Source organism: Diorhabda sublineata, chromosome X (assembly GCF_026230105.1).
Source record: "Diorhabda sublineata isolate icDioSubl1.1 chromosome X, icDioSubl1.1, whole genome shotgun sequence".
NCBI classification, from domain to species: Eukaryota; Metazoa; Arthropoda; class Insecta; order Coleoptera; family Chrysomelidae; genus Diorhabda; species Diorhabda sublineata.
The window spans coordinates 1066718-1171055 of record NC_079485.1 but is presented as its reverse complement, the minus strand read 5'-3'; the positions used below and the strand labels follow the sequence as shown (position 1 = coordinate 1171055).

The window sequence follows — 104338 nt, the reverse complement described above, 5'->3', positions numbered from 1 at the left end:
AAATATTTAAAATTATATACGTCTGAACTATTTTCTCGCCCAAAATTTAAAAAAAAACCAATTAACTTGATTTGTAAAAGTGATAGAAAATCTGGGGAGTTTATTACAAAAAATGATATCGTTACCATCTTAAGTTTAATACCATAAACTTACGAACCTGAAGCAAACCAAAGGCCCCTTCGTCGAATTTGCAACAGGCCCCGCACTGAATTAATCCTGCACTGTTTGTTATTTGAGTTCTTTTTGTCTGTTATAAATATATTATATCAGAATTGCGTGCATATTTGTGCAAAGGTCCTTGTGATTTCTGCCCATTTTATTGCTTCTTAAAGTGCTATATTTGATAGCATTTCCACGTTTCCTCTGTCAAACCTTCTATAAAATTATTACGTTTTGATCTTTCTATCGTCATTTTTGCTAATTTGATAATTTTTCTTTGCACTTCCAAGTTTCTTATTATCTTACTCATATTTATTGTATCAAAAACTTATCTCAAATCGATAAATAGTAGATTTATGTCATGTTCGTAGCACTTTTCCAATGTTTTTCATTTGGATCATTAAGAAAAATGAAACTGCATTGGAAGTTGATTATGGGAAGCAAGTGTCAGGCCGAATATAGAATTGAATTTACACTTGATTTTTGAAAAGAGAGAATAATTATTGGCCAATTACTTTATACTTGTAAGCATTTGTGTACAATGGGAATTGCAAAAACAACCATATTCCAACTTTTAGTTGTATATTTGGGATAAAATCATCACGTCAGTTTGTTAAAAAGTGATGAACCGGTTATATAAAAGCATGTATCTCAGTTGGAATGAGTCACTACCCAGAAATTATTCATAATACAACTTTGGGAATAAAGTATTCATAACAAAATCACTGTCCACTGTGAAGATATAGCTTTACATACTTTACATACTTTAAACGATCTTTAAGATGTAACCAAGCACTCCTGATACTTTCAAAATTACCTACCTGTCTATATTTTCTTCTTCATACGCTAATATATCCTCATTAGCATTTTTCATTTTTTCTATGAATAATTTTCTAATATTAATAAAGAGTTTTTATTCTTTCTAAAAGATTCCTCCTTTCTCGAACGAGAGTATAAATAACAAATATTAATTAATTGTTCTAATTATCGCGAAGAAATGTTACTGAAATATATTGTTTCAAACCTCATAACAGCTAGCAGCTTGTGTTTACAATAACTCTTACACAATGTTACCTTTTTAAGATTTTTGAGAAATTACCACGTGTACTACTATTATACTATAATTATTTCCTGGAAAGAAATTTGGTGATACGTGCTCATTTAATATTTATTTTAAAATTGAAAGTCGGCATAATAATTTTAGATATCGCAATAGGTTACGACCATCATTTTTGGAAATAAGGTCAAAAATTTTATTTCTTCAACGAAATATATAAAAATATATAGCAGCATCGTTAAGAAACGACCTAGAACGGCCCTTCGTTAATTATAAGGAAATATCTGGCTAAATAATACATACATTAGCTAGATGGTTAAAAGTTAGGTTAAAAATAAAAAAATAATTAAAACCGTACTCCAATAATAAAAAAATATTTATTTGATGCCTATTTATTCATTTTTCAATTTCCCTAGATACATCAATTATTACCAACGAGAGTTTGAGAAAAGAATTGTATTATTGATATTGATGAAACATACTAAATTTACGAGACTTCGGCGAGATCTCTGCCGGACTCTCGCGCGAGGCACGAGTCGAGATTCTCGTCTGCTATCGTAGCCAAAACTAGGTGAAATAACTTGAAATGAAGAATATTAGAATTCTTCCCTGTTTGAACATTTTCGAAACATTTTTATTAATATAGTTTTCTGTTTTCTAATCAAACAAACGTTTGTTCTTAATTGCTTGCTCCAAGTCGTTCTGTTTACTCTTTGGCATATGTACGATTGTAAGTTTTACAACTTTCTGCAAAATAACGTCGACTAATTAACGGACGTACTAAAAATTATACGACGGAAGTCACAAAATAGTTATTTTTAACTACTTTATGCCGGTTAGGTTCACGTACCGCAAAATAAATAACTATATGGTTATTTACAATAGCGTGTCAACGAACCACTAGTATCACTGCAGTGGTCAGTATAGAGGGTAATGCGTCAAAATAAATCTTCAAAAGTATAATTGAGATGAGTGTTCTATGGTGTTATTGGGTATTTCTCATAAATCTGTGAAGCTATTATATAAACAGGCTAGTTAGAAGTGAAACTCAACATACTAATGTTAAACTGTTTCACATGTTTTTCTATATTACGAAGAAACTTTGATTTTCTGGGTGGATCATGTTTCTGTTTGTGTATAAAAAATTAGTTGTATATTCATATAATAAAATATAAGATATAAATGAATAAATTATTCTCTATCACCCTGTGAGAGAATACAACCAATAATTCTTGATGATTTAAAACATCGTATTATTCAAAATAGTGCGGAAATAAGGCTTGAAATTCAAAAAGCTCGGCAGGAATTTGAAAATAGATTTTATTATTGTATGGAACTTAATGATGGTCGTTATGAACATCTGTAAACCTTTCCTTATACGCTGAGAGCTCGAAACTAATAAGTTAAACTATGGCAATTTGAGGATTTTTCAGATAACGAAAGATGCCAATTTAATCAAAGATGGGAGTCAGTTTTAATTTATCAAATGTTTCAAATGGGTGCAGTAGGAAAAGTCTATTCATCTCCCAACTTCAATTTTATAAATGCTTAATTAAATCGGTTTAGGAATGATTTTGGAATAGCCCTGTAAATAAGAAATGTTTTAGACCGGATAATTGTTAAAAAACATAATAATAACAACTGTAATTATGATTGGTTTTTTGATGAATAGTTTTCTAAACCGGTTGGATCATGCTTGGATAACCAAATGCTTTGTAATTTTTATGAATGACATTTTTGGAGAATTTCGCCTAATATTATGAATCATCTTAGAAATTTCACCTAAATACGATCTCTTTCAATGAAAATAATTTGATATAAATATCCCAAATATATAAAAATACTTATTACTTACTCATTTTCTTTATCTTTCTAAAAATTCTCACTTGCATAAAATCTGATATTATAATAATTATTCCACCGGTAGAACGAAAGGTATTTCTTTTCAAACCAATTGTTCAATTTCACATGCTCCATTAATAATTGATATTTTTAGCAAAGTTATCACATCGTTTGCTTTTACTTTTTTTCTATAGTTTATCCCGTTTATTTCTATGCCTTCCATTTTTTCCCTCTTCCATTTATTTAACGGTGTCTAGCCTCGACTAATTTTCTATCTTATCAGATATTTCATCTTTGAGGCTCTTAATTTTTCACTTATGTGTTTTACGTTTTTGTTAAGATTGTGTCGCTCTTTTCATTCCTCTAGTAGTACTATTTGATAATTGTTATTCTCCTTTTTTTTCTATCTATCTAATATTTCTCTTGGTCTTTTTTTCTTTCTATTCATTTAAGTAGTCCAATCGTCCAATAGGTATATGAATGCGTCATATCAAAAATGAAAATATCTTATAAAATAATATTGATAATTATTCCTTTGTAGTTTTTTTTTAAAATCGCAATAGTCGATATTGATTTGCAAAGGTTGGGTCGATTGTTAAACCATTAAATTTAATTGGGTAATAACTGTAATTGAAGCATAATAATTGGCAGTCTCTTAAACAAATTGCTTCAACCCACCCAAAGGTACGGAAAATATGATCATGATTAATTCTCTTCGAATATCAGCAACTAATGAAATGTAACGTGGGATTCTTGTGATATAATTTAAGTACGTTTTCAAGGAGTTTCAGACAAGTTTCTATTATTATCGACCAATTTTTCTTCATATATTTCATATAAATTTCATTGATTCGACTATATACAGTATGTTCGAACAAAGGTTCGATTAAATTATTGATAAAAACTGTTAAATATATACGTTGTAAACGAAAAATCGAAAGGAAAGAAATAATATGTATATTATAGCCCACTTGTGCATTAAAACGCAAAACCAGTTTTGGATTGATATTTTCCTTATTAATAAAATATAGATTTACATTTACACATTATTTAATTTTACTTACACACAAATGGAAATTCTGGAAGGTTCCACTGATAGCTAAATATTCCACAGCAAAGTTAAGGATTTGTTGTCTTGGTCACTAATATCTGAGAGGAAATGTTAGAATGAGATGATTTTTTTAGTCGGTACTCTTTCGACTTTTAAAAACTCGCATATTTTGTGGTAATTGCAAATATTAATATTCCTATCTATCGTTAAAATCTATCATCGAATATTTAACCCGCAGAGAATTTTTCGCATTTTCATTGAAGTACCACATCACAGTTTCGTTAATGTTTTAAACAGCATTTTCTGGCATCCACTTCAAAAGTTGCTTATGAGTCGAATTTTTCAAGGAAAAATTAGACTATTACAGTAGGCATGACTAGAAGAAAAATGGGGGGCACATCATTTTTCCCATGTTTTGAGACCTCCTGAACACGATTATGATGATTTTTCGAATGTCTGTAGTTTGTATACATACTATATATATATATATATATATATATATATATATATATATATATATATATATATATATATATATATATCTATATATCTGTTTAAGCTACAATTCTTATTTTCGTCTCTCGAGCAATTGCTATGGGTCCGATTTGGTTCAAAATTAGCATACATGGCTTTTTTGGCGGCGGATTGATGTTATTAGAGTTTGGTTGAAAACAAATGAATATTTCGAGGGGTCGCAGTGCAAAAAAGTGGTTTTTGACCTTTGCTCACCTCTGCAGGTCAAACGAAAAGCGACTGAAAAATGAAATTTCAAATGTAGTCTCAATTAGTTGCGAGATGATTTCCTGTCCACCCCTCTCCATTTTATGGTCATTTTTGTTATATTTTCTTATTTGTTGGCCAGAAAAGTTTAACTAGAGGGTTCGCATGCAAGTAGGGGCGATGTTGAAGAATTGTCTTTCTCAAGTTCAAAGTTTTCTTCTTCAGTTCTTCTAGCACAAAACGCCCGAAATCGTTTTGATCGTTGTAATTGTTGAACTGGACCGCCTCCTATTTAATGAATAATACGAGTATGATCGTTGCTATGGTGATTTTTTTACTTCCCATTTTCGAAATTTCTTGTCATTATGACAATTTTTTCTTTGTTGTCAATTGGAATTGAACAAGAGGGTTCGAGACCACCGCATCTATTGAAATTATGAATTTTAATTCGAGAGAGAGAGAGAGTTATTGAGGAATAGAAAATTTTCCATATAAAGAAATAAGATTGAGAATTGATTGATCATTTCCAAGAAATTCATTTTATGGAAAGATTTGTTTGTGTATTAGTTAAATTCGACTTTCGTGATGGAGCTCTGCTCCTCACGGCTTTTATTTTATTGTAGGAGTTTCTGGGGAAATTTGAAAATCTCACATATTCAATTTTTTAAATCAACACATTATATATTTCAATACTTCTCTATCTCTCTATAGCTGAACTACTAAGTTTTTATTTCAAATATTCACATTGATAATTCGTAATAATATTATTCGTTGTGTGTAGCGGTATTGTTAATTTAGTTTCAGTTACATAATGTGGGTAGGTAAATGGTCGATGCATTAAATGCAGAAGCAATACTAATTTTTTTATAATTTCTTGTTATCGTAGTCATAAGAATTCAAACAAGGAAAACGGTATCCTCATAAACATGACTTGATGTTCAAATGAGCTGTTATTGGACAATAAATATGTACTAGACAAATCATTACGTGAGAAAACAGCGTATAATCATTTTTTTAGAAACCATTCACGTGAACTTTATCTTGTTCCGAAGTGACAAATAGATCAGGCAGTTAAAATGGTATATTATACCGAAACCAAATTATTATTTTGTATTTAATAATTTATGAGAAAATAAATTAAAAATTAAGAGAAACTATTACCTCAGTATATCTTTCATAAACAAATTGTTAACTATCGATACGAATAGACTTTATTACTACAAAATTCAATGTTATACATCTAATAAACCTTCTGGGCTTTGATCAATAATAGTTTTTTATAATTGAAGTAATTAAATATTATGAATCGCATCGTGTACTTCTAACAATGGACGAAGTCATTAATTTTTTTAATAACTGTTTTCCACTAGTTCCCATATCTACAGATAAACACTGAGGTATTCTTCTGAGTTAATAGATTATAGGAACGGCATCAAGTTCAGTAACTGTCACTTAGTGTTTTGTAGAAAATATAACTCTTACTTTAATGACGATAATTTATTGTCCTGTTTCTTTTAAGGTTTATTATGTATATTTTAATATAATAATAAAATGTACGGATCGTTTGGTAAACTATAAAATATCTGGTTTTTAATTATAAAGAACGATTTTGTATTTAGTATCCCCTGTCATAAAAAATATTAGCAGAATTCCCGCGGTCTTGCCAAGGTTTGAATGTTTCAGATATCAATAAAGACAGTATGATCTACAAGCATACCTGTAGCAAATGAAATTTTCCAAATAGGAAACAAATTGTTTAAAGTATTTCAGAATTTACAGACGAATTGATCTCCTTATACACTTTTCCACCCAAAGATTTCAATAAATACTAAACGGAGTGTGATATTCAAAAAAGCTTAAGAAGGATACTTAAAATTATTTAGGAATGTTTATAAATTCCTATCTAATTTCTTCAAACTATTCCAAAACGTTTTAACAATTGATTTGATTGATTTTTCAATAGTTGTGCTGCCATCTTTTAACACATCAAACAATTTTAAGCATTGAACAAATCGGTTTCTACAAATATATTTGTTCGCTATATCGTTATAGTTTCCTTTCAAAAATGAGTATACTGGTTGTGTATATTTCCAACAGAGGGCACTAGAAAACAAACCATTGTTTAGAACTACTAATAAAAGGATTTGAAGCGTTTTAACTACTGAATAAATACCTTTGTTTAGGATTCATTACATTTAATTTGCTTAATTACAATATATTTTTCTTATTATTATAAATGGTAGCTATAAAAATGTATGCTTTGAAATATCAACATATTGTATATTTATAAAAAATATCGTATAAAATGATGAGATCTTAACTTGATACATTTAGGTTTGCTCTAATATTTCTAAGATATAATCCTACCAACTTTTACAATTATTTATATGATCAATAAGTCAATAATTCGCAGATATTTTTTTTGTTTGGTTTGAACAATGACAATTCTAAGAGATAGCTCCAAATTTAATCAAATTCATTTAATTCCATATCATCTAAATTGAAAACTGATTAATTATTTGAGAATAGCTTGGATAGGACATGTAAAGATTTTATATAGGGTATTCTTTTGCCAAACGCAAACCCATATTATGTCCAAATGGCAGATGGTAGTCAGATTTTGATTGTTTTTCCCAGAATCTGCTACCTACATATATCAAACTTGATATTTGATATTTAGCCTTCAATGATAAATTGTTCATCATAAGCCATTCGGAGCTTTAAAGAGGAAGATGCTAGATTCAGGTTCTACGCAGATACTTAAGTCATCAACTAATGATATTGAATGCCAAAATATGAATAATTCAAATTGATTTTTCTTGGGAAAGGTACTTTTTTCATGAGATACTAAAAAACTGTGAAAGGAAAGAAAGTATATTAGTTTAATTGAGGATAGATTTACATCTAGTACCTCTCGTTTGCATTTGGTAGAAGACTTCTGGACATTCTATTTACAGATAAATAACTATTTGAGAAAACGTAGCCGAGTATGAGCCCAGTTTTTCCTCTGCCTCCTACAAACTTAAAAATATTATATCAAAGGAACCTATAGCTTGACGACTGATTCAAGAGTGTATGTTGAAAGTTTAAATCAAACATGAGATGAATTCCAATTTTTCGATTATGTTCGCACCCAGTCTGAACGGTTAGGTTAGAATAATGCATACAGAGCATTATTCCACTTTACCACAACTGAAATCTTTAGAATATTATACGTATATGTAACCAAAATGTGACAGTTTGCAACGATTTTTCCAAAAGGTGGTACGAAGACGCTTATTTTGAATACTCTGAAGTATTTGGAATTTATTTTTAGAATAATTATGATTAGCATTTATTTTTTAAACAGTCTTTATTCCAATAAGTTAACTGTATATACAATATAGTATAGGTATATGGTCATCGTTTAGTGGTAGTATCCTCCGTGGGCCAATGGAGCAGCGTAAGATAGAGGGCTGGCTACTTTGTAGGCTGGTTGAGCGTAAGCGATTGGAGCAGCTACTTTTGCAACAACTGGAGCAGCAGCTACACCAGGATCTTTGTGAACTACAGCGTTGAATCCATTGTGGGGGTCAGCAGTGTATTCAACGGTACGTTTGCTACCATCAGCTTCGATAAGGGAGTAGCTGCCTTGAACGACATCACCATGACGAGATTCTTGTTGGCTTTTACTATCTCCGGTGTGGGGATCGCTTACGGAGTATCCGAAATCGTAGTTAGCTGGTGCTGAAGGTTCGGCATAAACAGCTTTGGCTACTGGAGCTGCGTAGGATACTGGAGCTGCGTAGGATACTGGAGCTGCGTAGGATACTGGAGCGGCTACTTTATAAGCTGGAGCTGCGTAAGAAATTGGAGCAGCATATTTAGCTACGGCTGGTGTAGCGTAAGCTACAGGAGATGATACGCTGGCATAAGAGACAGCTGGGGCTGAGGAGTAAGCTACTTTAGTTGGAGGGGCGTATGAGATGGGTCTAGAATATTTAGTAACAGCTGGTGTAGCATAAGCTACTGGAGATGATACACTGGAGTAAGATACAGCTGGGGCTGAAGAGTAAGCTACCTTAGCTACTGCTGGTTGTGCGTAAGCCGAAGAGTAAGCTACTTTAGCTAATGCTGGTTGTGCGTAAGCCAACGGTGCCGTGTAGGCTTCTCCAAGGATACCAGCTCGGGCTACTGTTACAATGGCGGCGAAAGCTAAGAGCTAAAAATAAAAAAGTCATTATAAATATGTAAATATTTGGAATAAATTCTAATGTTTTTGATTACATAATAATCTCAAAAAATACTGACGAGTTAGTTTCTCTCTAAGAAAAAAATATTATTAAAAATTTTGTGCACTGCCGTACACTGCAAACTTACTTTGAATGCCATGTTTGCTTGTTTGGTGATACTTTGATAATTTTTTCAATGGTTGCATGGTATATATAGCGAATATGTTTGGCCCGAGGTTCGATTTTAGATTACTTTCACTCACAAACCGCGAATCAATGGAAAATGCTATACATTAGTTCTTATTGTTGGCATTGACCTGTTAGACATATTTGGCCAACGCCAATTATTGCAGGATGTCGTATGACATTATTGGGCGTTTTTCTTTTGTTCCATTGTTCAATTTGATAACCGTGTAAATTTTTTTGATTTTGAATAAATCAAATTATACAATCGCTTTAATGTTTATATTATGTTAAAAATATAAAATTATTAATACAATTTAGCAACAAAAACATATAAAAAGGGTCAAATAAAATGAAAAACTGAAGGATCCTTTATAAAAATTGTCATAATTTTCTTCTGTCAGTAAAATTAACACAAGAGAGATACGTCCAGCGGAATTTTTGAAATTCTCTATTTAGTTAGACGTGGTTTAAAGATGGAAATCTCCATACTTTGACTCGAATAAAAACTTATTTGTTTTTGTTGGCAATGAACGTTTTATCCAAACGTTGCGTTGTGTAGTTCGAAATGAGTATTTCAGTTCAGTTTTAGTGGTAATTTTCCAGTTACAACACCAAAGTGCGCATGCGGCATTATGTGAAGTGTTCAAAGTACACCAACTCCTCACACCGTTGAGTAGAAACAAAATCTTTTTTCGTGGATGTTGCGCAAGTGTTACTTATAACTTGACGTAAAATATAACGTAATGATGAGTAACTGGATTGATCAATTGATACCAACTTGTTACATTCATTATTTCAATAGCTTTGTTCGCGATAGATATCCTGAACATGTTCTGTCCCCAGATTCATGCGCAAATTGAGCGTTCGCAGTGCTTATAAAACAGGATTCAAAATACTGTGTTCGTGGAGCACAGATTTCTAATTCCGAAAGTGTTCTGAATACGTTCAATGTATCTTCGGACATGGATAAGGATTTTTAATCTGGCGCATGTGCCATTCATCCTTTTTGTGATATTTACCGCGAAATAACCTCTAACCTATGTGGTTTTCTATGTATTTGTATTCCAAAAACGTGGTAGTTGACTTAATATTTACCAATATTAAGAATAATCGTTTGGCCAGTTAATTATATACATTTTATTCTCCTAGCTAGTTTTAAATTCAAATTACAATTTTAGAAGTTCATGAATCGTTCGTGGTGGAATATATTCTGATCAACATCCAAAAAATATTCAGAATACATTCGGAATGTGTTCAAATAGGCTTGTTTCCATTAAGAATAAATCGGATGGCTTTCTTTCTAGTGATTGACCATGGTAATTGGTAATAAAAAAAACAACTTTTCTACAAAAATAATAGAAGATTAATAATATTTTTGGAAAATAAAATCGACAAAATGAGGTGTTTAATCACGTGACATTGAACACCAATCAGAAAAGTGACGTTATTCAAGACGCCATGACAGTCTTGGCCTTTTTCGTGGTGAATTTCAAGTTCCTTTCTACAAACTCAAAATACTAACGTAAAAAACTTATTTTTCTTAAAATAATATGATTTTGGGGTGAATTTTGTTTGTGTTATACTGAACTACTGAAAGATTTTTTAATGTTGTAATTTTCGACTGTCTTATCTACAATATTATAATCTCAGGTTATTACTCAATACACCTATTAAAATTAAATGATTCTCTCGACTCGAGGCGTCTATAAAATACCAGTATATATTTTATTGCAAAATGATGATAATTTATCAACAAATATTGGTTTACGATTAATTCATATAAGGCAAATTAACATTAAATCCAACATGAACTTGTTATAATATACAAGAATATCGGACTGATATGCTTCTACCCAGTTTAAATGTGTTAATTTTGTTGTAAATATTCTAAATTTATTTTGCGAATACACATATAGCGAAATAACCCGTAATTAATTAATCATGATTGTGTGGTAACTGGTCGTTATTAAAAATATTTACAAAGATTATAAATCTTGAATGAAGGTGATTTAATTTTTTGTTTTAATTTGCCTCTCGTAACTATATTGATCGTTATTTTTAATTATACATTTTTATTCTGTCAAAACTCATTTAATTCTGCAAACTTGGTGCGTTACATATATGATATTTGAAAATAAGGGAGATATAATTTTATATTATCGGCCTTTTTGTAATAAATGATATTGTTTATAGGAAAGTTTTATACAGAAGTTCAGGGGTTAAGGCTAATAGTGCTAATTGTCAATTAGATTTTTTTGAAATTTTTGCAAATAGATGCCAGCAACAACAACAAAATTCTGCTTGGTTTATAATATGAATTACAATATTTATAAAACTTAACTATACACCCTACAAAAATTATCGCATCACTGGTATTTTAGGATATTTTTAATACTTAATTTTACTTTTTTGGGAAAATCTGTATATGAATCAACTTGATAAATATTTCTGGTTTCTTATCATGGGCAAAACAATATCAAAATTTCTTGGAAATTTTTTTGGAAGCAAAAATGCTCGAGTAAATCATTTCTGCCTTGGAAAATGCATTGAGATCGAGAGCTTTCTAAACAAATTGTGTTATTGTATAGTGAAAACTTAAATTTATTTTGATAATAATGGATGTGCTTAACGTTTAACAAGACATGTGACGAATGAAGAAACCGCTAGAATCATTGCGCTCATACAAGATGGCCGCAGTCAAAGATATGTCACCGGGGTAATTGGAGTTCAACAAAGCACCATATCCAGCGTTGTTATTCGCTACCAAGAAACAGGGCAGCTAACCAGAAGACCCAGACAAGGCCGCGGAAGGGTAACTTCGGTAGTAGATAATCGTTATTTGAGCTTAACGGCGTTAGGAATTAGGCATACGAGCCAGAGTGCCAGCTAGAGGTCCACGTCTTACCAGAGAACATCGAGCAGCAAGATTGGAATTTGCCCGAGAACACGCAAATTGGAATATTCATATTTTATTCACGGATGAATCAAGATTTTGTCTATATATATATAAGCGACGTGGTGAACGGCACGATCAGGTTAATTTTAGTCAAACTGAAAGCTTTGGTGGTGGCTCTATCATGGTTTGGGGAGGAATTTCTTTCGAGGGTCGCACGGAGTTAGTACCAATGAATGATGGAAGACTAAATGCTGACAGGTACATAACCAATATCCTAGAACCCCATGTAGTGACCTATATGCCTCATATCGGTGACAATTCTGTGTTAATGCACGATAATGCTCGTCCACACGCTGCTAGAGTGGTTCGGCAGTACTTAGAAGAGATCGAGATACCCACCCTGAATTGACCTGCACGTAGCCCCGACCTTAACCCAATAGAGCATGTCTGGGACCATCTAGGATGGCAAATTCAACAACCATCCGGCACCAATGAGAACAGTAGATGATCTTAAAAATGTTCTTTTTAACTTCTGGGAAAACATACCGCAAGGATGCATCCAGAACCTGTTTACAAACCTTACAAGACGAATGGAAGTTGTAATTAGAGCGAGGGGCGGCAACACACGCTATTAGAAATTCATTTGCTGGTTTTAGTTTAAGCACTGTTCATTTTTTTTGTATAGATGTTTTGTACAATTTTCTTGATATTTTCTATGTTATGGTAAATCAAACTTTTTGTCCTCTGTAGATTAAACTGATATAAAATAAATGTTGCAAAAGGCGTATCTATTGGTGTTTTAATTTGTAATAATAATAAAATTCGAAACACAGGCAACACATTTAAAATATTTAAAACATAATGAGTGCTGCGATAATTTTTGTGGGGTGATTATTTGCAGTTTCCGCGAATTTTGTCGTTGATAATGTTTATCCATGACTTGTTTTTGTCAAATCTACGCTTAAAACAGCTCGAGTTACTTTTTGTATGATTTTTATCATTTAAGGATATAATGTACTGTAAACTAGTGTTATTTATTTGAGATTAACATTTTACAGGGACAGTAAAGTGAGTTGAGTTCATACGATGATTCTTAAATATCCGATTTTCCTGTCTCAGAATATGTGGGGAAGAAGGGAAGAGGACTTCGTCAAACTGTTGACAGGAATCGAAACCTGGCTGCCAGCTGTTTACACAACAAGCTCGAGAGCAATGATAAACCATAAAAATAAATTTATTATCTACATCGTTGTTTCATTTTGTTCTTAAGGCGTAATTAAGTATGCCCTTGCACCTCATTCGAAACTTTTCATTATTATATTAAAATTTTATTGACAAGGATCAAAAATTACTCCTTACGTTTATTTTGCAAACACATGTATAGGCACGCCTAATGGATGGAGTATGACATAATACGGATAAAAATCGAAAGTGATTTCAATCGGCCTTGAGTTGCACTCAGGTAGCATGCCATTGTTAAATAATATAGAGCCAGGGTTGTCAAAACACCAATGAAATATAATGTTTAAATATTTTTTTTGTCAAGATCTATCAATTATTTCAATCATTCAAACTTACTACAGTTTTAATCAAATCAAATTACATATTAAACTAATTTTTTGAAAATAGTGACTAGTAGCATCGCTATTTTGCCTCGGCCGGGTTTCTTTTTCATATTTTTTTTTTTAATTCTCCAGGGAACTGATAATTTAGGTTTGGTATTTTTTTTTTTCGATATATTAGATCATGAAGTTGCCCACTTTGCTGTAATTGTCGTTATCACTCCACCTTTAGTATATATTTGTAAACGTATCTTTACGTTTCAACTTATTGTGTTTAGAATGACTCGAGCAGTCAAATCTTTTTTGCCGAGCCAGTTATTCAGATTTGGGAACAAGAAATAGTCATCCGAGGCGGATTGGGTAGCCTAATTCATGTACCCTTGCATTGTTCTCCTCCAAATGTGATGTTTTTTTTTCTAATTTTCAATAAATCCAACCAATACGTTGCCATACTTGCCAGTGATTGCTTAAGAAGTTATGTCGCGTCTAAAAAACCGTAACTATGACTTTATTGATTAACGGACTCACCAGGGGGACCTTAACTAGACGTCCAGAATTTTCGAAATTTTCCGGGCTTACACGTTTTTGATTAATTTAAGTGAACCACTATTTCAACTTTGGAGTTAATGGTGCAGAGCTGCGTACTAGCGCAGCCTTGATTGGAACAATGTTGTTTTTCTTACAATAAATAATGTTTGATGAGCGCACATAGTTGGTGTTTTACCATTTTTTTTTCAAATCAGAAGGGTTGCCATCAAGAACTGTCAAATTTTGACAGTAGTTAATCGCTTTTTTATCAATGTTAAAAAAAGTTTCAGCAGCAATTGAATTTATATAAAGGTATAATATAAGCAATAAACCAAAAATTTTCGTAAGCTCACGTTCACCGTCGAGGTCATTAACCTCCTAGAAGGTGTAAAAAGAGCACGTGGTAGGTTTGAAAGCCATTCTGTTCAATACTCAGCTTTTTGCATAGTGTTTTAAAAGCAGCAGATGAGTGCACTAGACTAGTCCACGAGATGCTTGTAAAAAAGCTGGTTTGTAGCTTTTTCCCGTGTACTTAAGCCTTAAGGATTTTTTAAATTTAAACGTTTGAGTGGAATGGCTACATGAGTAATAATAAAATGAATAAACTTGGCAACGTTTATCAGGTGGATTCACGTTGATGATGTGAAAGGACCGCGCCTCAAAGCACTATCAGCAGGAGTGCGATTAGTTTGTAGAGATTTCGTGCCAATCATCGACCACATTTTTTATTATATCTAGCACTGGATAAAAACACATAAATAATTAACCGTTAAGTTGTTTCGATATACTCAATCATACCGGTTAAAAATAATAGACTTCACATCACTTACTAATATTTTGCTGGTAATGTCATTGAATTCGACCTTTCTAATCATATTACTTAGAACTCGAATCTGGCAAATATATTTCTAATGTGGTTTGTTGAGAATAAAATTGATAAATGCCTTTTAAAAGACTATTTGGATCAAGAACGACATTTTTTTCAGACGGAGACTGTGCATCTTGAAACGAAATGACTTTTGTAGCTTCCATAAAGTTATAAATATTGCATAAATTGAGGAAAAACTTCAAATCTGTAATTCTTATCTTATATATTTTTGAAAAAATATTATTGGACTGCATTAAGGTAAGCCTCTTACGATTTTTCCAACAATTAATCTATTTATACAAATATCATCTCAAAAATCGGATTGAGTAGTTATGGAAAATGTTTTGGCTGTTCAAATAGTTTTTGACCACAAACTCGTTAACAAAATGAGATTTATGAGGAAAATAATACGAAAATCTATATTTATATAGATTGGATCTGTTTAGTACAATATTCTTGTAGTTGTTTTTTTACTGCAGAAAGGAGTTGAACTTTTTTTCAAAAAAATATTTAATTTCGAATTGTCGCATTTGCGCTAACACATTGGCTAGTCTGACCGGATCTAGTTTTCACCTTGACTAAGATATCCCTGTCATTCAAAGGTCGCGGAATAAATTGTGAATAAAAAAAGTTGAGTTCTTACATCAACATCCAACAGTTAGGACACGCATTTACCATTACTCTGAATTTATCTACAATGATCTAATGTATCAATTTCTTTCATTCACAAATATGTCATTGACTTTAGACGAGGTCATGTATTAATAAATTGCTATGAATAATTACACTGATTACGAAAGGTGAGTAATAGTGTGTAATAGTTGAAGAAAATAAGCTGATTTAGATACACACTTTATAGTAGATTTCTTCAAATTATACACCGTTCGTTTTAATGATGAAAATGTGTGGGTAATCCCCGAAACGTCAATATTTTTGACTTTTTCAAAAACTATTCATTCCAAGCTCTTCGTAGCTCTTCGGATTCTTATTGTAGCGATTCGTTCCGCATAGATTCTTATCATCTTCTCTCTTCTTTTTATAAATTTTTATGGCTATAAGCTTTTTCTGTTATTCTGCTCCATTCTCTCCTTATGTTGAACTTGTGTTTAGCTTTCTGAATATTCAATTTTTTAATGTCTTCTATCGCTTAGTCCTTCAACATTATTCTATGCAGTCCACTTGGACGTGTCGATAACATCTCAGTCTCTGGGACTTTATAAATTTAACTATGTCATATCTTTTAGTTTCTCATTCATTAGCCTTCTATATTCGTTTTCATCTATTTTCTTTGGCCTAGTATTCTTTCTTTCCTTTCAAATGTTTAAAGGTTTTCTTCTTATGGTGAATATATGGGTCAAAATTCTAAAAATGTAAAATATTTCCTTTAACTCAGTAGCTGATCTATTTTATCGCAATTATGTTTACTAAACTGTTAGATAAACAGAGTATCCGGTCTAGGAAGTCATCGCAATCAGGTATTTCTTTATATTACTGCATTTAGAATCCATTTATAGTGAATAAAAAAAAAACAAAAAAAAAAAAATTAAAATTACTTTCTGACTCGTAATCAGAACCTATTTATATAGTTAAGTGATTTGTTTTAGTGCTGGTCGGTTATTTAACATATTACTCTATTTAGCTGGAGCAACTTCAATATAGTATACATACCTTACGTTAATGATATCGTTATTTTATTGAATGGTACGTTTAGATACTTGAAACACCATTTGCAGTTAGGTGTGGACCAATTTTGTTGCCAAGAAACTCCATTTCAAATTTGCAATAGTACAGTAAATTTAAATTAATTGTAGTATTAATCAGAGTATATTTATATTTCCCCGACCACCAATTAATGCTTGCTTATGATGGGGAACATATCAGATACAATATGAAAAAACTATTGAAGTGCATAAAAATATTGGATGTTAAATAACTGGTTGATGGGAAAACCAGAGACAAACTTAAAAGTAGAGCACCAAACAATGAAAAACGTGAATTCTATTATACCACGCGGTATTAATAGGTAACATTGATTTGAAAATAGAAGGAAGTGAATGATAGAGAATAAATTGGACAAAGACAATTGGTCTGGTACGGACAGTAATGTGAATGAGGCAGGATAGACTACCACACACTCCTCAAGATTATAATCCAATATATAATCCCATATTTCCAAAGAGGAAAGAGGTAGAATCGGAAGCAAATGATATTTCGAAGATTCGGAGATTTCATATTCAAATATTTGACATATTTAAGGTAGCTGTACAATGAAACATTGGCGTGAATAAATCGCGAAGAATGCTTAATGGGTATAAGGACATTTCAGAAATTATGATCGGGTTAACACGATCTTGATCTATTTCACTGTTAATTGGAAACTGATCGAAGTAATTGGGTCATAGCCATATGATAGGATTCTTTCTACCCTAGTTTACAGGAGGGTAAATGCGATCAGTAGTATTAAAATTTAAAAATTAACTCACGAAATTAAAGTAATGAAAATCAAAGGTCTTTTTAGGTTTAGTTTTGAAATTAAAATTTTTACCGAAAATTGAACAATTCCCGTTCTGGTTTAGGATTCGTAATCAGAGTATAGATTACTTTTGACTGTACTATATAATATCGTAGGTGCATAGCGTGCTCCGTACTCGAAAATGTAACGGTTACATAATACAAGTACGAACAAAAGTTATGGCTCTTTCGTTACGTATTTGATCATTTCTCCATACTCATTTACGTGCCGCATAATAATATTGGATCTGTTATGTATTCAATTATCGTATGATTCCATTTTTTAGATAATTCAAATATAAATTTATGTCATTCAGATATAGCAATACCATCACTTCTTGAAAGATAACATTGGTAATCTCCAGTAATGTGGTTGCACTACTGAGACCCGGTCGAAAACAGGATTGGCTAATTACTAAAATTTCAATGATCTTAATGGTATTTAATCTGATGTTATTTGATTTCTTTAATATTTTGAAATGCGACAAATATATTCATATTGATCATAATTTGATAGAAGTGTTACTAATAAATTGAAGATTTGAAATAGTATTGAATAGTCTCAAACAATTTCAAAGAGCTACGAATTTTCTACTACATTTTATTGTTGTATCCGTCATAATTCTATTAATATTCTTATATAGAACCAATTCTGACCTAATCAAGGTACTGCAATGTTTTCTAAAGAAAGTTAGTGCCTCGAATAATTATTTCAACCTCATTTTCCGTCTCTACAAAAAACCTAATAATTAGTAGGAAACATTTGCTCGAACGACTACTCGTGAAAATAGTTCTCATCATTTTTTTGCAGATTGATTAATTCCATTGATTTACATCTTTTTTAGTTTATTGCCTCAATTAAATTTCTTTGAAATGCAAAGGAATATTTTTGTGCTTAAACTATTATTAACTAACTAAATAAATTAACTAAACTATTAACATACTAAACAAAATTATTCTTCTTATTATTAAAATTTATCTTTTTTCTTCATAATATTTTATTTCATAAAATTGTCTCCGTCACTGTAAACCATATGATTTTCGATATGCAATATATGTAACTGTCATAAATATTGAAAATGGTTTTAACAACTCTCGGTTGCCCATAACATAAATTTGTTGCCCACATATCATGATTTGCAGCATTTAATCTGATTAGCAATTTGTCAAATTTCGCAATAGGCCTATAAATAAGAGATACAATATTCATTTTAACCGAACCACTTATTTTTTTTTAGAATTCGATTCGGTTTCACAAGGGATTTTGTTTGAGTAAAATTAATGAAAGTGTCCTCACGTAGATAGGTTATGAAACCATCATACAAGGTGTGCGTGATAATTAAACGAACCAAAATTTTGGAAAAAATTTTTCTCATAAACTTCTCTGGTTGCTTTTCAGATAATGTAACATTGCTTAGCTCTCCAATTTTAATCGCAGCAACTTCTAAACATTATAAGAAAAATTGTGTTTATGGAATGTGGTGTCCAGTCACGATATTAAAAATTTACTATTTAAAAACTCTGTCACAATAATTATGCAAGATGGATACTGATTATTTTCGATTATATTCTTTCTTTATTTTCACACATTTTCAGAACATGTGACTAAAGCTTCTATACCACTATACAAATATGATGCATCGTGTAATTACTATAGCTTTTAAATCATCGCCTTAATGGATATAATCAAGTCCTGTTTTGTTAATGTTTATGCTCATTCTAGAAATTCTAGTACCGTAATTTGGTTTAATAATTGCATTCTACTAGTTGGACACAAGTGGAAACTATAATAATAATTTGGCCATGATTTATACGGAAATTTCTTAACGTTTTCACACAATTAAAACGCATGTTTGTAATTAATTAATTCTACTGAGATAATTATTGATTCTATATGCATTTGTCCATGATTCAGATGCAGAGATTCCAGGAATTTCGCGGCAAGCCTAACTTGGTTAGGCAAAATTATAAAAATAAAAAATTGTGTGTGTCAGCTCCGACGCACGACTGGAGTTTACTCCTTAAGTTCGATAGTCTAACCAGACGCAAAAAGAGTTTATTTAACTTAAAAAAGGGTAAATTTGTTAATTAATGAAAATAATATACATATATAAATATATATTTATTCATTTCATATACATTTATTATAATTAAACGACGAAATATTTTACATTAAACTTTTTACAATAGTCAATAATCTCGATAATTCATATTGGGTTGATTATCTAATTTTATGTGTTGTTTTCAAATATATATTTATATGAACTACATCGATAATTATTAAAATATTTAATAAATATAAATTGCACATGTTCATACATATAATACATGAATTATAACGTACCTTGCAACCACGTGTTTGTTAGATGTTCCGGCAATATCACCTACACCTCTTTCTGCCATAGTTATTTGAAAATACTTTCAGATCATTTTAGCGGAACACAATGATAAAAATTAAAACTTCACAATAACAGCAATATAAGTATGTTGACACTGACAAATTAGAAAGTTGCGCATCATAGGATGCGCACCAAAAACGTAACGAGGTCATTCATCGATAGATTTTACTCCTCACATTTTTCTCATACCGGGCCCCTTATATATGCAAATCGATTCTTAAGAAGTAAACTCCAAAAAATTATATAATGTTAACAGCGTTTTCAATAAACACTTTAACCCAAATATAAAGTTTCTGGAACATACTGCACAATATTTAGAGGGTTTAATATGCCAGTATGTGTAAAATACTTTTACAGTGGTGGGGATTGGAAAATAGTATAGTTGTGAAATCAGCAATAGCAGTAGGTAGAACTTTAAAGAAAAGATAATGTTTTTTTGTCATTCTTCGTAGGTATTCCAATCTACTTAAAAACCTTTCTTCAATATCACTTTTTTTGGTTTTCGATGTTATTATACTTCATTTACTCCACTATTCTCTGATTTCATGCTATTCAAGTGCTTTCATAGTTTGATTTACTTCATTTATTCTCTTCTCAAAGTCTCTTTGTTTTCTTTACATTACATCATTCGTAGTAGGCTGTATCCTGTCTTGAAGCATTTTGATCTCTATCATTTCTCATTATTTCCATATCTGATCGTAGCCAAAAAAGATTAACACATAACTAACTTACATTTCTCGTTGCCGGTTCGTATTGAGATCAATTTTCAAAATAACTTTGAAAAAATGTTGTTATGGATGAAGAAAAATTTTTTGATCTGAGTGTAATATTTCCTGAATTTAGGACCATACATAAAATTTATTTATATAAAAGATAGATTTCAGGTTTTTTTAAATTGATCAGAATTTGCTTTGTTGTCTATCTACGGACCTTTCGCTTGGTAACTTAAGTACGATAATGCATGAAATATTTATGTTATTGTTTATTTCACTAAATGTATTATATTACACAAGTTGAGTTTTTGCTTGCTTGCATAGGTTTGTTTTTTTAATTGGTAAAATGTATTGTAAATGTGAACGAGTTTTGTAACGTTTGTGTTTATATGGCTTATTGTCTTACTTTAATTAAAGCAAAAAATAAAAAAAGTACAATGATCCAATCTGTAATTGTTGTTGCCTATAAAGGTAACGTATAAGCTGAAACGGACAATACTTCCAGTGGGTTTACAAAAAGGGAAAATTTAAAAACGTTACTTCTTGGAAACTAGAGCATTATTTACATTCATAGCAATAAATTATTATTTGCCAATGACACATCAAATTAGAGGACTGAAAAAGGCCACATATTTAATGTAAATATCTACAACTTCGTAATCTATTCAAATAGTCTGGATTGACATGTAGTCCATAATAATATATGATCTAAATTCTTATCTAACATTTGTTTCGCCATATCTTTAGATTGTTTTATTGTAGTTGCTCATTTCAATTTTGTTTTCAATTTAATTTACAGTCAAGGAAGCACAAAGAATTTTTTATTTGAAAAACCCACTCAAAGAGATTGTCGAAACTGTTTTCGTCGTTTAGTTGTCACAACAAAAATGGTTTTTGTGATTAAATGTACTTACCCACTTTTGCGATCTCCTCTTACATAATCAAATAATGTATACACGAAGTTTTAGTGTTTTTTGGATTAAGCTTAGAGTTATAGTTCATTTCTTTGATGACCATGGTATAATTGAATTTCGAATTTTGTGGGATAATAAAAAATTAAATATAAGAAAACATTAAAACTATTTTTTACTTCAGTCTAACTTGCCTCGTCAGCGCTGACCACATACGAATAAAAATTAAATAAGTTCACTTGAACTAATAGAAAATGTCACAATACATAATTGAAGTATGTAGCCAATTCGTATTTCCCAGAAGAAACATTTTAATACAGGTCTTATAGGTACCACACAACTCAAATTCGACGATGCTCAAGGTCTCATTACTAATTTTGTGACAGTTCACTGTTCAAACCTGTTTATCAGAGCTTACCAGTATACAGCAGTCAAATCTTAAAATTTTTCTTGGAATTTGAATGGAAATCTTCTCAGGCACAATTTCAATCATACAGCTTACAGACTTCGCGAACGAATTTTTGGAGCTACTTGCTCATGGTGCTTCTTTTGGCTAATTTAGACTGATTTTGACTCTAAAGTCGTTTAATTTTGAATCGAATCATGGGTCACATACCAATAGTATCAACACGCCGGTTTTCGGCCGGTTCTGACATTTTCGACCCATTTAGAATTTTTCTTTTTATACAATATTCAATCTTCATCCGTTGTTTATTACATAGATCTCTATTCCAACTTATCAACAGATGAGGCTTACAAACAGATAAATCCTTGTTTTAACTTTGTCTGCACCCGGGTAGAGCTTGGGAAAAAACTCCAAATTCCACAATTTATAATCTCCAATTCCATAAAATAAATGGAATTAAAAAATGTAAGGATGTAAGGGTTAGGATTCAGATCAAACTACTGATATGTGATGGAGTATTGTCGGCGGTTGGTTAGTGTAATGCTTGACGGATATAGCAGCTTCACAATTATGACAAACAGGATGAGTTTCTTAAAACATCAAATATCCTTACGTAAGTTTGCTGTAGCTTATGCGAAGTTTTCTTATTGGCGTAGTTGGAAGTTATGAAGTGCTTTCATACTGTAGATCACACCAAGAATCTTGGATGAAGTTGAGTACAGGTCTTTTACAAACTTGATGATTTTTGAAGTATTGAAGCTTCTTTGGCATGGAGATCTGCAGTTACTTGTCCATTCATTCTGGTGTAAGATAGAAGCCAGATACGAGTGACTGATATATGACGAATAAGGAGAGCTTTGAAAATATCTTCTACGATTGGGATGGTCGATGACAATGCTTTTAATTCATTGAATTGACGCAAATATATAAAGTACACGTCGAAGGAAAGCGAACTACGCACCCGAAATATTTTTTATATAGAATTTCTGGAACCGCTTTCTCTCGAAGTGTGCTACAACATGCTTAGAGTGATATATCGATTATAGGAAGAGGAAAAGATGGTAGACGAAGTGGAGGGATCAGAGAAAAGTCAGTATCTTACAGTAAAGATGCCAGTAATTGAGAAATAGAATTCGGAGTTTTGGTTTTGGTTTAGTAGGGAGAAAATTCATTGTTGCAAGAAGTGACTGAGTATTATAATCAAACAATTGTGAAGATAGAAACATTGGATGGAACATAGTGGTTGAATATGAGCGTATTCTTAACTACTTCATATTTATTTATTAACGAAACTCAAGAAATGTGAGGAATGGATTTTATAATTGTAAATGCACGAGTCGAAGTACATGGTAATTAGTAGAATTCCATGTGAATATATCTTTATTTGATTTGATTTGATTATTCTCTTATTGATTATTATCATTGCCTGTATGTTCGTTGTAAGAATATTCATATTGTTAGAATTCGTCAAATAATTCTTTGTTTTCTAGTATTATTTGGAGTATTTTTAATATATTGCTTATTTCCCTAATATGAAATCAAATTTATCGTTCAAATTTTTCCTCATCGTCTATGGTTAGTTCGGTAACTGCACGCATTTGTAAAACAAAACTATTTTCATTTGAAAAGGCCGACAAAATACAAATATTATGTTTTGATTATTTAGTTTCAAATTCTACTGAATTTGTAGTGAAAGGTTGTTGTAAGCAGGCCCGGGCCAACTGAGCCTCGCCTCCACCATGGTCTTAATTAAAAGAGTATAAAATCCGATGCCATTGAAAAGAAACTCACAGTCGACATCATACAAACATGGCATACAAAGTGAGTGTAGCTCCAATTTCATTTTTCAGGTGTAATGTGTAATTTCGAATTACTTTGGTTCTAAAATTGTTTTTTTATTAAATATTTCTATCATTATAGAACCTGATTATTCAGTTCTTTTCATTTGAAAATGACAGTATTTTGAAATGTTTACAGTATATTTAATTGAGCACAGTAACATTTTAAAAACAGGAGCTTTTAGAGCCCATTGAGATTATTCGAGAAAGCTCTAACCAATTTTGCTCCATTTATTCAATTATTTGTTAATTGTAATCATACTTAAATAATATATTTTCACGTGTTTTTAAAAATTTGTTTTTCAACAAATTATTCGTAATAATTTTCTGCTGAAAAATTGTACATGACATATATCATTTTTATTTATAGTATAATGTAGATTTTCATCTGAAAATTGAACAAACATCTCTCAGTTTTTCCTAATGAGTGAAATCATGATTTTATGTGTTTGTCATCAATTCTTTTCACGTCCAATAAAATAAATTAGATTTTTTGCTAAATATTTTTTTTCTTACAGTTCGCAGCCTTTGCTGTTTTACTCGCAGTAGCTCAAGCTGGAATTATAAATGATGCTTACTCGTCACCTTTGTCTTATGCTGGTTCTGCTGTAGCTAAAGTAACTTATTCTGGAACTCCTGCTGTATCTTATTCCAGTGTATCACCTAGCCTAGCCTATGCTGCTCCAGTAGTAGCTAAATTCCCAGCTCCAATCTCTTATACTGCTCCCGCAGAAGCAAAAGTATCTTATTCCGAAGCTCCAGCTGTATCTTACTCGAGTGTATCGTCTCCAGTAGCATATGCTAGTCCAACTGTTGCTAAAATTGAGGCTCCAATCTCCTATGCTGCTCCAGCAGTAACTAAACTAGCTTATTCAGAAGCTCCGGGTGTGTCTTACTCGAGTTTATCGTCTCCAGTAGCTTACGCTACCCCAAATGCAGCTCCGATTTCTTATAATGCACCGGCAGTAGCTAGGCTAGCTTATTCTAAGGCACCAGTTGTTTCCTACTCTAGCAGTCTCTCAACACCAGCATATACAAAAGTCTCAACTCCTGTTTCCTACTCAGCACCTGTTTCATATGCAGCTCCTACCCCAGTTGCTTACGCAGCTCCAGTTGCTAAAGCCGTATATGCCGAACCCTCAGCACCAGCTCACTATGATTTCGGATATGCTGTAAGTGATCCTCATACCGGAGACAGCAAAACTCAACAAGAATCTCGTCGTGGTGACGTTGTTCAAGGAAGATACTCCGTTGTTGAATCTGATGGTTCTAAACGTACAGTAGAATACACCGCTGATGATCATAATGGTTTTAATGCTGTTGTACATAAAGAGCCTGCTGGTGTGGCTGTGAAAACTGTAGCTAAACTTTCTCCATATTCTTACGCTCAACCCGCAGTTTATACCCAGCATGCTCCAGTTGCTTACGCACAACAATCTATTAAAGTCGCTTCAATTTCTAATGGATATGCTGGAGCTCAATATCATTGAGCTTTATAGAACGTATATGAAGTTATTTTCTGAATAGGGAATTTGTGGTCACGTATTACATTAAAACTAGTGTTTTATTACTATTCATTTTTTTAAATGCTGCTGTAATATAGAACGCTTATTGATATTATCTATTTGTATAGAAGTTTGCCATGATTAGTCATGTGTATATTTATTGTTAAATATATTGTTTCACATGAATTTGTGTTGTTTTATATTTATTATAGAGCTGTAACTGAAGAAGTTACAAGTTGTTAGTGAGTGAAAAGAAAAAAATTGCTCAAAGAATGAACTTCCAGGAGAGTAGTAAATATAGACATAGAGAAAGTCTTAAAAAGAAAGTTGTTTGCATTATGTTTGCCTTTTTGTCCTCTAACTTGGACTCACTGGAAATTCTACTAACATGTCGTAAGCTTATTGATAATATGAAAGTGTGGATATCGTGCTATTTTTGAATAAAAGTATACTGAGAATATACTCAAACACTGACTTTGTTAAATGGTATAATTGGTTTTATTCGTGCCGCCTCTTGCTTAACGCTTTTTAATAAATTGGTTATTAATTCTCGTCCTTGGCCATTCAAAACTTTATTTTCAGACTTTAGAAGTAAACTCAAACCAACACAAAACTAATGATGAAAAAGTTTACTATGTCTTTGGAATATTTGATTCATTCATTTTCATTCTACTCAAATATCTTTTTCTATTTCTGGCAGTAAGGCGCTTGTACTATTTTTGTCCTTGTTACTCCTACTAACCCCTATTGAATCATTTTTGTCTGGTCCAATTTAGGTTTCAGATTAAGTTTATATCTAATTTGATCTCTCGGGATCTTGTGACTTGTCTACGGTTCAATGTGATATTCAATCTTTGACGTTTTTGTCCAGTCATTAACAAAATAATCGACTGTACAAGAATCTGAGGAATCTAAATTAATGAAGCAAAATCACTCAAAATTCACAAAATGTATAGTAGTTACACCTACAGTAACGCTAAACAGATACACCATACCACAAACAGAGTGCGTAAAGTACCTGGGTATCCATCTAGACAAAGGACACTTATCTTTACCAAAATAGTTAGGAATTAAATTCAGCAAACACTATTGGTTACTATGACGTAAATCCATATTATCCTTGCCAAATAATCTCCTAGTTTACTAAGTCACCTTCAAGCCAATATGGGATCCAGTTATGGGGGACAGCAGCCAAATCTCACCTTAATTTTTATTATAGAGGTGTTTCAATCTAAAATATTACGCTGAATCGCCGACGCACCGTGGTTTATACCCAGCAATGAAATCAGGAAAGATCATCAAGTGAATTCAGTGAAAGAAGGAATAAGTGCTTACAGTAAACGCTACTTAAACAGACTTAATAATCACCCGAACGAACTAGTAGTGAACCTTCTTGACAACATCGAATAAACCCAAAGACTAAAAGTAACGAAACCATTAGACTTGCCGTATCGTTTTTAAATGTATATTTATATAAATATATATATTAAGTTATATTAGTTCCTACATACACATACAAAAGAATTATCAAAGAAAATAGTGACGAATGATGGCGCTGGACATCAGTCACAAACATACTCATACTACAAAACAAACAACCAACTTATAGTATTAAGGAAAGTATATATAGTTATATTTCAATATGGGTACTGATTGCATTTAGTCATAAGCAGGACAAGAAATCTTTTTCGTAAAAATATCATTTCTCCTAAAATAATAAAAAGAGGAATGATTTCTACAATCTTCAAACTCGCAACTGATACTTTCTTATTTGATTTAAAAAATTCAGAAAAAAGGATTATGGATTACTTTACTTAGTCCTTTCTTAACCTGTTCCACTTTGTAAAACTTAGTTGAATATTGTGCGGATTACTCATTGCTAAAGATAATATGGACATTATATATGAAAATGCTTGAATATCCAAAACGTTATTCGTTATTAAATCGACAGTTGACAAAATCCCAAGAATATAACTCCACAAATAATAATTATTGTGGATCACGTACAGTAATAATTTAGTAATTTGGCGAGGAGATTCAAGTATATAGTTCCAAAACAATTAAGATACTTTATCTTTTCTGGAAGCAATACGTGTCTTAAATCACGAATATTTTCTTTTTATGTTTCAATTTACATAATTTGATTACAATTTGTGAATTTTTTCCAAAATAACCAAATTTTGTATTGATATCTATGTATGTAGTCATAATACAAATACTGAGGGGAAAATTAATTTAGAATATACAGAAGTTTCATATTTAGTCAAGGCATAGTCGATGATTTTTATAAAATAGGCCTACTGGTCAATCTGAAAATAAGAATTATTCTACTGACTAGGGGTCGACACAGTACTTCTGCCATTTAAATCAATTTTGATGTTTCAGTCTAGAACATATCACGAGATTTATACTTCAGTTTCCGAATATGGAAAATTGTAGACAAATAATGTTTATTTTACATCTTTCCCATCAAAAACAACTATATTTTGGATCTATAATTAACCAAGATATTCACTTATTAAACTAATTTTAATATAATCTCGTAAAAATAATTGACATACATAAGTAAGTGTCAAAATTCGTCAATATGATTATATGATCATTTTTTATCGAGTTGTCTATACTCGATCAAAATCTCAAAAACAGAAATCTAGAAATAAAATCATTTTTATACTCTTTAAAAATATATTTCAAAAATAAATACACCGTATTTACAAAATCCCGTCAGATAGGTCTAGTGGTATACTTTCAAGGCGGGTTGAGCGTAGGCAACTGGTGCAGCTACTTTAAGAGCTGGTTGGGCGTATGCAAGAGGAGCAGCATATGCTGGAGCTACGGCTTTAACTGCTACAGCAGCAGGTTCTTTGTGTACTACGGCGTTGAATCCGTTGTGATCATCTGCGGCATACTCAACGATACGTTTGCTTCCATCAGCTTCGATGAGAGAATAGCTACCTTGAACGACATCTCCCCGACGAGATTCCTGTTGAGTTTTACTATCTCCGGTATGGGGGTCATTTACGGAGTATCCGAAATCGTAGTGAGCTGGTGCTGAGGGTTCGGCATAAACAGCTTTGGCTACTGGAGCTGCATAAGCAACGGGAGCGGATACTTTATAAGCTGGAGCAGAGTAAGCTACAGGAGTAGCTACTTTATAAGCTGGTGCGGCATAAGAGACGGGAGCAACGGCTGGCGCGGAATAAGCTACTGGAGCTGATACACTGGAGTAAGATACAGCTGGAGCTGCGGAGTATGCTACTTTAGCTACTGCTGGTGCGGCGTATGAGATTGGAGCGGCGAATTTAGCTACAGCTGGAGCAGCGTAGGCTACTGGGGATGATATGCTGGAGTAAGATACAGCTGGAGCTGCGGAGTATGCTACTTTAGCTACTGCTGGTGCAGCGTATGAGATTGGAGCAGCGAATTTAGCTACAGCTGGAGCAGCGTAGGCTACTGGGGATGATATGCTGGAGTAAGATACAGCTGGAGCTGCAGAGTAAGCTACTTTAGCTATTGCTGGTTGTGCATAAGCTAATGGAGCGGAGTAAGTTTCCCCATATATACCAGCACGGGCTACTGATACGAGAGCAGCGAAAGCCAAGAGCTGCAAGAAAATGATGTTATAAAAACAGTATTTATAAGAAATATATGACTAAATTTCCTACTAATAATACAAAGGTTGAGCCAAATAACAGATATTGGTTTTCTACGTGAATAAAACATTTTCAAATAATATTTTCTTCGTGAATATTGTTGAATCTTTGAATTAGCTTTTATTTAGGTTCTTTTACCATTTCTATCGAATTGTATCTATTTACATAATCCATGAATATAAATTATAAATAAAATTCTTTTAATTGAGAGTGGTAGTAATATAAATTCATTACAAAGAAAGAGATTATACGTTATGATTTGTCATAAGGAACAAATTTAATAATAATAAATTAAGTAAATAAAATACATATACTTACTTCGAATGCCATGTTTGTGAGTTACTTCTTGTGACTGTGCGATTTGCTTCGTCTGAATCCACTTTTATAGTTCAAATAATGTAACATAGGCGTGGCCGATCGCCTGGACCTGATTTAATACAATCATTCAAAGAACTGATCAACATATTTCGACACCCCCAAGTAAAGAAGGCCGTATGTAAGTAACATTTAGGTTACATTGTATTGAATACCAGACACAAGTGTCCGTTGCCGTTGAAATGTCATATAATTGTTATTAAAAAATTATAAAAAAAGGATTATATTTTTTATAAATGTCGTTGTTATTTATGATAATTGTTGAAAACTTATTTCACCTAGTGAATTTGAAAACAATATGAATTTTTCTGTTTCGAATTCGATTTTTTTGTAATTTTCAAACAAATTAAATTTAGCTAGGGGTAATAATTTTCTGTTTCTTTCCATTATTATTTTATATATACTATCTGGGAGTTCTCGTAGTTTTTCTAATTTTTTCCACAATATACGTGTTTTAGACAGAAACTTTTCCCTGTAAATTATTTCGTTGGATAATGGGACGAGCAATCTGGACTGAAACAATTTTATTCAAAGCCAATAGAGAAGTGGAAAGTGTAACGAAAGCGAACACTTGTTTCCATTGGAGCATTTCCAGCGAATAGAGAAATAACGAGGGAAGATACAATCTGTTATTTTCGCAAGTAGACCGTTTGGCGTAACGTTCCCAAATTTATATAGAGACAGAAAAAATGAATGGTAGAATTCATTAAATTTTTCATTCGGTTCACTACTTAATATTATTATTTCATATGTCTTAAAAGTGTTATGTTATCTATTAGATAGGTTGTAGACATACATTACATTAATATATACTAATCTTGTATTGAAAGGAACTTATCAATACATGGAACTACGGTAGATTATCGAAAATTAGGTCAAAAGTTGCCATTTTAAAATACCTGATATTTCTTATTTATTAGTCGAGAGTAAAGGCTAAATAAAATATAAATGAATTCAAAACTGTCTTGTTCTATCACACGGCACAGACACGCAAGACAAAAGATCTTGATTAGTACGAGCTTCGCTAAGGGAGTAAAAGTTTTTTTTGTTAAAATTGAACTTGATCATTTATTATGATTTTAAAAAAAGTCTAATGCAAGGAAAGTATCATCAATCTTCGGTGAAATGTTTTGACCTCCCCTTTTGCGAGATATGATGTTTAATTGGTAAGCAGAATTTAACAGACAACTTTAGAGGACGAGACTTGTCCTATCGACCTCCCACAGCGATTAATCCTGAAAACATTGAGACTACGAGCGAAGATAGTTGAGAGACATATGACAAAATCAGGAAACTTCAGATACTTTATCAACAGTTTCATAAATAATTATTAAGAACTATCTAGGTACGTGTAACCAAGCGATTTTCAATTGTTGAATAAACAAGGAAGGTTAGATCAAAATTATGATTGAAAAACGTTTTTAACAGATGCAAAACGGTGGTTTTATCACTGTGATTCTGCCTCTGATTCTGCCTGTGAGAGCTTCATTATTTTCAAAAAACGGTTATATAAAGATGAGTGCAATGGAAAATCAAAGAACAGTGACTGTTGACTATAGATTCTGTAGACTTCTGTAGACTCAGATTTGATTTCGAATTTCCTACCGTTGAGAAACCTATCGATGAGTTAACCACGTCAATGAAATATTATCAGGTTATGATGAAAAAGTTCAACAAATTCTATAACAATGTCGGTCAGAAGTTTTTAATAACTGGTTTCATTAAAAGAACAAGTGTAGAGAATGAATGTATTGAAAAAAGCATACATTTCAATATAAAGACTATCAATGTCAACATAATTTTATGATAGAAAATCTTTTGACTACAATGAGTAACTATCAAATAATTACCAATTTATTCTCAAAATTATACAGATGAAAATATAAACAAATGAGTAAAATGGTCTTGCAGTTGACGCGTTTAAACAGATATTAAACACGCCGACGATAATGTTGAGAAGCATTGGGACACCTAAATAGTGTCGTAAATACGAAACGTAACTGAGAAAATCTTGGAGCATACTTTTGGATGAAAACTTAACGTAACAGTTATCTGATTAAAATAATTATGATAAAAAGTCTTAAATGACCAACTATAGTTTAATTAGATAATATAAAACAGACAATCCAGTAGACGACCATTATCATTCATTGCGTAATATAGAGCATATCGGCGCGCCAGAGGTATTCGTGATACCAAAATCACTTTCACTAGAGGTGCATAGATAGTATACCTCGTCTGTGATACTCCACTGGAACGCTACAGACAATGTCACGTAATTCTGACATTGACCTAATGGTCTGCACAATCGGATATGGAGAAACTGGATTAATTGAAGGCATTTTGTTATTTCTAATTTCATTTGAGCCAATAAAAATATTTAAGTAATCTGTTTCTAATTTGGTAACTAAGTTGTACACTCATTTCAAAACAAGTTAAGACCGAATAACTGTTAATTTTTATTTGAGAAAAAGGATCATGAATTGAATGTTTGGAAACTTGCTCAAATCACGTTCACTGTTGTTCGGAATCTGATCGAGTTAATCGGGTCGCAGTATTATGATATAATCCTTACTATCCTGGTAGACCGGTGAGTTTTCATTTGTCTATGGTTTTCTGAACTTTAAAAATTATTTATTGCCCTTAAATGGTTGTCTACTATTAATTCTCATGCGCCATTATTAAATAACTAGAATCTATTATATAATTAAATAAATATCATGGAAGAATTAATATATACAAAAGATAAAAAAAATCAAAAGCTCTTGTAGATCATGTTTTAAGTTTGATGGATCGAAATTTCTCATTTAAGATCCGCAATTAGCTGGTAGGTGATCTATCTGACCCAGGATCGTAGATTCCGATAAGCCCTATAGAATACGGTTGAAAATTTTGGCATCTCATAAACATTTTTGTAGTCCAATTTCCTCGAAGAAGTACATACATTTTTCCACAATTTACTATTTTGATCGAACATATTTAAAGGTCAAGTTGTAGAAAAGTATAAGCCAAACTTTATCTTTTTATCAACATAGCTTTGACAGTATGAAACATTCCGAATAGTTTATTTACTCTATATTTCTATTGATAAAATCACAGAAATTCAAAAAATGCGTATTTATGTATTCATTGATTACAGATTTTTCTTAAAAGGATATGCAATTCTGTTCTTGACCTCCTTTTACATAAAGATCTTTAATTTACTACTATCAATTATGGGTATAAGATAAAGAGTAACTCGAAAATTTTAGGTAGACCAGTTTTCTGGTATGATCAAGGTCGATACAACGAAATTGAGAAAGGGCATATATTAAGTAACTGACAACCTTGCAAAAAGAGTGTAAAAGGCATGAGATTTGCGAAAGACTGTGACTATATATTGTATTTAACTTAGTTACCTTAATAAAAATGAATACACAACTATGTTACGGCCCTAACTACAGAATTAGCAAATAATGTTTCAGTATCTCGTAATAATAATAATTTAGGTGTGATAAGAAATACCTTGAGTTAATTTATTCAAAACTGAATGTATATATGATATAATTTGAATTATACTCCTTCAAAATATTTCATATTAAATATATCATTTTCCAGTTTTAAAATAATGCAAATTGCTTAACATAATGCAATACAACGTGCAAGAAATTGCATGCAAGTCTCTGTAAACAGTAAAAGTAAACAAATTACTAACCTAAAATTTTATCTATTATTTTATACCTAGTTTAACAATGAAATAACAAAGCTAAGTTTTACGAAAACCGATAATGTCAGGATCTTGCATGAAACAATCAGATGAACTTCATCTGAGCATGCTTTTGATCAAGAAATATTGCATCTTGCGTTGCATTGCACGTTGTATTGCATCATGTCAAACGGTCTTTAGGGTTTATACTTGATAAAGGGAGAACTTGTGAATAATTCTCATACTAGATAGATAGATATCATGAAGAGGATCCTAATAGAATATAAAGTTTAAGTTGTGTTTTATATAAATTTGATTCCGATAACATGTGTTGTCTTAAAAAACTATCATCAATTTTCCAAATAACTCAACCATTAGTATTTGCTTTAAAGAATTTTTCATAAATTCTTTCGTTTTTTTTTGAAATTTCTTTTGTAACTCTTTCTATTCTTCACGTATTAAATTGTACACTTTAAATGAATTATGTTATCGTTCCAATGAATTTTATTTATCGGATATTCTAATAAAAAATTGTCTAATTTTCGGAATGCATTTATTACATCATAAATTTGTTAAAAATTTTATAAAAATATTCATAAATAAATTATAATCAAAATTCAGTTAATTCAATTACCAAACTTTATGTGAAAGTACTGGAGCATGAGATGCATAACCGTGAGCCCATGGAGCAGCATAACCGTGAGCAACTGAGTTGCTGTATACGTTAGCAAGAGAACCAGCGTGAGCAACGTTCAAAGGAACAGCAGCTGTCCATGGTGAAGAATGAGCTACAGAAGCAGTGTAAGTAACCGGAGCAGCTAATTTGGCTACTGTCAATGGAGCAGAATGAACTACTGGAGCAGCATAAGCAACTGGTGCAACGATTTTGGCAGCAACAGGAGCTACAGAATGCACGGCAGCGGGCTCTTTGTGTACTACGGCATTAAATCCATTGTGAGCATCTGCTGTATAATCTACAGTACGTTTAGTACCATCAGATTCCAAGAGAGAGTAGCTACCATGAACAACGTCCCCGCGACGGGATTCGTGCTGACTTTTGGCATCTCCGGTGTGAGGATCGCTTACGCTGTATCCAAAATCATAATGAGCAGGTGCAGAGGGCTCAGCGATTACAGTTTTAGCTACTGGAGCAGTGTAGGCAACTGGAGCTGTGTAAACTAATGGAGCCGCAGCAGCGTAAGAATGTACAGCTGGGGCATGATGCTGGACGGTAGAGTAGGTAGATATGGCATCGTGGGATGCGTGAGCTAGAAGAGCTGGAGCATGATATCCTAGACCCAAATTTCCAGCGTGGACCACAGCTAAGTATGCTGCAAATACTACGAACTGAAAAAATATATTATGTATTGAAAGATTGTATAATTTAATTTTTCAAAGTGGAATACTTTAGTTTCCATGATTTAAAAACTACAATGAAACAAAATTTCTCTTACTTTGAATGCCATTTCGTCGTTGATTACTAGATCTAATAATAATTATTAATGAATTGATCTAATATTTATATATGTTTTAGTTGTATTTCGTGTTTGGTCCCACCCCGGAACAGATCCTTTCACAATTAACATTGTTATTATATTACACCAACCAACTATCCTTGAAGGATTTTAAAGGTTGTTATGATATCTAACAAGCAATGCAGTATGTTTAGATTTCTCGAAACAAATATTCCCGATGGGATAGCACGTGGCTATATTAAGGCTTTCATTAAGATTTTCGACGTATTATTTTGAAAACTAGTTATTAATTCTCAATTATGTAATTGTACAATGTGTTAATATTCATTCTTATGTAATAAATTTTGAAGAACTGACGATAGTATCTACAAATTTCGATAGAAGAGAGGTCATCGTGGAAATAGTGACCTGAAATCAGTGAATTGTTGGAATTCACGTTACAAAATTACTTATAAACGAATGGTTTTATATTAGTAATTGAATATTACTGACTTCAATCTTCTATACATCTAATTTTGAGGAAGTTCACCGCTGAAAAATCACGTTTTTCAGAGAAAAATTACTCTTGGACAAAGATTTTAACAACAATTGACATAAAAAACCACAAATATAAAGCTTTTGTTGTATTTCGAAACTTACGTCACATATTTGTCATTCTATATCAAAAATAATCTATTAGAAAATAATTAGAATCCCAACAATTAATACATTCCGAAACAGGTTTTACTCAACCATCAATCTACAATATTTGTATATGCAGTTATGGAAATTTGGATGATACATTTAAAAGATCAATTTTATTGATTTTGTATGTATATATGGATGGTTTATTGATTAGAAAGAGACTCATATTTCAATTTGACACTATTTTGACTTATTCTAGTGTGTGTGATAATATTCTTTTGACATTTCAAATGATTAATTTGTGACAATTAATAAAAAATTTGGTGTACGCTACGGTACGAGTTTATTTACCCAGAAAAATTCCATTAAACGGCAAAGTTTTTCAAAATTAGATCTAAAGGTGTAAGTAATAGTTAAAATACTAATATAAAACTATTCGTTTATAAGTAATTTTGTAACGTATCTACTAATAATTCACTGATTTCAGGTCACTATTTCCACGATGTCCACTCTTCTATCGAAATTTGTAGATACTATCGTCAGTTTTAAGGACCGTAAAGGTTCACCTCTCGAAGAAATACTCAACAATATTAATTCTCAAAGGAGAAACAAGCTGAAAAACAACTCTCTACATGTTAAAAAGGCGCTGGAAATCGGCGTAAAAACTGGTCTTCTCAAAAAGTCAAACGGAAAATTCAAATTAGGTTAGTGAGCTCTGCAATACTCCTTTTAAAATATCTATGAGTCTCTAGTTGCCTAAATATATTACACCATAAGTTTCTGCTTAATAAAATATGAGTTCTCTTGTCAGGTATTGAGACGAAGTATTACGACTTACTTAAAAACTTCAGGTATGTAGCTAAAAGATGGTCTACTTTCAAAGAAAAGCGACGGAACGATAGAAGTCAGCAGGGAAAACAACACAGGCGTGGAAAAAATATAAAGAGTAAGTGAAACAAATAATTTTCTCCATGTAACAATAAATTTCACACTGCTCAACATTTTCCAGCATCAAAAGTCTCACGATTTTCGACTAAAGCCAGAAACTTCAAATATCAAAATACCAGTATAAGCTCTAGACGAAAAGGAATAAAACGAAGATATGAAACATACAGTAAGTCAAGAAGTATTTAAATAATTGATTTCATTTTTGTTATTTGGTTAAATTATTATAAATATTTCGAAAGCTGTATAAATTTTTTTATCATTATCGATGTCTCTGCTTTGCAGCGAGCGCAGTGGTGATGGATCGTAATAGACGTCCAAGACGCAAAGGAAGGCAGCGAAGGCAGCGACGACCACGACGATCATCGAAATATGGACGAAGAAAATAATTTTTGTAATCATTTATTATTCAAACATTGTATTTTCTCCACTTAATTACATTGTCTCCATTTAAATTTTATTTAATTCAATCCACAAATATCCATTAAATTCAACATAAGACGTACAATACCATACAATTATAACTTCTGGTGTCAGTTGCTTAGTATTGCTTGATTGGCAGTCGTGTAAAGGTACTTACAAAAGTCCAAACTAGAATTAAGTGTAAAATTTGCCACTCTAACTGGTTATATGTCATCACTAGATAAGTTTTAGTGCCAAAATCATACTACTACTACTGAATAACAAGTAGAGTGATTCGTTAACTAGAAAATTGAAATTATGCACTGGACGAAGTCATACGATGTTGTTCTGCTATTTACAAATTTACAGAAAAACTTGTATCAAAATGAATTTAAGTCGTCTCAGCTGGAAGCTATAAAAAATTATATTTTGAAAATGTTTATCATATTGAATCGTATTCCACTACACTTTCCAAGTGTAATGTTTGAATTTATAATTTGGTAACAGACTTAGTTTATTTAATACTGTATATCCTCAAACGAACCACATATTAATTTTAGCAATATATATATTGGACAACTAATCGATCGCTATTTTCCTGATTTTCATAAGTATGCACTAGAGTTTAAACCTACATTATCGTTTTCAAAAACTGATTTCCAAAACGTTCCTAAACGTTATGCGGAACTTTTCTGTAAACACAATTAAAAAAGTGGTTCTTCCCTCCCAAAATTTGTATTGTATTTTCACACACTCCAACTGGCAGTAATACTTTACATTATCAGATGTTTATTTTGATTGAATATTCTCCCTATTTTTCGGAAGTATTTGTCCAATTCAGCTGATTGCACTTTTAATAATGATAATTAATTTTTAACTGAAATTCTGCCAACGAAATACTCAGTGTTGGACGAGAGCACTCAGCAACATCAACTCTCGTAATTTTTATTGACAGTGACCTTTATATATGAAATCGCCATGTTTTTGTGTTTCTCTATGAATTTTTTAGCTGAAATTGGTAGTGCGTTGATCGACACACATAATACGTATTTCGCTTTTATCTTCTTTTCTAACAAATTTAGCAATCCCTATTTTTATACTATCAAATATGATCTTTGTTTCGCGGTATATGGAAAAATTGTAATCTATTAGTATTTAAAGAAGTAATGGGAAGTAAAAATCCTAAAAGTGAGCCCTTGAAGTAGCGTACTCGATGTAACTAATCTGCTGAATGCTTTTCATGGAATAGTCTTACCTCATTGTGAAGAATGAAAGCAGTATATAAATGTATTACATAAACTGCATGAGGAACTGGTGCTAAAGCATGGACGACAGAGAGATATTATTTTAGGGTTTGCTCCTACTTCTTGTTCAACTTTCAAGCATCAATAAAGTACTAGGATTACAATTACGGTTTTATTACCTTAAGATATCTCAATTTTTGCATAAGGTCCCTTCACGAATGTTTTAGTACTTTGTTCCTTTTCAATTTTATGTACACTTTCCATAATATCTGCAGGGCGCATTTTCAGGGTCTTTTTTACATAAATTACAAGGATAAAGTTATGTTCTTATGACGTATAATATAAAAAGTTAATTAAATCAAGACCAAGACCGTATTATTATTTACGACCTTGCAACTGTAATTCATCTCGATTGAAAATTCAATATCACATTCAAAATATATCCTGTATGTTACTACTTATAAAGTTATTTACTCCAATTACATACGGTAATATTTCACGAAACTTATTACAAAATCAGACATTCTGATAAGGTAACTAAACAACCTGATCCGTTAATTTTAATAACCTTAAGTAACCTTGAAGGATATTTGGTAAGGTAGTATAATTGTGAAAGGATCTGTTCCGGGGTGGGACCAAAAACGGAGTACAACAAAAACATATATAAATAATGAATGGTTAATTAAAAACTATTCTCAAGTTTATCAATAAACGTACAGCATGACATTCACAGTAAGTATCAAAAGTTTGAATGGAAACAGAATACTAAAGGTTGTTTTCTGGATTCACTGATGTGTTTCACAAATATATGAATTAATGTTCAAATTGCTAATTGAAATTATTAGATGACATGAACATTTAAGTAATAATTGTGAATAAGAAGAGAAAAATTGTACAATAATTAATTAGGAAGAAAATATAATTTTTTATTTTGATTACAGATAGTAGTATTTGCAGCTTTGGTGGCAGTAGGCCAAGCTGGCAATTTGGGTCTAGGATATCATGCACCAGCTCTTCTAGCTCACGGATCCCACGATGCCATATCTAGTTACTCCACCGTCCAACATCATGCCCCAGCTGTACATTCTTACGCTGCTGCAGCTCCAGTAGTTTACACAGCTCCAGTTGCCTACACTGCTCCAGTAGCTAAAACTGTAATCGCTGAGCCCTCTGCACCTGCTCATTATGATTTTGGATACAGCGTAAGCGATCCTCACACCGGAGATGCCAAAAGTCAGCACGAATCCCGTCGCGGGGACGTTGTTCATGGTAGCTACTCTCTCTTGGAATCTGATGGTACTAAACGTACTGTAGATTATACAGCAGATGCTCACAATGGATTTAATGCCGTAGTACACAAAGAGCCCGCTGCCGTGCATTCTGTAGCTCCTGTTGCTGCCAAAATCGTTGCACCAGTTGCTTATGCTGCTCCAGTAGTTCATTCTGCTCCATTGACAGTAGCCAAATTAGCTGCTCCGGTTACTTACACTGCTACTTTAGCTCATTCTTCACCATTGGCAGCTGCTGTTCCTTTGAACGTTGCTCACGCTGGTTCTTTTGCTAACGTATACAGCAACTCAGTTGCTCACGGTTATGCTGCTCCATGGGCTCACGGTTATGCATCTCATGCTCCAGTACTTTCACATAAAGTTTGGTAATTGAGTCAACTAAATTTTGTATGTGATTTATTTATGAATAAATTTATGATATAATAAATTGATTCAAGTTTCAGTAAATTTTGATTGGAATACCCAATAAAACATTTAAAATCCGTCATAATTCAATTTTTTTTGTCGGCATGAAACAATACTTAAATAATAATTAAATAATTAAGAGTAAATTCAAATGAAACCAGATAAATTTCTGTGTAGGAAATTTATTTGGTTGGACGGTATGGATAATTTTACTCTAATTCTAAAACTATTATTACATAAACGGAAATATGTTGTCTGTTGCCTAAAGTCTATTACATATGAAAACGATAAAGCTAGAAACCTATCTGTAGCTCGATTTCCTGAGCTAATAATGAAGTGACATTCCTATGGCCAACTTGTTGGCTTACTTAATACAAAGGAAAATGACTAACACTGAATCCACTACTGATGGTAACTTTAATATGACATTTACATATATTTCTTCTTATGTAGGTTGAAGTTTTTTAAATTATATAGAAGTAAAAAATTAGAAATAGTTGCATAATTAATATTGAAAAGTTGTATACTGGTTAGTACTATGATACAGTTTATATGAATGACAGCGATCGTACATCCCCTTCACCAAACAATCCAAGCGAACCTCCAAGGCTGAATTTAGAGATCTGTAGGCTTTGGGATCACAAAGGACTGAACTCTCCACAAATGGTTTTCCATGTGAAAACTTTTGCTTTTTGATAAAATTCATTGTGAATCCAAGTAGATTCTTCCAGAATTTAACAAGTATATAGAAATATAATCGAAAACAAGAGATATCTGTCTAAATTTTAGTGTTAAGAAACGGATCCTTCCGAATAATCGTTGATTTGAAATATTTTTCGACAATTTTTCTCCATTTAATGGCCCTCTATTGAAACACCAATATATCCTTATAAATATATTTGAATGTTAAATATCATTTCGGAATCCTAAATTTCACCTCTGTACAGTTTGCTATTATGAATTAATCCATAGTCTAGTCAAATAGAAATGTTATATTGGTTGGAAACGATTTATCCACTTGAAATATTTATTCGCTGGGACATATTCAAATTTAAGATAAATTAAAAAACACCAATTAGAATAATTATTTATTACATTGCAATTTCCGTAATTAATTCATGTATTTATGTACAAAACTTGATATAACGTGTTTACCAAACGTTGTGTGTAACTGTAGGAACATGAGCAGCGTATCCAGAAACAGACCATGGAGCAGAGTAGCTTTTGGCGACGTAACCAAGAGTAGCAGCCGGAGCAACACCCCATGTGGCAGTTTTAGCTACATTCCATGGTGAAGAATGAGCTACAGAGGCAGTGGAAGTGATAGAGGTAGTTGCTTTAGCAGACCATGGAGCGGCAATTTTAGATATAGTCCAAGGGGCAACGGGAGCTGTGTAAGCAACTGGAGCAGATATTTTGGTTACTACTGGAGCAACAGCATGTATGACTGCCGGTTCTTTGCGTACAACAGCATTGAATCCATTTTGTTCGTCAGCAGTGTAATCTACAGTTCGTTTGGATCCATCAGATTCCAAGAGGGAATAGCTACCTTGTACAACATCGCCACGACGAGACTCGAATTGGCTCTTCGCGTCTCCAGTTTGAGGATCATTCACAGCGTACCCGAAATCGTAATGGGCTAGTGCAGAAGGTTCAGCAATAGCAGTTTTGGCTACTGGAGCCGTGTAGGTAATTGGAGCTGTTAAGGCAAGTGGAGCAGCTGGAACTTGTTGAACAGTGGAATAAGTTGATATAGCTCCATTTGTTCCTACAAGAGCGGGTCCATAACCATAACCTATGTGGCTGGAACTGGCTACAGCGACGAAAACTGTGATAATTATGAACTGAAAAAAGAATTGTTTCAATAATATCATAGTTATTTGAAACTGTAATTATCAATTTTAACAAAGTAATCAAACTACTCACTTTAACTGTCATGTTGCTTGCTTTTTGGTAAACTGAACAATATATTGGAAACGCTGAAATGATTATTTATACTATAAGATATGTATGTAAATCATGATCCTACCCGGAAGATATTTTGACACCTTTAATATATGAAAAATCTCACAAAGGTTTCCGAAGGTCGTTATACTTGCAATCTAGTCCAAATTCCTGTTCTTCAAACGAAGAACCAGCTATTAATTAATGCGTGGTCTAATAAGTGAAAAAAACAATAATTAGCATACTATCAATAAATATATTACCACCGTTAAGTTGCTTAAAATTGCGTCAAAAGTCGTCAAAAAAAGTTGCCAAATATGATGATTTATTATAGTTTCAAAATGTTACATTTCAATTTATTTCTTCTGGAGCATATTAAATCGTTTGGAGATTGCACGTTTTTTTTGAAATGAGAAGATTATTTGATGGAGAAAAAAATCAAAGATTTGTAATAGTTAGTAATCTGTATATATACAGTATATATTATATATACAGTTGGATAAATGTAGAGTGTTTTCTCTGCATATTGTTTTAAGATACTTTTGGACAGAAAGGTAACAAAAGTAAAGAAGGAATGAAACGCTTCATAATAATGAAGTTTTGAAAGCAATTAGAAAGAAGAAAAATATGAAGAAAGTATATTTACTTTATATAATATCTGAATGTGAGTTTGAATTTTTTGACGGGAAAACTGTCTGTTGAATGTATAATATTTGAAATTAATTGTTGTTCTAGATCTTCTTCGCTTATTATCAATATCTACTCCACCTAGAAACCTAACAAAATGAAAAAAAGAACATGGTTAGTGTGTTGGAGATTTAATTTAGGTTGAACTCTAATATTAACATCAAATTGCTCGGAATTAGTTTCCGCTCCCATCTAATTGGAAATAAGTTTGGATATGAACATAAAGCAGTTACTATTACTACTGTTACTGTTACTAACAATCAACTATACATAGTTGCGACGAAAAAGTTTCCAGAAATCATAATGTTAATTAACCCAGGTTGAATCTTTTACATCTAATTTTGCAACTTATCAAATTTAGCCCAGTTTGATTGACCTAATTAGGTATATGAAAAATTTCATTGATAAAATAGAACAAGAACTTGGTGTAACAAATGTCATTTCTTGAAGAAAATCTAATTCCAATACAATAACTCAAAAATAAAGTATATCCCTGATAATTTTTGAAAATTTCCACAACCCAAAAACGAAGGACTTTTTTTCAGCAAGTGAAAATAAACATATTCAGATTTAGAAGTCTTTAATCATCTCATAGATTTTGTCTTCTCCAAAGATATACCAAATCTCAATCAAGTACAATTAGCTGCATTACCAGGCGTACCAGTACTGCTTGAAAAGTAATTTGTGCAATTATACTAATATTTATATATTTGTCCATCTACATAGTACATATATACGTATTTATATTATGTATATGAAGCCGTGTATATTTATGTAAATAATCCCTCCAATTCAATTTTCTCAAGTTCCCGGATGTGAAATAAGTGAAAATTCCACCTGAACACACCATGCAATCATTCCGGGACGCGAGCGACTCCTTCGGCCCCTTAGCTCTTCTTCCATCTCACACAGCTCTAGTGAATTACTCACAAGATTAGGATCATGTGTCGGTGAATTAATTTGAAAGTTAGCGAGTTACGATGCAATACGCGTCTATTGTGCCCAAACGTACAATGGAATTGTGACTTTGCATAGATAGGTATATATATATATATATATATATATATATATATATCGACGTCGACAACTACGGCAATTCCGGCGATGGAACCTCGTACGAAATTCAATTAGTTCTCTATCTACTTTTGTATAATATACATCAAATTATGTCATTTCGATGTATAGGTTAGGTTGAGTAATTTAGATCCGGTGAATATATTATAACCCGAATTTTAATAATTATGATATATTTTGAATCTTATTCAAATAAAAGTACCGTACAATCGCAACAGTTTTCCACAATACCTCGTTATTGATAGCTGGACAATCCGGAATGATTTCGAAGTACACTAAACCTGCTTAATTCCACCAAACACACAACATCGCTTGTATTAATGCCTTTAATAAAACGATCACCCCTTTGCAGGGCCATGAGCTGTTTACAATTCTTTTGGCACTATTCGACTACTTGTATACATCTTACTTAATGATTGCGATGTGTGATATGTTTGGAAAGTCCAAGGGAGTCCGGTAATAATCGGTGAGTGCTGATACTAGATTGGTTTTATTTTGCTTCCTTTGTAACCACAATATACCAAGCAGGTGGACGATTTTCAAACGCTAAATATCCGATATTACAACTATCAAACCAAAGCTTTAATGTTCGCTAATTAACTGTGTTTTCCTCTTTAATTTTACATATTTTCCTTGCTGCTACTGCTGCTTCATACTTCATCATCAATAAACATAGAGATAATGATTAGAAGAAAGTAAAGAATTGTACTCTTCATAAAATCAGAGACTAGTTTTAACAAGTAGCGACATGTCGAAATAGAGACGTTTTCACATATGAAAACCGACATTACTCATGTAATTATCGTGACAGATTAAGCTTAGAGAGCTGGATGGATAGGTGCGTTGGGCAGCTATTTTATAAGTTGGTAGGGCTTCATATGAAGAAGGTTACTTCAACTACAGATTTTGATTGTTATACAGCAGCTTCACGATCTATAAGTTGAAACCATTGTAAGCATCAGCACTGTACTAATCGATTCTCTTGGTACCAACGAGTTAGTGACTCTATTTTATTACTTCACATAGTTCTTGTTGTTTCTTAACTGGTCTGGAACATAGTATGAAACTGCAGCTGCGTAACATAGGGTGCTGCTGATTTGATGAGAGATTCTTGCTTGTGTAGAAGTGAGGATAGCAAAACAGAAATACATTGTTTTAAATTAATTACATCTTAACAAGATCGTCTTCTAAATGTTAATTAGTTCTCTTACATATTACAAAAGTATGTAAAGGATATTTTGTGTAAATTATTTACATTCATTATAGAATTTTAATATTTCAATGCGATTATCAATTTTTAAATAAATAATTGATTGAATAGCATCAGACGATCTGACTTGATCTAGAAAAAATATTACGGCATCAATTTGTGCAATTTCAAGGATAGTACGTTTATTAATGGTACTTACTAATAGTCAGTAACTAGGTCAAATATATGAATAGGATAATTGTAGGATATATATATATATATATACAGTGCTTTTCAGATAAAAGTATCCACCTTTAATAACTTTTGTAATACTGGTATTTAGAAAAAATCCAAAAACACGTCAATTTATGTTGGAAGGGGCAAGCATATTTAAACTTACTGGAAAAGCCACCCCCTCACCCCCAGCAGCATCCCCTTTATTTTTTTAAATTACTTGTCATATTTTTTATGTAAAATTTGGATACTCCTCTTTGAGCTGATTTCAAAAATGTGTAATACTTGTAGGTTAAAGTGGTTAGTTTATGAGATAAACAATTTTTCTTTTAAGAGCACAAATTTTACTTATTATTTACTTTCACCTTATTTGCCTGTACTAAAATGGGTTGTACAACAGTTTAAACTCTTTAATCTTTTTAACTGTGCTATTTATTATGAAGTTACAATAAGTGTTCAAAATGAGTACCATTCACTTCCATACAATGGTATAATCTATTTTGAAATGCATCTCTGACATTGCTTAATACGGCTGGATTTAATTGTCGACATTCATTTTCTATCCTCTCTCGTAAGTCATCCAGAGATTCTGGTTGGGTAGCATAAACTTTTGTTTTTAAATACCCCCATAAAAAGAAGTCTAGGGGTGTTAAATCCGGTGACCTAGGTGGCCACTCCATCATCTGCCCCCTTCTACCTATCCAACGAGCGGGGAATGTTTCGTTTAAAAATTGTCGGACAGGCATAGCATAGTGTGGGGGAGCTCCGTCTTGTTGAAATACCAGTAAATCTTCGGAAAGGTTATCATCATTTTCTATTATTGTTGTAATACGTGGGTCAACCCCTTCCCTGAGTAACTCAAGATATGATTCACCATTTAAATTTCCGTTGATGAAGAAAGGTGGTCACAATGTGGTCACCTAGGATACCACACCAAACGTTTAACTTTTGGGGATGTTGTGTATGGAATTCACGCATAATATGTGGATCACTTTCAGCCCAATATCTACAATTATGCCTACTTACTAAGCCATTTAATGACCATGAGCATTCATCAGAAAAGCAAATATTGTTTAACAATTGTGGATTGTTATTGATAATTTGCGTCATTGATTCTCAAAACTCTAGACGACGATCCAAATCATCTTCATTCAACTCGTGCACCAACTTAACTTTGTATGGGTGGTACTTGAATTTTTGTAGAACTCGGAAAACTGTAGAAGATGAAACACCGATCGCTCTACTTATTGTTGACAACGATTGGGGTTGTTGAGCCTCTAAGCTGACTTGCCCTAAAATTGCCACTTGGATTGCTTCGTTATTTACGAGTCCCTCTCGCTTATGCACTTTATTGCAAACAGACCCTGTTGTGGTAAATTTCTCCATCAGTTGAATTACATACTTATGAGTTGCATGTCTTCCGTCATGTAATTCGTTAAATATTCTAGCAGCAGCTCTTGCACAGTTATTATTTTGGTAGTATAAACCTACAATTTCAATTCTTTCTTGCAAAGAGTAAACCATTTCAGAGAGACAAAATAAATAATGTATCAAATTACACTATCAATAGTGACTACAAATTCTAGTTGACAATGTCAAACTTTAATAAAAAGTAGAGTTTTTTGTTGTTTGGATTTTTTAAGTAGAATAAATAGCACAGTTAAAAAGATTAAAGAGTTTAAACTGTTGTACAACCCATTTTAGTACAGGCAAATAAGGTGAAAGTAAATAATAAGTAAAATTTGTGCTCTTAAAAGAAAAATTGTTTATCTCATAAACTAACCACTTTAACCTACAAGTATTACACATTTTTGAAATCAGCTCAAAGAGGAGTATCCAAATTTTACATAAAAAATATGAAAAGTAATTTAAAAAAATAAAGGGGATGCTGCTAGGGGTGAGGGGGTGGCTTTTCCAGTAAGTTTAAATAAGCCATAATGCTTGCCCCTTCAAACATAAATTGACGTGTTTTTGGATTTTTTCTAAATACCAGTATTACAAAAGTTATTAAAGGTGGATACTTTTATCTGAAAAGCACTGTATATATATATATATATATATATGTATTGATCTGTGATTATGATAGTGTTACGTATTCTTACATCAAGAAAATAAACAAGTAAAACAATGAAAATTCAATTGATAAGTTGATAATAGTATCATCAACATGCTCAACTGGTTCAACTGGTAACAAAAATTGGTTCGTTCCATTGGAACTCACTTTTTTCCAAGAGCCAATTAACACTAATGAATAAACAATAAACAATATAATCTGTATACAAAGACAAGAAATCATATTACTCATCCTAATTGGTAACAGATCTGTTGAATCGAGGGAAACGTTTCCATCGTTTTAAAAACCTTCTAAGTAGATTACTTCTCCTTTTAAACTTTGATTCTTTTCATATTTTGACTTCTTTTTTTTTTAATTTTTGGTTTCGACATTTTGCTGTCCATTCCTTCAAATTCAGTACTCCTATATCTTTCTATATGTCGTTCCTCCAGACATTTTTGTCACTGAAACCTCCAATAAATTTTAATATAATACAAAGAAAAATAAATAAACAATCCATTTTTAATTACTATTAAGACATGAACGAGAAACATTATCGATAATAGGATTAAGCAGATTTCTCGACTAAAGGTGATGAAAAGTTGGAATAATATACTTCCGGAGCACTGGAGTAAGTAACTTTGCCCGAAACAGGTACTGTAGAGCAGCTACTTTGTAAGCAGGCTGAATATAAGAAGTTAGTATCAAGTTTGTAGCCAGGTTGATTGTAGGAAACTTGGAAACCAATAGTTTTTGCTTGATAAGCATCAGGCTCACGGTGTATGACCATCAGGTTCAACAAGGGAATAACTACTTTTCACCACATCTTCCTGACGTGCTTCTTGTTCGCTCTTGATATCGCCAGTATGGGAATCTTCAACAGAATAACTAAAGTTGTAGTGAGTTGGTGTTGAGTAATCTTTATTCACAATACTGGAGTAGAGTATCTAGCTGCAGAGGAATATGAAGCTGTAGCAACGTATTTGGTGAAAGCTGGAACAGTGTAGGCTTGATAGGAGCTTAAAATTACCGCTTGTATGGAAGTAAAAAAGTTGAGAAGCAGATGAACTGTAAAAATTGAGTATATAATAATATTACATGGTATCATAATTACTAAAATGAATTAGAACAATAATACATATCTCACACAACATCTGGCAGAATCTAGTTGTAAGCCAGTATATTGATATATCAACATAATAAATTAAAGCTTCTAGGTAAATAAAATTGCATTAAAGTAGAAAATTTTTGTGCTTATTTTTTGCAAGACAATGATTTGTTACTATCGCCTTTTTTTTATATTAGAAAAATGCAAAGGCGTGTTATGGTGGTGTGTTATGTAAATACCTACTTTAGATTCCTTATTTAACTTTCCTCACATGAGTTTAATTACTAATTCCCATAAGAACAAAATGAATTAGATAACACCAGTGATGTGGCATTAAGAAAATAATTCATAATATCTTTTAGACAGTACCTAGTCTTTAGCAATAATTATCAACATGGTACTAACATAAATTTATGACATATTAAAACATTGAGTCAATGCAAATACAAAAATAGGATATTTATTACCAGAAATTTGTTCGATAATATTGTTTCATTGCACTTATCCAATGTATAACACATTGTATCGATTTACATGCTGGGAGTTTTATCAACACGGTAATAGATTATTTGGGAAAAGATTGAAGGAATGTTTGAAAAAGTATGTAATTTATTTTCTGAATTTTTGAAAAATAGATTAATAAGGAGAAATTAATCAAAAAAATGTATAGTTATGTATGATATAAGGTGCAGTTTCACATTAGTTATATTTTTCAGAGACAGAAGAAGACATTACAAATTAAACAAAAATAAATTTATTTGAAAGTAGTCAAGAGTTAATATCAATTTATGAAACCTACAAAATACCATTAGAAGTCAGTGTTTTTGATAGATTTTATGATTCAGGACTCAGTTTTTTGTAAAAGAATAACCAATTAGTCAAAATGAATAAACAAATAAATTCTACAAGGTTTACTTGTTGAAGATAAAAACTATATCATCAATAACAACTTAATTATAATAAACGGGTGTGGCAATTTTGGTCAGAAATCGTACGATTGCTATAAATTAATGTAAGATACAATAACCTTGCTCATAATTACGATGCTTTTTCGCAAGTTCCGTTTTGAACTATACATCAAATTTTTTTAGTAGTTACGACGAAATAACTTTTATTCACAGTAGTACATTTTAATTATAAATGAATAACCTTGATTATATAAAAATTCTATATATCTTCGATGTTCTATGGGAATACATAACGGAATACCTATTCTTTAAATAGTTTAGTAATTTAATACAGGAGCTTGGTGAAAATTGGATCACCAAAATATTGAAGATGAACGAAAGAATGATTAACATAATTTATTCCAATGAAAAGTAAGTTTTTAAATCGAAATACGAAATATATTGAGACATTGGTAAAACCATTCTGAAGACTTGCAAAAAATTGTCGCACTGCATTTTCAACACCCCATTTGGATTCAAATTTATTTTCACGCAATAATTTCCCCATGTACCTGTAATCTTACTATGCAAGGTCCGGACTAAATGCTGGATATGGTAGGAGTTCAATACCACCAAGTTCTTCGGTGTTAGTTTCTCAGTATCACAATCACTGGTCCAATCCCTCCCGGTCTATTTCTCTTTTGGTCTATCTTTTCTAATGTATTATTAATTCTTTTTTCTTTTATATATTATATTTGCTATGTTTCTTCGCCTGTTATAATCTCTTCTGTATTGTTATTCTCGTTTATCGATCCATCTCATTTTTGATATGTTTATTTTTTTACTGGCTTCACACTCTTCTTCGTACCAGTCTTTGTTTGATTTCTTTCTTGTTTTCTTCATTATTACTTGTTCTTGTTTCATTATATTTCATCTTTTTGATCTTGTTCCTCCTTGTTTCTGTTACTTTCATATTTTTCTTTTTACTACGGCTTCTTCAAACTTTTGTTTGCAATAGTAAACAAATATTGAATGATTGAAACAAAGTGAAGCAATTTTACTCTTCATAGAATTGGACACTAATCTGAACAAGTTACGACATGTTTAAATTGAGGCGTAGTAAGTTTAACAAATGAAAATCGTCATTATTTATGAGACAACATATGTTTTTATTTATTGAACAAGTTCCATAAACAATAAGTCTAACCATATAAAAAAAATGAGTTATGTAAATAAAACCATACACAAATGTATAAGGGAAACAAAACAAGCCAATCCCTTCAAGTAGTTTTCTCGTACATCTCAAATTTGTTACTTTTTGGAGTTTACTCCTTAAGAATCGATTTGCATATATAAGAGGCCCGGTATGAGAGAAATGTGAGGAGTAAAATCTATCGATGAATGACCTCGTTACGTTTTTGGTGCGCACCCTATGATGCGCAACTTATATTGCTGTTTTTATTATAAATATCAATAGTTAATATTGTTATTGTGAAGTTTTAATTTTTATCATTGTGTTCCGCTAAAATGATCTGAAAGTATTTTCAAATAACTATGGCAGAAAGAGGTGTAGATGATATTGCCGGAACATCTAACAAACACGTGGTTGCAAGGTACGTTATAATTCATATATTATATGTATGAGCATGTGCAATTTGTATTTATTCAATATTTTAATAATTATCGATGTAATTCATATAAATATATATTTGAAAACAACACATAAAATTAGATAATCAACCCAATATGAATTATCGAGATTATTGACTATTGTAAAAAGTTTAATGTAAAATATTTCGTCGATTAGTTATAATAAATGTATATGAAATGAATAAATTGAATAAATATATATTTATATATGTATATTATTTTCATTAATTAACAAATTTACCCTTTTATACAGTATCAATCTTTTTTAAATTAAATAAACTCTTTTTGTGTCTGGTTAGACTATCGAACTTAAGGAGTAAACTCCAGTCGTGCGTCGGAGCTGACCACACACAATTTTTTATCCAAAACTGGAGAAAAATTTGGTAATATCCAGGATTTAAAAGAATGTACAGTTAATAGAATGACGCTTGCTTAGGTTAAAGATGCTGAACATACAAAAAATCATCAAATTTATTGAAGAAAAAAGCGAAACGTCTATAAATATAACTGTAAACAATAAGAATGTTATCAAATTATTTTCAAAACAGCTAAACCCATCAAGATATTTTGGTTGACTTCTATGATTACTTAATAACATATATGCACCATACTAATGATTAATACCTTTGTGAAGTCTATCAGAAATATTAATTGTGAGTACCAGAGGTACTATTCCCGAAATAGTATAGCAACTTGACCAATAACTTTCCAGTTCAATGTCAAGTTATCGAATATTCTTTAATGTATGTGGTTCATTTGGAAATTTAATTATTAGATTGACGAAATGCCATAAGCGATCTAAATTACTTACACAATACACACCACACCTTTGAATTTTGTTAGTATATAAAGCTAAGCCGTTAGTGACAAATCATTGTGTATCTGGTACTTGTACAGTGTACAATCTCTTAAAATGGCGTTCAAAGTAAGTGAATCGATGTACAGTTAGTGATAGTGCTAATTATTTATTGTGATAAATTTGTAATAATTTTGTTAGTTATAAAACCACTGTTTCTTTCTTCACTGTTTACGTTGCAAGTAGTGATAAAATAATGAAACATTGAATACATTCTTTAATTTTATTATTTAACTCTCACATACACAAAATCTTCTATAGCTTCCACATCATCTACTCAACAATTTCACATTATTCTAATATCTAGTTTCTAATCTTTTGCTTTTCAATAACAGTATTTTCCTTTTGATATATTTCACCATAATAAAATATTTTCTGCAATATCTTTCTTATGTTTTTATTTATTTCAGTTAATCTGCTTCTTCGCATTCCTTGCCTCCACGCAAGCAGGAATCTTGAGTTCTCCACAACACTATTCAGTTGCACCGTCGGTATCATACTCAAGTATATCTACACCAGTGGAATATAAAACAGCAGGTTACGCTAAAGTGGCATCTCCCGTATCTTACGCCGCTCCAACCATCAGTAAATATGCTGCTCCTGCTTCTTACTCCACTCCATTCTCATACTCTGCTCCTGTTTACAAAAAAAATATTGCAACTGAAGATTACTCAGCCCCAGCTCACTACAATTTTGGTTACGCTGTTGAAGATCCCCATACTGGTGACGTTAAGAACCAACAAGAATCACGGGATGGTGACGTAGTAAAAGGAAGTTATTCTCTAGTTGAAGCTGATGGTACCAAGAGAATTGTAGAGTACACTGCTGATGCTCACAATGGTTTCAACGCTGTTGTACACCATGAAGCTACTGCATATCAATCAAAACCATTAGCTTCCTACGCCCAACCCACCTACAAATTAGCAGCTCCAGTTGCTTATGCTCAACCTGCCTACAAAGTAGCTGCTCCAGTTGCTTATGCCCAGCCTGCCTACAAAGTAGCTGCTCCAGTTGCTTATGCTCAGCCTGCCTATAAAGTAGCTGCTCCAGTTACTTATGCTCAACCTGCCTACAAAGTAGCTGCTCCAGTTGCTTATGCTCAGCCTGCCTACAAAGTAGCTGCTCCAGTTGCTTATGCTCAGCCTGCCTATAAAGTAGCTCCAGTAAGTTTTTCTAGTGCTCCTGAAGTATCTTACTCCAGTATTTCTTCACCAGCACACTAAAAATCAGCTACCGCATACTATCATTAATTTGAGCCTTTTTGTTGTTAATTATGCATAACCAACTGTTTATTTATTATACTTTATAAGAAAAATAAAAGAAATATTTAAAGGAGGCTTTTTTTATTTTATATCAAAATGTTTGACAGTTTGAAATGAGTATTTATTCAAGAAATGTTTAGCTAACGAAATGGTAAAATTCCAATAGTTATTCAAGAGCAACTGGATTGAGTTTTTATATATAATTGTATTAACCATGTGTCTTCTAATGCTATAGAGGAAATAAAAACTATTTCACTTAACTGAATTCGCATCTTTGTATCATTGTCCTCTTTTTCAACATCTATTTTTGTAATGAAACATAAATTCATGAATCCACTGAAATGTGCTTAACTATATATTGAATATTTAAAAGATTTGATTTTGGATGGAGCAAGAACAAAAATCTTTAGATAAACGTATAAACATAAATTCAAGAGTCTATAGTCTATTTTTATGAATCAGAGGGTTATAAAGCATTCGTAGGTTTGACAGGTCAAAACCTTTTTCTATTGTTCTAATGGTTATAAAAGTCCAATGAAAACCCGAAAATTTGTATTAGCTTAGGTACATTTATTTTAGTTTTGGATTGGTTAGTTCAGTTAAGTAGGTTTTATTACTCTTTCGTACATAAAAAAGACTATAGTGAAGTTTGTATAAAAATGGAGGCAGACTCAGAGATGCACTGAATAGAACGTAGAAGTATGGAGAAAAAACAGACATCCAGACAATAAAACAAATAATAGTATCAAGTGACATTTTCAAAATATATAGTGTTGAATATATTTAGAATGAAATGAAATTTGCTGGACACAACACATATACACGGAGCACGTTTTATAATCATTTCTAATACTGGATTTAGATCAATATTTGAAAAAAATAAATACCATACAAAGTTTTGGAATTTATTTAGACTGATAAAACTAGAAGGTTCTTCAGAAATAAATATCACATTTGCAGCTACAATTTATTATCTGATATACTTAAAAGACAACAATTATATGATGATAAAACAAGCATCACGTCCTCATACTACCAAAGAAAATAATAATGCATTACATTCAAATCTTGATTGACAAACCAATTGAAAGCCATAAATCTATTGTCTTTCTGCAAAACTTTTTGTATTATATCTCTGAAAATTTCAATATATTTACTCATTCTGTCTTTTCGAAATTTCTTAAAGGTTAAAATCACAGAAACACTTCGCAATTACCCCATGGATAATCTCTCTCAGAAGTTTCAAAGCTACCTGTAAGAAAGATTTGTGGTGAATTTTGGGATAGATTTGACAACAAGCCCCATTATGTCAAATCTGTATACCCTCAAAAAACCCTGGTTCCTTTTATGGAGATTACCTGTCAATTTGAAATTATTTAAACCAGCAAATGAAGAAAGTGCTCATCGATATAAGTATTTTTATTTTTATTGATAAATCTGTTTTAGGTCACTTTTAATAGAAAAATGCTTTAAAAAACAGGTAAAAATTGACGTCTCCCTCTTTTTCAAAAAAAAAGTTGATGAAATAGTATCTTCTTAGAATTGAGGGCTAATAGTATGATTTTTTTTGTTGGTTACTTTTCTTTTGACACCCACCTGATTAATCAAGTGAGCTTATGTGAAATATGTGAAAAACCTAATTGTGTTAAGCTTAAATGTATTTTTGGAAGACTAATTTTAAGTAAACCTTGTCTTTTTATAGAAATTCCGTTGGTCTATAATTCATTTAGTTTCATTTCTAACAGTTACAAACAAATATTTTGGTTTCGATTGATGCTATTTCGGCAAAAACATTCGATATTTTTTGACCTATATCTCATTTATGCATGCTCAAATAATTTGAAGCTATAACAAATACGCTAAGTATCAATTGGAATCTATGCAAATGGTGCCCAATATTTTATTCTAAACGACGTATGAATTCTATACCCATATTGCCAACTTCTTGGAAAACCTTGATATAATACAAAAGGCATTTATGCTAAATAATATATAGCACATTGAAAGTAAAAATGAAAGAGTCAGCTCAACGCAAGGGTAGCCTAGCGATTTATACAAATCGTGGCGATCTGGACTCGACATTGACTGGTGGTTTAAAAAAACCATCTGGACAGTGGACGCTGGACAGGCCGACACGGACACTATTATTCTCGCTAGATTATAAATCTCCTTTTTCCTGGATATCGCTTTTCAAAGTTCTCTCTGCTACCGTCACTTACACAGGTCTGGACTTAGGTTTTACTTTTTAACTACCATCATTTAAATCCAACAATTTCACGTGGATTATATTAAGATTGCAAAAATTTTGATCCGATCCGAACTTGCTTGAATACAATACAACTGATCATCCAGAAGTGAAATTTGTAAAGTATCCAGGATGTCAATTTATGAAAGAACAATAACTAGATAATTCAAAAATATGCAGAGCCACGTCATACTTATTTTTAAGATAAACAGTTTCTAGGATGGTTTTTTAATTGAAATATATCTCAACCTCTAGAATATTCAATGGAAATAGGAGTTTTAGTAGTAAAACCTCATTATGATCCCTTATTCAAAAATAGCAAATACTTAATTGATTTTTTTAGTACTATTAGAAAAATCATGTGAGAATATTTTATTTATCGAGTATTTTACGATTAAATAAAAGGAATTGATAAAAAGGTACATGTTTCATCAAACTCCCCTCAAACATTTCAAAAAACTTGAATCTTCAGTTATTATACTTCTCTTCAACTCTTTCAAATATCTAGACACAACATCTGACAAATAGATATGAAAAAACCAGGAGACGCTAAATTGGACTATTCTGTTGGCCATTATATTCTAGATTTTCATAAATGTATATAGGAGTCCAAAAATACCAGCCCCAAAGGCTGATTTTCTTCGGATACTGTGTATGACCTTACCTAGAGGGTCACGGAGCTTAGGTTAAGTTAATTAAACTGTAGTAGTTTCGTAACCGAATCGTCCTACCTGGCAAGCCAGTCCATTGTTGAAGTGTAAAGTGAAAAAAATTAATAAAGACACAACTTTCATTTCGCAAAACTTCTAAGATATAGAATTTTAGAGACATTATATATAAGAATAAAAAATGAAGAATATTTCGACTCTTATATTATATATGAAATACAAAATGTGGTGGTGTGGGTAAATTACTTTATTTCTTATAATACTTTTCAACTGAGATGAAGGATCCCATATTATGAGCCTCTCATGCTATGGCCAAGATATTGAAGTTCTACGTCCTTCTCCATTCTCCTCAAATTAGCTATATTGGTTCTATGATATTATTAGCACCCTACCGTAGTCCCACATCTCGAAAGCTTCTAGTCTTCGCTCGCAATATGCGTTGAGGGTCCAGAATTCTACACCATACAAAAGAACTGGGAATACACAGCACTTTACCATTCGTGTTTTCTGCTCTAAGCTCAAAGACAAGCTACTTGATCTCCATAAATGATCCACTTGCTTTTTTAATTTTAATCCATATTTCTCGAGGGTAAAATCTATGGAGCAGTCAGCACTTGTTGAGTGTCGAAAGATATTGCCCAATATAACTTTGGCGACATTATTCAGCATGTTTCAGAGATATAAAGTTTTCGGCGAGAAGTGCCGTGTCGTCGTCTGCATAGCGCAAACTGTTTAGAGGAATGTCGTTAATACTTATTCCGCCCGCCTCATTTTCGAATGCTTGTTTCTTTGAAAAATGGTGGAGAAAGAACACTGACTTAATTTCCACGAAATACGTTTGACTTAGGTATAGTATGGTTATTATTTGTATATACCTTTTGTCAAGATTTTTTCGATCCGGGGCTTGTATTAATTGTTTGGGTCTCACTTTATCAAATGCCTTGATATGTTAGATGAAATATTTTAGTTGACATCAAGACACCGCTGCATCAAAACTTTGTAGAGATGATGAGATGGTTAATATTTGAGGTATGTTTATTTCTCAAACTGTTTCCAAATTAATCGATAGATGTAGCTCTACAATAAAGTAGGAATAGTTTCTCTTGATTTGCCCATTGTAGTGATTCGAAAGCAATGTATTCCTTGATTTGTTAAAATTGTGAAAACGGTCCTGCGATTTAGAGTTATTGAAATTATCCTCGTTTTTCAGATTCAGATTTTAGATTTATGCTTTTGCGGGCGACTGATCCCTGATGTTCGAGATTGTGTATTGTCTGCTGTTTTTATTATATTTTTAAATTATATTCTCGTTTTTCTCATATCTGGCGAACATTTTCATTGTCGGTCTACTGATTGAATCCATGATAATTTATCGGAAGTGCTTGCCTTGCTTGCATACACCAATCAAACCGACAAAATCATAAAGAAATATTTAATTGTGGTGGTTGTTTTATTCCATATTTGATATCATTTTTGTTTATTTGCTATTTTACTAAATAAAAATATTTAAAAGTTAACAAAATGGCGTCCGCGCTACACTTTAAATTATGGCGAAAGCAGCTATATTATAAAATTTGGTGGGTGCGTTTATGTACATAGACAAGAGTATTTTCATTCACATCATATTTGTTTTTGTCTAATAAGTAAAGAACTTCAGTCCTACGGGTTCACATCAAAACATAAAATCTTGGGAAAAATATTTTAAGTTTCTCCAAAATTCCTAGGTAACCCTGCTTATCTTAAGAACACTTCTTGAATAGTCCTTTTTAGTTCCAAATGAACTTAGTTTGAATGAAATGGTCAGCCATTTATTTTTTTTTTTTGGAAATCTTTTCCTCCGATAATCGCGTATTTCTAAGAGGGCTAGGGACTTCCTCGAGTTATATATTCGGATAAAACAAATTTTCATTAATTTTTTTTACAATTGTATTGAAGTTAATGTATCTGGAACAGTCGATAGTCGATTTGACGTACCGTTCCAACTTATCTTGTAAAAAAGGAATATGAAAATAAGAAAGAGAAAAAACTCCCGCATCTACGAAATTAACAAGAATCCTTCGAAGTAAAATTACAAATGAGATTTCATCTGAGCGCTGATCTTATACAATGGAACGCTATTTCTGAAGTCATTCCGCGTGAGATGCGCCATTGTCGTGCGGTTTCTTACGTCAGAGATAGACTCTCGGACTTTTATGCACAATTACATGAAATTGTCTCTTTGAATTCGAGGACAAAGCGCGGTATGTGAAAGGTTATATGTAGAATAAAAGAAGGGGATAATGACGGGAGAGATGGAGGTATTGCTACCACTGTCTCTCTTGCTCTCCGACAAGTCTTATGGAATTTTCATTAAATAAGGATTATGGATACATTCGAGGATAATAATACTGTTAAAAGGGTCGTGGCATTGTCGACACCTGCATTATTAACGCGATTCGAAATGTAGATTTCCAGAAGGGGGATTATTAAATTTGAGATAATACTTTATATTGAATTTAATTTGAAATTATGTCAATAAAAGTGATACAGGGTAGGTAATTTTTTCTGACTATATATCAAAGTCACTCACGACCGGAATTTTTCCAGTTTCGCTTCGCCTCGAGCTCCGTAGAAGAAAGCAAATAATTTGTAAGTCTTAAAAATCAATTTTCATAATCAAGGTTAAATTGTAGATACATCTGATATTACCGAATCAAAATCTTCACGATTATAATTTTGTTGCTTTGAGTTGAAAAACTTCTGATAATTGTTGTCATGTGAAATAGCCAAAAAAAGTATTTCAGGCGTTATGACACTAAGTATAATAGATACTTCAGCATAAATAAGTTTCTTTATCATCAAGTTTCTTTTTGAGGAACAAAATGAATATGGTCGAGAAACCTTCTTAATTAATCTAAGAATATTTCATAAATCTGAGATCTTAACTAGAGATTATCTAACAATGAAATAAAGTTTATCAACACCATAAATTATTGAATTTTCAATTCAAAATCACAAAAAAAGTTAAAAAAAAAGAAAATACCGGCTCAATAACTAGTTTTATACCCATTGACTTATATGAGGCTTCCTGATTAAGATTGTCGAGTCGGCTCTTTTTTAAAAAAGTTACAATTGAGTATCGTTAATGAAAAATTACCTGAGCAACTGAGAATTCGAATCTAACAATGTCTAACAAATGAAATTTATCTTGCTCCCTCATAATTTGTCGTCATCATTAAAAGCGAATGAGTCTCGGAAATTGTCCGAATTTTCTTCCAAAATCCTTTTCCATTAGTTCTTACGAATTTTCATAATTATAAACATCGAAAAGGGTTAGTTTGGACGTAAAATTTCATTATATCAACTTGTTAATATTATAAGATTTAAATCAGAAATAATAATAAGAAAATAGAGTAAGTAGAAGAAGGATCCTGGTGAGAAATAAAAATAAGAAAAATAGGGATATTCTTAGGATACAAGAGGCCTACTTTGACAATTGTGAAGGTAAAATGGTATAGAATAGGAGGTAAGGCAAAAGTTAAAAGGAAAAAATAAACTTGAGATATCTTTGAAGTATCTACATGGTGATCTTGCGTATATACGACAAGACAATTGGTATAATTTTTATAATTTCCTTAATTAAAATGCTTTACCTTAATTTTCAGGAATTGGTTAAGTACATACAATTTATAAGAATTGCGAATCTTACCGCTTATTTTTACAGCATTCTGTACTCTTTTCCATGGGAATATTTCTATATATACCCCCCTTAATCTATACTAGTGCGAATCAATTTTTTGTTTCGTCCAATTCATAATCAACAGAATTTATATCACCTTAGTTGTTTTCCAACCTGTTACAAAGCCACAAAAATACAAAGAATTCTTGAACAATTGGCCTATCGATTCAACAGGTGTCTTTTGAAATATACCAAACAAAAGTAACACAAACAGAAACTTATATCAACGATACTAATCTCTAATCTGATCGATCTCTATTGAATATCACTTGAAAAACTGTCACTACCTTTACCTACCACCTAAAATAAACTCGGAGATAGGAAAAGCAAACAATAGCAATTAGATCTCCAGTGGCCCTGTAAATAGAGAGTGAGAGATGGTTGGTTGAATATTATCCCCAATTGTATCACAATAAAGTTACATAATAAAGAATTAAGCTACTGCCAAGAGGGCTTATCTCTATCGCCGTGGAAACCGCAGCTCCCACGCAATATTTTCACATAATAGAGTACAGAAAGCACAGTAAATATAAATTAGAGATGCCTATTTACATATTTAATTTAAAACTATTATTTATAGGCACAGTTTGAAAAAAATGAAATTTCAAAATAATATACTAGTCGGTAAAAAACAATCGAGTAATTTGAAGTGAAACAACAGAGATTTTGTGTATTGTATTTGTCAGATGTAATGAGAAAAAAAAAGAGAATAAGAAATACGAGCAACTGACCATTAAATAATCATAAAAATAGAAAATCTGCGAATTATGTTTGATAATTATCATTATCTATGAAATATTGTAAACATAGGATATCACCAACGTTAATTTTTTAAGGTTGACAGAACTGCAGCTGATCTGATATACTGTAAACCGCGCCGATAAGAATGGATTTGTTAAGTTAGTCAGTTCAGTAATATTAAATGATAATTTGTAATTCCAATCAAGAGAAATTACAACTGTTACCTCACAACCGGACCGCATGATATGATTGGTATATTACTGAGGTTTTCGGTTATTATACTTCGATATTTCTGCATTAAAATAGCTACTTAATATTAATCTTCAGTTGCAAAATCCATGTAAAGGGGTGAATCGTTGATAACTGCTCAATAACAATTATTATACGTATCTAATCTATTATACAACTAAATTAATATAATGGAAATATTAACGCACAAAAAAGTAATAAAAATTAAGAGCCCTTCTAGATCATGTTTTAAATTTGAAATGAAATTTCAACGGAAAATTTGATTTATATCTCGTTCTGGGTTACGATCCGCAATCAGCTGATAGGTGATCTACCTTAATGTGGGTTGTAGTTTCCGAAAAGACCTCAAGTAGAAACAAGAGCTTGTAAGAACGCAAGGATACGGTTTCAATTTTTCTTTCCATTTGTTCTTACTTCTTATTCAAAAGGTTTACACATTCTTGCATACTAAACTGTTGATACTAGATTTTTCATACCATCGCGAATTCATACTTTTATTTATACTTATTTTCGAAATACCTCGAAGTCTGGAAATTTGATTTGTTTACTCTGTCCACTGCCACTAAATTACCGACAAGAACGTGGCATCTGGCCCGCAAATTTTAACATCACCGTTTACAAAATAAGGATTAATATCTATAGACAAGATTTTTTTTTATCTAGTTAAAGTTGTTACCACTGCTCTTCAATTGCTTTGTCGTGTTTGTTTCTCGAGATATCTCTACATTTGTCTTTATATACTTTATTCGATATTTCGATTACATCGCTTTCTCTAAAACTTGTCTACTGATAATTACCGTTTTCTCCATAAATTTTTTGTTCTAAATCATCGTTATTAAATTTTTTGTTCTAAATCATCGTTATTATATCTACCAATTTGACCAAGTGGCTGCAGAAATATTTATTCAAGAAATGATATTTCAATTTATTTCCAAGAGTAATAAAATTATTTAGCAGTATGTATCATAACAGACATCTTCCCAGAACAGGGAAGACATCTGTCCCAAAGACAGAAGCGTAGAGCTGGGATTTTTGTGTAAACAAGCACACGTACCACACGATACACAATATCTTTCAAGTTCAAATTAGTACATTACAGTTATTCAATATGTAATACAATAGAAATAAAATAGACCTAAATGTTCACCAACCGATTGGTTTCTGATTGAGGAGGACTAAAAAGGGATTATTTCATTGTTTTTTTGAATTTTCTCAATTAAATTCGATTATCAAATAAAAATTTTCTAAAAATTATTGGCAGATGATTGAATACTTTTAGAATCTTTGACCCCATAGTTTTTTATCCTTTTTTTTCAATATTATATTGCATATCTTTCATCCAGACATACTGATAAAATATACAACCGTGCCGTCACAACAGTAACAGTTTTTGTTCGAAAATGTCTGTTTATATACAGGGGAGTGATTCATTAAGAATGTCCAATCTCTGAACTGTAGATTCTAGACCTCAAAATATGATGATTCTGCTTAACATGCCTTATGCAAATATTGCTAGTTTCCGAGATACGGGGTGGTGATCAAAGTTTAAATTTAAATTTTGATTTTCGCAATAATTTTTTATGTTTTCGAAATTTCTCTTTGAAAATTGGCAATTTTACGTTTTTTGGTATGAGGCATCATAATTTGCACAATGCTCAAAGTGCCCACCATTTACTTCAATACACTTTCCTGATCCTTCCTGATCTCTTAATATCAAAATCACATTTGTGAATTAAGCCGTGATTTAATTTTTCGTTTCCAAGTAGGCTTGTGTCACTTTTAGACAGTTTGTGTAGAAGCAAAAATTGGATAATAATAAGAATTAGTAATACATTAGTATACCATTTATTAACAATTTAGTAATTAACAAGTGTAATAGTTATTTATCAAATAATGCCTAGGCATAACGATTTTTTCAATAATGAGATATGTGATATGATTTGTGTGTTTGCTCAGTCAAATTATAGTGGTCCAGCTGCGGCTCGAAGATATTCACAATTATACCCAAATCGAAGGCAACCCAATTACAAACTGTACCGAAATCTTTACAACCGCTTGGGTGAAACGGGGTCTCTACGCTCTAAAACTGAGCACGGTGCTACAAAAAAAATCACTGCCGATGAAGAACATGAAATTTTAATTTGTGTTAACGGAGAATGCAGATATCAGTACTCGCCGATTAAGTCTGCAAACAAGTATAAGCCAATCATCTATTTTTAGAATACTGAAGAGGGAAAAATTGCATCCATATCATTACATTCCTGTTCAGAATTTATTACCTCAAGATTTACCTAAGCGTCTACAATTTGCCCATTTTTTGCAAGATAAACAAAATGATTTTCTGAATACAATTCCTTTTACTGATAAGGCAACATTTACGAGGAATATTTAATTATAAAAATAATCATTTGTGGGACTTTTTAGAAGCAAATAAATCGATAACCGATCGAGTTACACGAATCAAAGAAGAGTAACTTTTTTTTTAGAATTTTACGCTTTTCAAGTTTAGTCCAAAAAAAGTTTACTTTGATTTAATTAACACAAACAAATGTAACCAGCAATGTTAAATTAAAGTGCAAATTATGATTCCTCGTGCCAAAAAACGTAAACTTGCCAATTTTCAAAGAGAAATTGTGAAAACACAGAAAATTATTGCGAAAATAAAAATTTAAATTTAAACTTTGATCGCCCCGTATCTCGGAAACTAGCCATATTTACATAAGGCATGTTGAACAGAATCATCATATTTTGAGGTCTAGCATCTACAGTTCAGAGATTGGACATTCTTAATGAACCACCCCCCAGTAGATGCTAAAGAGGATAGGGCCTATTATCGTATCATAAAGTACACCATAAAGCCTAGCCTCATCTCTACTAACATAGTTTTCTGTCTGTTTAGTGGGATTGAGGATTCCAATAACTACGAATGACTCACAGTATCAAAGGCATCCTCGAGATCAGGGAAGACACATAGTAAGGGTTCACCGTTTTTAAACGAGTTATGAATTCTTGAAGTTAATTTTGTAGCAGTACCTTGAGTATAATAAAATGAAAAAAAATACTTTCTTTACATAAAGAGATAACAGAGGCCCCACTGCGAACTGAATAGTAAACCACTTGTCTAGGTCTGCATTACAATATTCAATTTTCAGGATCGTTGAAATCATTCAAAAGTATAGATAAACAACAATATTACACAAAAAATTAATCCCTTCGAATTCCCGAATAAAATCAGTAAATAAATCGAATAGTAGGTACTGAGCAAATAATGAACGTAAAAAAGGGATTATACATAATTTGAAATATTTTCTCTATAATCATCAGGACTGTACGTTTAGTCAGATTTTCAGTTCACACTCACTAGTTAGTTGTGAGTCGTTCTCTGAATCAACAAATTGATCATTGTATTTAATTTTACTCATATTATCTTCGCTTGTTGTATCAAGTATAACTAAGTATGTACAATTCTTAATAATAGATTCCCCATCAACGTTTGTAGCCTGATTATGGTTTTTTAACGTAGGCACTATTTGAAGACCGGCACTATACTTTTTTTTATTTCCAACGTAATATTCATATTGTATCTATAAATCGAAATAATACTGGATATGAAATAAATCTTCTCGGAACGATTTTGGATTTGTAGTAAAGTACACACATTTGAATGGAAACCCTCTCATGTAATTCCGAACTATACCCAAAATAATCTTGCAACGCTACCTAACATTGTTAGCGTCATATTAATAGTAAAACATTTAATTCCCATTCAACGTTCAATAGACTCCCATAAAATCTATCCAAACTAAATTATATGTAAAGTATCCTACTTAAAAAGTCCCCAACAATAGCACATTAGGAGAAACTAGGACCCTCCTTTCAGAGCCCTATTATAATACCAGCAATACAAATCTAGTTTGTATATTCCTATTGTATATAAAAGAGTGTATATCCTGGAAGGAGGGGCGAATCGTTACGTCATCCATTTAGAGGCGAGGCTTCGCTCGCTATTGGTGAATGTAACAAGGCGCAGACGACCAACTGATGGGGTACAGTATCCACCACCGGTAACCGTATCATTTGACAGTAATTGTCAGTAAGTGCAACATCTACGGTGCGGCTTATATTCCAACCCCTATACGTATGTTGTTTTTTTGAACTGATTTGTTTTAAAATGAGCATACCGGGTAGCGGAGTCGATATGTCTGCTCTCATGTCACAGCATCCCGTATTAGGTGCAATTCCTCCGGCTTTTTTTCTTAGAGCCTCAGAAAGATATCAAAGGACGCCAAAATGTGCACGATGTCGAAACCACGGTGTTGTATCAGCTTTAAAAGGACACAAGAGATATTGTAGATGGCGAGACTGTAATTGCGCCAAATGTACTCTTATTGCCGAACGTCAAAGGGTGATGGCGGCTCAAGTTGCTTTGAGAAGACAACAAGCTCAAGAAGAAAACGAGGCTAGGGAATTGGGAATATTGTTTCCTTCGCCGCTTCAGCAAGGTGTTGGAGAAAGTGCCGTGCATCCACCCCCTGTTACCAATCCATCTGAACTTGCTATTCCTCCAGTGCTGCAAAGAAGTACATTCACCACAACATCCGAATCCTCGGAAACTTCCAGTCCAAGTAAGTATATCAATAAATTCTTAAGCGGACTCTACTTTATCAAATTCATGACACTTTCTAGTGGTTCACATCTTGCCGACCTAAAGATTTTCTGTTAATTTGATTAATTCAGTTTTGTTGGTAGTTCTCAATAATGATCCTATTCATATTGTTTAGAAAACAGGATCCAAACACTTCATTTAATCCAAGTTGTGTTCATTATCAAACTACCAGTAGCTCCGTTAGAACATATGAGTAAACTGATGAAACCAGAGTAAAAGAATTTGAAAGGGACGTAATAGAGTACTTATATACCTAGATTGTGATGGTACTTCTTCCAAATTGAACTATTTGGTCACTCCAAAATGTGCAAAATTCTTGCATGTCTTTAAAACATTCATTTGAGACTCATTTGATCGAACCCCTTTGGAAAGAATCATTGTAATAATTTAACCGAGATGAATTCAAACTGTACTCAAAAATAATTTATGCTAATTTTCAATCATGTGAGCTCTACGTGTACTGTTACAAGAAATCTGCAAATGTTACGCTTCATCAACACAATAACAGTTTGGATAATCGGTTTTTTTGCAACCAAAGCAACCCCCTCTAGCTTTTCATATTTGATAAAACTTAACAATATACCATACGAGGATTTTTTGTTGATTAAACTTGATGAGAATTCTTTAAGAACTTTGGGGTGTTTTAGGTTTCATTATTGTATTACATTTTTTAATAACTCGTTAGAGGAGGGCATTTGAAAGGATTCTTAAAACATTAGCAACCCAATTGAATTATTTTTTCCATGTTTTTTTATACGGGATTCTTTTTAAATGAAGTATGTATTATTTTTTTGCTAAGATAGAATATCGATAGCTGTACCTAAATGGTTATTGCGGAATATGTATTAATATTCCAAATTTTCTAAATTTTCTAATGCTACTATTAAATAACCAGCCTTGGTATCGTCTTTTACCGATTATCTTGACACAAAACATAAGAAAACAATTGAAACGAGAATCCGTAATTTAAATAATTTTCGATTAAAGCTTTGAATAACATAAGTGTTATTCAAACAGAGAAAATTACCAATCTCTTCGTTTCGTTGTGACATTGTTACGCAGTAAAGAGTAACTCTTTATTATTTACTAAGATAATGGCTGGGCAAACAATGTCCGCTTTTTCAAAAATTTTTAATCATGTAAGAATTTTTAAAGTAATCAATTACAGAAATATGTTATTTTAAATGAACAGCAAATATTTGGTAATTTCACGTGTAGGTCATATGTGTAAGTGACCAAAACGTATTTTATACAATGTTTAAAAACATTTTCCATAACGTACGTGTCTGTTTTCAGTTACAGCTATTGATGCTATCCAGTCTTTAGTTGTTGCTTAATTATAACTTAATTATAACTTTTCCTCCCAGAAGCTTCTTCTAGACATAAATATCAACATCTTTTCTTTTTATCTTCCATTATTTTCTTGAAAGCACATCATTCTTCATTATTTTTGATTTGTACGAAAAATTGAAAATAGGTCTTGTAACTAATCTTTATCAAAAATATGTGTACAAAAATGATATAGTGAATTCTAAATTTAGTAAAATTTGCATTTAATTCAAAATTTAGATTAAATAGGGTAGTTTTAAGACAATAATTCTAATTCCTACTCTCACATTCAAAGAAAGTGGGTCAACAAATTATTTATATATACATATTTCATCATCAGTAGTAGGTTATCTGATTATTGGAACTTCCTAGTATCTAGTGACTGATCATAATCCAAAACGCGGAAATTGATTCTTTGTTAAGTACGTGGTTGACCCTCATGGCTTCACTAAAATCTTCGCTAATGAGTCGTGTATCGTTTTCGAGAGTCATTAGCGAGTAAGGGGTGCCTTACGGCTCAATTAAAGAGAATTACTGCCTAACCACCGAAGTATTGAAAATCTTAGGCTCGTGGTGCAACACTCAAGTGTTTCGCCTTTATTATTTTCCATTATTATTCGTATGAATGAAGTCAAACCGCACTAATAAAACACTTCACATGTTCAACTCCGGCGTCTCCATTTCTCCTTACAATGAATATTTCAAATGCTTACCAAGTTTTAACGTTATTGTTAGATGTATATGTACATTCGTATCCCTTAATTTATTTTCACGGTCAGATGCACAAATGTGAGGTTAATTTCCGGTAAATATGAAAATAATAAAGGGTGAATTCTTTCGTAATAAAAATTTAAATTGATACTCTAGTTAATTCATAAATCAATCAATTAACCGAATTCCATGAGCGTACTTAATATGGATTCAGGAATGCAATTTCAATGCTTATTTCTAATTTTTCTCTTTAACGATACCACTGGCATTATAATCATGTTTAAGTTCAACTTCTGTATACTATTACAGCAGATAAATGTTTTTGTTAACATTTCAACTTAACAGCTGCATAATATGTCTTTATATTCAGTGATAACAAAAAAATTCAGCATATTCTGTTATTTGTTTAAACTTAACCAAAAGAACACGAATTATATGATTGAGATTTGTTCCGACCGCTCAAAAAATGCATTTCATCTCCATCCCGCAGATCAAACTCCCGTAACAACTAAATTTTTATTATTTTTACAATATAATAGACCCTAAACTAGTCTTGATAAGAGGTGAAAAAATATCATAATATAACTTGAATAGTTCCATCCTGTACTGGTTTTGAAAGTTCAATATTACAATTACTATTTTTATATATTACTACTAATAAACATCTATAACAATAACATTTTTATAAAAATAAATACTTAATCTTATATATTTTTCAATTCTTATTGAACTAGTTTTGTCGTTTTTCGTTTCTTTCACGTACTAATTTGATTTGTTGATACCATCAAATCAAATATTTATAATTGGATATGGCTTTACTGTTGATCAAAATATTCTGCATTAAGATGTTTGAACCAATTGTCAAAGAATTTTTTCCATTCTAATTGAAGTACCTCGAGACCATGTGATTGGAACGCATCGAACATCTTTTGTTGGATTTGGCACAGCATCGATGTTTTCTGGCACAACAGCCTATTTTGGACGACCGTCCGAACTTCATCCTGTAGCAAATTGCGTCCACGATTCAATTCGGAAAACCTGCGAAGCAAGGTGGTTTAATCTACGTCGAAAGACATATTCGTGATTTGATTTCATTTTTTGACATTCACCCTTAGAAATGTCAAAATATATGATGGCAATTTTATATTTGACATATTCACATCAGTATTGTCATATCTCAAAACTTCGCAACCCTCGTATTGTTCACTTCTACCTTAATTTTTCTTTTTACATTATTTTCTTCACTTTGCTTCGTTTTTTGTTTGTGAGTAAATACGCAATCACACGGCACAATTTTTATTTGAATTTTGAATTACTTAAAATCTCAAATCCTTTTCAAAATTGTACTTTTTATTCATAATATTCCGTTTTGATTCAACCACAATTATTAAGCAAAATTTCCACGTGTAAATGAATATTTTTAAACCAATAAATACTTTTAAAGATTTATGTTAAGTTTTGAGGAGTATGTGATTTGTTTACCTGGCGGATTGAAAAAAAAGAATGATCAAAAAATTTATTTTCATACCGTGTTATTATTTATTCATTTCATCTGTATTTATAAATTCACGTATTAACATTTTTTGGTCCAGTGTGGTTTCTTGGGGGATCTAATATCTGAGTTCATTATGATACACTTCAATAATTACCTAATGTAATTTAATGAATCCTTAACAAGGACGAATAAGAGTAAATTGTGTGAAAATACGAGGTCGGAAAAGTGGAAAAGAGGCCATAATAGCGCTGTCGCCACTTCATTGCCCCTCAAATGATACTTGTGGAATTCGCAATAAGGCAAGAATGCGAGATGTGCGTCTATAAATATGAGTATCTATTTAATATAGAAAGGAAGAGATAAAAGGACATTAACGGAGTCTTTTATGTGCCAACCTTAGGACGCTATTAGTGGTAATAATCGTCACGTTTATTTTATATTCAACCTTTCAGTAAATAGATTTATTTAAATTGATACCACCATCTGATTTTCGTATGCACAAATCGCTGCACTAATCATTTAAAAATTAAATATCATCGAGGTGTGCAGAGTAATCGCTATTCAATTTTTCCACATGCTATACCTGAAAACATGGAAAACATGGAAATAGGAATTTGGATACAAAATAAACCAATAAAGGGTAAATTAACCAAACTAAACTAATGGGTGCGTTACAACTCGTGACGATTTTCAATCCGTTGAGATAAGGATTCCGGACGGGGATATTTCAGGTAAATGAAAAGGTGGTCACAACAACTCCGATTCATTCAAAAATATTACCTGGAATTTAGTACCTAATTCCCTTCGTAAATCTGGAAAATCGGAAATAAAAACCCAAAATTTCTAAATCCTTTGGGTTGAGTTAGGTTTTAGATAAAACAGATCTCTTAAAAACTAACCGAGAGAATATTTTTCATTGGACAATGATTTAACATAATAAAATTTGGATCTGGAATGAATTAAAATTATTTAAAAAACTTAGCAACATTCTACATGGATGGCATGGACATTCCAAGATGCATAATCACAACCACGATTACATTGTTAAAGTTAAAATTAAAGTTTTATGGTGGGTATTAAAGTCACAAGTTGGCGCATGCCCAAACTGTTAACTAAACTGAAATTTCTGAAACCGTAATTTACTTAATCAACTTTTCGTCTTCAGAGATCGAAGGAAAACCTTCGGTTGGAAATTGAAAGAGAAGAAAACAATAGAAATAAAACAAGCTAAATAGAATTGGATGAGGAAATAAACGATAAAAAAACTATTACAATAGAATAGAGAAAAAATAATGAGAAAAATAGTAAAAGCAGTATAGGAAGATTAAGAATAAGTAAAAAAATTTATCCGAACAACTAAATAGTATAAGAAAAGTTTGGCCGAAATTTTAGCTCTTATCAATTGTTAATGTTTTCCAAATGTTATGACAAGTACCACTAATATTGATTGCACTGCTTCAATGGCTTTATTTTGTGACTTTCTCCAAAAGTGTATAGAGAAAAACAAACTTGATTAAATTATCCTTTAAATTATATAATAAACGTCATGAATATCTCTTTATCGCCCGAAAGTGATGATGTAAAATTTTCTTTAACACTTGTAGCTTAATAAGGAAGCATCGATCTCTCTGAATAATTTGATTTCGAAAAGACTCCCAACTGCTTAAAAATTTCTATTGAATTCCGTGTTACAAGTCAGAGAAACTCTGGGTGTACAATTACCGTTTAGATGAAATGAAAGAACTGTTTGTTTATTGAAATTCTTTTACTTTTTATCTGAAGCGCGTACTTCAGAGCGCACCCGCTTCAAGATCTAAGAGCCAAGGAAACTGTGTATATAGTATTTCTCCGAATAACAAAAAGTATCTATTTTCAAACGATTACCTCTTATTTGAACTGAAAGTATCTGGTGACGATTTACGATTTACCTGAGAAAGATTTTGGTTTTTTTACAAGGTAAATACGTCAATATTTTAGAGATTTTAATAAATATGTATGTATAAACTAAATACATTTTATTTATAAATATAAATAAATATGCCAGAAAATAACGAAAGTAAATAGGAGAGGAAAGTAAGTTATTTAAAATAATCATGAAAACTGATAAATAATTTTAAGAAACACAACAGCTTTATCAACAACATAATCGGGGCTAAAATTATAGAAAAATGGCTAAGGGGGCGCCCTACAAAAACATATTTTAAGATCTGCAATAAATTGTCCGTCTCACAACCAAATGAAGAAACTAAAAGGCTCACCCTTTTGAAAATGATGATAATGAAGAAACAAGGATCAATTTCTTACACAATATTTTACAATTAGCGGAATGAGAAACAATTAAAATAATTTAGTACAAATAGACTAATTATGATGTAGCCCTTCAAATAATGGAACAAAAATCGTATTTAGGCAAATTATAAAGTTGAAACAGACCTGGAGAGCGAATAAATTGAAAGGTAAATGAAGAAACTTTTGAAACAAAACTTGGTTAGTCAAACGAATATTGTAAACACTGAGAATATATATGTAACAGTTATGCCATCATTTTCAAATGCTCCCAGGGCCGGATTAAGTTGTGGGGCTTGTGGGGGCTATAGCCCCGGGCCTCATCATTTGGAAATAATTCTGTATTTTTTGATGTGTTGATACCACAAATCTAACGTATTGATATTATTTTGTGAATTTTTCCGGGTTTTCGAATTCCTTAAGGGGGCCCCGTCATTATTTTAGCCCCGGACTTTATAAATCTTAATCCGGCCCTGAATGCTCCAATACTGATGATTCCTTGACTCGTGAATATATATCTAATGTTGGAATATCTTCTTATATAAACCCTTATTGCTATTAAATATTTTTATATTGTTCATAAACAATAATCTCATTGATATATATCTTTCGTTCCTACTGACGAATAGTACTTATCCTTCGAAAATTCCTTAGTATTCCAGGAATATTATAAAATTATTATCATCAAATATGATACAGATTTCGAAATAACGCCCTTACCGTCACGAGAGTAGACGTTATAAATCTAGTTACCCTTGCCTCTTGTGTATTCGGCTTGCTATTGTTTGAGAGGTTTTCAACGATCAGCTCAGCCTGCTTTGTCTTACACAATATGTCAGAATATATATAGGCTACTGCCGGAGACATGTTATAACAGTTTGTCGTGTACAAAACGCAGAAACATGGATAGAATTTTACTATTCAATCGAAATTTATTTGATATAGAGACTGAGGGATATGACTTATTTTTCTAAATAATCTTACGTCGACAAATTGAAAATAACCAAATTCATTATCGAATTGTCGATTCGCGAATGTGAATATTAAGAAGTTATAGAAACGTTAAGACTTAAGGGGACGATTAGCAGCTGTAAATTTAAGATGTCAGTAACAATAGGTCGATAAAGTCGGAAACTTTTTAATGAGAGATAATAACTGAGAAGAACCTCGTGAATTCCAACAATGGAGAAGATTAACTTCTAACTTCTCGATTATTCGTTATTGAATTATTTTCCTCGTTTTATTGCGTTTTAATTACCAGGACATTTCTTTTCTAATAGCGCCGAAGAAAAAACTTTAATTAAGAAACCAAAATTATCTTATTGATATATATATATATATATATATATATATATATATATATATATATATATATATATATATATATAGTTTGGAATATATATAGAATGAGTAAAAAAGCGATTTGAAAAGATTTGTTTTTGTTTGGAAATCTTCATCTTCACATGAATATATTAGTATACTTCAAAACATTGATGTCACTTTTAGTCTAAAATCCTGAATTTCTGACTGAATTGATGTCTACCAAGGATGGAAATTCCTGACTACTAATTGCACATCCGTCCACTATATCCATCCACTATACCTCACAATAAACCATGAAATTCAGAACTTACCATATACGTTTTTTAACTTAAATTATGTCTCAATGTTACAGTAATAAATATAAATAAAATATTGCATACAAAAAAAAGATTACATACGAGGATGGTACCAGAAGAGCCTGGCCCAACAAAGTAAACTCAAACATTTTGGAAAAAATATATTTATTTTTCAACGTAATAGCCTTTTAGTTCAATGTTTTCAAGCCTAGGAACAGAAAATAATCTATTAATTTTGGCCATTGAAATAACGGATGTATGAGCTGATGCATTGTCTTGATCACAATTTCTTCTTAGCTAAATGCGGCCGTTTTATCTTGATTTCTTCAAGTTTTTCCTTTTTTCAATGTAGTCAATGGAAATTATTCCACGCGCATCCCAAAAAACCGACGCCTACAGAAGGAACGGTCTTTGCCTTCTTCGGAGCCGGTTCCCCTTTTCAGTCCATTTTTTATCACTCCTAGCTCGCGCGCTTTCAGTCGACGATTATCCAGTACCGCCTTGTGGATTTTCTTCTACATTTCTGGAGTCGTCACCTTATTTGGTCGACCATTGCAATGCTGGTTTTCGTTTAAACTCTGCTACCCAATGTTTTACTCTTGATAATGAAGGAGCAGTCTCACCCAGTGTAGAATCTAGTTCAAATTGTATATTGGTTGGACTAATGCCTCCCAAATAAAAGTATTATATCACTTAACGATGATCTATTTTTCCCATGTTTACAAATTCAGTGAAAACGTTCACTATTGATGAATACCAAACAAATACTAAACAACGTGGCGTCTTCCGAGTTGAGACATATGCTGTGTAGTGTGTACGTTCTAATGCAGTGGTATTTTTCAAACAACTACGATCATCTCTAAGCCAGGTACTTCTGGAACCAATCTCGTAACACATAGACCTTAATTCTGTATGGTGTATACAAGGACGAGTGAATAATTCCATGATACAAGTTAAAAAATAATTTTCTGTTTCGACGAAGTCTCTACACATTTTATACAACTTTTGACCCCTTCTAAAAAATACGAAAGTCCACCTTAGACTTTTTTAGTGCCAAAAAACCTTGAGAAACCCATTAACCGCCAAACACTCGATTGAGGTGTAAGTAGAAACGACAAATAGCCTGCGGAAAGCTTTCTGATATCCAAGTTATCAATACAGAATTGATACATCTAAGTTATATGAGTTGACTATTGCTTCCACAATCTGGAACATTCAAACTTCGATCGACCAACAGTGGGCGTAAATTGTTTGAAGTGAAAAATAAGACTAATCAGAATACGAAATTTACTTTTTTCATTAGTCTCCTCAAGTTAGCTTGCTATCAATGGTTGCCAAACACAAACTAAATCACGCAGCTAGTTTAAACAGAGTAATATGAATATACTTTTCCTGATATTTCAGTTAATGTCAGCCTGAACTGGAAAATTTTGTATAAAATAATTACTAAATGCAATATCAACAAAGTGTACAATTTATTATTAACAATTCTCCATTCTTGTATTTTGTATATTCATTCTCGTGTGTGTAGCTCTTCCGATACCATTTTTGTTCCACACATCGTATTTTAATTATGTTGGCAATAGATATTGAAACGTTCTGGGTAGAGAGAAAAACAGAATCTCACTGTTTAAGAAGACGCTCATGGCAAATGTTGCATTTGACATCTTATTTCTAGGGAATCATGTCGAGACCAAACAATCGACGTCTCTCAAGACTTGGTACTTATATTTCTCATCAATAATTGAAGAATCGATCTCGAATTTTAAGTAGACGTATTGAATTATATAAATCGATTTTTGAACTTATCTCCTTATTTTTCCTCCAATTTCCTTAATTAAACTGTATCCCGATGGGTGGTCGTTTTTCCAGTTCTCAGGCGAGCACTCAGGCACAAACTTAAAATATAAATTGTTCTCATTTTCAAAAGAGTTTTTAATGAAGTCGAACGGGAATGTAAACTGTTTTTTAAAATTAAATCTCGGACTGACCGCACTCGAAGTGATTTGTTTTCACGGAAAATTTCATAACAGCCCTTTTGAAAACGGCCTCCATTCAAAAAAATGAACAGATTATAGAAGACTAAAAACTACGAAGTTGATTTTTTCAATACAGTGGCCACTTGACATTTTATTTTCTGTTTCAGAGAGACCAAAGCAGTCGCTTTTTGTAATCTCCTACATTTCAAAAAATTAATTTCCCTTTATTTTTAGTTCAATGAATTTATATACAACGGTTATTTATTTTATTTAATCGTATAACTCATTTCCAACAAACTGTGCCGAAATTGAATAAAACTCAATCGTTTAGAAGCAAATTTTATTATATTCTTAGATAATACATCACACTTATTTTCACATTATGTAATAATGATATTTATAGTGAACACACTATTTATTACCAGTACAATAACGTTTGCAGAGTTCGACGTTTACTTACCTGCTGTGATTTTACACTGCTGTACATTTTTTAATTTGATGATTCTTTCTGCGATAATCATGTACATTGGAAATGCATTTAACGCACCCTTGAGAGATTGTACAGCCAGTGGAAAGTATGTCATAAATTCTTTTCATTTGAGTATTTCTCTGATCTCTTACTGTTATTCTTATCTCATACTAATTTTCTTCAAAATATTGAGCTCCATCGAGGTGAACCTCCTATCTTCCTGAATCAAAATTTGGTTTGGTGATTTCATGTTTTATTTTAAAGTTTGGTAAGAAAGAATTGAATTTTGAACGTAGATTCTCAAATTCTTAAGCCAAATAATAATATTTTAAAAAACCACATACTGCTATGTTCATTAGATACATTTCTTATTCCAGCTTCTAAGAGGCCAAGAATCAATGTAGAAGATTGTCATTTAGAAGAATCTGATTCGGACCAAGAAGAAATAAAAAGAAGTCAACAGTCTTCTCCGTCAAACCCTCCAGCTGCTCCTTTGATTACATCTCCTTCGCCTGATCCCGTAACAAGTCCGGATCCAGATTTGGATGTTGAAGAAGATACTCAAACTGAAGCACCTGAAAATTTGTCTGTAAAAAGAGAGAAGCCGCCAAGCCCGGAAACTCCTCCACACCAACAAGCATCGAATTTCATGCCATACCAGCATCCTTTTGGACAGTTTCCCCCTCAGTATCAATCGCCGTATTCCCAAAGAAGTCCAATAGATGTCCTCATGAGAGTATTTCCAGGACGAAGAAGATCAGACGTAGAGGCTATTTTACAAAGGTAGATCTAGACTTTGAAAAAAAAAATCGATTGATCTATTGGAAAATATTCATTTGTTACAGATGTAAAGGAGACGTGCTGCAAGCAATGGAGCTGATGGTGAGTGGTTCCCACGAAGATCTATCAACACCATCAGCTTTCTCTCCTCTTGGTCCTCCAACAAACTTCCACCGATATAGTCCTTCTAGGAGATTTTTATCAGCCCCATATGCTGGTACGGGATACCTACCAACAGTGATTCGACCTCCAACAGACTATCTATCATTAATAGGTCCCGTTCCGGATTTGTACAAGAATGAAAGTACCACCGCTTCTTCTCCGGGCTCCAATACGGGTTCGGATAAGACAAGTTATTCGGAATAGTCCACATTGTTCAATGGTAGGTGTTTCAAACATAAATAAAGGAGGATAGTAAGATATTTTTTTGTACATTTTTTGACCAATTTATGTATATATATATAGTTGTTGTTTTTTTAGATAGAGTATTTTCAATAAATAGGTGTTATATAAGCGATGTTTATAAGAAGAATGATCTTGTATATTTTTTTCTAGTACAATAGTAGTTTTCTTCCTGAAAATTAACTGACTTGGCTCTATTAATCTTTTTTTGATATAATATAATTTAAGCAAGCCTGAATATTAAATAAAAAACATGACAACAAATAATTGTTTAGAATTGTACTATCGGTCGGTTCTACATAAATTTAATTATTTTCAGATTAATGAATATTTATAAATATAGGATATGATTTTCGGACATCTTCTTTGGTAAAGAATTTTCGTCATACTTCGGTAGTTTTAGGATAACGTGCATAAATCTGCATTAACTAAGGGTTCTTGGGCAAATAAATGTTTTTCTATAATAATAGTTCGATTTATCAATGGTTCCTCATTCTTTTGCAGATAAGAGATAGAGTTAAACCCAAAATCTACATTTCGGCAAATTATATGAGATTATAATGCAATCCCAGCCTTCTCAAAAAGGCTTTGATCTTCCATGATGCAGATTATCTACCCTCCATATTACAGTAATTAGTGACAAATGGCACATATTTTTTTCAAACATATAAAAAATTCGAATAATTGTGATAATTGCCCGTTTTAGAAACCTTCTTCAACACTAAAAATACTCGAACATTTAGTTTTCCACAATGTTCTTATGACTTTAACTATTTCTATATTCTGACCACTATTCTCTTTCATGCCGAAGTAGTCAATGAAGGTAAGAATAATTAATGTTATGATTGTTCAAGCAAATTGACTTTGCAAGTTTTTCTCACAAAATGCCATAATTTTCTCCACCTAGCAACATTTTGAAAATGTTAGATGATTTCCTTGATATAGAAGTTATATAACGATAAAATTCGATATATCAACATAGTATGATAATGACTTTTATTATACAGAGTGGAACAAAATTATGGGCACGTTTAGTTATCTCAAATACAAGGAAATTTTAGATTGTATAGATTCCAAATCTAGCATGGTAATATTTCAACACTTTATATATTGTTAAGAGGGACTAAATTTCAAATTATACTCAATTATTAATGCTAATTGTTAAAATAGTAGACAGAGAAAAAGGTGCGATTATTTAATATTCAGTTTGGATATTATTATTCCAATAGTCTTTTGATCCACTACGTATCAAGTGAATTAATGATAATGACTTTAAACATACTTGAACTATTCTCAAATTAAAATTGAGCCACTTGAAAAATTCTTATTAATAAATTCTAGACAGGAGTTGAAAAGAGTCCACCCCTGTGTTTTAACCGCGGTATTAATAAATCCACACAGTGGCAAATGAGGGTAAAATTACCACAGTTTAATTCATACAATTGAATCGAGCACACGCCACTGTGTTTACAATATAATTTATACGATCTGGTAGCTACAGGCTAACAATAGAGACCTAATAACTGGCTTCATGTATTCAATTCAATACACACAGACAGGGTCGCCCTTTTCCGATGAAAAGCTAGGGATGAGACTTGATTCATATGTATTTTATAATTAAATTTTGATTTGATTGTTCGACCGTGAACTCCTCCTAAACTCCCGTCGATTTTAATTGTTCCCGTATATAGAACTCTATCGAACGAGAATTAAATTCCAACAATATTTCGATTTTGTAAAATTTTAGATAGTCTTTTGTTCTTCAAACTATTATTATCTCCAAAAAATTTCACGCTTTTTTATACGAAAACACGACGAAACTGATGAACCAATTTTCGGCTTTTTCACTTACATCATTCTTTATAAGCCTTATAATAGAGAGAGCTAACGTTTCTTAGCCTACTATAGAACCAAACAAAATTTCAATTCTCCTCCTAATTGGATACATTTATTACAGCGTACCTGCAACGTATCTAGACCTTTAAAAAAATGTTTCTTCTTGATCTGCAAACCAGATTTTATTACCTCCTCGTTGAAAGAAACTTTGTTTCAGTTGACGAAAGAGATGATAGTCGGACGGAGCCAAATCTGTTGAATAAGGGTGGTGTTCTACTAATTCAAACCCTAAATCACGAATTTTTTGCATGGCAACATGAGATTTGTGAGCAGTAGCGTTGTCCTTCAAAAACAAAATACCTTTGGATAGCTTTCTGCGTCTTTTCTCATTAATTTTTTCCCGTAGACTGCTCAGTAATGTCGAATAGTAATCTCCAGTTATTGTTCTATCCTTATCCAAAAAATCAAACATGATTACTCCATGGCAATCTCAAAAAACTGAAGCAAGAACTTTTCCAGCAGATTTTTGGACATGAAACTTCTTAGGTCTTGGAGAACCAGAGTGTCGACATTCCATTGATTGTTCCTTCCCGATCGGTCAGCATCTTCAATGGAAAATTTACCTCTTTTGAAGCTTGTAGTCCAATTTTTCACGGTCGCATTCGAAAGACATTAATCACCAAGGGTATTTAGCATCTTCGTAAATCTGCTTACTTGATGATGGCTCGTTACTCCAATTTTTCGATTCTCACAATTTCGGTGGTGGACATCTTTTTTCTTTTAATTTATTGCGTAACTCTGGTCTACTTTTTTGACGTCAAACTTTACGCAATATTTTGTTTATGCATGGAACTGGTCTAGGCTAACTAGATATCGATACATCCTCGTATTATATTTTTGTCTCTAAAGATAAGAACGTTTTCGAAATCAGCACGTCCTAAGAACAATTCTTGACCATATCTCTTGAGAGCGTTAAATTGTTAAAATCGTATCTCAATATAAAAAAGATAAATATGATTGAAAAAGATTATTAGTTTGAACAAAATACATGAATAAAGAACAAAATTTTATTCTAAAAATAGACTAAAAAATAATGAAATTTAATTACTGTAAGGCTACGAGCGGAAGAAGGAACAAACAGCAACAACTTTTTTTAATTTTATAAAACGAATACTGCTTGTTTTAGTTTTTCAAAAACTGATTTTACATCTGTGAAAATAGTGAAATATACAATCTTTCAATATTAAATGCCGCCAGAAACTGTTGAATAATTGTATTGAAGATTCCACGAAAAATAATTCTCTTGGGGACGTACTTACCGTAGTTACCTTCAGAAATCGTGGACACCATTGTCAGACTTGGCTTTCTTATAGGTTAGAGTTCCAGTTTTCCTTGTATTTTTGAATAATTTTTTGTTTCTTACTGGGAAAGTGGCAATGAAACACCGAAGTGGATTAACTAATATATTATCCGAGCTTTCGAATACTTATGTATTCATCGTCTGGGACTGAAATAATGGTAAAATACAATATAAGAAATATGTATAAACGTTATACATTTATTTATTTAAGCAAGTCCACTTTGGTGTTTCATTGCCACGTTCCCTTTATATATATATATATATATATATATATATATATATATATATATATATATATATATATATATATATATATATATATATATATATATATATATAACCAACCAAGTACTTGAATACTATTCGTACCAATTGTCAATATTTTTAACGTCATCATTATTTTGTAAACAAAAATTTTTCAATAGGAAATAGAATTAATTTCTAGATAAAAAAATTCTGTTCTACAATTCCTATAAAGATTTAAAGAAAACTTGTCATGTGTAAATAATTGTGTATAGACAAAGTGTTGTGAGATTTAGCGTAGTGCTATTAGCTAGAAAAAATTATAAATATTATTTGTGTAATATTTATCTATAGGGAGTATTTTGATTGTATCTTTCATTTTTATTTGGAAGGAATAAGAAAACTGTATACGAAATAAGAAAATAAATGTTAAATATTCATTTATGTCTTTTCTTTAATTCAATAAAATCCAGTAGAACTGGAAGGTGATTTACCGCATTTATACTTGTACCATTTAAAAAGTGATATCTTGTACCAATAGAAAAAGAACAAGATAAATGTAATTTATGAAGTTTACACTACTGTAGGTAATTGTTGTTTCGAAAACAGTATCATGGACGAAACATTTTATATTTGCGAGAGATAATATTGAATGATGAATACTTGTAGGTAAATTTACTTCGACTTCAGTAATAAAAACTCTATATTGTGGACAATTATGCTTCAATTACCCCATATAATTGTTTGCGATAATTTTACTTTCAATTATTGTTATACTCTATATTCAATAAATGTGTACAGGAACCGGAAGAAACTTAACTTTTCTCTAGTCTGCTAAAAAATTTAGTTATGTTTCCATTTCAATAAAGCGAATTGTGTATATATGTTTGCATTTTTTTCTAAATCTATAAATCTTACGTTTTTGAAACAATTATTAAGTTATTCAAATTTCTCTATAAATATCTAGTAATTGTGCTACGGAATAAGTGGCCTTCCATAAATTACATCACATCTCAAAAAGGAGTAGTGTGCATCGAGTCATCGGCTTCGTGGCGTCATATTAAAAGTCGAAATTATTAATATGCAGCAAAATGAAAAACATAAGGCACAGGTACATTTTCTTTAACCACATCTTTCATTTTTTGACCGTTTCCCCGAACAACAACCAAACAATATTCGCAGCTCACTGACCGACACCTGACCGAGAGAATCCAAGTTGCCTTCTTTAGGGAATTTCAAATAACCTTCCTTTTCTAACCTTATTAATTTCCTAACATAACTACCTTCTACACTATTTCCTAACACCTCCTCCTGTTTCTTATTCACACGAACTCAAAGAAAAAAATTCGAATTAAGAGTTTGGGCGATTAATCGTCCACTCGGCATTGAAGGAAACGAATTATGACCGAGGCCTTAGTCGACTCTAGCCGAGCTATGCTGCTTCTACAGGTGAGGCACGCACATGGGATATCAGTAAGTTCAATTCTACGTCTTGCAATCACTCAAGTATTTCTTGGATACATAAGTTTTAAGCAGTTAATAGAACTTTGATTATTGTATAACCTCTTCACCATCCTTGATCCTAAGACTCCCAAATAACGACAATCATTTTTGGAACTATTATTTCAATTCGATTATTTTCTAATGTAAAATTTCACAATATGCATCATGCTAGTAGAGAGGGGATCAATATAGTTGATGGATGGCTCCTAAGAAACGTATTTATCCAGAGTATCAATTTCGTTATTATTATTAACAATAAGATTCAACATGATCCGTGACATGATCCAGTCTTCATTAGATAAAAGTAGATATAAAAAATTGTCTACAATCAAATGCTGTATCATACAATATTTTTGTTTTCTATAAAGAAGATTATTCTAATTGGCTGCATTCAAAAAGTGGCACATAACAATTAAAATCTTCATTATTTAGAGCTGTTGGTAGCTCGGAGTTAGAATTTTGCAATATTTTAAGTAATATTTTTGTGTCAACAGCTGTTTATGTAGAACAATGTCATTTCATTTCACTATTTTATTATGTAGATATATTTACACTGTCGTTTTTGTTTCGAAAACATTATTATGGTCGAAACATACTTTATTTATAAATTTAGTTCATAATTTTGACATTTGTGATACCAAAATATTGAATATTTCAAACCACCCTGATTTTGTTGCAGTAATAACAGTACTAGTGCCTTTTAAGAACGATTGAGCCTCAATTAGTACCTATATTTATAATCCAAAATATATTTCTTTCAACTTTATCCATATTCATATATAATTTTCCAAAAATGTGTATTTCGGGGAAAACTAGTATATTCTTATTTTGATGGACTGGGAAGTATATTCAAATTTGGCGAATTGTTTATTCCGCCATTTTATCAATTTACATTTTGAAGCGTGTATTTATTGATAATGTTGATTAGTTTCACCTGATGACGCTTTGGGATATGCAGCTTTACTTTCTGGTAGATTGTAAATTTTGCTCGCGAGAATTCATCATAATATGTATTTACAACTAATGTTTTTAAGTAAATTGTTGTAATGTTCATTGTTCAATCCTATAACATCAATCAATTAGTCCTCGGTCTGATTTATAGCGGTCTTTACAAATCTCATTACCAGTACCGTCTTTTAGAAGATAGCTATCAACATTCGAGCACAATCCCTTCAATAGTTTGTTTAACGTGAGCAACGTCTCCTTTTTTATTGAAAACTATTATATTTTGACATGATTTATTTGTAGATTCTACTCCTGATGAGTCTACAGCTAAAGAGCTATTCATTCGCAGAAGACTTCGATTTTAAAAAAGTAGAAAATATGTTTGAAACACAAACCATGAGGATTATTTGTTTGCTGCTGGTTCTCTTACATTTTCACATCTTTCACATTCTTAAAATTACATTTATACAAATACTTTTCTCACTGCACAAGTTTTGGTCCTGTCAGCAGTTGAGTGACTCCAAGCCTAACCAAATAACCTAGAACTCCTATATCCAGGGATCGAGAGTAACTCTACGGCCCGTTTTCCAGCAAACTCATTGAGTGTCTTGTAGAATCAACTTTGGTTCACTGGCTGTATTTAGATGTGCAATTAAGACTGCTGCACTGTTTGCGCAGATATGAACACATTATCTTTTACAGCAAGCTGGGCTGCGGTAGTGATAGCCACTAGCTCGATCTGCAAAACAGAAGCTCACCGTTCTACGTTGAGTAGATAATTCCATTTGATTCTGTCAGGGACATTATAAACATTACTAGGAAATTTCTTCTAGAATTGATGATATTTCGAAGTGGTGGTACCTAACAAAAATAGTTACTAGAGTTTATGTGATTATTATTGTAATGATAATACATTGAGTAAAATGAATAGAAGTTATATTTTATCTTGATTCATTTAATTAAACCCGAAAATTCAACTTGTATTCCTAAAGCTGTCCTACATGAAACAAAACACTCTAAATGCAAATCGACCTTTCTTCAGATTTTATTAACTTGAGGACCCGTTCATTACAATTCTGCGACCAGTCTCTTGGCTAAAGGGATCTCTGGTAGTGACAGACATTAATACATCGTCCCCTTTTCGACGCTATCTAGATTTTGCGCTACTTAAAAATGAATAACAATTATAAAGAGCATGAAGAGCGCCCTCTGTGCGGTGACACGTTTGTTACAATCATTGTTGTGACCGATCGGGGTTCTATGGTCCTTCAAAAATTAATTATATTAACGTAAGTTTCGACGTTAGAGGTGGTTGTTGACGACTCGTGATATGACGAATACTGTATTGAAAACTTAAGGGCTCTTTTGGGTTGATTCCTCTAGTGGTTTGTTTGCATTAATTAAGGAGTTTATGAATTAACTACTGATTGGTAATTTTTAGATACTGATTTATTCTTTTCACAAGATTTTTTGTTATTATTTATATATATTAACTATGAAATTTGCATACTTTAATATTATTGATAACAGAAGTTATTGTTGTATTATGCGAAAATTAGAACTTGGCATGGAAATTAATATTTGTAACGCCGTTACCATCTAATTTTTTCTCTCTCAATTTCAATTGACGCAGTTGAAAATAAAATTGAATTACGGCAAAACCTATTTTACTCATTTTTCCATGGTGTCGTAACAGAATTAACACGTTTCTCCATAGCACAACCAAAACACATATTGCAGGATGAATATTAATAATTTTTTTCTTATTTTGGTATACCATGACTCGAATCAAGAGATAAAAATCATTGAGAAAGAAAAAATTAAGTAATCTATTTACAAAAAACTGTTTACAAGCATACAATCAACTTCTTTTCGAAATGGACCCCGAAAACCGATTTACAGACTCAAGTAGCATCTACCTTCACAAATTTTTACAAAAGCAAACCTTTAACTGTTGAAAAAGACAACTTAAAGCGTTCATCGGTGATACGAAGGGCAGGAGGGACTAAGGGTGAAATTTCTCTTTCACATCTCTCTCTTTTCTATCTGTTCGGCCAGGATGAACTTTCCATGTGGACACTCAAGTGCTCTAGAGTGAAAAGGAGGAATTGTAAACAGCCCGATTCTGAAACCTATACAAGTATCTCGTTATCTAAATACGATGAAACCGAACTCATATTGTAGTTATATCAAGGACGGAGTTAAAGGATATTATCGATATGTTTAGGATGAAATAATCTGAACATTTATTATTTGAATACTGTACGACTCGAATTAATATTTCCGAATTTATAATGGGCTCGATATCGGATCAAATCTACAAATATCAATAAACTCAGTCGCAATAAAATTATTTGATATTTTAATCATCTCATCTAACGATCCCAACTCTTATTAATCTGCTATCGCGTGAATATAATTAAAATAGTGGAACAGTACAAAAAATTAAAATGATCGTAATTAATTAAAGCAAAGTCTGTAAATCTGTGTAAGTCTGTTGACCTAGCCTATAATTGGTTCCGATTTGTGTATTTCTAAGAACAAAGAAGAGGTTCATATTCTACCGACCTACTTTAAGGAAATCGTCCACGAAATTGACCACTTTCTTATTTCCATTTGCATTTTTTTCATTGCGAACCATCTTAAGAGAGCCAATTAACCTTGCAGTTAATTATGAACTTTGTTATAATAGAATAATACTCGTATTTCTTTAAATCTAGTTTGTACTGAGAAAATATCGAATGGGGTAGAATCTAAATCATGATAAAACGTACAAGGATTTCTAGTTATAAAACCAAATTGAGAAGTTCAGAATATTGGGCACGCCACTGTACAGTTATGTTCGAGCATGATCTGCTACCATCATTGATGCATTTAAAGCGTTTAAAATTTCATTTCCCCATATAAATTTTGCATGCTTCTATGACCCTTACGAATTTTTTTATGTCGTTATATTTTTGTCATTGTGTCATAATAGTATTGATGTCCGGTTATTAATACATTTATAAAATGTCCTTTTTCACGGTTCGCAAATAATTGAGCCAAATTTCTAGACTTTAACAATGATCATCAGTTATTTAGAAAAATACAAATCCATCACAACAAGAATAAATTTGCAGAAAAATATTTATTTGAATCCATACACCGTAAAATCCCCATTTTTTAAATATTAATTTACAAATTTCCAAATAATGTACAAGAATCTTAAAATAATAATAAATATATCTATTATTAGAAACAATTTTGAATTTTATGTTAGATTTACAAATAATTAATGTACATAAAAACTACATGAATACTGCTTAAATTCCTTTAAAGTGCCTTTTTTGGTAAGACTTGGAAGAAATACTATATTTGCCTTTGATCTTTATTAATCTATATTTTCATCCACGGATCTTCTGTGTCTAAAACCTTTTCTTGCAAATGCTGGTAAAAAGCCGATGTTTCTTTTAACTCTTTCACTATCTTCATCTTCGTCTTCATCTAAATCTGCAGATCTTCTACCTCTAAAGCCTTTTCTAGCAAAAGCAGGTAGGAAGCCGATATTTCTTTTAGTTCTTTCACTACCTCCATCTTCTTCTTCATCTAAATCTGCAGATCTTCTATTTCTGAAACCTTTTCTTGCAAACGCTGGTAGGAAGGCGATATTTCTTTTAGTTCTTTCATTGTCTTCATATTCTTCTTCATCTATATCTGCAGATCTTCTATGTCTGAAACCTTTCCTTGCAAAAGCGGGTAAGAAGCCGATATTTCTCTTGGTTCTCTCATTTTCTTCTTCGTCTACATCTATTGATCGCCTGTTCCTCCTAAATTGTCTTCTGGCAAAGTTAGGACGGAAAGCAAAAGTAGATTCTTGCGCTTCTAGCAAATCTTCAGATCTTTTGTTTCTCAAGTTTTTTCTAGCGAATTTTGGTAACCAGAATTGTGGAGAAGCTTCCCGTTTTGATATTCTTTCGACTCCAGTTAATCCGGTTTCCTGTTGAGTGAAAAGACTCCTTTTCTCTCTGTCGTCTGTAGATCTTTTCGATATCCTCTCTGATCCAGTGAGGAAATTCTCATTTGCGGTATACAATGATCTTTTCGGTCGGTCTCCGGTTGATCTTTTTGAAATTTTTTCAATACCAGTAAGATCAACATCGGTTTGAGTGAATAATGACCGTTTGGATATTCTGTCCTCTTCATTAGGACTCGAATCACTGTCTGTCAGCAGGGATCGTTTTTCTCTATCAACATCCCCATCGTAGGGGTGAGATAGAATTAAAGTTGCTGCTCCTACCACTAGGGTCAGGATAAATAGTTTCATTGCACTTTTCACGCACTAGTTGTAATCAAATAATCGATGAAATATCACTTTCAAACTATAACGAAATCGAAAATTATCTTTTATATATATATATCGATTCGAAAGTGATAATTAAATTGACGTTGTGATACAGAAAAATAATAATGCGTTAAATAATAATGTACACAACTTGAAAAATTTGCGTCAACTTAATTTTATCTTGAACTGAAAAATCAAGAACAGATTAGTAATAACAAAATAATTTGTTTGACAAGTTAATAAATGCTAAACGGATGATAATACTAACCAAACGATATTGACAAAAATTTCCTTTTAGAGTATGTTATTGAACAAAAATGTTGCGGTTAATAATAAGTGTTAATTTTTCTTTAAACAAATAATACGATTAAGGAGAATTATTGCATCTATGTCAATATGATTAAACATTTTTTTTTTCTATTTTCGAATTTATTTCGATTTTATTCTACTACTTCATAGCTCATTATAGCCTATTTTCACTCGATATTACTGTTTCGAACCTTCTTGTATATAATTTCACAACATTTGAAATCAATTTGCAATATGAAATTATGTAGTACTTATACCATGAAAAAGTAAATGAAAAACTGCAAAGTGATCACATTTTTCACTAAGAAAGCTATTTCCGAGATGGGAAAAAATAATATATAAATAAACAAAGGCTATAAGTAGATACACTTGACTTCGCCTGTAATATTTGTAGACGAAATACCTCAATGTAATGATTAACTGTAATTTGACTCGGTAAAGTTCAAGATCGGTCTTTTTGATGGCTTGAAAATGTCTTAGTAAAGTAAAAACTATTCTGTGTGGGGCTCCATTCATTCAAAGAATCGACACAGAAATGCAAATGAACTATTACACTTCGCCTTTTTGATATTCTTGACGTTTATTGTCCGTTCTACTACAAAAATGTCATTTGTATTTAAATTCATTCTCTTACAGCAATATAATACAGCTGATGTAATATAAACACGTCTGCAGAACTTTTTATTAAAATGGCAGACAATTATTTTCAGTTATACTATTTCTTTATGAGAACATATTGGAATTTTTTTATAAATGTTTACTAGGAAAATGTCCATTTTTTTACTTATAATATTCCTAATACAAAAGTTTAAACTCTTTCTTGGATTTTATACAGGGTGTTCCGGGAGTGAGTAGAAGACGTGAAAATGATACTGTGACAAACATTTTTTTATACGACCCCACGTTTCTGAGTTAAAGGCCTTTAAATTTAAGAAATTAGAACTTAAAATATTATACATTCGAACATTATGAATTCTACACTACTACTTAAAGGCCAGGGGCGGCTCATGCCCGTAACTTTTACAGGGACAACCTATACAATCTAAAGAGAGCGAAAATAAATTTTTCAATCGATTTTTTAACAAAAAGTTACTCTTAGATCGTTGTACATGCAACATTCTGAAGAAAATTATTATGAATTGTAATTATTTATTGAAACTACTTACAGAGAGTATTACAAGCAAACATTTCTAATTGAATTGCATACTATCGTGGTACTTACATAAGAAAAAATTGAAATGTGGAAAATTTTAGTTGGTTAGCCTACAAATTAAATAAAAACAGAAAAAACTATAATAAATGTTCGAATTGTGCACTTTGCACTTCTACACACACTCCAAAATTCTGCCTTATGACGTCATAATAGAAGTTTATTATTATCGATCATATGCAACACCGGTAAACAAAATTATAAATTCCCTGAAACACACTACATGGACATACGTAATTATCCATTAAAAATTCATAATGTTCGAATGTGCAATTTAGTAAATATACTCAATATAACGTCTGATTTCGCTACTTTGAAGGCCCATAACTCAGAAACTCACTTCCGAATTTTTTGCTTCAACTCCCGGAACACTCGTATAATAAAAGTGGACTGATTTTAAAAAATTAAAAAACGTTATTTTATATCTGTAATCAAAAGTTGAAAATGATTTTCAATCAATTGTGAATAGAGTTGTTACGGAAAGCAAAATTTATCGTAAAAATGCGTGGGGTGTTGGAATTTTAAATATTGTATTGTCTTATATTGGTAAAAGTAAAGTCATTAAAAAGCACCCCACGGTATTTAACGATATCAAATTTTTTTTCTTATTTACTCTAGTTTCTTAGCTCCATTTTCGAGTGTTTAATTAGGCACAAATGTGTGTTTTTTAAACTATTATTGATAAATACTTTTTTTATTCTTTAACAACGATACTTTCATAATTGAAGACAATTGTTATGACTTTATTACAAGTACTTATCATCAATTTTAATTCTTGATCAATGTACGAAGACTTTTTAGACATTCAAATATTCAATTATATGCCCTAAGGCACCAGTTTCAATGATAGAAGATACGAAAAACAAAGTCTGGACGATATATTCTGATGATTTATCGGCGTAAATATATTATGTCATATAATGGGGCTTAGTTAGCAATCGATTTTGATAAATAATAGAAGTACTTGCTAGGATAGAAATTTTTACTTCATTTTGTTTGTGCAATATTTAATATATTTGTGCCTCGCCCGAATAAATGAATTTCGGATATGATAAACAATGATTTCATAGGAAAACAATTGCAAACTATTACCATAATACCACACTTGAATTAGAAAACAATCATGAACATATAAAATATTCAATAAATTTCATAAAACTCGTTCACAATCATGACGAATTGATTGATGATGGAAAATGTGATTTTAATTTAAAACTACCGAGTGGCGGTTTTCACAAATGAAATTAATTTTATGAAATTGTACATATAACTATAGAATCGGAAAAACGAGGATTATATGTCAAGTTTATTGAATTGCTATTAGATTCGTACCTTGGACTTACTGGAAATAAACAAATATTAACTCATAATTTCAAGCAAGGCCGCTTCCGTTCGCTAACAGCAATGCTAGTAAAAACAGTTACGATGCCACAAAAATATGATTTCCATTGATAATGACGACAGTAAATTAATTCTTTAATATTAGAGCAGCTTATCAGCCAAAAGTTTCCAAAACATTACTTAAAAATTGCAATTTTCTAACGAGTTTTCCAAGACAAAGTTCCCATAATCAATTGATAATTGCTACTAACTCAGACGTCTGTCAATCAAAACAAGAGTCTTCTCTGATTGTATATTAAAAATATGATATTTGAGAGAAAATCGTTTGTAATTTGGTCAGGACTCATGTTTCTTATGGGCTAATTAAAATATAATAATATAAATAAAAAATGAATTAGAGAATTACTTCGACAGTGGTGGAATGGTTGGTTGGAACCAAAAATTTTGTAGAGCAGTTTACGTCGGATAGTACCAATGCATTATATATTTTATCACTATTTGCAAAAATTTCCTAATTTTATTGATTAATTTTAATCCTATATCACTTACTTCAACTAGGTCCCCTTTATATTTTATTATATTATATTTCTTTTATCTCACTGCAGTTATCTTATGTTGGTGACAGTTTTATATTATCGTCATAGCTACTTAAAAGACTAAAAATTTAGGGTAACCACAATGTACCCTTTCTGAAACATCCCTTAAAAATAAAGGGGTGTTACAAATTGGCGAATTTTTACTGTCTTGCTGCGTTTTATTGCCTCAAACGAATCTAATGTCTTTTCGATATCAAGTCAAAAATATGTATATTCTAACGGGAAAACAGGACCGGCATTATTATTGAGATTGTTGGAAAATATAAGGAAATTGCATAATTCTAATTTCGTGTGAAATCTCGAAATTTTTGTATGAGTAAAACTCCGTCACTGTAATAGTAAACATAGTCATTTCTCCATTAATAATACTCTTAATTGGAGTGCGCCTTTCTTCAATTTCTTGTAATTCTTTGAAAATGAGAGGAGAGCACAGCAACATTGAAAAATAAAAACTTCAAAGGTGTTTATGTATGTTGGCAACTTAACAGAAACTAATTGGAATTTATTTTATTCGTAATTTTGCATTTTTCTCTTTGAAAAGTAAAAGATTTTCCTAAACGCCTGCTCTTTCAAAATACATTTTAGCTATTAAATCAGAAGAGTTTAAAAGAATTGTGCTCAGAAGTTTATACCAAATTGTTTCCATGAACGTACAATAAAAATTTTTCTAAGCTAGGTTTGTCAGACGTTTGGAAAGAACTACAGAAGTTAATCGTACTAAGAAAGAACCTCGATCATAAAAACAATTGATTTCAGTTCTATTAAAAATGTTGAAACCGCTTTCCTAGACGTGGCCCAGGTCTTTGATAAAGTTTAGCATAAGGGTCTAATCTACAAGTTACTATCAAGCCAAAATTCAAAGCTACTAAAGTGGTACACATCGGACAGATTAAGGTAAAAGTACCTCAGGGTACTGTACTTGATAGAAACTTCGCCGGAGAGTTCATATTGAATAGTAAAGCAAAGAGATTGGTATAAAATGTAAAAAGATGTAATGGTGTCTAGGAAAAAAACTCCAAATTGTCCATACACAACAAACTGCTTCTCTACAAACAATTAGACATCTAGTATACAGCTTTGGGGCTGTGCCAGTAAAAGTAACTTTCAAGTGATACATTTCCATAATACAGTATTAAGAAACATCGTTGATGCACCTCGGTACTGCCGTAACAGTGATCTCCATAGAAACTTCGATTTAGAAGCTGTTGACCAAACCAAATTGGCCAGAATACTACAACATGGGAACGTTGATCTTATCGTGCTCTTCGAAACATGCTAAAATTTTTAGACATTAAGGTACCCTTATTGGGTATTTCCTTCATAAGAAAAGTTGAAATAATTTACTGGTTTCTAAATTCCGCTAAGAATCTTCACAATCTAATGCTCCGCTTCTCTCTACTTCTTTCCTTATAATGGTTAATTCATTGAAGTTATTCGTTGTATTCGTTCTATGCTCATTTTTATTAATTTTCTTTAGTGCTCAATTATCCTTTAGGTAGTTTTTCCCATATTCTTATCAATACTTCCTTTCCCATGTTTGAAATCTTGTACAGTATTTCCACTGTACAATATAAACGGTATCTCACGAGGTTTTGATAATATGGGTATTGTTTTTGTTTTCTAAGTCATTTTCGTTTACGAGCCTATTTTTTATTATACAGATATTGAAATTTGGGAGTTACAAACGAAAATGTGAAAATTTGACAACTAGAAAAGCTGTTATTGTGATATATCTTTTGGGTCCTAGCTCTCTTTGTTTTTACAATGAAACAACTTTTATAAAAATGTGTTTTTCGGTCTAAGTACCTACCAAAAAGTAATAGATTTATAAGTATAAGAGAGTCCTTTACAGCAGTGGAACAATATGAAGGATGACTCGTTAAATTCTCTAAAAATACCACCTGACCCAAAAGTAGCAGTACAAAGTAGGTGCTTACTCAAATACGATTTGAAACTGCCAAATTTAAATATGAAAATGAATTGAAAAACAATACATATATCATTAAACAAGGTTCTTTACAAGATACAAAGAAACTGAATGTTCTCAAGAAGCAGATCATGGGAGAAGTTTATGGGGCAGTGAAGAACGAGAACTTTCAAGTGTAAAATACGATGGAAAGATGAAATCAGCGTTTATCCGATTTATATTTAATTTGCAAAAAGTAGCTTTCGTTGAACCTCACGAGATCGTCTGCTTTAAACCATTTCTTTTACACTTCTTTCACATCTTTTGATAGCCGTTACTACCAGACAAAAAAAATTTTATTCGGTAGGTACGGGCAGACATTTGGCTTTTCTTTTTTTAATTTTTTTTATTACCCTACATCAAAGATCACTATAACAGGAACGTTTGGCATAGTTTACAAATCAGATAAGTTCCTTTTTTTAAAATAAATATACATAAATTCACACGCATAACAAAATCCAATATGGCTGATTAAACGTCCGTATATAAACAGTAGAAAACATCATCCTACTTCTATATGATCAGATACGATTCAATAAACCCCGAGTTGAATGAATGACCATATTCATATTGAATATAAAGAGAAAAAAGGGCATTGTGGTGATTATATGAAATGATATCGTCATTATACATTTCATTTCTTCGAGTGTATCCCACCGAATTTTTCGCATCGATGCTCGGAACTACACACATCGATGTTGATGAGTTTTTTATTTGGTAATCGGAGGGATTGAATTTGTATATTTTTTCGTTAACTGGCTGGTTGTAGTTATTTCCATTCGATTCTCCCATTATTTATTGTTCTATTCATAAACTGAACCAATATAGTAAATATTTACTATTATAGAGGAATCAAGGGCTAGGTAGATAACTACTCCACAATGACACTAAATTACAGTCACTCTATCTCAAAATTTAATAGGTATCAGATTCATATACTTATTTCAAACTTCTTAAGATATTTCTTTGAACACAGCAACTTGTTCAAAAAAGCCTCTAATGATTCAAAATTCTTAAATCCAACCCATTTCTATTAGTTTTTTTCTCATAAATATTAAATTTTCTATAACAATAAAAAAGAAAATAATAAAACTGGAGAGGATGATGGATTTTATTTGGGATTTGGGATTTTATTCAAGAAATGTACGTCAGATATTTACCATTAAAATGATACAACATAATATCTGTGAAGAAAATTACTGTTTGGTGACTTTTAACTTATGACTCCACTTTGAGATCAAAATTGTATGAATTATTGGACAATCCATGAGCTCCACAAAAACCAGTTTTTTGAATTAATATATATAAAGGTATTGACAAAAGGAATTGCCTCTAAAAGCTAAGACAAGGATTGAAATATGGAAATCTATTATCTTCGATTTTATTCGACATGGTGCTTGAAGATATAATAATAAAATATGAACTCCATACTAACGAATTACGTATATTTGTTAAAAAAATGAATGAAGACATATAATAAACATGAAGGAAACAGAATATAAGAAACAAAAGACACGGTAAAAAAGGTTACTTTTAGAACAAATGGTTTCGAGAAAATCAATCAACTTTTGATTACCAAGGGGAAACAATTAACAACAAAACTGACGAAATAGATGAAATAGATAAAAGGCTTTCATATGACAGTGTATAGCAGAGCTCTCGGTAATTTATTGAACGCAAAGGAACGAATATACAAAACGGTAATTAGACTAACGTCTAGATCAATAATGTTGAAATATACGAGAGAAAATATTTGGGTGAAAAAACTGGAATGTGGGCCTACACTAGCTACTACAACAAACAGAGGTAGGAGCAACTCATAGATATCTGGACAAAACCATCATATAAGGACATAAACATAGGAATGTAAGCAGAGTGGCAGTAGAGGAACATGAATGTGGAGATTTTTTAAGAACAAAAGACGAAAAAAATTGTTAAGAGCAATCACAGATTTGAAAAATAAAAGAGATGAGGAATTGACAGAGATAGAGAAAATTTAAAGTTGTAAATAGAAAAGAATATAATTTCTTCACTTTAGATGGATATCACCTCGTAATTTCAAAAAACTCATACTATCTTATCCGAGATATTGGACTTTCAAATGACGTATATTTTTTTGAAATTCAATATACGATGTAACCGTCAGTGAAAAACCTATTAGCAAAATTTAGATCCAATTCTTTATTTTATCCTGATAGTGCATTGGAGAATCATGAAAAGTAGTTTTTTATTAATTGAATAATTTTTCAATTCAACGGATGGATAGCCTCAGGTTGTCCCTGGCGTTCAAATTTCCCAACTGTACAAAAAATGTCTATTATGTTATATAATTTTCTCGTATTTTCAGTTGAAAGAGAATAATTGAGAATTCTTTTCATCTTACATCTGTTTCCATCATTGTTTAAAAGAAACGTTAGATGCCTCTTCGAAACGGCAGGAAATTAATTTTATCTCCAGACTAAACAAACAAACGCGAAGTTGCCGTTTCTTGTTATCAGTTACATGATTGTTTTGGAGTAGTAGGCTAAAGGGTAGGGAGAAGATGGAGAGGAGGGAATGTAGTACAAGTCGAGTTAACGCGCAGTTGGCTATGAAAAGACGTTGTCCAGCACCCGTGAAATTTTCTGTAACTTGAGGCAAATTATTTTGCCGCATCAAAGGTGGCTTGCAAATTGTTTTAACGCGCTCCCTACGAGCTTTTCGCGCTCCAGTGGATTTTCTTTGGATTTCCCGGCGCTCCTCCTTCCGCGCTTACTTTTTGTCTGTGACGTTTTGGAAACGTTGGTGATTGGTTAGCTATTGTTTTTTGTATCTTGCTGCTTTTAGGACGGAAATTGTTGTTTTCTTTGTTCTCAAAAATATCGTATATATATATATATATATATATATATATATATATATATATATATATATATATAAACCGTGTCAGACACACCCCCGATTTCTCCTCCTAATTTGATGGAGTGGCAAAATTATAATTTAATCGTATTAAAAAGGGGTTGAAACTTTTGGAAGTGACAGGCTTGGATAAAAGTGGATTTTAATCTTCGAAATCTTAAGCTTCACAATCCATTTCCAAATTCTTTTAAACTGTTTTCTACCTAAAGTTTAATCCAGGACCGAACGATTATGATGCCCATTAGACAAAGTATTCAGTAACTGATAAAAGACAATAGACAAAATGGATTACGATACGAAATCGACTATTGAGGATTTCAGTCTCTCGATGAGTAACACTTTTAGCAATCCTGTAGGAGTCTAACAACGAAACTGCGAAATAATTAATAGCTAAGCTGTCAAATGCTATTACTCTTAAGACAGTATATGCCAAGTGAGGTAGATATTTATAAAAACACTGTTACAGCTAATAATTTTGAGGTTAGAAATACTATAGTGAAATCGGCCGTAGCAACTGTAAAATACTTCAAGCCCGAGGTAGAACTGGGAATAATAGGATAACATGATATCTAAACCTTGAAAAAAAAGGTTGTTTTTTCATTTTTTTACTCCATAAATTTGAAGGAAATTGAGAAAGAGAGATCCGGGATTGTACGTTGAATAATTATCAATGACGGTGCGACAGAAAAAGTACCAAGTACCAAGTGAATTTTTATCGGATGCACGTGTTTTGAGCGGTTTTTCAAGATTATAAAGGATTCGCGTTAGGACTGTCGTTCCACGTCATAAACTGATGATAAAAATCGGCAATTTGATTTGATGTAACATGCGGTTGAATATTCGTTACGATTACTGAAATATGAAAATGAATAAATAATCCGTGACGCCAATTTTACAAGGCAATTTTAAGAAAAAAATGTATACGAAACATTTGACTGCCATTGACAATTATCCAACTCATTCTATTCCTAAATTGGAATTGTATTAAAAGGAACAAGATTTGACAAGCGTTCTGGAATGTTTAAAGAAGAGTTTCAGCACAGTTTCCAGAATAGAAGGTTCGTATGTAGCGTTGTATAGATAGAGAGAGAGTAAAAATAAATGAATTTAAATTAAAATCTTTTATAGAGACAGGTTATTTACTACTCACACCTCGTAAACAGAGATTAGTACATGCAGTATGGCAAGTGTAATAGTAAAAAATGTATCCAAACCAAGTTTAGTTTGAGTGAAGTGAAAGATATGAAAAGTGGAATAGTAAGATAATAAGAAATTTTTGAAAAATACGAATTACGGATCTGCGTTTACGTAAAGTTCTTTCTGTTGAAAAAGCAAGCTAGACAAAGAGGCAAGTTTTAAGAAGAAGAATTTATCTTAGAATCCAGTGAAATATGAATTCCTTCCTACCTATCAACTATCCATTGTGTTTTAATAAGCGAAGCTTTTGTGCTTTTCCATATCACGCGCCCACTTATTTGGTTAATGTTTTGTAAAATTTCTCAAGCGATCCATTCAAAGATACTTTTGAATTAATTTTATCTTATTACATATTTCTGTATTATTGAAAAGTTTATTTACCAACAAAAGTCTCAAATTATAAAAATTCTTAGTGGATTTTAACATTTGTATTGGATCTGTACAATTTTGTCAAACGTGAAAAGGTGTGTTGTCTCATCACAACTTGATTAAATAATCAATAATTAATCCTCAACGTATATACTTAACCCGTTGATAAAATCTACTAAATGCTTTCACAAATATGATTGGATATACTTTAATAAACGTTTTGAAATTTATAACCAGTTGTTGAAATAATAGGATTCTAGATTCTAGCCCCATTATGAGGATGTACTTAGTTAACCTAGATCAGTTCCATGCATAAAATACTGCGTTACTACAGCAACGAACAATAAGTGTCAGTGTAAAGTTTGGCGTCAGAAAAGTAATCCAGAGTTACACCATAAATTAAAAAAAAAGATTTCCACCGAAATTGTGAAAACGGAAAACTGGAGTATCGAACCATCATCCAGTACCTGTATTTAAAAAGGTTAAGAGGTAAGCAGATTTACGAAAATATGCTTGATACCCTTGGTGATTAATGTCTTTCGTATGCGACCGTGAAAAAAAAAACGGATATCTGAAGCACTGAATATTTACGAATACGAACGCGTTTACCATATAGTTCACGTCAGTTTGGACATAAGAAATGGGAGAAATGGAGAAAAGGGTAGAAGCATCGCGTTCGATCTGTGCTCGATTTGAAAACGATTTAGACTTCTTAAGCCGAATTGTTACCATGTATGAGACTTGGGTACATTTCTACGATCCAGAAGCAAAGCAATAATCGACGAAATAGTGACACTCTGGTTCTCCAAGTCTTAAGAAGTTTCGTGTCCAAAATATGCTGGAAAAGTTCTTGCTTCAGTTTTTTAGGATTGCCATGGAGTAATCATGTTTGTTTTTTTTTGGATAAGGGTAGAACAATAACTGGATATTACTATTCGACATTACTGACCACTCTACGGGAAAAAATTAAAGAGAAAAGTCGCGGAAAGCTATCCAAAGATGTTTTGTTTTTGCAGGACAACGCCACTGTACACAAATCTTATGTTGCCATGCAAACGATTCGTGATTTAGGGTTTGAATTACTAGAACACCACCCTTATACAACAGATTTGGCTCCGTCCCACTATCATCTCTTTCCTCAACTGAAAAAAAGTTTAAATGATCGTAAATTTTCTTCCAACGAGGAGGTAATAAAAGCTGTGGAGGTCTGGTTTGCAGAGCAAGAAGAAACATTATTTTTGAAAAGTCTAGAGACGTTGCAGTAATAAATGTATCCAATTAAGAGAATATGCTGAGTAATAAAATATTTTGACATTGAAATTTTGTTTGGTTCTATAGTAGGCTAAGAATTGTTCAATATATCCTCGTATATAAATTTGACTACGCGTTTTTATCTTTTACCTAAAAATAAGTTAAAAAAAACTTACCGGTAACAGATTTGGTTTGAGTAGGATAACCTAAACTTATATTACGACGCGACTGCACTTGGATTCCACTTCTTTCAATGATTTCAATTACAAATGCTGATGTATCATTCAGAATTAATCGTTTCACGTTGGCGACATGTCCAGTTATCCCAATAACAGGCGACCATTTGCTTCACAGTGCTTCGTGAGCGAACAAATTTCGTTGAATTTGGCTCCATCTTAAAACACCCATACAGTCGATTTTTGTCTGGTTACGGGTTCATATGCATAGATCCACCAAATATTCATACAATATTGATTATATGCGAGTGGAACTAATGCACAAGTATGCCTTAATTTCACGGTATATCACGATCTTGCAATATCAGTGTACGCTCAGCTGAATGTTTCAAATATCTATAAGAAACTCAAATAGCACTCGTAAGACAACACGTTTTGAGTACTTTCACCATTAAAAATGTCAAATTTCATGATGGCGATGTCAGATTTCAGTTCAGTTCAGATGTCAGTTCGTGAAAACAGTTTATCAAATAGTTTATTGGAATTGTTGAGTATATTTATAAGTATGTATCAATTTTTTGTAAATAGAATCAAAAATACTCTATAGCAGCCAGTTCACTTCATAAAAAAGGTTAAATAAGAATTGTAATTTAACGTTGTCTTTCTACCTGCTTGTCTGTACACCCGCGCGTACATACAATCCTTCCGTTCATTTAACGGCAGCACTTTTCCAAAATCAAATAGAGAGAATGCTGAGAAACAATGACGACAATAGCGGGCGTCAAGTGACGTGTACAATATTGACAGACAACTGTGACGTGTCAAGTCAACCTGCATTGGTTGTCAACTCGATTCTGGATCCTTTGTGGATGTTGATAACCAACGGTCATACATCGAAAGCGTTAGCCTTGCGTTTGACACATTATTAGCGTCTTTGTGAGAAAACTGGCCGTATACGGGGTCATTGGAAGAGCCCCGTTTGATTACTGGGTCGCGGTAATTGGGAAACGATAACCGAACAATCAAATCTCGCCTCTCTCTCCCTCTCCTCTTCATTGATTGGAGTCTGTAGAGTAATCAATCATTCACTTATATGCCACTAGAACAACCCATCTATTGAAATTATATAAATAACTAGCTTTTACCCGCGGCTTCGGTCGCATCGAATCCATTAAATAAGTATCAGAAATCATTATAATAGAAATATATCAATATGATACTATTTTATTGCTCGGTTAGCATAATCGATTTTTAAAAATTACTACATACAATGAAATTTCAAATGTATCATTTGATTTTACTCAAAAGAAAGAAGATGTTTCAGCGAGTGTTCTTAAAACAAAACAAAGTCTCTATCTTGAATAGAACCTGAGATATAGATCTTTGAATGTAGAAAAATTCCCAAAAACCTACCAAAGTCCATAACTCCACATTGAATGTCCGCGCCTAGCTCCTCTCCAACTCAACCGATTCAAGTGTTCAAAAACTCAAAAGAAAGAAAGTGTTTCAGCGAGTGTTCTCAAATCAAAACGAACTCTGTAGCTATATTATAACCTGAGATATAGATCTTTGAATGTAGAAAAATTGCCAGAAACCTACAAAAATCCATAACTCCACATTGAATGTCCGCTGCTAGCTCCTCTCCAACTCAACCCATTTAAGTGTTCAAAACTCAAAGGAAAGAGGATATTTCAGCGAGTGTTCTTAAACTAAAACGAAGTCTCTATCTTGAATAGAACCTGAGATTGAGGATTGAGGATAGAACATGTGTATGTGAGAAACTCCCATAAGTACAGGGGGAAATCGCATTTGAGTATAACTTGAGAATGGTGAAAATTAGATGAAATCCGATGGTTGATGACTAATCTGTGCATCAATACCTTTCATTGAAAAAAAATTAAGCAAATCGGTTGGGTAGAACGCCTGAACGGACTCGGAATGGAAATCATCAATTTTTTTAATATATAAGATTGTTAAATTAGTAGATGTGAAGTATTGAACAAAAGTTGAACCAAAAAAAATCCGAAAATATTAGCTAATTTCATTCATACATGATTATAAAAATATTTACATACAAATATGGATTCATCGCTTTGAAAACCAGATTTATTCGACCCCTGTGTCTAAACGAGCCGTATCATTGGCCTAAAAGAAACAAGGTAGTTGGTGATTGTTACAAAAAAGAACCCTAAAAGGATCCGGTTACTGTCACGAACTCGTATAACATTCTTTTCAAAAGTTGTCAGCTACTGTAATTTTCAGCTTAATCCTATGATTGAGCTTAGCCCGACACTAGTATCATTACGGAATTAGGTAGCAGCGGACCTCCCTGTATGTACGGGGATAGGTTTGCCGTTAAATTTTCTGAATAAGGGAGATAGTCTTAGAAAAATTTTATTCTCAATGTGATAAAATGATACCTTTGATTTTTTATGGATTGCTGCTTATGTTTCCATTAATTCATCAAATTCTTTCCTTATTTAATATAATAATTTCTTTATGAATAATCTACCAAGTTTACTCATAACCAGTGATAGCTATATAGATGTGATGCGCTACTAAGGTTTCATTCTATTTGTATAAGGGTTGCCGATGGTATTGAGACTTTATTGAATTACAAGAAAATATATATATATATATATATATATATATATATATATATATATATATATATATATATATAGATAGATAGAAAGATAAAATTGGGAATTGATATCTTCGTCGGCGAGTTGCTGCTTGTCACTCGCAGACTGAACTCGTTCAAAAATTCCTATCAGAAAACGCGAGAAAACTTAATTGAAATAATATTAGTATGATCATTGTCGATATTCTTCTTTTGAATTTTTTATAATTAACTTCACAAAATGAGATTACCGAGTCATAGTCCAGAGAGAAGAGAACAAAAAATTATTAAATATAGAAATCCTGAGCTCAAATTTCTTAGATTATAACATCAAAGTTCATAATATTGTGAAATTTATCAACACAAATATCTACAGTTGCTTTTTAGAAATTAAGTAAAACAATATTAAGTGAAGATTGAAAATAAAGCACAAAATTGTATTGCAAATCGACAATTAGTATATGGTGTTGCTAGAATAAAGCAATCAAATGTAAAAGTATCCAATAACATAATTGAGAAAAATTAAAAGCAATCGAGAAATTGTGAAAGATTTGCCCCGATCTGGCCGGTCATCAACATCAACTGAAATTAATAAGGAAACTTGAATTATCGCCTGAATTAATTATTTAAACTACTGATTGATCAATACATGAAAATCTTTTTATTTTAATGGGAAAGACTCTCAAAGATACTTCTGATTTCGATCATACGATCATGAAACGCATGTAAGGCACATAGTTCATATTTTCAGACAAACAAGTGCATAAGATCAATTAATAAATGATTACAATAAATAATATTTGAAATTAAAAAGCATTATCAATAATACCTGGTCTATGAATTTGCATTTAAATATTCCCAATCATCGAAGTCTGATTGAATTCAAATTTATTTCATTATTTTTTAACATCTTTTAGAAATTTCGATTTGTTTTTCTTATTCCTAAAATTTCTCCATTTATCAACAAATAATTCTAGCCAGATCGGTAATTATTATTCAGAATGTTCTGATCGAAAAACTTTGAAACGTTACACTGAGGTACAAAAATCTCCATTCAGTCAAACTATATACCAAACATTGTAAATGCGTACCTTTTTTAACGTGGGTTACCTTTTCAATTACTACTAATAATATTTTCATTTCATTGTTCGGTAAGCGCGAATGAAGAAGAATATCAAGTTCCTTCTGGCATTTTCAAAAAACACCATTCAATCAAGGATAGAAAGATCTCGTGGAAACAGTTCGATTTCTTTTTATTATTTTTTTTCCTACTTCTTTGTTAAATGCGTGGGAACACCTCCTCTCGATTGTTTGTATTCTTTCAATTATTTCGCGTCAAAGAAAAAGTTAGTTTTTTTGTAAGAGCCCGTTGAAATTTAATATGATATGTACGAGGAATGATCTGATTCAATTCATAAAACTAATACACTGCGCTTAAATATTATTTATTTATGTATCCCAAAAATCAATCATAGGACATTAACCGAATCTAGATATTTTAGTTAAAGTGAAAAGGGTTGAGATAACCTGAGAGCGTTTCTTAATCGTCAGATTTCTTTGGTTCATTCTTGCATTGTATGTTTGATGCAATTTATTTACCTTATTTTTCTTCCTCTAAGGATTTATTTCACTGAGATTTCTCTCTATATGGAAGGAATTCTATTCTTTTTGACTACTGAGATTCCAAGCAGGTCAATCAAATTGTGACTTTTACTCATCACCCTACTCACCCCAATTCCTTTGATAAGGCTTAAGTTAATTGTTCAACAACTGCTGAATCTTTTCAACACATATGAAGAGAGAATTTTTTATCTCATCTGAAGTATTCTATATTCAGTGTCGATATCGAATATTTTTGAATGTTTTAGAGGATATTTAACATAACAGCAAATGTTGAAAACTGAAAGAATGCTATAACTACCGTGTTAGTGTCATCAGTCGACTTATACAAAGAAATCGTACCAGGTAGTATACGTTGACGATATTTGAGACCACAACAATAAACAGTCTCAAATCAAGACTTTTCTCACTTTATGTACGCTAAGAATTGTTGCTGTAACAACTTGAATGAGGACAATTCACATGCCACAAGACTTCAATTTTGTTCTATCTTAATTACGTGGCAGATGCGTAGATTTGGCAAAAGTACCCAGTAATTAAGAGCAGTTTATTATGTACTTAAACCTTCCACTTCAGTCTTTTGTGCTTCCATATGATCCGACAAATGGCCCTCAATTTTTGTTGCTACAATGCCCGTCTGATCAAGTTGAGAAACTCATCCCAAGTTTTTTAGCATCCGAACCAACTAAAGTACTAGATTTTCCTGCCGAATCTGCAGACTTCAATCCGTTTGAAAATGTCTGGAACGTGTTATAATGGAATGTTACGCATCAACATGAATTTATTAATCACCAAGAGTATTTAAACAGTCTTCTCAAAGAATGGGAAACTGTCTTTAATGTTAAAAAAGGTGATAGAACATATTAAACAACCTAGTCCAGCTTATATGTGTATATAATAATAGTTTTCAGTGAAAATTGTCAATATACCATCGCAGTTTTCGAATTTTATACTATTAATTTCGAATTGTTCAAATTTTATATTTAATTAATGAATAAAAAACAAATACCACTAATTTTCGGTGACATTTTAACTGATTTAAACTAATGATACGAGGTTGACTTCTCGCTGTATTAAAAAGGAAGGAACGTGTTGCCTATTGAAAGTCACTCCCCTTCAAAAAAAATATCGGACATTGTTTTAATAGAGTGTAATGGAGTAATCTGTCGAAAAATAGGAGCACAATAGGCAGAGAACAATGAAATATCACAATTTGGACAATAATTGAGTAATAGAAAAACGTTTGCCCTCGATCGAAAACGCTTTTCGAAAAGTTTAAACAAAGAAAAAAAGCAGTGGGAGTCTGCATGCACATGTTAGTCCCTATTATATTATTATTATTCAATGGAGATCACTGGTTTTTGTAACTGGAAAGGTATACTCGACTTTTAAAAAGATTTTCAACATAAAGAAACTCGAATAAAAGAGAGTTGGAGTTGGAGAAAACTTAGAAATAATTGCATTTTAACATTCTTCTTCCGGTCGGTAAATGTGATACCCCTCTTTTATTTTCTTACTCTTTGGGACTCTCAGACGTTTTCTTGTTTTATTGTATTGTTTTTCTTTGTATGTGTGTGCGATAAAATTTCATTTACAATGAAGGGAAGTATCCCTCTAAATCATATTTACATATAATAAATTGAATAACAAATAATATTTATATCAATGCATCTATAACTCTTCTTGATTTTAGGTCTCTTTTGTTTTAAAATCAGTTTTTTCAATAATTTATATTATTATATTCATGATATAAATAGTTTGATAAAAACTTAAAGAAAAGTCGAAACGTCAAATTTTATCTTTCTCCAAAAATTATTGAAAAAACTTATTTTAAAACAGTAGAGACCTAAAATCAAGAACATTTAGATGCGTTATATCAAAAGGTTTAAGAAATAAGCAATTGAAGAATCGCCACGAAACATTCTTTGTGTTACACAAAAGTGCAAAGACGTTTTTAAAAATCACCCGTTGTGACTCATTTGACTTTTTCTATTTATGCTTTTCGAAATCCACATTTTTAACTTATGATACAACTTTAGTGATGAACTTAACTAAGTTATCTCTAAAAGTGTCGCAATCGTGTGTACGAGCTTATGAATTTGCATTTTTCACTTTTCTGGTAATAGTTATCTTGATTCCATCACGTCCATTATTATCAAAGCCATTCGAGCAAAACACTTTTCCTAGAATTTCACTGATCTAACATGAAAGATATATATTTGGAAGATCGGAAGATGTCAGTTCGAGTTTTTGACTATACTTCCATCAAATTTGAGTATCATCTTCAAGCATAAGTTTGCGATACTATTTAATCAAGCAGCGTACATAAATTATTTGAAGAAACTTTTTCGATCGACCGATAGTATGGGCTCTCCCTGTATACGAATTGTCTGCCAACTGTCTTCTCACAAAAGATCAACCTCAGGGTATGTTTTCTTAACTGTATTTTCATGACTAGAAAATTAGGTAATGAACCATCTAAAATCTTTGAATAGACCCGTGCAAATAATGTAACCCAATATTTTTATACAATTGTCCGTGTATTCTTGAATGAAATCCCGCTGTTTAAGGATAAAAGTCCTAGCATACAAACATTAAGGATGATGTTACTAAAAGGATTCAACAAAAATGTCATCTATTGTCCCTTTGACCGCGATTAGATAAACTGATGCTCTTTTTTGTTAGAAAATTGGGACTTAATTGAAACGTACTAGATAACACGTGAATTATACGCATCAAGATGGGCGTGCTGGTTAGAAAAAGTATCTACTTTCCTTTCAATTTTTATAATACAATTAAGGATTTTGATAAAT

General features: G+C 31.9%; 3 protein-coding genes across 3 annotated transcripts; 2 read left to right on the top strand and 1 right to left on the bottom strand.

The window, feature by feature from the left end:
* Positions 1–8235: 8235 nt before the first annotated feature.
* On the bottom strand, positions 8236–9200 carry LOC130450681 (cuticle protein 21-like). The gene is made up of 2 exons (XM_056789207.1): positions 9189–9200; positions 8236–9030 (listed from the first exon to the last, which is right to left on the bottom strand). Exons 1-2 carry the CDS (start codon positions 9198–9200, stop codon positions 8236–8238), a joined length of 807 nt encoding a protein of 268 aa, XP_056645185.1.
* A 14629-nt stretch (positions 9201–23829) lies between these two features.
* On the top strand, positions 23830–52365 carry LOC130451791 (uncharacterized). Its single transcript, XM_056791041.1, has 9 exons — positions 23830–23841; positions 24377–24519; positions 24613–24743; positions 24954–25327; positions 35663–35879; positions 35987–36121; positions 37532–37647; positions 38708–39400; positions 51553–52365. The coding sequence occupies exons 1-9, from the start codon at positions 23830–23832 to the stop codon at positions 52363–52365; spliced, it is 2634 nt and encodes an 877-aa protein (XP_056647019.1).
* An 11831-nt stretch (positions 52366–64196) lies between these two features.
* LOC130451102 (doublesex- and mab-3-related transcription factor A2-like) lies at positions 64197–75725 on the top strand. Its single transcript, XM_056789905.1, has 3 exons — positions 64197–64650; positions 74957–75362; positions 75425–75725. The coding sequence occupies exons 1-3, from the start codon at positions 64197–64199 to the stop codon at positions 75723–75725; spliced, it is 1161 nt and encodes a 386-aa protein (XP_056645883.1).
* Positions 75726–104338: the final 28613 nt, after the last annotated feature.

Bases quoted from the DNA above. Each gene is read 5' to 3' on its own strand.
- LOC130451791 (XM_056791041.1), top strand. The intron at 25,328-35,662 runs GCTGGAGCTCAA...CACTGATTTCAG, and splicing joins CTTCAATTTCTAATGGATAT to GTCACTATTTCCACGATGTC. The intron at 36,122-37,531 runs GTAAGTGAAACA...TGAATTTTTTAG, and splicing joins GCGTGGAAAAAATATAAAGA to CTGAAATTGGTAGTGCGTTG.
- LOC130451102 (XM_056789905.1), top strand. From the start codon at position 64,197: ATGAGCATACCGGGTAGCGGAGTCGATATGTCTGCTCTCATGTCACAG. The intron at 64,651-74,956 runs GTAAGTATATCA...TTCTTATTCCAG, and splicing joins CTCGGAAACTTCCAGTCCAA to CTTCTAAGAGGCCAAGAATC. The intron at 75,363-75,424 runs GTAGATCTAGAC...CATTTGTTACAG, and splicing joins GTAGAGGCTATTTTACAAAG to ATGTAAAGGAGACGTGCTGC.